Source organism: Pyrus communis, chromosome 17 (assembly GCF_963583255.1).
Source record: "Pyrus communis chromosome 17, drPyrComm1.1, whole genome shotgun sequence".
Lineage (NCBI taxonomy): Eukaryota > Viridiplantae > Streptophyta > Magnoliopsida > Rosales > Rosaceae > Pyrus > Pyrus communis.
In genome coordinates this window covers 15,653,395-15,782,290 of record NC_084819.1, presented here as the reverse complement: position 1 = coordinate 15,782,290, position 128,896 = coordinate 15,653,395, and the positions used below count along the sequence as shown (strand labels likewise).

At 36.5% G+C, this 128,896-nt stretch overlaps 5 protein-coding genes, 1 long non-coding RNA gene and 2 pseudogenes across 6 annotated transcripts; all 8 read left to right on the top strand.

Annotated features, from left to right (window-relative positions):
• The first annotated feature begins 14,131 nt into the window (after positions 1–14,131).
• LOC137722621 (phosphoinositide phosphatase SAC8-like) lies at positions 14,132–19,809 on the top strand. The gene is made up of 20 exons (XM_068461664.1): positions 14,132–14,409; positions 14,495–14,575; positions 14,725–14,852; positions 14,941–15,032; positions 15,182–15,239; positions 15,718–15,774; positions 15,943–15,974; positions 16,248–16,330; positions 16,433–16,539; positions 17,028–17,114; positions 17,230–17,307; positions 17,586–17,650; positions 17,819–17,917; positions 18,019–18,118; positions 18,245–18,353; positions 18,451–18,523; positions 18,640–18,733; positions 18,839–18,913; positions 19,328–19,394; positions 19,509–19,809. The coding sequence occupies exons 1-20, from the start codon at positions 14,253–14,255 to the stop codon at positions 19,634–19,636; spliced, it is 1,770 nt and encodes a 589-aa protein (XP_068317765.1). The 5' UTR covers positions 14,132–14,252; the 3' UTR covers positions 19,637–19,809.
• A 12,507-nt stretch (positions 19,810–32,316) lies between these two features.
• LOC137721700 (probable LRR receptor-like serine/threonine-protein kinase At3g47570) lies at positions 32,317–35,643 on the top strand. Its single transcript, XM_068460726.1, has 2 exons — positions 32,317–35,035; positions 35,234–35,643. The coding sequence occupies exons 1-2, from the start codon at positions 32,320–32,322 to the stop codon at positions 35,641–35,643; spliced, it is 3,126 nt and encodes a 1,041-aa protein (XP_068316827.1). The 5' UTR covers positions 32,317–32,319.
• Positions 35,644–37,343: 1,700 nt separating this feature from the next.
• LOC137723421 (PHD finger-like domain-containing protein 5A) lies at positions 37,344–39,206 on the top strand. The gene is made up of 2 exons (XM_068462614.1): positions 37,344–37,473; positions 38,549–39,206. Exon 2 carries the CDS (start codon positions 38,553–38,555, stop codon positions 38,883–38,885), a length of 333 nt encoding a protein of 110 aa, XP_068318715.1. The 5' UTR covers positions 37,344–37,473; positions 38,549–38,552; the 3' UTR covers positions 38,886–39,206.
• A 14,340-nt stretch (positions 39,207–53,546) lies between these two features.
• Positions 53,547–56,214, top strand: LOC137721826 (uncharacterized). The gene is made up of 4 exons (XR_011066726.1): positions 53,547–53,834; positions 54,000–54,067; positions 54,275–54,363; positions 55,939–56,214. It is a non-coding gene; the product is annotated as an uncharacterized lncRNA (long non-coding RNA).
• Positions 56,215–59,277: 3,063 nt separating this feature from the next.
• On the top strand, positions 59,278–70,024 carry LOC137722087 (uncharacterized). The gene is made up of 4 exons (XM_068461072.1): positions 59,278–59,955; positions 60,047–60,230; positions 60,326–63,196; positions 69,765–70,024. The coding sequence occupies exons 1-4, from the start codon at positions 59,278–59,280 to the stop codon at positions 70,022–70,024; spliced, it is 3,993 nt and encodes a 1,330-aa protein (XP_068317173.1).
• Positions 70,025–73,603: 3,579 nt separating this feature from the next.
• Positions 73,604–78,627, top strand: LOC137722086 (probable LRR receptor-like serine/threonine-protein kinase At3g47570; annotated as a pseudogene).
• An 18,424-nt stretch (positions 78,628–97,051) lies between these two features.
• Positions 97,052–114,312, top strand: LOC137722085 (probable LRR receptor-like serine/threonine-protein kinase At3g47570). Its single transcript, XM_068461070.1, has 3 exons — positions 97,052–97,335; positions 111,026–113,745; positions 113,900–114,312. The coding sequence occupies exons 2-3, from the start codon at positions 111,033–111,035 to the stop codon at positions 114,310–114,312; spliced, it is 3,126 nt and encodes a 1,041-aa protein (XP_068317171.1). The 5' UTR covers positions 97,052–97,335; positions 111,026–111,032.
• Positions 114,313–127,150: 12,838 nt separating this feature from the next.
• Positions 127,151–127,808, top strand: LOC137721766 (PHD finger-like domain-containing protein 5A; annotated as a pseudogene).
• The last annotated feature ends 1,088 nt before the right edge of the window (positions 127,809–128,896 follow it).

The following is a 128,896-nucleotide window of genomic DNA, read 5'->3' as shown; positions in this document are numbered from 1 at the left end:
TCGACGATGTCCGTTTTAGATACTATTCATGCGAACGTAAATTCTTACGTTTTTTGAAATTTGAAGCTCGTAGGTAGCTTAGTGGGGTCCCAAGGAGTCTCGGAGTAGCTCGTTTGACGGAAGTGGACGTCGGGATCGTTGTACTTGAAGTTGGCCGGATTTGAAGTTTGGTGACAGGTGAGATTCCATGATTTTTAGCCCTTAAAAGTTGTATGGTTGTGTTCTCCTAGTTCTAGGCGTCATTTTGGTACAAAAATCACGAAAAATGGATGAAAAACGAGAGAGAAATCGAAGTTTAAAGTTTTCACGATTTTCCGGCGCCGGCGACGTTGCCGGAGGTTCGCCGGAGAATGAGACGGAATATTCCGTCAAATCTGACGGAATATTCCTGACGCTGTTAACGGAATCCGTTAGAACTAACGGAATATTCCTTACGGCGTCAGTTGACGCCGTCAGCGTGCCAGACACGTGCCTGCGCCTGGCCGGCGCGTGGGGGCGCGTGCGGCGGTGGAAAAATTTTTCTAAAAATTTAGGTGTGATCCTGAGGTTGTGTAGAGCACGTTGGTATATTCAATTGTCCAATTTGAGCAATGTATGAGAAGTTATTACGAGAAGTTGGTTATGTGCTTTAAAAATTAACGTTTTTATAGTTATTTCGCATATAGGTGATACGTATCCCGAGGACGAGCGTGGTCACTCGAGGCAGGGGGGCTACGACCCTTCCACATACCAGTGAGTGGGCTTTTGGTTTTCCGTATATACCTATATACATTTATTTTCCCAGAAATTATTTGAAAGGGTTAATTGTTTTATGCCATGCACCATATTATTATTGTTTATGCATCATCACGTGCATTATTAGTTGCATACATATACATATGCATAATTGGGTGCTGTGGACGCACAGGTAAGTGCCAGGTAAGTGTTAATCATGTTTATTTTTAGTAGTAGTTTGAAATGCTTAGAGAGCTCATAACCTGCACCCCCGGTGTTAGTGCTCCCGCCCAAAGTAGGGCACAGTCCTTCACGTGATGTTCAACTCCCGCACCACACGCTCAGCTTGGATCCAAGTTAGGTGCACAGTCCTGTCGTACAGACCACTTTAGGTGGTTCCGACTCGTAGGTGACCCGCGATTATTCGCACAGCCTTCACGTGATCGTAGCACTAGAGCGTATATATATGTTACACCCAGGCCTGTCGTACAAACCACTTTAGGTGGTTCCGACTCGTGGGCAGGTTCAGTTATTGAGTTTGAGACTTGAGCTCTATATGCAGCCGTACAGGTCACGTTAGGTGACTCCGGCTGCCAAATTATATGTTATTGTTATGGTTTATACCTGAGCACTTGCATTTCATTATGAGGTTTCGACATGGCATATTCTTGAGCATGATTGGCATACCTATACATACGTATATATGTTTATTTTCTGGGAAGTATACAGGTTTTACGGCGAGGGGTTAGAATGTATTTTACTAAAAGGTTTTCAAAGAGCTTTGTTTTTGCCCACTCATGCTTTTGTTTTGCGCCCCTCCAGGTTCTAGTTGCCTAGTAGGTTCGGTGGTTTCCCAGAGGGCTTTCCCGGCATTTCTGACAGACATTCACCAGCGTAGGGTCACCTTCGCGTGTACTATTGTCGAGTCATTTTCTTTGGACTGCTATAGACTTAATGCTCTGAACTTAGCGTCTCACTTACGCTAGCACTTGTTTTTACTACTTTGTATGCTAGTTTTTAAATTATTCGTACTTTTATATTACTTTTATTAGCTTCCGCACGTGCACATGGTTACGGCACCTTTGCGTGGCGGCCAGCACGCCCTGATCTTGGTCGGGGTGTGTCATTTTACATATAACAAATTGGTATATTTAAGAATGAGTACATTTTAAGATTAAAAAGTTTTACATGAATGAGTACATATAATTAGCATGGGTACATTTAGCAAAATAAAAAGTACAAATAAAAAAATATATATCGGTACAAATACAAATAAACTTTAAAAAATATGGGTACAAAAAGAAATTAATATATGGGTACAAATTAAAATTGAAAAGAAAATTGGTACAAATTAAAAAAGAATTACAAATTAAAAATGGGTACAAACTAAAACTAAAAATATATGATAAAAAATTTAATCATAAATACAAATATATTAATTGTAACATTTTTAACATTAAATGAATATATTTAGAAATAAAAAACTGAAAAGGAACAAGATTTTAATCAATGGAGTTGCCAAAAAAAAGAATGAGAACATAATTTCTCCTTCTTATAATTATATAGAATTTTTCTATCCACACTTTTGGCTTAATCCGTTGGGATCATCGGAATGCATTGAGACTTTTATCTCATTTTTTACAAAAATACCATTGGTAACGTCTTTAAAGGTAGCCTACCTAGTTTTCTAACTGGCTTAGTAACATGTCTAGATATTTGAGATGAATTTGCCCAAAATCTTAGGAGGAGAGGCGAGATCTGAGAATGCTTAAAGAATTTTGTCCAAGTCCCTCGAATTAGAGAGATTTTGTAGTGCATTTTAAGCATTCACAATTCTCACATTCCTCTCTAAGATTTTGAAGAATGGGTCACTCAAAATTTTACATGAAAATATCTACAAATTAAACTCCATCAAAATCCATAAATTTCGACAGACCAATCAAGACTTCAAAATCAACTTCAACCCCAAAAAAGCATTCTCACAATTCCACAATGTCTTGGATAAATCCAATTATATCATTAGTATCCTCTTATGTGACAAATTTCCACTTCCTGTCTCATAACTTATAGGCTATTGTAATAATGGAAAGTTTTAAAGAGATATTGATAGTTTAATTAAAAATAATATATTTGTAGATAGTAAGATGAAGTAGAAAGAAATTATATGGGTTCATATTCACTTATCAATGTAAAAAGAAGAGAAAAAAAAAAAGAGAGAGAGAAGAAGACCAAAACTTCAAAGTCTATAAGTCAACAAATCAACCCAGCAATATCACAATTCCGCAACCTAACGCTACATTTACAATGGCCCGACGAATTTAATGGCAACCCCAAAGAGAACGTAATCATATCTTTTCAGATTATATTTTATTTTATACATGTATAATCATGATCAATACAATCCTCAGCCATATTCTTTTACTTTTTTCCAATTCTCTGGCCAATGGCCATGCCTATAAAAGCCACCCAAACCATTCTCAGTTGTCCAATTGTTCTTGATTACTTTCTCTGCTACTTAAGCTTAGCAAATTGTGTCTGGAAAATGAAAGCTTTGCTCCAATATTTCTTCCTCTTATTCTTGTTCAATATCTCCACTATCACCACTACCTGTGCTAATACCATCCCTGCAGTTCAACACCAGCAGCTGTTGTGGCTCAATTTCAAGAAAACCCTTACATTTCATGATTCTTCTCCTACTGTGTCCAAGTTCATATCATGGAATTCAAGTACCGACTGTTGTTCTTAGATGGGTGTTACTTGCAGTACTAATGGACATGTTGTTGGTCTTGACATTAGCAACCAATCTATTTTTGGTGGGATTGACAATTCGAGCAGTCTCTTTGATCTTCAACAGCTTCAAAGCCTCAATTTAGCAGATAATATCTTTAGCTATGGCTCTCGCATTCCATCTGCAATTGGAAAGCTTACAAACTTGAGGTACTTAAATTTATCATATAGCTATTATGACGGCGAGGGGAAAATTCCAGTTGAGATTTCACAATTGACAATGTTGGCTGTCCTTGATATTTCTTAATCTTACAATTTGTGGTACATGCCATTTGAGAGCCCTAATTTAAGCATGCTCTTTCACAACCTCACAGATCTCACAGAGCTATATCTTGATGGTGTGAATATATCAGGGGAGGGGAATGAGTGGTGTCAAGCGATATCATCTTCACTCCCAAACCTGAGGGTGTTGAGCTTGTCTAAAAGAATCATTTACAAAAGAATCATTTCTGGGTAACAAAGGATTATGGGGCCTCTGTCAACGATGGATAAGAAGGCAGGATTGTCACCACCACAAGCAAATGGAAACCATCCAAATTCTAGACATGAGATTGACTAGGATCTTATCAGTGTCAAAATCGGATTTGCATCGGCTTTGTTGTTGCCTTTGGGTCACTTGTGTTGTGCAAGAGATGAAGTAAATGGTATTATAGAGCTATGTATAAAATCCTTGTTAACATATTCCCTCAGCTTGAAGAAAGAATTGGTCCTCACAAAAGGTATGTTCACATAAATCAAAGGTGATGAAGTTGAAATGTTCACATAAAGCGTTTGGGGGTAGCGTAATTGGTAAACCCCCATTAGATGCAACTCCTCCTATTAGGGACACCTAGGGGTTTAAAGGCTTGTTGCACAATTTAATGTTTTGCTCAAGAACTAGCAAAAGATAAGTTGGGTTACATATTTTGTATTTCTTTTTATCTATTAAAGTAGCTCTGATTTTATGTTAAATTGATGAAATTAATTAGTTTTATACGAGTTATGTGATGCGGGAATTTATACGCACACAAATTAAACCCTCTTTTCGTCAAATTGTAGTATATGTATAAGTAGGGATCGTTCTGGACCGGGGATTAGGAGGGATTGTTAATCACTTAGATTTGACTCAAAAACGTAAAAACGTAATAATAAACACTAAACTAGACTCAAAGAATGTAAAACTAAACTTTAAAACACTAAGACAAACCAAAGACTCAAAATGCTTTTAAAAACACAAACTAAAATGATTTCTAACTAAATTGACATTATAGTAAAGGGGGATTTAAGTTTATACGAAATTAAATTAAATGAACAAATTAAAACAGAATGTAAATATGAAATTGATGAAATAGAATGGATGAATGCTAGCTAAGGGGGTCATCTCCACATATGTTACACTTGCATAATAAAAAGATTTCCAATTACATTTCAATAAATTATGAAACTCATCACCCCGGGTTAATTAGGTCCGCTTAAATTAACCGTCAAGTTTTCCTTAAGTTAATGAATTGGATGGGTTAGCGCAACGCAATTCACAACATTCTCCAAAAGTCCTTTACGTGAACAACACAATAAAGATACAATCAAAGATCATTAAGCATTATGAAAACTATAAGTGTTGACGAGGCATTCGTTACTATGATGAGCATGAAACTCGTGCCAAGAATTTATTTAACGCGATTGTTTATAAGCAACCTCCACTACTTGTGAATATAAGTTCATAACGATTAGGTGAAAATCACTTATATTCTAGCGTCATATTCATGCACGAAAATTAAGCGCGCATTCTTAATAAACATACATAAATAAGTTATCAATCAAACGGTTAAACAAATTGAATCAACAACTTATGAAATGCAATTAGAAGTAATCAAATCAAAATGCAAGCATAAACATATATTTCGAATCACCCCCTAGCTAAGGGGGGTTTAGTTCCTCATACAAAACAAAGAGAATTAAAATTAAACATTGAAATCAAAGAAACACCTAAACATTCCAACAACTCAAACTTGAATTGTATGAACGTTTAGGCCCTCTTCTCTTCCTCTTTATTGTAGCATAAGGTCTAAGGATAGTTGGTTTGGGGGAATGGAAGTGTGGAATGGAGTGAGGAGTGATGGAAATGGAAAGATGGTTTTTGGATTATAAGGGGAGAGATGGGAAGCTCACGGCTAGGGAAGGGAGAATGTGTTTGTAATGTGTTGTGTATGAAATGAGATGTCCATGAATGAATGAATGCAAGGGTATTTATAGGAGTAGTGGAGGGAACATATGGCTATGTCATTTGTAGGTGAAGTAGGTGGATGTTGTAGGTGAAGTAGGTGGATGTTGTAGGTGAAGTGGATGTTGTAGGTGAAGTAGGTGGATGTTGTAGGTGAAGTAGGTGGATGTTGTAGGTGAAGTGGATGTTGTAGGTGAAGTAGGTGGATGTTGTAGGTGAAGTAGGTGGATGTTGTAGGTGAAGTTGGTGGATGATATGTTAAGTGATAAGTGATAAGTGATATGATATGTGGTTATGATATGATAAGTGGTTAAGTGGTGATGATAAGTGATAAGTGATTAAGTGATATGATATGTGGTGATGATAAGTGATAAGTGCATGTGGGTTAACTAATGAAGGAAATGCATGTGCAATGACAATGTGTTAGAATGGATGTGTGTTATGCATGGCATGATTGGGATTAGGAAAGGTTTAAATGTCCTAAAACTAAAGAGAACAAGGTTCCAACACTTTGGCTCCAATTAGGTCTTCAATTTCGTCCAACACTTTGGCTTCAAGCATAAGCTATCCGTCCTTAGCCCAAAAGTGCTCCAAAAGTCTCCAAAATGCATCTTTTTGCTCCTTTAGCCATTTGGACCTACAAACACACGAAAATAGCTTAAAGTACTAAAATAACTAAAGAAACATAACGTAAATGTACGAGAACAAGCTATTTAAGTCGCATGAATATGCTCCTATCAAATACCCCCACACTTATCTTTTGCTAGTCCTCGAGCAAAACAAAACAAAAGAACACGAAACTAGACAAAACGAACAAAACACAACCTACACCTTCCAACAATCGTCTCACGGATTTCCAATGCACAAGACAAGTTAAAAATCATTATTCCCACAGATTTTAGCCATCTTGACACTTAAGTACATTCTTAATCATAGTCACCACATACTATTTCACAATTAAGCATTTAAAACCATGTTTTGAATGTAGTAACATGCCTTAGAGAATTTGCTCAAATCCTTACAAGATATGCTCTCGTTTTTCACACAGATTTTCTGACTACACACCCTAAACTAGTTATATGTGAGAAGATTGATGTAATCATAAAAACGAACACTCACATATATGTATTTCAAAGGAAGCAATTTCTGGAGTTAATAAGCATGTTAAGATATGATCTCATGAATGGAATGCTACTACTTAGACGCGAGAACCAGTGATACCATATGCTCATACCAAGTTCAAACTCCACAAATTGAAATACACAACACTCAAGATAGAAGTCAAGGGTTGTAACGGGGCTTGGGGTATGTGGATAACAAAGAAGGGATATGGAAAACAAAGGTTTTTAAAGAAATAGTGAGCAAAGCATTTGAATCAACTTAGAATTCACTTTTGAATGAAAACTCAACTTTTGAACAAAAAGGGAGAATTTAGACAATTTACGCCCAGAATTGGTGTTTTGGAACCTTTCTTCAATCACTTATTCTTTCATTTTTTTTTTTTTTTCAAGCTCTTTTTTTTTTCTTTCTTTCTTTCTTTTCTCTTTTTTTTTCTTTTCTTTTGAATCTCAAAACATCAACACTTAAACATTCTCTCCCCCACACTTATTTTCTTTCATAATGTAACTCAAAAGGAATTCAATTAAGTCATGCTCACTATCTTTTAAGAACAAGGGTGGGGATTGTCCTAAACTAGGCTAGGTGAGGAAAATGTGGGTAAACAAAGAATAAAGGCTAAACAAGGCTCAACGGGGTTAAAACTTACAACATATACGAAGTATGGGAAGTAAGGCTATTTGGCTATGGTGGTGGTCACTACACAACTTCTTCTTGAATATGTGTTATGCAAATCAATAACATGCTTTGAATGAAATGGGCATGAGTTCTAGCATTTGGAACTATATGATAAAACGCCTTCTAAGTAGTAACCAAGCAAAGAATAATGAGATCATGCAACGACTTTAGAAAACAAGAAATCACAGATTATACTCTCCAAAGAATGTTATAGGCTCAAGTCTCTCAGGGTTGTAGCGTTTGTTTGAGTTCCTTCCTTCAAGCATGTTACAAAAAGGAATTTTTTTTTTCTTTTATGATTGCATGTGAAGTTATACATTATAACCATAACCAAGCATATACCAAGAGTAAATCAAACTTTTCTCTATGTTTATAACTCTTTCTAACCGTCATGCAATTATAAACCAAATCCTTATCATTGTGTTGGAAGGTACCCTAAGACACAAACACACACACAAAAACAACTTTAAAACAACTCTTTTTGGGTTTTTCAAAACAATTTTTCAAATTTTTATGGGATTTTCGAATTATAAAACAAAACACACTAAAACACTCTAAAACAACTTAAAAACACCTTAAAATAGCAAGGAACAACATTAGAAGTTATGGTGGATAAAACCCTACGAATTTGCATCAAAACACTTTAGTTACCCCCCCACACTTAAATCAAACATTGTCCTCAATGTTTTAAGCATAGATTCACACAAAACATAAGTAAACACACAAAAAGCAACTAAACATATTAAACATGGCATAATGTAATTAACAAAGAGAAGAGTTTAGGGACACAAATCTGGTTATGGAGTGTAAATTCCCTCTTCTCCTTGGTGATTGCATTGAGGCTTTGATCTTTGTGATTCCACAGGCTTACTCTTGAACTGGTTTCTGCCCATCGTTGATTTTCCTTTGTGCTACTTCTTGAACTGGGCAGCAGGATGGTTCTTTTGGTTTCCCCCGAAGGCTTGAGCTTCCTCCTGTTATCTGTTTCTTTGTTCAATCTTTGCAGGAGTGGTCCCTTCTCTGGAAGTGTAACAACCGTTGAAGATGACTACTCGAGAGCAACGCTAGGTAAGCAATCAGGAATAGATTCCAGGCAGTTGGCTCCAGATCGGAAGACTGACTCCAAGTGCCGGCTGATTGCTTCTTTTACTTTGCCATGCAAGTAAGAACAAGGACAAAGAAAAAGACAGGGAAAGAGCATGATATGAGATACTTTTGCTTTTGACCTTGATGATATGAGATACCTTTGCTTTGAAGAAGCGGTGAATGAATCAGCACATGCTTCAATCCGCCGTTTCCTCCTGGGTCATAAGTACTCCAGGCATCTGGTATCATCTTTGGGGAAGAAGAAAGAATTGAGTATTTTGAAAGGCTTTGCTGGGAGTGCGCCCTCAGAGGTGAGGGAGAGTTGGGCATTTTCTTCAGGTTTGCCCTGCCATAAAAGACGAAGGTCGACATATATAGAGATAATATCAAGTGGTGGTACTTTTTACCCTTGTCGACAAACGTTTTGATCCCGCAAATCCGGCTCTTTGAAATAGTGGCGCCTCTTCGATCTTTGAATACGCCTCTTCGATTTCTGAGCAGGCGCCCCTTCGATTTCTGAACGACGCCCCTTCGCTTTCTGAACGACACGTGGTAGTGCAGATGCGGCTCCTTTTGACAAAGATGCACGCGTCTTCTGAAAAGCAGAGAAAGCGTCGCCGAACTTTGCGCTTGTCGGCTAAAGATGTGTAGATGCGATGATGGCCTCCACGTGTTTTCAGCTTTGTCAGAAATCTTTTGACAAAGTTGAACGCGTTTTCTGAAAAGCCGAGGGAGCGTCGCCTAAATTACGCCGGAAAATCCGGCTCTTTGAATCGGTGGACGCGTCGTCTTGGTTTTTTATAGAGCTATCAATCACCCCAACACACACACTCTGAAGATTTCCCATTCCTGAAACTCGACTCCGGCCCTTTGTGAAATTTTAACTCCATCCACCCCTTCTCTTTGAACACTTTTGAAAAAAAAAATGGCAAACTCATCGAACCTTAGCTTAGATTTGAGTCTCAGCAGCGATCCGGTTGCGCCCCGTCAAGGTAATGTATGGCGCCCTTCTTTTTTATCTTCTAACGGTCCTCTTTCAGGTGAAGACTCTGTGATGCAGGACGCCACAACAGCTACAATAGTAGCTAAAAACCTCCTCACTCCAAAAGATAGTAGGCTGCTGTCAGGACGGTCCGATGAGTTGGCCGTTCAAGAGTCCCTCGCACTTAGTGTTCAGTGTGCGAGTTCTGTGTCCAACATGGGCCAACGCCTGCTTGCTCGGTCCCGCCAAGTGGAATCGTTGATGGCAGAGGTGGAAAGGCTTAAGCAAGAGATCCAGCAGCTTAAGTACGAAAATAGAAGTTTGCATGTGCTTGCAAATAACTATTCGTCGGGGATGAAGAGGAAGCTTGATGAGCTGCAAGAATCTGAGGGTCGAATTCACAGTGACCGTCAAAGGCTTGCGTCTTATCTCCAGAGGCACCTTTTTCCTGGGTCATCCAGCGCTTGGCCAAGTATTGAGGCCTGGAATGCTCTAGCTCCGATGCCTCCCGCTCCGATGGCTTCCGCTCCGATGCCTCCCGCTTCTATGCCTTCCGCTTCTGCGCCTCGTAGTGGGGCTTCACGCAAACAACCTTTGTGAAGCTCCACCTTTCTCCATGTTTAGTATCTTTTTTTTTTTTTTTTTTTTTTTTTTTTTTTTTTTTTTTTAACATAAATAAAATCAAACGGCATGGAATTGGTCCTTGAATGGAAGGTGATACTTGAAGTGAACCGGCATTGGTTTGAATTCTAATGTAGGTGCCTGATTCATAAAAAACAACAAGTTAGTATAAAATGTAATGGAATTTGAAAAAAATGACTTACTTGTTTTGTCTGACAAGAACTCAATGACAAACACCACTCCTTTGAAAGTTTCAGGGATATTGGACTTGGCCAGATTGCATGTGATGGTTATGACTTGTCCAATGTCATCAAATTCAACTTCTTTGGGCATTGTTGTCTCAAGTATATCCCCTTTGATGAATTCATGAAATTCCCTACTTTGCACCTTTGGAAGGTCTTCCAAGATGTCTTTTTCACTTTCTTCTTCCTTGGAATTCATGAACCTGCAAGGAATAGGGATATTAGGTGGAATGGGGTTAGAACTAATTGGAACAACCTTACTTGAATTAGATGGCGTAGGAGCAATAAGTGCTTCCGGCAAAGGTGCTTCAAATCCTCCCTTCGGATTTACAATGGTTGAACTAGGGAGTTTGCCTTGGTCGCAAAATTGTCCTACGAACTCCGCTATCTGCCCAATTTGCTTTTCCAAGTGATCCAACCTTTTGTCTTCTTGTCGAGCCTCATTGTCTTGATTTTGTGAGCCCTGCACCAAACAAATTAATTCGTTAAGCTTTTGATTATAATCTATTGATGAACTTAAATTTGGTTGGGCATATTGAATATGAGGTTGTGGTGGCTGCCAATATCCTCCTTGTTGAGCATTTTGAGGTTCCCACCACATAGAGTTTGAATGATCACTCCAATCCGAATTGTAAGTATTGGAAAACACGTTATTCCTTGATTGAAGATTAGATATATCAACTCTTTGCATTTGGGACCTTTCCATGAGCTGTGACAAAAGAGAAGCGTTATCAAGTGCCATGTTGTTCTTAACAAACAAAACACAAATAAAAACTAAATCTAAAAGACAATACAGAAACAAACAATCCAAGGGATTAGCAAATTTTCTAATCCCCGGCAACGGCGCCAAAATTTGATGCGGGATTTATACGCACACAAATTAAACCCTCTTTTCGTCAAATTGTAGTATATGTATAAGTAGGGATCGTTCTGGACCGGGGATTAGGAGGGATTGTTAATCACTTGGATTTGACTCAAAAACGTAAAAACGTAATAATAAACACTAAACTAGACTCAAAGAATGTAAAACTAAACTTTAAAACACTAAGACAAACCAAAGACTCAAAATGCTTTTAAAAACACAAACTAAAATGATTTCTAACTAAATTGACATTATAGTAAAGGGAGATTTAAGTTTATACGAAATTAAATTAAATGAACAAATTAAAACAGAATGTAAATATGAAATTGATGAAATAGAATGGATGAATGCTAGCTAAGGGGGTCATCTCCACATATGTTACACTTGCATAATAAAAAGATTTCCAATTACATTTCAATAAATTATGAAACTCATCACCCCGGGTTAATTAGGTCCGCTTAAATTAACCGTCAAGTTTTCCTTAAGTTAATGAATTGGATGGGTTAGCGCAACGCAATTCACAACATTCTCCAAAAGTCCTTTACGTGAACAACACAATAAAGATACAATCAAAGATCATTAAGCATTATGAAAACTATAAGTGTTGACGAGGCATTCGTTACTATGATGAGCATGAAACTCGTGCCAAGAATTCATTTAACGCGATTGTTTATAAGCAACCTCCACTACTTGTGAATATAAGTTCATAACGATTAGGTGAAAATCACTTATATTCTAGCGTCATATTCATGCACGAAAATTAAGCGCGCATTCTTAATAAACATACATAAATAAGTTATCAATCAAACGGTTAAACAAATTGAATCAACAACTTATGAAATGCAATTAGAAGTAATCAAATCAAAATGCAAGCATAAACATATATTTCGAATCACCCCCTAGCTAAGGGGGGTTTAGTTCCTCATACAAAACAAAGAGAATTAAAATTAAACATTGAAATCAAAGAAACACCTAAACATTCCAACAACTCAAACTTGAATTGTATGAACGTTTAGGCCCTCTTCTCTTCCTCTTTATTGTAGCATAAGGTCTAAGGATAGTTGGTTTGGGGGAATGGAAGTGTGGAATGGAGTGAGGAGTGATGGAAATGGAAAGATGGTTTTTGGATTATAAGGGGAGAGATGGGAAGCTCACGGCTAGGGAAGGGAGAATGTGTTTGTAATGTGTTGTGTATGAAATGAGATGTCCATGAATGAATGAATGCAAGGGTATTTATAGGAGTAGTGGAGGGAACATATGGCTATGTCATTTGTAGGTGAAGTAGGTGGATGTTGTAGGTGAAGTAGGTGGATGTTGTAGGTGAAGTGGATGTTGTAGGTGAAGTAGGTGGATGTTGTAGGTGAAGTAGGTGGATGTTGTAGGTGAAGTGGATGTTGTAGGTGAAGTAGGTGGATGTTGTAGGTGAAGTAGGTGGATGTTGTAGGTGAAGTTGGTGGATGATATGTTAAGTGATAAGTGATAAGTGATATGATATGTGGTTATGATATGATAAGTGGTTAAGTGGTGATGATAAGTGATAAGTGATTAAGTGATATGATATGTGGTGATGATAAGTGATAAGTGCATGTGGGTTAACTAATGAAGGAAATGCATGTGCAATGACAATGTGTTAGAATGGATGTGTGTTATGCATGGCATGATTGGGATTAGGAAAGGTTTAAATGTCCTAAAACTAAAGAGAACAAGGTTCCAACACTTTGGCTCCAATTAGGTCTTCAATTTCGTCCAACACTTTGGCTTCAAGCATAAGCTATCCGTCCTTAGCCCAAAAGTGCTCCAAAAGTCTCCAAAATGCATCTTTTTGCTCCTTTAGCCATTTGGACCTACAAACACACGAAAATAGCTTAAAGTACTAAAATAACTAAAGAAACATAACGTAAATGTACGAGAACAAGCTATTTAAGTCGCATGAATATGCTCCTATCATTATGTAGAAAAGATAATTTGTGAACAAAGAATGGAATTTGGGTCTTAAATGGTAGAAACACAACGAATCACCGGGTGGACCGTGAGCTGTGATGGACTGGATTCAAAACTTTAGACTGTCGTGCTTAGATTTAGGCTTGTAACTCTCAAACTTTGAGCAAATAAAGTTGGGTGAAGGAAATTTGATTGAGTGGGAATGATAAGCTGTCTGTCATCTTCATTGGTTTTTTCCTTCTTTTTGCAATGTGACCTTTAATTCATGGGTAGAATTTCAAATCAAATATGCTCTCTGCTTTTGAGTTTGAAGTACGAAGTGACAAAAATACAGATGATTGGTTGATTGAAAGCTTTGAGAGGACGTGTGCTATTTGATTGTGATCAGAAGTGAGCTGAAATGCCCTTAGCCTTTCTGGGCTCCACTAGGTATCAGTCTTACCTTTTAGGATGTGCGATACCTCAGGCTTTGTCAAAAATGAACAAAAATTTCTAATTCTATTTTAATTTATCAGGAAAGAGATTTGAATTCGGTTAGAAGGGAATTCTACCCCAACCAATTGATTTAACCCATATATCTACTTCCAAGTTCCAACTAACAGAAAATTCTAGAAGTTAGTTACTGAGCTCAACCCAAAATACGTGTACGCAACTACAACTGTTTTCTGTTGACACAAATCCAAGCGTCCATCTTTCGTTTTCAGCACACAGACTCCTCGTCGCCACCGACGCCATCCAAAACGTCGCCACGTGTGTTCACTCCCGTCACGCGACGAACAATGCGGCTGTAGCTTATTACGGTACAATATCAGGTACGCAATCATCACAGCTGCCCCTTTCTCCGCCGCCAGCGGGCAATAATTAGAATAATCACGAATTATTAGGGGTGATAACGTCATTTTATGTCTTCGACACCGGTTATCGGCTGAAAGCCTGAAAACAGAGGGAGGAGTCGTTGGGAACTTAAAGATATTTTCCAAATTGATAAACCATCATTTTCTTCTCCGATCAAACACGGCGGAAATGGACGGCGGTGGATCTTGCTCCGGCGGCAATTTCAAGCTCTACGAGGAGCTGGAATTGCAGGAGTTTCAGGACCAGTTCGTGATCAAATCCGTCGCGGCTCCGGATCGAGGATTCTCCATCGACCACCGCGACGGCATCATTGAGCCGCTCAACGGTACATAATCTTCGCTTTTTCGGGCGAATTTCATTTTTTTCGCTGATTTTATGTAGCTCAATCAATACTCGTTTCTGATTGCTAGGCGATTCTTCTTCTTCTTCTGTAAGTCCCTCGAAAACCTCGACGATATACGGAGTGGCGGGAACGATCAGATTGCTTGCAGGTAAGTGAATTTCTTTCTTTTACTTGCTTTTGAGTATTTCGAATCGAAAATGTGAAACTTTTTTTGCTATAATTGTATCTTTGTGTGTTTTGAATGGCTAAATTTCCAGGATATGGTGTTTGTTTGTTGAATTGATGTGTTTGGTGCAGGAAATTATGTACTTGTAATAACTTCGCGGACGGAAGTCGGGAATTATCTCGGCTTCCCTGTTTACAGAGTAAACTCGATGAGGTTTCTGTCCTGCAATGAGGGTTTGAAGAATTCAACTGCTCAGGAGGTAAGGTTTTTGATTCATTTTGATGCGTGTACGAAGCGAATGTGAGGAGTGAGTTGGGATTTTTAAAGATTGTGATGTGTTTGTACAGAAAAAAGATGAGGCTTACTTCATGGCTCTGTTGAAAACAGTCCAATCAACTCCGGGGTTGTACTTCTCGTATGAGACTGATATAACACTCAAGTAAATTCTTATACCTAGAGCTCAGCCACAGTTGAAAAAAGTTTTGTATCTGTTAAGGTTCCGAGTTGTATCATGTCAATTTATGTTTCTATTTGGTTAAGTGTTGTGTTAGTTTATTCTAATTATATGTATTTTATCATTTCTACCAGCTTTCAAAGAAGATGTAAGTTAGTTGAAGGATGGATGGCCAAACCAATATGGAAGCAGGTTAGTTGGAGACTTAGATTATTGGGTTTATCGGTCAGGTGCACATAACCATATTGTCCTGGGGTTTATTTTATCCTCAACTCCTTCCGAGTAAGAGGGTTATTAGGGAAAAGAAAGGAACACCACCCTAAGGATTTGCCTACTTTTTTTTTTTGGGTATCATACTTATCTTTTGTTCTCAGGTATAAAGATTGAGCTCAATAAAGATGCCTTCTCAGTTCATATCCTTGAAGACGTGCCATCCTTTGTGCAATTTTTTTATTGTCAAGTGATTCCCCCTTCCCCTTTATCCAAAGGAGTTTCTCTCGGCACTAGAAAGCATGAGTATCGAGTCAACTAACCCACCCACCAGATCATATGGATGTTCATCAGTCTTTTCTTTTAATGTCATTTTAGCCCCCTTCAAATGTTTGCTTTACTCATTACGATTTATAACTAGTAATTGCTTGGTAGTTTTTAATTTCATTTGTGTTTTCAGGCTGACCCTCGATTTGTTTGGAACAGAAATCTTTTGGACGAACTGATTGAGTATAAGGTTAGACTTTCCATCTTCTAGGGCATACGTAGTTAAACAATTTGGAGTATTTTATTGCTTGCCTAAGCCACTTAAATGTATATCTTTAAGGAAGAAAAGCATTTCCAAAAGTTGTTAGTTCTTTGCACACGTATTTTATTGCTAATGCACATTAATTTCTCATGGCAGCTTGATGGGTTCATTATTCCTCTACTACAAGGAAATATCCTGAATTTACTGATTGCTTATGTTTATGACTCTCTCTTTCTCTCTCTCTCTCTCTCTCTCTCTCTCTCTCTCTCTCTCTCTCTCTCTCTCTCTCTCTCTCTCTCTCTCTCTCTCTCCCTGTATGGGGGCATGCATATATGTGCACTTACACTCTCCCTGTATGGGGGCATGCATATATGTGCACTTGTAAGGAAGATGGAGATTCTGAAATTATGTGAGTAATATATTCAACTGGGGAATTTTATGGTGTTCCTTAACCTACATTTAAGCTTCCAGACTGCACAGCTAAAGCTAAAAGGCTCACCTTCCACACTGACGATAGTCTCAAGGAGGTGTACCAGACGTCTAGGTACAATCTTAGAGAGATGATTGATTCTTGTAATCACTTTTGTGTCTGTATTGGCATGTTTTGAAGGACCTAAACATGAAACACTGTAATGTGATCAATTAGGGACAAGAATGTGGAGAAGAGGAGCGAACCTTGATGGAGATGTAGCTAATTTTATTGAAACTGAGCAATTGGTGGAGATTGAAGGTTTCCAGTCCGCATTATTGCAGGTAATTCTCATATGGAGGTTCCAAAAAGAAATGTGTGCTGAAGTATTGTTGTATCAGAATATTTTTAGTTACTATTATGTTTGTTTGCCTAAATAGGACATTAGCTTATATCTTGGTGTCATTGTAACATGATCAACCAAGTTGGTTGAGGATTAAACTTTAGAGAAAAGTATCTTCTGTGCTCCTTGGTGTGAGAAATATCATAATGGTAGAACTTTTTCGTTCTTTTTTGAGGTTTAGGACTTGCCCTTGCATAAATGAAAATTTTGTACAGTTTAACAAGGACAGATTGGTTTTGCCAACTTTTATACAATTAGAGAACTTTTTTGTAACAATACTTTCTAAACATGCACACACTGTTTCATGATTAACCCTTAAGACTGATAGTAGACCGGAAGGTTTGTCATAATTTGATACGAGAAGATTTATTTATCTATTCCTTTTTTCTGAATAAAAATCCTCCATAATATTTTTAATATGTTTTTCAGATTCGAGGTTCAATTCCGCTTCTTTGGGAGCAAATTGTTGACTTGAGCTATAAACCACGACTTAGAATTATTGATCATGAGCAGACGGTAATTTGTTGCCACTTGCCAGATATGCAGCTCCATCCCTTTTTACTTTTTTCTTGGCTTCAAGGTGCACCCCCCTTGTTAGAGTTGTGATCTGAATTTTCCTATCAACTTGCAGTCAAATGTTGTGGAGCGCCATTTTTTTGATCTTTCCCAAAGATATGGAGAGACAATGGCAGTAGACCTAACTGATAAAGTAAGGGTTTCTCCTCTTTTACATTTTTCTTTGAATTTTATAATCTCTGCACACTGATTCACCTTCTGTGTTAAGCTAAAAAGTATGCAATTTTTTTTCCTTCAAATTGTGTTTGTACGACACTCACCATTGTGGCTCTTGGATTTGCGAAATATGCAATGATGTTGTGCTACACAAGTTTTCCTTTTTTTTGTAATATTATATTTAACCTGTATGCAAAGTATGTTGTTTCTTGTATTTCCAGTTAATATAATTTTTTCATTTATTGTTATTTGCAGCATGGTGATGAAGGTCAACTAAGCACGGCATTTTCTGTTGAAATGAAAAATCTACCAAACGTGAGGTGACAATTTGCATACTTATGTACTCATTTTCCCACTTGAAGTAGATTCCTTTTTTGTTTTTGAGGTTGCTTATAATGAGTCAATTCTATTGGTTGGCATTGGGAACAATGTCAGAAATGAGATTTTGCTCTCAACTTAATAGTTAGTACTTTGTGTTTTTGTTGCAGATACGTTTCATTTGACTTTCATCATGTATGTGGTAACTCAAACTTTGAAAACGTAAAGTTTCTGTATGAGCAGATCTCAGAGCAATTTGAGAAGCAAGGGTAATGAAGGCGTAATATCTGGTTGAATTAAGTATGCCAAAATCTAGGTATGCTGGCTATGTATAATACTGTTTTTAATCAAAACTGTTCCAGCTGAGCAGATACTTCCTCGTAGATGCGAAAGGCAACATACTGGAGGAGCAGAAAGGAATTGTCAGAACAAACTGCATTGATTGCCTTGATAGAACAAATGTTACACAGGTTTCTAAGAGAATTATGTTGTGCGATGGATCTCATAATATTTTGTGATGATATTATATACCATATGCCATAGCATGAGTAAACTGAGATTTAACATAAATCGTTTTACTCCTTTTTTATTTGTAGAGTTACTTGGCCCAGAAGTCTCTAGATGCACAGTTGCAAAGAACTGGAGTGCTGGATTCTTCTGAAAGCATTTCCATGTTTGCTGAAGATTATCAAACATTTAGAGCATGTATGGAATTCTTCGTGTCCTGTATCCTATCTTTCATAAATGATCAGACAATGCCCTTGATGAAATGTTGTCCTTATTCTGAATTCTGTTGCTTCAGTGTGGGCTGAGCAAGGCGACGAGATAAGCCTTGAGTATGCTGGCACTTATGCCCTGAAAGGGGACCTGGTTAGGTAAGTTCAACCTAAAGTATGACTTTTTTCTTTTGTCTACAAAAGTATGACTTGAATCATGGCCAATACGTACTCATCCTTTTTTTGACTCATATTTTGGATCCATATTACCGCAGATATGGGAAGCAGACATTTGGAGGAATAATCAAAGATGGGATGAGTGCTCTTTCAAGATATTATTTGAATAACTTTCAGGATGGCATTCGGCAGGTGATCTGCCCCTCTTTCTCAAATATTGAGTATTACTCATCTGCATGAAGGCGAGTGACGTCTACTTGTTTATAGTTGCTTAAAATTAGTCTCAAATTTGTTCAGGATGCTATGGATCTTATCAGTGGCCACTATACAGTTAGAAGGGATACTTCACCATTCCGGGCTGAATCTTTTTCTGTAAGTATAATGAATCTTTCTGAGAAATTGAAGTGCCTGAATTCAATATCCGCTTTTATCCAGTTGTTATCAGTTATTCAGATCCCATTACAGTTGGTAGGACCATCTTCAAGGAACCTCATATTTTAGTTTATGATGGTTTGGGGAGTACTCTGATGGTCCAATTGCATCTCTTGAAAGCAAATTTAGTAAGAAATCATGCCTACCGTGAATACGAGCGCTATTAAATGGATATATTTGTAGTACGAAAGGAAAACTAAAATCGAATTCTGGCAAACTTGATGTTTGGTTGGTTGGTCAGCTTGGCACGTAATCATTGTTAGGTGGCCGTGAATGAAAGTAACTTGTGCCACTTTTAAAATGACGTTCACTGAATCTGTGGTCAAGTTTTAAATGTGAGAACAAACATTGCAGTTTCTACCGGTGGCATCAGCTTTGCTAATTGGAGGGTTGACACTGACATCCGTCACACTTCAGCAAGGTACTACTGTTATTTTGGTTTTGCCTGAAATCTTGTAGTCCGTGGAACTTTGTTCTCAATTGTGAGTTCTATTCGATCGACTAAGACGTGAGAAATTTTAAATCCTACTTGCAGCTGGTCGAAATGCCCAGCAATATATGTCTTCTGTTCTTTTGGCTGGAGTGACTGCTGGAGTAGCGGCAGTGGTGAAAGCTAACGGAAGGCAATTCTGTTCGAGACCTCGCTTGTGCAGACTTGTATAACATTGTTCTAAACTCGTTCAAACGGTAGTTTTCGAAAACTCTGCAAAATGTATTACCATGACGTTACTGTTGTTGCAAGCCTTGTAAGTTATGAGATACGATAATTTTTACAAGCGATTTATGGTTAAAATGGTATATGTGGTACGATAAATTTTGTGTTTACAGAGGATCAATTATTGTGTTTGATGTGCTTAAAATTCACGTGTCAACATCTGAACGCGAAAGATAAGTAGGGAAAAAAATGCGTGGGAAAGTAGTTAGCATTTCTTATTCAATATGTCCTTGAAAAACTGTATATTAAAGAGAAATGCTAAGAGGTTTCTTTCAAAAGTGAACTCTCTATGAATTCTTTGTCATTTCATGTTTTTAGCATAATATTGTACAATGTTGATGCATAAATTTACGATAAACTGAGAGGTGAAAGAAAATATATAAACAGTCTCAAAATCACTTTGAGAGAATTCCCGAACATTTTTTTAAATTAAATTGATCCCCAAATTTCCATGTGGACACGACAATTTCCCGATAAGCAGGGCAAGACTTCAGAATCAGTAAGTCAACTAGTCAACTCAAAAAGCTATCTCACAATTCCAATTTCTAATTTTCTAAAATGTGAAAAGTTTTCCACTTGCCCTGCCTGAAGAAGTACGATCATTTCCGCAAGAAGAAAAACATGAGCATGAATTTAGTGCAAATGCCGGAGAGCACGCCCGTTTATCAAGTAGGCGGTGATCGATTTGCAAATTTTGTTTGTCCTTGCCTCAATATAGAGGAGTATGATTTACATGGAATAGGTTCAAGCCACAGTTACACTTCAGATTATAACAAGGGGTGTGCTATCCACACATCTCATTTTACTTCTCACACACCCCTTGATAATTTATGTCAGTTGATCTTGTTCAATTCATCCGATCTAACCGCTGAAAATTAAAAAGGTGCGTAAGAAGTAAAATGGAATGTGTGGATATCACATCCCTGTAACAAAATATGACGTGTAAGTTTATGCTCACTTGAAACTTCATTACTAGACTGCGAAATCACTGCAGCAGTGAACTTATCCTATGCGAATTACCTTTGCAAAGAATATGCATAATTAGTAGATATTGCGTGAAGTAAAAACTCTACAATCAAAATCATTAGAGTTTTTCTTTGTTAGTGATTTTCCCATGCCAAGGTTTTTTTTCGTACTGCTTTCTTCGTCCTTATACCTTTTTAATACATTTGACATTATCTACATTAAGGGATGAGAGAGTGGGTTCAACCTCACAATAGGAGTGGCATAGCCATAGTAATTTTGTTCAAGTTCGCATTTGGTGAGAATCGAATCTAAAACCTATCACTTACAAGTTGTTGGGGGCCAAAAATGTCACACACCAATTCAACCAGGTCTCAATGCACAATTGTCATGCAAAGCCTACATTCAAGCCCAAGCCCAAGCACATGCCAAGGCACAGGATCGACAAGGAATATATTTACAAGCATGCCATACCACGAAGATTAAGCCGGATATTCACGCCATGCTCATGCCTATTCGTCACGCCATGCTTCCTTAGCCACTATTCATGCTAAGCCCAAGTCACATATTCGGGGCTTGCCAAATGTATTGTGATGTGGATGGTTATGGAAGGTTATCGAGCTTACGTGGAATCAAGGTCATGGAAGACTTTGGGTTGCTTGGGAGCCCAAAGATCCCAGCCCATACCCTTTGAGAGAGAATAGCCTAGTTTATCCCTTTCCCTAGCAAGTCAATCCCCTTAGGACTAAACTAGATTCTTGCATTATTTGCATGTTAAGCCCAGTAAGTCAAGCATTTAATGCTAACTTTCCCTTCCCAGCCCACACAGACAGCCAACACTCGAAAACCATAAAGTGCGTTAGCAGAATTAGCGTCTGAGGAAGGCCGCCCTGGGAAAGGCGTGTCTCGAGAAGAAGCAATATGCAAGTCTCAACAATACAGTTATCTTACACCAAAAGGGGAGTGATAGGAGGCCTAGGGAGAAAGGAGGGGAGGACCAAGCCACAAAGGGAGATTCTCTTGAAATCTAGAGAGGAACCTTTCACTTACATAAGGAGGGAGATTAACAGATTTAGAGATTAATAGAGAGGGAGATATGCAAAACGCAGGAAGAGAAAACCACCTAGGAAATAAGTCCAAAGAGTTCTAGTTAGCCCAGAAGCATATTCTAAGCCTTAAGAATCACCACCCAAGCAACCTTAATGATTTCCATAGCTTTCCATCAAGCATCCCAACCATTAGAAGCCTTATTATCACCCTAGGAAAGTCCAGATTATCCAGCAAAGAATGCCATGCAACTATGTAAATCCCTTCTCTCTCACGTAAGCCAATAATCTTTTAGCTTCCATACCACGCTTCACTTGAGCAAGTTATTATCTTGATTAATCATGCTATCTTCGAGTCGTTGATGTTACCAGGGTATTTCCTAAGACAAACTATCTCTTTTGAGATATACCGGGACTTGGTACGAATCTGCAACAAGGGAGACAAGATGATGTTCTCAAAGCCCAAATCCAACTCGACCTAAAAGTCTCCCAACACAAGTGAAAATGAATATCACTAGACTATAGTACTAAATGACGTCTTTATACATTTATTCTCTTTTAATTTACTCAATCAATATAGTATAATAAATAAATAAATGTAAAAAGAGAAAATGAGAGTTCCATTTTATTAATCTTCGTTTGAAGATCATTCCTACAACAAATTATTCAAATTGGTGTGTCATGAATGGAGGTTGTGAGTGGCGAGTATCGTGGTGGTCACGAACGGAGAAAAGTTGCGCTGTCAAGAACGTAGAGGAAATAGGGTGGGTAGTTGGTCAAATCTAATATGGATCGTATATAAATGGTAGTTGGAGTCGGCGGCAAAGGCTGAGATTAAATACCAATTTTCAGATTAATCAAATAAGGCCGATATCTTCACGGATTAAATGCTTGATGGTTGTGCGTCGTGAGTAGAGCGAAACAATTCTTTATTTTTGATTTTTTGGAATTTATTTATTTATTTAATGCTTTACTAATCCCAGCGTATCCAATTGAGTTATTTACATCAAATATTAGACAAGTATTCCAACATATCCCTTCCAATCCTAACTTAACCAATTTCAATTACAATCAGTGGCAGAGTCAAGATTTGGAGGGTCTTTACATATATAGGTAATTTGAACTCGATACATGAAAAATTAAAAAATAAGAGATGAGAGTAATTTAGTGGGTGGGCCATGTATCCTAGTTTTCATATAATTTTTAGTTTTTAAATTTTAATTAAGGGTATATGTGGTAAGATAAATGTTGTATTTCTAAGGGGATTAATTATTGAGTTTGATGTGCATAAAATTCACGCGTCAACATTTGAAAGGCGAAAATTTGATGTGACTGAGAGTATAAAGATAGTCACATTTTAAAAAATTTCTTTAGCATTTCTCTAAATTAATATGATCCCTAAGACTATTTCCAAAGGAAATGTTAAATTATAAGAGTCAAATTACAATTGAAAGCTGATGTGGTAATCTGAAGTCTTATGTCAAATATTATTTTATTATTTAAATAGAGCTTTAAATGATTGTAATTATTAAAAAAATGTTGAAACAAACTTTTTATTGGTTGAAATGTTAGTGGGATAAGAAACCCACTATTAAAATAAATTAAAAATAAATTTGACATTGATGAATTTGACATCAAATTAATAAGCTTTCAAATCCAGTCAACAAATAACATTTCGATTGAAGAGACTTTTAATATTAAATATATACAGTGGCATTCCATCTAGGATTTTGATATCTCCTTTGAAGATGTTCTAAATTCCAGTGTGGGCACGATAGTTTCTTGACAAGTAGAGAAAGACTTCAAAGTCAATAAGTCATCTAGTCAACCAAAAAAGCAATCTCACAATTCCAATTTCTACAATGTGACTTATTAACTTATGCGAAGGGTTTCCAGTTTCCACTAGCCCTTCCTGAATGAAGTAGTACGATCATTTTCGCAAGAAGAAAACATGAGCATGAACTTGGTGCAAATCCCAAAATGCACGTCCGTTTATCAAGTAGGTGGTGATCGATTTGCAATTTGTTGTCCTTGTTTGGATGTAGAGAAGAAGTATGATTTACATGGAATATAGTCAAGTCATCGTGACGTTTCAGATTATACCAAACATGATGTATAAGTTCATATTCACCTAAAATTTTATTTATTAGACAGTGAAATCAATGGTCGTGATGAACTTATTATATGCGAATTACTTTCTTATAGAACACTACACGATTAGTGAATGTTGCCTAAAGTAAAAACTGTACAATCAAAATCATTAGAGTTTTTCTTTGTTAGTGATTTTCCCATGCCTTGTTTCATTTTTTTCGTACTCCTTTCATCGCCTTTATACATTTTATTAATATATTTGATATTATCTATACCAAGGAACGAGGGAATAGGCTAAACCTTATAATGAGACACCCATAATAATTTGATTCTAGTTCGCATTTGGTGAGAATCAAATATAAAACTTCTAACTTACAAGTGAAGAGGAATATTACTAGACTATAATACTAAGTGACGTCATTATACTTTTATTCTCTTTTAATTTACTCAATCAATATGTTAAAATAAACAAATAAACGTAAAAAGAGAAAATGGGAGTTCTATTTCTTTCCGATAGGGAATGCACATGTACCCAATTTTCTTATAACATATATTAATCGTATAAATTTCTTAATCAAAACCATTCAATTTCTTCATTTCAAAATCATTCTTACAAAAAAAATTATTTGAATTGGCATGTTATGAGTGCTTATCTTTGGCTTGCTTGAAATCTTGACACATATAAACTATATATTAATAAAACCCTATTTGTCAATCAAAAGAGGAAGAAAATACTATTTAGTCTTCCATTATAACAAAAAAATTATGGGCAGTAATAAAATTTCATAAAACCAAATTTGTTGTTTTTTATTTATGCTTTACCTACATGCGTTTTTAACATCTTTCTAATATTTAAAAATAAAAAACTCTCTCTCCCTACCCCAAACCCCACCCCCCCCCCCCCCCCCCCCGGCGCGAAAAAAAAAAAAAAAAAAAAAACCCTGATCCACCCAAACTCAACTCCTCAGTGGTTTGCAATTTTTGTTCACATGTGCCACCTCTAACCCCGACGATATCGCCACCCCCTCCCCAAAACCCTGATCCACCCAAACTCAACTCCTCAGTGATTTGAAATTTTTGTTCACATGTGCCACCTCTAACCCCGACGATATCGGTCCCGTCATCACTAAATCAAAATCATTAATTTAGTTCTTGGATGTCAAACTTATGAAGATCCTTATATACAAAACTGTCGTTGAACTCAATCTCGCAGTAGTAGTTTTCTTACATTTATCGCGAAGAAAATCAAGTGGCAGATTGTTTGGCAAACTATGGTGTTGATCATGTTGGGGTTCATTGGTCGGATTCTTGTCCGCCTTATGCATTTGCAGCTTTTGCTCATAATCTTTTGAAGCTTCCAAATTTTCGTTTTTCTTTGAAGTTTTCTTAATTGATTTTTGTTTCTAATAATTCTTGCTTCTTTACCTTTTTTTTTTCTTCAGTATATATTCACAATAATATCTTTTTTCCATGATGGCAATGCTGGAACAGATGTATCATTATTGTTTTAATTAAAAATATATATTAATGGTAAAAAATAAAAAATAAAAAAAAAATCTCACGGTAGTTTCCAACGCCATAGCCTCCGGTTTTGAGTGGGTTTGGTAATGTGGAGGATCTGGAAGGAGACGACGATAGTTGGGGTTCTAAGTTTGTGGTGTGGAAGATCTCGAAGGAGGAGACGGATGTTCGTCGGTGCAGTGGTGGTGGGCGGTGTTGAGTGGGAGTGGCAGGACGGTTGGGCTTCTGGCTTTTCAAATTCCATTTTTGTTGTTTAGTTATTTTTTAATTATTTTTCAGAAAGTTAACAGCGTTTAAGCGTTGAGTTAGGGGTGGACAGGTGTCAAATTCCCTTTTCTTAGTTTCGCCACTTTCTTCCACTTTCCACTAGACAAAATGTAGCAGGGAAGAATTTAAGTCAACAAATCAATCCATAAATCAATCTCATAATTCCACAATGTGTCATTTGCTACACGTTATATGTTCATAAAACTCAAAGTACGTTGTAGGGAATAACTTTTCATTTTGAGGAGACTAAAAACAATAGCAAAGATTAATGTAAATAATATCATTTGTTTCAAAATAATTTTTTTTTTATCACTCTAGCCTCTAGACCCCATAAGTTGTGGATTAACATTGGTCTTGCTCTTCCATCATTCCTTAGTTATATTTACTTAAAAATGACTGAGGATTAAACATTTAAATTTTACTTTAAAATGTATTTATTTCTGCTTCCTAAATGTGGCCACTAAATTATTTGTAGCATATTTACTTCCTTAATGAGTTGGAATTTGTTTTGGAATTATTTTCATTCTTGATTGCTCTACCTTTGTTAACACATTCAAAGTTTAAATTATGTGGATCTCATGTTGCAATCCGTAATTCAATATATACCTAAAAATTCCAGATTAAATTGATTAGAAGAAAGAAGAGATCATGATCTCATTACCGACTTCACAAATTCCGGTGAGGAGTGAGGACACGACAATTTCTTGATAAGTAGGGCAAAGACTTCAAAGTCAACACGTCAACTAGTCAACCCAAAAAGAAATCACACAATTCCAATTTCCACAATGTGACATAAGCAAGGTTTTTAAATATTGGTTTCAACATATAGTTTCTCAAGCCAAAATGCTAAGGAGACTCTCTCAAGTGCGAAACTCTCCATTGACTCTCTGGTGCCTCATATTTTTAACACAATATTTTATAATGTTGGTAAGAAAATTGATATTAAACTGTGGGGTAGCAGAGAGTTCATAAAAAATACTACTTTGAAAAAGTCTCCTTAGCATTTCAAATTCTAGTCTATGAAAATGAAGGTCAATGTGGTACTTTCTTTAACAAGTCTTAAACTTGTTCTCGTTTTACTTTCAAATTTTCCTCAAAAAGGATTTTTTTTTTGTTTGTTTAGTAATTACTACTTCAACAGTCCTTTACATTATTCCCATTTTTCAAGTCATCACAAGAATTTAATTTGAGCAAAAATTACATGACAGAGCATTTATTAGATTGAAATACTGCACCCAGTCCCAAATCAAATAATTATATATATATATATATATATATATATATCATATGTATTAGGATGGAAAGGCACCCAAGAGCACTAAGGTATTGGCTTAGTGGGGTGTGAGTCAATGCGACCCTTGCTATGTTTTTCAAACCAAACCACAATTAACGGAGAAAAACATGAACAAGAATTTATAATCCATTTCCACTACTTCTCATGGAAATTTCCGAGTTGATGATTGCTTTATTCCAAGTCCACGGTCAACCCTCTTTTAATATGACTCGTTTAGTTCTAGACTTAGATTAGGTTGGTTAACTCATAAAACTCAAGGTATATTAAAGGAAAAGTCTTTTATCACTTAGTAATATTGTTTAGTGATATTTCTCTTACAAGAGGTCTTAGGTTCGAATCTCCAGAGTGACGAGTTCGTAGCCAATTTATTCTCCATCCTTTAGACCATCTTCAGCTATTGGATTAAACCTAAAATTCTTAACCCAGAAAATTTATGTTTTAGCCCACAAACAATTTTTATGCTCTAACCCTTCTAGATTAAATTTTTAACCCAAGATTATTAAAGAATGAATTTTAAAAAGAAATTATGTAAACTTTTTAAAGAAGGAATTTATGATAATTTTTTCCTTAAAGTAATTTTAAAAAAAATTATGTAAACTATCATAATCTAATTTTATGAACATTTGAACCTAAAAATATTTAAATTCCAATTAATATTGAAAAATTACTAAACCGACACCATGAAATTCGTGGAACACTAAAAAAGATATATGAAACACATAAAAATAATTATTTTAGCCATCAAATTTAAATTTGGACCGTTAGATATTTTTTTTACCGTTAGATTTAATCGTATTAGATCTTAACCGTTAAATTTAATAAAATTATAAATATGAAACTAAAAAAAATAAATATATATGAAACCTAAAATTTGAGTTTTTCTTCAAGGGTTGGAGTAGATCTTAGAGTGTGTGTGTGTGTGTATTTTTTTGTCAAATGATGAATTTTTTTATATTAGATATTAGATTAGCCACTAACAGGATTTGAACTCATGTTATGCAAGAACTTAATACATTTCCATCATTGTGATAAAGAGTCACTTGCTTAAAGTGTATATATATTGATGCTTTTGCTTCCTCTCCTTACTCTGCCCCCACACGTAAACCCCACCTCTCTGCATATTCTTTTGCTTCCCCTTTCCAATTAATAGTCCACAATCCACACACACCCTCCATTTCTAGCTTTTGCCTTCAAAGCCCTTTGTTCTTGCTTTTGCCTTCAAAGCCTTTTCGTCTCGTGACTGCACGGTGACTAAAGCGATTAGTCACAGAGTAGGCACCCAAAACGTCACTGTCGCGGTCAGAGGTTACGAAAACAAAAAGGTGACCACTGCTTGTTTTGTTTTTGTTTTAATTGTTTGATGTTTTTGTTTTGTATGTTTGATTTGGAAGAACTTATGAAGACAGGTTGAGTGCTCTTTCATGATATTGTTTGAACAATTTTCATGATGCCATTCAGCACGTAATCTGCCTCTCTTTCTCAAATATTAAGTTTCAACTTTATATGAATCCCTTTTTTTTTTTTTTGTAAGTATTTGAGTAAAATATAATTCATTATTTATTAAAATAAGTCCAATCTCTTGATTTTAAAATTATTTTATTATCAATAATTGTCTCTTTAATGATAAAATTTACTGTAAAAATTAAAATTATTTCTGTACATCTCTTTGATTATTTATTCTTACTTATTTATCTTTTTGTTATGCCTTCTTCTTCTTCTTCCTGCTGTAAACTCCATTTATAGATTTAATTTTTATAATCAACCTATATCACAAGTTAATTGTATTTATCTACTGTATGACATATTCTTTTTTATAATCAACCTGTATCACATATTATGTTTTGTACATTTTAGTTAAGTTTCAAATATAGCTTATAGGTATAATATACATTGATATATTTGTTACTTGACTTAGGTCGTATATTCTGTAGATCGGTTTATGTTATTATATTAGTTTTTTGTTAGAAGATATTAAGTAGATTTGTTGGAATTAGAAGATGAATGAAATTAGAAGATTTTCAATTCTCTAATATTTTAAAAAAATGTAAAAAATAGTATAAAAGAAAAAAAAAATGGAGAAAATTTAATACTGGACTTCACTAATAGCCATGTTGATTTTTTTTACCTAAATCTAAACGCCCCTACCAACATTAGTTGGAAATTTTGCAAATATTAGCACTATTAAATTAAAATTCATGCAGTTGTAACACCATATATGCAAATATATGGTTTATATAACTAGAATGGCAAGAGATTAACATGTAGAAGCTCCAGAAGATGATGCCATAGTAAAAAACTCCCAACAAAACTCAGTGAACCTTTCCTCTCTTGCAGAAAATAATATGCTCGGCTCATAATAGATTTAAGTCCAATAATGAGCTTAGTATCTGTGACAGTAGAGGCCACTATATATCAAACATAATCCTAGCCAAAACTAATGAGGAATCCCTGTCAAAATCCATATAGGAAACTGAATATGTTTCCTTGTCCAGTGGGAAATCAATTTCAATGTCATAATACAATGCTAATATAAGACTAGAATATCAACATTCACAAAGGGAATTAATTATGAATAAAATTTGATATAGAATTAAAGATATTGAGAAAAGAAAAAAGTGCAAGACCTTTGAGCTTGTTTCTAATTTCTTCACAAACATAAGAACAAAAAAAAAAAAATGAAAAAATTGAGTGCAGATAAAACCTTTTGAATTTCAATACAATTTTCTTTCATGATATTCATATTTTTCATACTTTCTGCATATCCCAAGAAAGCTTATAACTTCACTTCATTTTACTATAGTCTAAGCATGTTAAAAAAATTGGGAGGTGAAATGATTTCTTAACAAAAAAAGGTTAGATATAAAAAGAAAAGGAATAGTGCAGGCATTGGTTCAAGAGAAGCTAATGTTACCTTGAATTGACGACAAATAGTCCTTATCCTGACGTCAATCAAGGTAATATAAAAAGAAACTACACCTGTGCAATGGTCATAGATAACAAATAAAGGTAGACATAAAAAGAAAAGGAATAGTGCGTCAGACTTTTATGGACACGATATGTATCTCCTCTCAGAATTTTCAAGGGAAGTGTGTTTTATGTCTAGCATATAGATGAGTATAGTGGGTTGGGCCTTATAGCGTAGGACTTAGGGGTTTAACCACTTTCAAAGCCACTTATACGATCTCTCGAATCATTCATTGTGCATCTTGATGTCATTTTAATATCTAACCTTTTTGAAATCTAAGCTTATCATTTCGCATGATACAATAAAAAAGGTATAAACACACCAATGAAGCAACTTTTTATTCCCAAAGGTCAATTTTATAGGTTTTGCTTGCTTTTAGCAACTCAGCAACAAATAAAGAATCATTGTGAAATACAAAATATCCATTGCCAAAAACTCAGTAAAAAAACAAGGAATCAATAAACCATTAAGGAAAAACAACAAAGAAAACCATTAGGTTACTATAGTCAAGCGTTCCCATTTGCCTTGGAATGGGGGTACCACCTTAGACACATATCCAAAAGTAGTATAGTTATTTAAAACAATGACTCGGTCTTATCACTTGTAGCCATGTTTCCAATTGCTGCATTTCTTGTGTTTTATTTTATTTTTCTCTAATCCAACATAAATCACATACATAGTTCACAACAACAACAAAGTCATTTTCCATTAAGTGAGATTGGCTGTATGAATCCTAGAACGTCATTCCACTCGGTTCTGTGCCACGTCTTCCGTTAGATCCAAGTACTCTAAGTCTTTTCTTAGAGTCTTTTCCAAAATCTTCCTAGGTCTTCCTCTACCCCTTCGGCTCTAAACCCTTGTTCTGTAATCGCATCTTCTAACCAAAACATCAGTAGGGATTCGTTTCACATGTCCAAACCACCGTAACTGATTTTCTCTTATCTTGCCTTCAATTTCGACTACTCTTGCTTTACCTCCAATATCCTCATTCCTAATCTATCCTTTCTCGTGTACCTACACATCCAACAAAGCATTCTCATCTCTGCTACACCCATTTTATGTACGTGTTCATTCTTCACTGCCCAACATTCTGTGCCATAAAGCATTGCTGGCCTTATTGTCGTCCTATAAAAATTTCCCTTGAGCTTCAATGGTATACGACGGCCACACAACATGCCGGATGCACTCTTTCATTTGATCCATCCAGCTTATATTCTATGAGTAAGGTTTCCATCCAACTCTCCGTTCTTTTGCAAGATAGATCATAGGTAGTGAAGGCGGTCGCTCTTTGATACTTTCTGATCTCCAATCCTCATCCCTGACTCATTTGAGTCTCCGTTTGTACTGAACTTGCACTTCATATACTTTGTTTTGACCTACTTAGATGAAGACCTTTAGATTCCAAATCTAAAACCGGGTCTTAGAAAATCTTATTAATTTCTCAACTAACAACCTTTAGCTCCAAAGTAGTTCATTACTCTAATCTCAAAATTCCTCCACTCTTCTTTGTGAGTATAAAGACATTCAATTTTTGCCACATAAACAAAACAGGTATAATAATTTTTTTTTTTTTTTCAAACTTGAATTTGGCTTATCACTTCAGAAATTTAATCTAAGAATTCTACAAAACATACAAAAAATTATTAAATTCGAGATAAAATCACACAGAAAAAAAACCCAGAAATTTAACGAAACATTCTCCAAAACCCATAAAGTTAAGAGGAAAAAAAAAATCTACAAAATGATGAAAAATTTACTAAGACCCAATTATATTGATCATAAATTTGAAGTAGATCTTCATACCTGAGGTGCTGAGAAATCGTTTGAGACCAAGTCGACGCCAGCCTTCGCCGAAATCGTTGCAAAAACGTCGGAAAACTCATGAGTTTTAGGGATAAAATCACAACAAATGGTACATTCAAGGGATAAATCTGACCTAGGGAGTGAGATTGGGTATGGACTTCAGTTTGTGAGGTCGAAAGGATGAGAATGGTGGTTGTTTGAGGTGTTTCTGGGTTCGTGGGTAGGGGGATGTCGAGAGAAAGAGAGAAAGAGAACGACGATCAGAGGCGTGGTAACATAAACTAAGCGAGGGCCAAAATTTGAAAAACATTGCACTTATGAACAGTATTTCAATTTTAGTTTAAATTAAATTTTTTCTTCCAAGTCTAGTTAATAATCCAAATTTTCTTTAAACTTTTCCTTCTAAATGTTACTTGTGACTGACTCTTGTGTGGCCAAAAGATTAATTAAGAATTGACAAGGTTCCCCCCCCATTTGAAAAATCTCCTCCATTCCTCGTAAGATGTACGGCAGGGTGGAGCTCTATTATTCTTGCTTTGTCCTTACAGTTGCCATCTCATTTTTTTGTAAACATATTGAATCAAGCGTTTCTTCTATGCGATAGCATTTCTTTTCTTTTATGCATTTATGCAAATTCAACTTCGTTAATTAACTTGTTTTGCTCTCTGTCTTAGAACAACGATGGACCATTCATGTACCAACTGTAAGCTGGTTTTGTTCAAATTCCTGCATGCGTTCTTTCTTTTATGGATGAGCACCTGCCTCGAATCTACAGCACTTCGTAGCCTTACTCTGCTTGGAAATGAATGTGATCGCTTGGCTCTGCTAGACTTCAAGAAAAGAATAACTTCAGATCCTTTGGATGTCATGAGCTCGTGGAATCATTCCATCCATTTCTGCAGCTGGGTTGGGGTTTCTTGCCACCGTTCCACCAAAAGAGTCTTGATGTTGAACCTGGAATCTCAAAAGTTGGTAGGCTCCATTCCACCTTCCGTTGGAAATCTTACTTATCTTACTGGAATCAATTTGGGTGCCAACAACTTTCATGGGGAAATTCCTCCAGAAATGGGTCGTCTACAAAGCCTACAATATCTCAACCTTTCTTATAATTCCTTCCGTGGGGTAATTCCAACTAATTTGTCACAATGCACACAATTAAAAGTGCTTGATCTACAAGACAATCGGATTATGGGGTCCATCCCCAACCAACTTAGTTCATTGTTGAATTTAAAATGTCTGTTGCTTTATGGTAACAGTCTCATTGAAACCATCCCACCGTGGATAGGAAACTTTTCTTCTTTGCGGTTCCTTTATCTTGGGAGCAACAATTTGCAAGGAAGCATACCAAATGAGCTGGGGCATATAACAGGCTTGGTGGAATTCATAGTTGAGCTGAATAATTTGTCTGGTATGGTCCCTTCTTCAATCTATAATGTTTCTTCCATACAAATTTTCAGTGTTGCTGTCAACCAGTTGCATGGAGAGCTACCACCAAATCTCGGCACTATGCTTCCTGATCTCGCAGAATTTTACTGCAATGAGAACAAATTCACAGGAAATATTCCTATATCATTGTCAAATGCTTCTAGACTTCAGATTCTTGAATTTTCTGGAAATGGCCTATCTGGGACAGTCCCTGGTGAAAGTGTAGGAAGCTTGCAAAGCTTATTGAAGCTAACCATGGAATTCAATCAATTAGGAAATAGAAAAGTTGGTGACTTGAGTTTTCTCAGTTTCTTGGCTAATTGCACTAGTTTGGAGGTTTTGGCACTTAGCGGTAATAATTTTGGAGGAGCAATCCCGGGATCCATAGCCAACCTTTCGACCCAACTTAAGTATCTCACACTGGGGGGAAATTTTATACATGGAAGCCTCCCTAACGGCATTGGAAACCTTATAAACTTGACCGCTCTAAACTTAGAAAATAACCATTTGGACGGTAGTGTCCCGCATGAAATTGGGAAGCTAGAGAAGTTAGAGAAACTGTCTTTGGGTAGTAACGAATTTTCTGGGTCAATCCCGTCTTCCCTTGGTAACATGACTTCATTGTTAAACCTCCACATGGAGTTCAACAGGTTTGAGGGTAACATACCTCCAAGTCTAGGAAACTACCGAAACATTTTAGATCTTAACATTTCAAGTAACAACCTTACGGGCACCATACCTAAAACCCTTATGGAGCTTTCAACCCTTTCAGTTTCTTTAGACCTGTCTGACAATTATTTAACTGGTTCGCTGCCCTTTCAAGTGGGTGATTTAGTGCATCTCACAGAGCTATATGTATTAAGAAACAATTTATCAGGTGAAATCCCGAGCAACCTTGGCAGTTGTACTAGTTTGGAGCGCTTGTATTTGCAAGGTAATAAGTTTGAAGGAACAATTTCTCAATCTCTTAAAGATTTAAAAGGCTTGGAAAGACTTGATATTTCAAGCAACAACTTGTCTGGGCAGATTCCTGAGTTCATAGGCGAGCTTGGTGCTCTCAAGTATCTCAATCTTTCGTATAATGATTTTGAGGGTGAGTTGCCTAAAAAAGGTATTTTTGCAAAAACCAGTGGTGTCTTTGTTGTTGGAAATCATAGGCTTTGTGGTGGCATCCCACAATTCTATTTACCTTCATGCCACCCAAAAAAGCACCATTCATCTCGAGGACTATTTTCCCCAAAAGTAGTCATCCCTATAGCCTGTGCACTTGCAATCATAATTGCTCTATCATGCCTCTTTGGTGCTTGTTCAATGCTGAAAAAGTCAAGAGATAGACTCATAACTTCACGTTCTTATAAGGATTGGAAATCAGGTGTCTCCTACTCACAACTCTTTGAATCAACTAATGGATTCTCTGTAGATAATCTGATTGGTTCAGGAAGTTTTGGTTCTGTTTATAAAGGGATAATTCCTAGTGATGGAACAGCAGTTGCTGTTAAGGTATTCAACCTTCAACAACAAGGAGCCTCCAAGAGTTTCATAGATGAATGCAAAGTTTTAAGGAGTATAAGGCATCGTAATCTTCTCAAGATCATAACTACATGCTCAAGCATTGATAATCAGGGCCAGGACTTCAAAAGTCTAGTTTTCGAGTTCATGAAAAATGGAAGTCTAGACTCAATGTTGTATCCAAGATATGAGGAGGAATCTGTAAGTAAAAGAATGAGTTTTATGCAAAGATTGAACATTGCCATTGATGTTGCTTCTGCGTTAGATTGTCTCCACCACCATTGGGAAACAGCCATTGTTCATTGTGATCTAAAGCCGAGCAACGTACTTCTTGATAAAGATATGGTAGCCCATGTTGGGGATTTTGGTTTAGCAAGGTTCCTATACGAAACATCAAATGATCCCTCATTTAGTCAAACAATGTCATCTCAGCTAAAGGGTTCTATAGGCTACATTCCTCCAGGTATGAGTTTCTATCATTCTAATTTCCTTTTTATGTTTTTAGTAAATTATTACTAAAAACCAACTAATTAATCTCTATTTATGAAAAATACATTACTGCTTCTTGTTTTTTCTTGGTAAATAAGTAACATATAAATCCAAAGAAGATATTGTTCTAATAGTCCATTGCATTTGACATATTGTATGTATGTCCTGGTAGAGTACGGCACAGGAGGCCAAGTTTCCATACTTGGAGATGTTTACAGCTATGGGATACTATTGTTGGAAATGTTCATAGGTAAAAGACCTACCGATGACATGTTCAAAGACGGAGGCATTTACCAATTCGTAGCCATGGCTTTGCCTGGCCATGTCATGGACATTGTTGACCATTCAATTATCCTCGACCTCGAAGCAGATGGTGATGACAGCGATGACACAGTGCGAGAACAAACTCCATCTAGACGTAACAATTGTGGCCCGGTGAAAGCAAAGAAATTAAAGGAATGCTTGGTTTCAATGATGCATATAGGACTCTCTTGCTGTGCAATGTCACCGAGGGAGCGGATGCCAATGGACGATGTTGTTAGAAAAATGAGCGCAATCAGAGACTCGTACCTCAATGTTTAAAAAGACTTGAGAAGGACAAAGTATGCTGCTCAAAGGAGAAAGGACATGATCATTCATTAATTATATTTTCCACTCTCTACTCACCAAAATTTTCTTTCTATTTTTGCTTTCTTTCTCTTGCTATCGCTTTGAATTTTGTCTCGTTGATGTTTGTGGTGTGTTTACTTATATGACTTGAAGCTTTCGGATTTTAATTTGTGTGGTGCTTTTCAGAATTTTAATGATTAGCGATTTTTGTTGGATAATTTTTTTTATGTTCTTTGTTGAATGGCTAACTTCTGCAAAAAGTATGCAAAAAGTAGAAATTGCAAATGGTCTTAGTAGTGTGAGAGAGAAGGTGGATAGTAACAAAATTGCTAGTTCCATTTTACTTTAATCTCGAGATTTGTTGTTATTGGTGATCTAAAAATGTTATTTTGCCATATTTATAAGTGAAAAGATAAAACAAATTTTCACTTGTAAAAGAGAAGCAGAAAGTTGAGTGATGGTGTGAGCTGAACGTTAAGGTTTAGTGCAAAGGGTTTGGAGTGAATGGGGCATAAGTTAGGAGCATTTTTCCGTTATAGGTGAAATCCTAGGATCGATTATCCACTCCATAAAATTGCTTGTATAAAACAAAACAAAACATTAAATTTAATATGAAAATTGCTAACATTTCTTACAATATGTTTTATTAGAAAAGAACGAATTCTCAAAATTTTTATCAGTCACTTAACTTCACAGTTTGTAAATTTGCGCATAATATCTTTATTATATATGTACGTATGTATTTTAACAAGTTTTGTTTTCCGTACACGTATTAATGATTTGTTAAATTGTATGTTTTTTAAAACTCCAACGTACGATACCTATTTTTCAAGTTTAAAACATGTTATTTTCACATGTTTTTTAATAATACATATAAATTCACACATTTTACCCACATTATTGATTAAATAAATATTAAAATTTTTAAAAATGCCCAAAATTTCCAAGTTTTATTTTAGTAAGGTTATACACATGCGTATTTTTTACATTCTATACCGCTTAACTTTTGACCTTCTTTCTATTTTTACAACTTTCATTTTAGTTTTTGAGTCCGACCGAAACGTTTAGTTTTTGAGTCCTATCGAAACGTGCCAATTTACCCTCCTACCATAAAAATAAATTTTTTTTAAGACTAGTGAAAAAAGCCTCACAAACTTATTTTTATCCAAAATTATCTAATGAACTTTTTTTTAATCATAAGGACAGTTACAAATTTTATGAAGAAATGATTGTCGATAACATTAAACTTTAACTTATTTACGATACATTTACTGCAACCAAACTAAAGTCATGTATGACACTATCACCACCGCTCTCATGTTTTTGTCATTATTATTTATATTTATTCATTATGTGTTTTTATTAAATTACATAAAACCATTTTGATAAAAATGAAGTTATGAACATGAACACTTCTTAATTTTTGTTTGATTTATAAATTTGGCTGTCAAAATTAAAAAGAGTGAAAACTCAAGCTAGGCGAAAATCATCTACCCAATAATAAGTAAGAAAAAAATTGAAATTGTTGTATGAATTTTTAATTGAAACTTAAAATAGTAGGTGAGGTATAAAAGTGAAATATTTAAAGATATTCTATGAGGTTGTAATAGACCTCAAACATGAGGGGTTATTATGTAATTACCCAATTTTTAATTGAAACTTAAAAGAAAGGAAAACATTAGCCCTATTCGATTCTCTCCGTCGGCAGAGCCTTACTTCCCCAATCGCGCCAGTCCCCCCATTTGTGCTCTCATCTCTCATACAGTAGCAGCCCTTGATCTGAGTTCTCTCCAGCTATCTTCGGTAAGCATTGGTCCTTTAGCTACTCGTTCTTCTTATCTAGCTTTCGCGTATGTAGAAACTGCTGCTTACTTTTGAATTTTTTCCATCTGAAATTCAAATTTCTAGCGGAATGCGCATTCGATTACCTGTTTTAGGGTTCCTTTTCTGTGCAATTCATAAATCGTTTCATCTATTTACACAGCCTTTTTAAATCCCAAAATTTGTTTTCTGTGATTGGAATCAGGCAATATCGCTAGCGCCCAGAAGTTGAAAGAGTAATTAGAAATTAAAAAAGGAAAAAAAAAAGTTGGATTTTTGTGGGTTTTTCTGTTTTTGTACTTATGGTTCAATGAACTGCTTTTCATTGAAGATGAAATTACACATTTTCTTGAATTTACATTCTTTGTTAGTTCGTACTCTTGATGAATTGTTAAAAAAGTAAACCACTTTTATTATTTTTGTGCGTAGTAGTAAATGAGTTTGCAAATACTCGTAGCTGATCGATTTGGCGTAAGTTTCATGATTTGTGAATATAAACACCCTGCAATTTGGCATGAAAGTGTTGAAATTATGCAGATTTGCATATTGGGTTAGTCTTGAAATTTTTGAATTTGTAGTAGTGTTATCAATTGATGCAGGAACATTTAAGGGGCTCTCGAAAGCTAAGTGAGTCTGATAACTACATAGCTGGCTAGGGTTCTTGTTAATTTGGGAGTATTTCATGTTTCCTTTATGTTTTGTGTAGCCTATATTTATAGGATTAGGATTTATTAAGTAGTAGGAATAGGATTAATTTGGTAGTTCCTAGTAGAATAAGGATTTCTTAGAAACAAGGATTGGGAATTCTAGGTTGCTGTCCACTAGTCTAAATAGGCTAAGAATGTATTCAGATTTTATCAATATATTCTCAGATATCAGAGTTTCCTCTTGGGTTTCTTGCCATAGGACTCAATTATCTTCGCTCCAAGTTTCCAACTTCAATTAGATTGCTCTTTTATCTCTTCTTTCTGTTTTTTATTGTTTGGATTCTGTTTGTACTGCAATTTGGCGCTATTCTATCTGTTGGACAGCATCTTACTTTACCCTGTTGTTGCAGGAACATGGCGAAGCATCATCCTGACCTGATTATGTGCCGGAAGCAACCTGGAATAGCTATTGGAAGGTTGTGTGAGAAGTGTGACGGTAAGTGTGTAATTTGTGACTCTTATGTGCGTCCTTGCACGCTTGTTCGGGTTTGCGATGAGTGCAACTATGGATCTTTCCAGGGAAGGTGTGTTATCTGTGGAGGGGTTGGAATTTCTGATGCTTATTACTGCAAAGAGTGTACTCAGCAGGAGAAAGATAGAGATGGCTGTCCGAAAATTGTGAATCTGGGAAGTGCCAAAACGGATCTGTTCTATGAACGGAAAAAGTATGGTTTCAAGAAAAGATGATCTTAGTAGGTCAAGTTTCGATTAGCTTCCGGAAATCATTTTGTTGTGTTCATCATTGAGGCTTAGGCTATATTACAATCAGGTGTTTTTCTTAGAAAGCTTGCTTATTCGATATGTTTTGACTGTTGTATTTTCTTGTTCGATATGTTTCCAACCAACTCTAATTCTGTGGCTAGTCTAGCAGAGTAATTTATGACTTCAGTAATTCTCCCTCGTAATCTTTGTAGTTTGTCTGTGGCATCCATCTATGGATGTTTGAAGTCCTCATTGTACTTGGAGCTTTGTTAATCCAATTTTAAATATGCGATTATATGTTCATTATCTCAACTTGGCATTTCCTTTTATCTTCTACTGACATTGCCAAGGGATTCTGCTAAAGATTGCTTGTTGGTTAATGGTTCAGTATGTCAATGCCATACTCTTTCAAAATCCTTCAAAATCTCAATTGAATTCGTTCGGTGTAGTGATTTTGGCCAGATATTGTCTTGTCCGACCATTTGCTTCAGAATTCGATCCCCTTCCCATAGGTTATGGTTGTCAAAAGAAAAAAACCTCGGTATACAATGCGATCCGAAACTTATGCTCTGCAGGTGAACACCTTTGGTAGATGATCCAACCATACAGATTTCGATACCAACCATTCAGATTTCGATCAAGCTTTATACGGTTATTGATAAACCGTGTATTTCAATATGTACGTATATGTATATTACGTTTATGGTAAAATACGAATCATTCTGATGTGTACAGTAAATTGATGCACTCGTAAATTTACAAAGGAGGATAAATAATGAAGAAATAGTTGTATTGTTGGTCGTGATATCAAACATCATTGGTTTTCACGTTTTATGTAAAATAAAATAAAATAAAAAATAAAAAAATTAGAGAGACTTGTTGAGGTGATAAGGACAACCAAATTTTATGTCCCATGCTACGTAGCAGTCCCCTGTACAATCATTGGCTGATCAAAATTGCCAATTGGCAACACCAGCATCCCAAAAGATCATCACTTCCACAACTGGAACAAGTCATGAACCAATTTTAACAAAAATGTCAATTCAGCAGCAGCTTGTTGCTGAATATATCTCATGGCAGCCAAATTCTGTCATCAGTAAAAGTCGAGGAAAATTTGTCATCTTCCCTTCAACTTCACTGCAATTCACAATCACTTGGAACTGTGGTTTAGTTTGATACCTAGTAAGTGACTGATCTATTGAATGACCTAACTCAGCCTTTCATCTTAGAGTAGATTATCCCCTCTGCTTAGACGTAAACTATCGTGGTACCAAAAAATTTTTCATGCAACATAAATGCTACCTCAAATTCGTATACTGTCATGTCGAAGAGATAAGACACATAAAGATGTGTGATTGTTTCATCATAACATCATATGTGCATCTCGCTGTGGATAAGTTTCTCTCCTCTATACAAGACTTGAAGACAGAATATGGAACACCGAAAGTTCCTCTCCCTCTATACATGCCCTAAATTACAACAACCAGAACACTAGTTCCCTTTTTAGTCGAAATAGTCATGTATAAGCCGATCTACCAAACCGACCTTCGCTCATTTTTGTACTCGCCACCCACTTGCCACCAACCTCCTATGCATTATGAGTTTAAGACTTTGTCTACTCATTATTGTAATAGTTTCGAACTTTCTCGCCCTCTTTAATCATTTAAATAAAAAACTGCCCCGTTTAATCAATGTAAAACATTGCCTATTGAGACAGACACTCTCCCCCGAGGGTTTAACCCTCCCCACTCCCCAAACCCAAAACGATGACTTGGCAATAACTATGACTTGGTTTCGCACAATCCCTCCACTTTGCCGCCTTGAGACGTATTGCCCCGTCATCCGGGCAGCCCCGCCTCAAGAATCTAATTGTGTTGATAGATTCACGAGACGGAGATGGCATAAAGGTATCCTTAAATCTCAAGGAAGAAGACCTGGCCATATCTGAAAGCAACAAGGAGCTGCTTGAGTATGCATCTTTAAATCCAACTGTAATTTAGTTTAGTGTTGCTGAACCTTCTATGATCTTTCATTGTTTTGTTTCTTGCTTATGTTTTTCTTAGGTGTGTACTAAATTGGATGTTGGTTTGGTTTTCCACATGACTTTCGATACCCAATGGAGAATATGAAGAACCCAACTTTAGTTTTGTAAATTTTTTGTTCTAAATGAAGGTAACATGGGGATTTGTTCTGAATGATGTTCAAACTCAACTTTGTCCTGAATGATGTTCTGTTCTCTGGATGTCTGATATCAGTTTTTGATCTGCACACAGAGTCATTTGATTTACATCTTTTGCTAGGGTGATAATGTGCCTCTACCATTCACTTCATTTGAATCTACTGTCATCTGTAATTTTTGTCGCAGGTGCGATATTCGTATGCTGTGCTGCCCTCTTTGTGGGGGTTTGCAATTAATTTGGAGCGCCATTTTGCGTGGACCAATTTTTGGAAAGAGCTTTCCAGATCACCCAAGTTTGTGGCTTGGCCTGCGGTTGGTGATTCAGTCTGCCACTCGGCTCTGTAGAAAACGTATTTGGCCAGAATAATCCTTTCATTGATAGAATACAAAATATATACAATAGCTTTCCTTGTACAACAAGAATACATCAATGGAAAGTATCAAATACAAATCAATCATACAATTCCTTCCTATCTAATTACATTCACTTTCTAACACTCCCCCTCAAGTTGGAGAGTGAATGTCAAGAACTCCCAAATTGCACAACATTGATGAGAATTTTTCCTTGCCTAAGGCCTTTGTAATTATGTCCGCCAGTTGTTGAGAAGAACTGACATACTGAGTAGCTATAGAACCGTCTAAAATCTTGTCCCAAAAGAAATGACAATCCATCTCTATATGAAGTGTTCTCTCATGAAAGACAGGGTTGGCAGCAATGTGCAATGCTGCCTGATTATCACAGAACATAATGGCAGGCCCTGAAATGGGTATATGAAAATCTGTTAACAAATACCGTAACCAAATGAGCTTGCAACATGTCCCAGCCATGGCCCTATTCTCGGCTTCAGCACTAGAGAGCAAAACCGTTTTCTGCCTCTTAGTCCTCATGAAATCAATGAATTCCCCAAGAATACACAATACCCAGTTGTAGAACGACGAGTTATCGGACAACCGGCCCAATCCGAATAAGAAAAAGCTTTCAAAGTTTACTTACTATCTGACCAGAAATATAAGCCCTGACCTGGTGTGGACTTCAAATATTGCATAATTCGAAGTGCTGCATCCATATGTGGTTGACGCGGTTGATGCATAAAACGGCTGAGTACATGCACGGAGTATGTGATGTCCGGTCTAGTAACGGTAAGATAAATCAAGCGTCCAACCAATCTTCGATACATAGATGGGTCTTTGAGTAATTCGCCTTTATCCGAAAGTTTGCTTTCCTCCATTGGAAATCCCACGAGTTTTGCACCCAAAAGACCGCAAGCCTTGATTATTTCAAGGGCATACTTTCTTTATGAAATATACAATCCTTTTTTTGAACGAGAAACTTCAATACCCAGAAAATATTTCAAATTGCCAAGGTCCTTAATAAGAAAGCAGGTATGAAGAAACCTTTTGAGGGCATTAATGGCATCTAACTTGTTGCCTGTAATAATAATATCACCAATGTAAATCAACAAAGCTATGAAGGATGTACCGTTCTTTTGGGTGAAGAGTGAATAATCCGCTTTAGACTGAATAAAGCCAGCAGCAAGTATAGCTTCTGTAAATTTTGCAAACCATTGTCGAGAGGCTTGCTTGAGGCCATATAAGGACTTGTTGAGGCCACATACAAGGTTCTCCCCCTAGCGCCAAAGACCAGGAGGAGGAGACATGTAAATTTCTTCCTGAAGATCACCATGAAGAAATGCATTATGAAAGTCGAATTGTTGGAGAGACCACGCTTGGCCAGCGGCAATGGCAAGAAGGGAGCGGACAATGATCATTTTGGCGGTGGGAGAGAAAGTGTCATGATAATCAATCCCCTCTGCCTGGGTGAATCCTTTGGCCACTAAATGAGCTTTGTAACGCTCGATAGAACCGTAAGCATTATGCTTGATTTTGTAGACCTACTTGCAATCAATTGGACGCTTGTCGGGAGGAAGCGGAGTAAGGGTCCAGGTATTGTTGGAAAAGAGTGCATCAAGTTCTGGATCCATGGCTTTGCGCCAATTAGGGTCTTGAATAGCCTCTACAAAAGAGGAAGGTTCTACACTTCGACTAAGGTGAGCAACAGAAGAAAGATGCAATGGTGAATATCTATGATATGAAATAGAAGTACAAATGGGATAACAAGTACCTCTGGTGGAATCGGATGATGAAGGCGATGAAGATTGGAGTGGGGGCAGCATCACCTGCGAGCAAACGTAGTCCTAGAGACGGACATTGGGCTCCTTGTGGCGCTTGGAAAAACGGGTTGGTTAAGCAATGAGTTAAGGTTCAGGTATGGGTTCCGTAGTGTGGATGGGTCAAGGGGTGATGGTGTGTCGGTAGGGTGTGAAATACATGTGGAAGGTGATGTATTATGAGAAAGTGGGATGGTATTGGATGAAGTGTGTGGTGGGGGGGGGGGTGTGTGGGGAAGGGACATTATTTGGTAGTGTGGTGAAATTAGATGATGGGATGTCAGGGGTTGCTGTGGCAAATGGGAGCGGTAAAGGTGTTGAGTGATTCAAATCATGTACGTTGGGAGATGGTGCAGCGGTGGTGGATGGATCAAAAGGAAAATTGTCTTCAAGGACAATGACATCCCTGTTGGTGAAAATCTTATGTGTCTCAAGATCATAAAGTTTATAAGCTTTAGCCAGGGGTGAGAACTTGGAGGGAGGGTGGACTAAGGTGGCATAAACAAGACAACCGAATACACGCGTATGGAATAAGAGGGTGGTTTGTTGTATAGTATCTCAAATGGTGATTTTTTTGGAAAGTAATGGTGTAGGGAGACGGTTGATGAGATAGGCGGCGGTGAGAACACACTCCCAGCAAAACTTAATCGGTAAATGAGATTGAAAACGCAAATCTCGGGCAGTTTCTAGTATATGGTGATGCTTTCATTCTACAACACCATTTTGTTGTGCTGTGTAAACACAAGAGTGTTGATAAATGATCCCATTTTCAGAGAAGAAATCCGGCATGAAATAAAATTCACCCACATTATCTACTCTAATTTGTTGGATTTTGGTGTGAAATTGAGTTTCAACGTAAGCAAAAAAGGTTTTGAGGGCATTTTGTGTTTCGTGTTTGTGTTGCATTAAGAAAACCCATGTGAAACGAGAAAAATCATCAACTATAGTTAAGAAATAATGATCACCAGTAAGGGAGGCAGTCTTACAAGGACCCCAAATGTCACAATGCAAAAGACTAAAACACGTAGAAGTTGAAATGGAACTATGACTAAAATGTTGGCGAGTTTGTTTCGGCAACGGACAAACATTGCAACTATGACTCGAATCAAAATGGAAATTTAAGGTTTTATTGGCTAAATATTGCAGACGCCCAAAAGAAAGGTGCCCCAGACGGCGGTGCCAAAGATTAGCGGAAATGGTGATGTGGTGGCATGAGGGTCGGCTTTGCGGAGAGGAAGTGGAAGCCAACGCCAAAAGGTAATATAGATTGCCCTGTCGCTTAGCAACACCAATCATCACCTTCGAAATCAGGTCCTGTAAAATGCACCAAGAGGGAAAAAAAGTCACGGAACAAAGTAACCCATCTGTAACTTTTCCAACAGATAACAAATCAACTTGGAAAGAAGACACGCATATAACATCTTTCAATTGCAGTAAATCACTTAATTGAATATTGCCAATCGAAGTAATAGAAGCCTTCTCTCTGCTAGGCAGTGAGACATGCGGCAAAAAGGTATTTTTGATTGAGTTTGTCAATAAACTAGATGAGCAAGTGATGTGATCCGTTGCTCCGTTGTAGATGATCCATCGACCGGGAACAAGCGGTGACAAACCTAAAGGTTGTTGAAGGTGAAAGCTGCAGCGTGGGCTTGTGGTCCATCATTCTTAGGATTCAATACAGAAAAAATTTCTTCATATTGTTTTTCGGACAGCTTGGAGTTCTTGATGGTGGGCGTAGAATTAACGTGATTAGCAGAAGAATCTCCATGAGAGAAGTCGCTACCACCACCACTTTGTTTGGAGTTGCGAGTCTTGTTGCGATTGTGACGAGGATGATCCGGTGGGTAACCATTTTTCTTCCAACAAGTCTCGACTGTGTGATATTTAGTATCGCAGTAAGAGCAGTGAAAAAGAGGTTGACTGTTGCTGCTGTTCTGGCTTGTCGCTACTGCAATGGTGAACTGCCATGGCTGTTGGTTCAGTCAGGTTACAGCTAGTAGTGCCTAACTCCCTCTGTTTTTCTTCTTGAATGATTGAGGAATACACTTGTCGGACAGAAGGAAGCGGATTCATCAACAAGATTTGTCCACGAACAGCACTGTAAGACTCATTCAATCCCATGAGGAATTGCATAAGTCTATTGGTTTCATTTTCTGCTCCACAAGTGCAGGTTGTTGAAGAACTATAGGATGCCAACTCATCCCAAGGCCCCTTCAATTTGGTGTAACAAGCAGCCATAGATAGTTGTCATTGGTTGAGAGAGGCAATCTCTCTTTGAAGCTAAAAAATTCATGGGGCATTGCTTTAAGAAAATCTTTCCCGAAGATCTTCCCAAACTTCATAGGCTGTCTTCAAGTAAAGAATCGAATCCAAAATGTCAGATTCGATGGAGTTGATGATCCAAGCAAGAAGCATGTTATTGCATCTCTGCCATGCAGCGTGATCATCGGGTTTCTTTGTTTCAGATGGCATTTTCACCTTGCCGTTAATAAAACCAATTTTGTTCTTGGCACTCAAGGAGATTTTCATAGCTTGGCACCAAGTATTGTAGTTGTCCCTATACAATTTTTTTTTAGACGAGAATCAAACCAGGATGGTCTGAAGGATGAAGAATATAATTAAGGGTTAGCAAAATTCTCGCCATCGCCCTTCTTGGTAGTGGTGTTGTCGATGTCACCCATGGAGAGGGAAGACAACGAAAAGGAGAAAAAAGGTCAGCTGCTTCTGGTTACGGCAGAGGAGAGAGATAAGGTTTGAAACTTGCTCTTTATACAATAGCTTTCCTTGTACAACAAGAATACCTACAATCTAGGAATACATCAATGGAAAGTATCAAATACAAATCAGTCATATAATTCCTTCCTATCTAATTACATTGACTTTCTAACAGGCTCAAATGAAAGAAGAGGCCTCCTCCTGCTCCAGATTGCTGTTGCAATCTTTGGTTGCCGGCAATGGGTGTGCTTTGTTCATCCGCTGACACGCCTGAACTTATATCAAACTTGAAGTAAAAGGTAACAAAAAAGTTGCCATGTAATGTCAACAACACTTCTAAACATATGAGTGTAATATATGTATATAGAAACCAGTCTTAAATGGCACATATACTTTTCGGGATTTTCTACATCTTCAACAATGTTTCAAATCCCGCATCAACGCGCAGTGTACACTTGCTAGTTTTCCTCAAAAAATAAATTTCTTTTGTTTAGAAATTACTAATTCAACAATGTTCATCCCCTTAGTACTATGGTCTCGTAACATTCCTCGTCACTTGTAAGTGTAAGATCTTAGGTTTGATTTTCGCCAAAGATGAATTTGAACCACTTTATTTTTAGCTCGTTATGAGGCTTAGCCTACCTCCTATCCCTTAGTGTAAAATTATAGATAATATCGTGTGTTCAAAAATAAAAAAAACATTCAGCAGTGTCCTTTACACAATTCCCATTTTCTGAACAACGAATGATAAGAATTTAAACTTTTGCACATATTTTTATTTGAGCAAAAATTTACATGACAAAGCATTATTAACTTGAAATACTGCACACAGTAACGTCTCAAATCAACTATTACATATCTCATAGGTATTAGGATGGGAAAGGCACCCATAAGCACTAAGGTAGTGGCCTAGTAGGGTGTGAGTGAATGCGACCCATCGTCTCCGCTTTCTTCCACTTCGCCATGTTTTTCCACTTGCCCCTGCCGAAAGTGTTGCATATAAAACCACACTTAACCGAGAAAACACATGAACATGAATTCATAATTAATGGAGAACAAGTGACTAATTTTATTATGCATCTACTTCCACTACTTCTCATGAAAAATTCCGAGTTCGGCCACCCCTCTTTGAATCTGGCTCGCTTTGTGCCTAGACTTAGATTGGGTTGATTAACTCGTAAACTAAAGGTATATTAAAGGAAAAGTCTTTTGTTACTTGATAGGATTTTTACCACCTGCAAAAGTAAGGATAAAAACACTTTAAATACTTGCAAGAGTACAAGATAATTGTAGTATAGTCGGCTCTAGCAAAGTCGTTCTGCATAAGGATTGAATGGATAATTTATGTTAAATCAAATCCTAATTAATTACTTAAAACAAAGTTTTGGAAAAAGGTGATTTTGTGATTTCAAATAATAAAAACGAATTTTAAATTAAAAACAATTAAATAAATTGCAAAGTAAAGAAAACAAAAGAAAATAGTTTTGAAAATCTATTTAAGTACTAGGCTTCCGCCGTCACCTGAACAATCCTACATAGTTCTTCCAATTACTTATGAATTACACATGCATATTTTGAAGGTTAGGTTTTCCTAATATATATCCTACTTGGAACCTCCAACATAGAACGTATATTTAACATGCAACCCGTTTGTAGCATCCAAATCGAATGTGAACATAAACATGCAAGACTCATTAGATTTTGTGAAAACCTTTTGAAAAACCATACTGTTACGATCTTACTCGACGTCGTCTTCTTGCACAGAGAGAAGTAACAGGAAAAGGTAACAACAATATTCCATTAATTACCTTCCTTCGTTTACAATCTCACTATTTATAGAAGTTGTACTAATTTCTAACTAACCAACCCTCCTTTCACCCAATTCCCAACTAATTCCCACTAATTCTCAACTAATCTGGCCACCTCTCAGAGATTCCTAACAATACCCCCCCTGAAACCAAGCTTACATTTCACAACTCTAAAAGAAAAAAAAAATTTCAGCAAGGAATTCAAAGATGAACTATTTCTGGAAACTTCAATTTCAACTCATGATAATTCTCCCAAGTTGCATCATCCCTTGAGTGGTTCTGCCATTAGACCAATGCTTCTGTCATTGCAGTATTGCCCTTCTTCACCATTCTCCTAGCTAGGATTGCACCAGGTACATCTTGTAATATTCCAGTGTCTGTGAGAATAGGTAAAGCAACTGGGTTTGCACATTTTCTCCCAAATGCTTCTTCAAGCATTTGATCTTGTAAGCCACATTGCCCACCTTGGCTAATACCTGAAATGGCCCATAAAACCGAGGCTGCAGCTTGTGGAAAGGGTGTGCAACCAACGACTTATGTTGGTAAGGCACTAATCTGAGATAAACCTAATCTCCAACCTCGAAGACCCTCTCAGTTCTTTTCTTATCCGCCTGAACTTTCATCCTCTCTTGAGCTGCTGCCAAGTTATTCTTAAGTAAAGATAGGATGTTGTCCCTCTCCTTCAATGATTGTTCGACTGAGTCCACTTTGGTTGTGCCTGACTCATAAGCAGGTACAAGAAGAGGAACATACCCATACACTGCCTCAAATGGTGTCATTTTAATGGCTGAATGGAAGCTGGTGTTGTTACTCCACTCAACCCAAGATAGCCATAACACCCATTTTTTTGGTTGTAATGTGCAAAAACATCGCAAGTAGGTTTCCAAGAACCTATTAAGAACCTCAGTTTGCCCATCCGTTTGTGGGTGATACCCCGAACTGGAACAAAGCTCAGAACCTTGCAACTTAAAAAATTCTTTCCAAAACTTGCTCATGAACACCGGGTCTCGATCACTCACTATAGACTGTGGCATCCCATACAACTTGAATATGTTGAGCCACTGAGGAAGCTGTATAAGGATGACTCAATGCAGTAAAATGGGCATATTTCGATAATCTGTCCACCACTACCCAAATTACCGTTTTACCCTTGCAAGGGGGAAGATTTGTGATGAAATCCATAAAGATATCAAATCATACCTTTCCTGAAATTGGTAATGGCTGCAGGAGACCAGGGGGTGACAAGTTCTCATACTTTTGCTGTTGACAAATAGCACAGCTTGCCACTTTACTCTTGATGTTTTTCTTCATCTTTTCCCAACAGAACGCTCGAGAAATCCTTTTGTAAGTCTTTAGAAATCCTTCATGACCAGCTGCACAAGGACTAAGTGGACTCAAAAAAATTCGACGCTTGTACTTTAAGAACCCATTGTCAATGTGGAATCTCAACATTCCAATTGGAGCATCTACACCCTGAAATTGTAAGATTTACTGTGATTTGGCCATAATCCAGGAGTCCTTCTCAGTATGCTGTCGTAATTCATCTAACCAAAAAGAGTAAGGACAAGAAATAGCACAGATGGAACCCGTGGCCTGCAAGCTATCCACTCCAAGAGTTACCCTTGATAATGCATCTGCAGCTTGATTATCACAGCCTTTTTTATATTGTATTTCATAATCGAACCCTAGTTACTTGGTGACCCATTTATATTGAAAAGGGGTATGGGCCCTACCTTCCAAGAAGTACTTCAAAATGTGGTGACCAGTTTGAATGATGAAATGATTTCCCACCAAGTACGACTGCCATTTCTATACTGCATGTATGATTGCCAACATCTCCCTTTCTTAAGCTGAGAAAGCTTGGTTCCTCGGGCAAAAGGCTTTACTGGTAAATGTTAGTGGTCTTCCTCCTTGTTGTAACACTGCTCCAATACCGTACCCGGATGCATCACTTTCGATTACAAAGGATTTGGTAAAATCTGGTAGAGCCAAAACTTGTGGTGAAAACATTGCTTGTTTGAGATTATTAAAGGCTGCAGTAGCCTCACTTAACCATTTGAATCCATATTTCTTCGTGAGGGCAGTAAGGGGGCTCACTATTTTTCCAAACTGAGGTATAAACTTTCGATAGTAGCCTGTCAATCCAAGGAATCCCCTTAGTGCTTTGACCGATGTAGGTGTAGGCCACCAAGCTATTGCTTCCAACTTCGTGGGATTTGCAGATACACCATACTTGGACGCTATATGTCCCAAGTAGATCCTTGCCAAATGCACATTTCGACATTTTCACAAATAAGGAGTGTTGCTGCAGTGTCTCTAGAACCACTCTCAAATGCTGCAAATATGAAGACCAAGAGGTGCTATAGACCAAAATATCATCAAAGAATACTAGAATGAATTTCCTTAGGTACGGTCAGAATATGTCATTCATGAGACATTGGAATGTGGTTGGAGTGTTTGTAAGACCAAAAGGCATGACCACAAAATTCATAATGGCCATCATGTGTTCTAAAGGCTGTTTTCTCCACATCTTGAGGGTGCATTCTTATTTGGTGATAACATACCCTTAAATCTAACTTTGAGAAAAATTGTGCACCAAATAACTCATCAAGCATTTCATCAATAAGAGGAATAGGGAACTTCTCTTTGACTGTGATATTTATTAAGCCCCCTTTAATCCATGCACATCCTCCATGTCCCCTTCTTCTTTCGAACTAGGATCACAGGAGAAGAATAAGGGATGTTGTCTACCCTTATGAACCCAGCTGCTAAAAGCTCCCTCACACACTTTTCAATTTCAGTTTTCTGCACAGGACCATACCTATAGGGCCTGCTATTTGGTGGAACACTGCGCTCTACAAAAAGAATTCTGTGGTATTGACTTCGATGAGGAGGAGGAGCACTTGGTTTTAGAAATATGCCTTCAAACTTGGCTAACAATTCCTTCAATTCCAACTGCTGTTGATCTATGAGATTCTCAGAAATAAAGTTGGTAGTACGTGATTCCATGTGCTGCACCTTGGGTTCAGTTTCCAATTGATAAAGTACTACACCTACGGTGGTTTCTTGTTGTAACAATTTCTGCATTTGTAAAGCTGAGATATCCTCAAAGCTGTTACTAACATTAGCATTACTTGTGATGCAAAATGTTCTGGAATCCCTGGAAAATTGCATGGATAACTTATCAAAGTCCCAAAGAACAGGACTAAGCGTTCCCAGCCATTGGATCCCTAATACAATGTCACACACCACACACCCCACCGCCCCCCCACCCCCCCCCCCCCCACCCCCCCCCCCCCCCCACAAATGGAATAGCATACAAATCTGTGATGAACTAGAAGTCCAGAATCTTAATATAAGCATGAGCTAAAGTGCCTTTAGTAGCTACCTTCCCTCCATTGGCAATCTTCACATTAAACAAGTGTTTAGGATCCAATTGTTGAGCAAAAGCAATAGCTTCCAGCACATCTAGAGGCCTTAAAATCTTCACATCATGTCGCAGCTCTGGTTTCAAGCCTCCCACAAAGCATGATTTGAACAGTGCAGGATTGATGTCCCTCGTCCGATTGGCCAGTCGTCAGAATTCTATCACATAATCCCTCAAAGTCTCTTTCCGCTTCAAATTAACCAAACTTTTTGCAGAATCGTCCAACTCTGAAAGACCAAATTCTTGGCATAAGACCTGTGTGAAATCATGCCAATCTGAGTAATTTTCCAAACACCTCGCCCATTTGAACCACTGCAGTGTATCTTCTTCCATGTGAAAGGATGCCATCTTGACTTTCTTGGATTCTTCGATATTGAAAAAGTCAAAGTAGTGCTCCACCTTGTAAACCCACTCCATTCGATCATCAGACTCATTGAATCTTGGAAAATCCATCTTAAAAAATGGAGGGCGAGAGAGATGATTGAAGTTCTGCCCTGTATCTTGATAATTGGGGTCAAGGTGCAACCTTTCTTGAATCTGGGGATCGCTGTGTGTTGCCTTGGACGAATCGCCCACAATCCCACAATTTAATCGCGTTATGATCGATTGCAGCTGTAACATCATTCGGTCCTGGTTCGTCTTGAAATCCGTCTGAATCGATTGAAACTCCACATTCGATTTCTTGAATTCGTCGAACTTATCTTCCAAGCTTGATACTCTGGACTCCATAGATTTCCTCGAAGCTTGCCGCGTTATGCAACAAAGAAGGATTGAGAGAGTGGAACGACTGGCTCGATACCAATTGTTACGATCTTACTCGACGTCTTCTTCTTGCACAGAGAGAAGTAACAGGAAAGGGTAACAACAATATTCCATTAACTGCCTTCCTTCATTTACAATCTCACTATTTATAGAAGTTGTACTAATATCTAACTAACCAACCCTCCTTTCACCCAATTCCCAACTAATTCCCAACTAATCTTGCCACCTGTCAGAGATTCCTAACACATACAACGTTTAAGACGTGTCGTTCTAAGAAGTTACACATATTAACCACAAGAAGCCTTAGTTAAATTTAGGGACAACCCTCTGCCAAAATTGCTTCAAATTACTTTTCTAAATATCCTAATGGTGGCCAATCATCAAGACAATTAGATAGTATAAACACAGTGATTAATAATTCAAAACCTGCATGCATAATATCATAAGTAAATTGAAAAGAAACTACATATTCTTGCTAAGACTCAAGGCATCGCCCTAGCAAATAGAAATTAGTTACGAACAATCACAAACAAAAATATTATTAAAAACATGGATAGAAAACACCTTGTAAATAAACTCGAATTGTCAAAAACCTCTAAGTTAATGCGTCTCTTCTCCCTAATGGCTAAAAAGCCTTATTTATACTACTACAAAATAAAATCCTACCTAGAAAAGGTCTTCTAAAAATTAGGAAACATAATAGAATAAGATAATTTGAAAATAAAATGTTTCCTATTCCAACTAAAATTCAGACTTCTCAAAAAATCAGAATTTTGACCGACCAAATCAACTATGATTTAGTCCCAAAAGATCTCTTTTTAAATCTTGATATGTCCCCAACAAATCCTCAGAAGGAATCTTCCTCAACATATGCCATCTTGACCTTTAAAATACCCAAAATGTCCAAAAACGTCAATATGGGAAAGCTGCATGCTGGGCCTTCTTTTCTTCGTCACGGTCAAACTGCTTGGTAGAAAAATCTGGAATTTTGATACAATCATCTTGAAAGACTCATGAACATCCTCCAATAAGAATCACTCCAAAATTCATCTGTTTGATAACTTTATGCTCAAGAGGAAGTCAAATGTCCTACATTGAAAATACAATTCAAAGTATCAAAACTTCACCAAAATAACCAATAAAATATAACTAAGATTAGGGTAAAATATATAGTATAATATCGACTCATCATTACTTAGTAAATATTGTTTAGAAATATTTCTCTTACAAGAGGTCTTATGTTTGAATCTCATGAGTGACTTAGCTAGTAAAAAAATATGCCGCGCTCATTTGAAAAATTTATGGTGAACCACTAAAAAGGTACATTAGGCTCACTAACATAGAATTTAACTAATTACAAGCTTTGAGAATTCAATGTGGTCTATCATCTATATATATAAAGTGAGAGCCCCAGTTTGGTGAAGCTTTCTAAACTCCTAAAATACCCTTACTTAATGACAGTGCGCAAATCAAGGATTTGATACCAAAAGAGGGACAAAAAGGTAAAAACATTAACTATTTGAAACCTAATGGAAAGTGAAAAGGAAGAGACAGTTGCCAGTTCAGTTATTAGTCGTACTCCAACTTCCCACGATCGAAACCAAAGAACAGTTTGACGATTCCCACGACGAAACCAAAGAGCAGTTCAACGATTCCCATGATCTGAGTTTAGTTGAAGGTTCAACAACAACTGCCCACATACCACCGCTATATACAGATGAATTTCGAAAAGATCCCAATTTTCGAAACCAGACTTTGGGACGTCGTCTTGGAGCCCATACTCTTCACACCTTCGATCCCGGACGCCCACTTTCAAGAGCCCAATCTCCTGGCTGTTGCTCATCTTCCCTTCTCTCTTCCGATCGCCATATTTAAGTAAGTTTTCCATTTTGTACAAATCTCTAACCCCAACTTTCCTTTCCATTTAGCTTTCGATTTCAACCTTTGATTCAAGATTTTTTCCAATTGCAGTTTTTTTATTTGGTCCCATCATCTGCACACTTTTTTTTTTTTCCATCTTTCCTTATGTGTCCTTAGTAGCTTCCATCACTCTTGCTCTCTCAAAGATTGCATTGAGGCAGAACACGTACTCACTCAAAGACAATCTGGTAAGCATTTTCTTTTTATGTGATACAGTCTTAGATTTTTTTGTATTTTCCTTGGTTCTTCGGGGGTTTGTTCAAGTTCTCGAGGGATTTCAAGTTTTTGGGTTGATGATTGAATTTGGAGCTTAATGTGTTTTTTTGTGGTATTTTTTATAGAGGTAATTTCTTGGTGGGTTTTGTGTTTACTGTAGTCAATTTTGGGTTTTGTAGATTGAGACAGCAAGACTGAAACTCGAAGACGAACAAGCAGAGGAGGAGGTCGGTGAAGAAAAGAGAAGCAAAAGTAAAAGGAAAAAAACGTGAGTTATTTTTTATTATTCTCCCTTTTGAAGAGCAATTTTTGGATTTTCTTTAATTTGTGTCAATCTCCACCTCTGTTCTTCCACTTCCTTTCCACCTCTGTTTGGTACTTTTTAATTTAAAAATGTATCTGTAAATTTTTTTCTGAATTGCATTTGCTTTCTGTAGTGTTTCGAATCTTCTGATTGCATGCTGGCTTTTTCTGGAAATGGGTTTTATTCATGAACATTCTCATTGCTGCAAATTTGATTAATTGTTTTTTGAACCTTTGGATGTTACCAAGATTTGATTTTTGCTAAAGGATCTGTCTAATTACATTGGTTTGTGTTTTTTTTGGGTTGATCTTTCTTTTAATTTAATCATCTTGAAATAAAATTGGAATAACTGCATGTTTTCATTTCACAGTTTACTTTTTAAGTTTTTGGATAGATTGACTTGACCTTCACATTTCTGTGAATTTTTGCGTTGGTTGGTATCCTTTCTTCCTTATCATACTAGACAAAGGGTGATGAACAAAAAGATGGTTGCATTCCGAACAAATGGGGGGAAGTTGTGTCTAAAATTACCTCTCAATGTTATATGTTTCCTTATTATTGAAGTCATGGTATTATATAGCTGCAGTTGGTTAGGTGCTTACGATCTTTTGCAGGAAACATGATAATAACTTAACTGATTTACTTCAAATGTATAAATTGTCTGTACCAATACTTGATGTGTGATAAAGTAAATATTGTTATGGAGGCTTTATATTTTGACTTTTAAGTTCTTTTGTGTTTTGGTACCAATACTTGATGTTTCAGTTGGCACCTCAGTCCTCCCCCTGAATTATTTCAGTTGACACCTCAGTCCTCCCCCTTTTTTTTATCCTACAACTTACTGTGTCGTCATGCTTTCTTTTTTCAGGCTCTTTCAATTTTTATAAAACTGATTCAAGTTATTAAAACAAATACAATTCATGTTTTGTTATGGTTTTACATACTCATTGGTTGCAGACCTATTCGTCGGAGATCGAATAAAAGGAAAGGTGGGAAAGTCCATTCTTGCCGTAGAGCTCATGTTGGCAGTGAACCTTGAAGAAAACGAAAGGTGAGAATAGCAGAACAGTTGGCTTTTTTCTTTTAGCACCGACTTATTTCCAAAAATTCCCCTAACCTTAATTAGCATTGGCACTTTCAACACTTTCGGAATGTGTTTGCATTTTTTTAATGGCCTCCTATGTTATAGTTATCAGGAAACATGATAATAACTTAACTGATTTACTTCAAATGTATAAATTGTCTGTACCAATACTTGATGTGTGATAAAGTAAATATTGTTATGGAGGCCTTATATTTTGACTTTTAAGTTCTTTTGTGTTTTGGTACCAATACTTGATGTTTCAGTTGGCACCTCAGTCCTCCCCCTGAATTATTTCAGTTGACACCTCAGTCCTCCCCCTTTTTTAAATCCTACAACTTACTGTGTCGTCATGTTTTCTTTTTTCAGGCTCTTTCAATTTTTATAAAACTGATTCAAGTTATTAAAACAAATACAATTCATGTTTTGTTATGGTTTTACATACTCATTGGTTGCAGACCTATTCGTCGGAGATCGAAGAAAAGGAAAGGTGGGAAAGTCCATTCTTGCCGTAGAGCTCATGTTGGCAGTGAACCTTGAAGAAAACGAAAGGTGAGAATAGCAGAACAGTTGGCTTTTTTCTTTTAGCACCGACTTATTTCCAAAAATTCCCCTAACCTTAATTAGCATTGGCACTTTCAACACTTTCGGAATGTGTTTGCATTTTTTTAATGGCCTCCTATGTTATACATGCAAATAGTTATAGTTATCAGAACATCTATCTGATGTTTTACCTCATCCAACAGCTTAATTACACTCCCACTGTTTTGGTTAGAAGTTAATTAGGAGAGTCTTCATTCCATCGACATCCTTTCCTTCACAATTTATGCTGAAAATTCATCGCACAATGTAATATGAAACGTTTAGTTGGCATGTTAACTTTCAGAAGCATGAGATGATCAACAATGAATGTGCATGATACCTTTTTTTTATCCTACTGGGTTGTCTTCATCTTCGGTCTCAAAAGCCTTCCTTAACTTTTCTTCATCTAATCTCAAAAGCCCTCCTTGCATGTTTCAGCTTTTTAGTACAGCTTTTATGTTTTGGATTTTTTTTTTTTGGCGGTTTACCACATATTTGGCTGAGTGGAAAAAAAAGTTAGTAATCATTTATGACTTCAGATTCCTTGAATGCTCAATATTTTAGTTGGTGGTGTGCTCTGTGATTTGTGTGATTCAGAGATAGTTGGAATTGATTCCTTGAATATTTTTCACTCTCTTTTTTCCAATTTTGTAATAAAGTGGTGTGCTGTGTGCCTTCTTAGTTCGATAATTAAGCTAAGTACCATTTGGAATCATGCTAAATAATTGATAGAAGCATAAACTAGATCTCATTTGGAATATATTATGAAGATTTATGCATCAATTTTGTTTGCAGACCTATTCGTCAGGCCTCGAAGAAAAGGGAAGGTGGGGAAAGTGTATTCCTGGTAATGAAAAGATAAGGGAGAGCCAGTGACAGATATTGGTTAGGATCCGATCTTTCAATTGTGTATGAATTGTTGCCTTCACTTGGTTTCTTTGAGGACTCAAAATTGTAATATGTACCTGTGTTGTTTTATACATGCGTTAAGTTCCAAATCCAAGTTCAGATGCATCTCTAGGTTCATTTCTTTCATTTTTAGAATCCTCAACTCCAAAGGTTACTGATAGGGAGCAAATAAACACTGATACACGAGTATAACTAGAAGAGGCATGAATGTAACGAAACTCCCAATGTCATATTTACCAGCCTTCTAGAAAACTCCCAATCAAGCTATCTTAGTATCACACACTCCATTATAAATGCTTACAATCACAGAGTTTCATCACATACCCTATTGATATGTTTACACCTTTACGTTTGTAAATGAATATAAATTTCCATTTTCTATTCGCATTTGAAACTGATGCTCAAAACGCTACCCAGTATCGAACTCTATCCCATATTTCATCTATTCCCACTCCCTTATAATCATAAAAAAAAATAAAAATTAAACGAATTATGCTCCAACCAAATGCTTGACTTTTAAATATTTGACAATCATATAATGTCCATATATAAATTAGAGGTATTCACATTTCCAAGTTTTTAAGTAAATCACTTCCATTAATAGGAGAGGGAAACAGCTGCAACTTGGACATTTGTTTAACGTCAAATAGGTGAAGCATCCTATACATTGTTTAAGTAATACCCCTTGACGTTAAACAATTAGAGGCATTCACATTTCCAAATTATTCATTGCAGTTTGAATTTGTCATAATTAAAATCAAGTTCATTATTACCTGGTGCGTGTCCTATAACTTTGACTGAAAACTTATGAATCTGAAAATTTTGATTTAAGGACATTAAATTTTTTCAACATGTATTCAGAAATGAAATTACATGTCATATTTTCAGATTTTTTTAATCATTTATGTTTTCCCATTTTATCTTCATTGTTGTTTTAAAGGAAAAATAGTAAAAATTGTATGAGAGATTACTCACATTTGTGCAAATTGGATGGAATATATGCTGCTAAATTCTTCAACGAACATGGCAATATGACAATAAGGCATGCATAACGATAACACCATTATCATAGTAAACGAAAATGATGTGTAGATAAATGTTTTTTCTTCTTCTGTTCATAGGCATCTACGTAGACTTTTTCGTATTTATGGAATGTAACAGAATTTGTATTCAATTTAGGTTCATTTATTTTTTAATTTTTTAGATAAATTTTTCCATGGAGCGTGGCCAAAGTCGTGCAAGACAATGGCGTCAATCATTGAGTCCTGAAGAACATCAAAGATATCTAGCTCGACGACGTTTAATAGCACAAGAAAAAAGACAACAAATTCCAACTCTATATGATGATCATACTATGACATCCCCCAGTAACATACAACAAGAAATTCCTGGTATTTATTTCATATTCCTTTTCCTTTAACTCATACTAATGCAAAAAAAAAAAAAAAAAAAAAAATCTAATTTCTAATTTTTCTTTTAACTATGCAACAAGTAGGTCCCAATAATATACAAGAACGGGTTCAGTTGGCTAACTATGATGTTGAGGTCGACCCCAGTAATATAGAACAACAAATTCCTGGTATTTATTTCAATTTCTTTATTTGTATTTGTTTCACACTTAAAAAATTAGGTTATTTTTTAAGAACAAAATTTAGGGAATTGAAATCTCATTGTATTCTTTTCTTCGATACTTTCATATTGATCTCAATGTTGTAGTTATTTTTAGTGGTAGTCTTACGAAATATTAAACTCACAACTAAATATATTAAATATTAAAGACAAAATTTTTAACTAATCGTATTATAATGTGGTCTATTTATTAGAACAAATTGAGCATGAAAGCGCGAATTCAAGGGTTTTGTCAGATATCACAAATCATGATGACCAAACTTCTACTAGAATGCGTACTCATATGGGACAGTTAGCACATTCAAATAGGTCACAAATATCTTATGGGATGCTCTCAATTCCTCCCCACAATGGTGAGCTTAGTATATAATTTTATCTGTATATAGATATGTGATTAGTTACAAAGAAAATTCTTATACTGAATGTTGGATATTCATGTAAAAATATCAGAAGAAGAACATGCAAATAGAACCAATTGTCATGTGCGCCAAACCAGAGGAAGAAGAAACCACAATTGTGCTAGAAATTATAATGAGAATCGGGGTATCCTAGGTTGCCAATTATCTGCTCCAACTACATGTCCGTACTGCTATGCACGATTGTTTGCTCGAGAAACTTTGAACATGTGTTGCTTGAAAGGAAGAATTGTTTTACCCCCAATACAATCCCCACCAGAAATGGTTGCTCTTTTCTCTGACCAAACAAATGAGGGTAGACACTTCAGGCAAAATATTCGAGCTTACAATCATGCATTTGCATTCACTTCAATGGGAGTACACGTGGATGAAAGAATTAATATTGGTGGTCGTGGGATTTACACATTTCGTGCTCAAGGTGCATTATATCATAAGATTGGTGGACTTTTACCAAATGAAGGGAACAGACCGCGATTTTTACAAGCTTATATATATGACACTGAGCATGAAGTTGAAAACCGAATGTGTGAAAGTGAAGTTTTAGATAGACGTGTGGTTGAAAAGATACAACATATGTTGAACAACCATAATCCTTTTGTTCATACATTGCGAAGCCTCGGACAACGCCAAGATTTGCCGAATTGCAAGTTGATCCTAAAAGAGCAACCAATAGATCGGCGTCAATATACTCTACCATCAGCATCACAAGTTGCGGCAATTATAATAGATGGAGATAATGCCACAATTGCAAATGGAAGGGATATCGTGGTGGAGACAATTAGTGGAAGACTTTCTCACGTTCGAGACTTTGTTGGATTTTATGATCCCTTACAATATCCACTATTGCTGCCTTACGGTACATATGGATGGGATGTTAACAGTCGTGATGATGGTGGAAGAGCAATAACATGTTGCGACTATTATGCTTATATGTTACAGGTTTGTACTGATAACATAATTTACTTCCCGGTATATATAGATGAATGATGATTCCTATATTAAAAGCAATATATGAAATTTGCTTTTGTAGATACGCCATAATGGATCATCACTTTTGCTTCGAGGTGGACGTCTCTTGCAACAATATGTTGTAGATAACTACATTAAAATTGAATCACAAAAACTTAGATGGTTGCGTTCTAATCAAGCCACAGTTAGAGCGGATCTCTACAAAGGACTTGAAGACTCTCTAAATGCAGGTCAACACAATGCAGGTATATATATCGTTTCAGTCATCGTTATTTAGAAATATAACTTTGTTTAAAGTGTGTACAATATATATAGCTAATTGAAAATAAAATATTATTAGGTAGCATCGGGCGTAGAATTATTTTACCATCATCATTTGTTGGAAGCCCACGTGACATGTACCAACGATATCAAGACGCAATGACTTTGGTTCAAAGATTCGGAAAGCCAGATCTTTTTATTACCATGACATGTAACCCAAGTTGGGAAGAAATCAAAAGCGAATTACTCGCTGGACAAACTCCACAAGATCGCCCTGACTTACTCACTAGAGTATTTCGTGCAAAACTTGAGCAACTAAAAGAAGACATCATTGAAAATGGGGTATTGGGCAGTGTTGTTGCTTACGCATACGTTATTGAGTTTCAGAAACGTGGTCTTCCACATGTGCATATGCTGGTTGTGTTAGATGAAAATGATAAGATCAATAACCCAGATGAGTATGACCGAATTGTTAGAGCTGAAATACCAAATGAAGATGTAGAGCCTCAACTTTATAATGTGGTGTTAAAGCATATGATTCATGGCCCATGTGGGATTCAGAATCCTCTATCTCCATGTATGAAAAATGGGAGTTGTAAGAGAAAGTTTCCCAAACCATTTGCACCAGTCACCGTTCAAGGGAATGATTCGTATCCAATTTATCAAAGGCGAGGAAATCGATTGCTCGTCTCACGTAATCGACAAGGAAACATAATGGTTGATAATAGTTGGGTCATTCCATATAATCCATGGTTGCTGTTAAGGTATGATTGTCACATCAATGTTGAAATTTGTGCAAGCATAAAAAGTGTCAAGTACTTATATAAGTATGTTTACAAAGGCCCAGACAGAGTGACAGTTGAAGTGCAATCAGACCCTCAATACGATGAAATAAAGCAGTTTCAGGATGCAAGATGGGTTTGCGCACCAGAGGCATTATGGAAAATATTCAAGTTCATTATTAATCGAATTTATCCATCTGTTGAGCGAATGCAAATACATCTTCCTAATATGCACCAAGTTCAGTTTCGTGCCGATGAAAGCATAACAAATATTCTACATGATGAGAGTACAAGAAAGACAATGTTGACTGAATTTTTTACACTTAATCATGTGGATGCAGAAGCGCGACATTATTTATACATGGAGATACCATCACATTACAGATGGATTCAAGCTCAAAGAAAGTGGTCTAAAAGAAAGAATCGTAACAAGGTTATTGGGCGAATATATGCAGTTTCACCTGCTGAAGGCGAAAAATTTTACCTTCGGATTCTTCTTAATCATGTTAGAGGACCAACATCCTTCACAAACTTGAGAACAGTTAATGGGGTTTTGCATCCAACATTTAAGCAGGCAGCAGAACAACGAGGTTTGTTAGAAAGAGATGACAGTATTCGACAATGTTTGTTAGAGGCCTCCACAATTCAGATGCCGTCGGCTTTAAGAAGATTATTCGTCACCATATTGGTATATTGTGCACCAATTGGTGTTCGAGGGTTATGGGATGAGTTCTGTCCATTCATGATGGAAGATTATGTTTCCATGACTAACATAACTCCCACACTTGCTACCAACATACTCTTGCGTGAGTTGAACATACTTTTGGTTCAATTTAACAAGAGTATAAACGAGTTTGATTTGCCCCAAATGACAAGAGGAAATGAATCAAGTTCAGGAATGACGGGATGTATTGAAGATGAAATATCCATATGTATTCCACAACAAGATCTTGATGCAATTGAACGCTTAAATGATGACCAAAAAAGTGTGTTTAACATAATAATGGGTGCAGTTCAACGATCGGATAATGCAACTTTTTTTGTGGATGGTCCCGGTGGAACTGGAAAAACTTACTTATATCGCGCATTGTTAGCAAGCTTGAGAAGGTTGGGGCACATAGTATTAGCAACAGCATCATCTGGAATAGCAGCTACGATATTGCCTGGTGGGAGGACAGCACATTCTAAATTCAAGATACCACTTAGTCTGGATGCATCATCGATGTGTTCGATCGGTAAACAATCTGATTTAGCAAAGCTAATACAAAAGGCAAAGGCAATTATTTGGGATGAAGCAACAATGACGCATCGTCATGCATTTGAAGCACTCGATCGAACGTTCAGAGACTTAACAGATATTGACTTACCATTTGGGGGGAAGATAATGATATTTGGAGGAGATTTTCGACAAGTTCTTCCTGTTATCCGGAAAGGAACCAAGTCCGAACTAATCCAAGCAAGTGTTGTTAAGGCATCATTTTGGTCACAAGTAAAGATTTTAAAACTCAAACAAAACATGAGATCCATAAATGATTGTGAATTTTCAGAATTTTTACTTCGTGTTGGTGATGGGAATGAAGATGTTATTATGGATGATATGGTAAAACTACCTGAATGCATGGTGATACCATGGGAGAGTGAGCATTCCATTAATCAATTAATTGCCAAAATCTTCCCTGACTTAGAGGATCATATAAATGATGCAACCTACATGGTGGAAAGGGCAGTGGTAACTCCTACAAATGAAGACGTTGATATGTTGAATGAAAAGATAATCAATATGTTTCCGGGTTTAGAAGAGACAATGTATTCATTTGATTCAGTTGAGGATGACGCAAGGAATTTGTATCAGCCAGAGTTCTTGAATTCAATCTCACTTGGTGGTTTGCCTCCGCACAAGTTAACTCTGAAAAGAGGTGCTCCAATCATGCTTTTAAGAAATATTGATCCGAAATTGGGATTGTGTAATGGTACAAGATTATTGTGTCGTGGTTCTTACCGAAATCTTATTGATGCTGAAATTCTAACTGGACAATTTGCCGGATCCAGAGTTTTCTTACCAAGAATCCCTCTCAAAAGTACTGATACTGCTGGGCTTCCATTTGAACTTACAAGAAAGCAATTTCCAGTGAAACTAAGTTTCTCTATCACTATAAACAAATCTCAAGGTCAGACAATACCACATGTAGGCGTTTACCTTCCAGATCATGTCTTCAGCCATGGACAATTATATGTGGCTTTATCGAGGGGGGTCTCAAAGTCAACCACAACCGTGTTAGTAAAAAGTGGCTCCATAGTAGGCCAACAAGGTGTATTTACACGGAATGTAGTATACAAAGAAGTCTTGCTTCATTCCAGCTAATTATGGTGATTCCTAATAGGTAACAGCTTTATTAACGATAACCTTTCAGTATGCATTTCTCACTTATCAATTAACTATTTTTATTTGATTTTTAATTTTCTCACTATCGTTTGTAGATTGGCAATGAAAATTTGAAGCATCAATCATGAACAAATGGGTGGAAATTGCAGCATTGATGTCAATATGTAAACTTTCTTTTCAAAAGAAACAATGACATATAGATTCTATGAGTATTGTGAATAATGTACATATTGTTATGTAGGATTTATATTTTGACATTTAAATTGTTTTGTATTTTGCTACGAGTACTTACTGTTTTCATCTACTATTTTTTATTTATTTACATATACTTGCTATTGTTCATAGGCTTTAGGTAGGAACTTGCATCTAAAATCGTATGTTGTTTGATAAGTGCATGAATAACATTTAAATCATTACTTTACACAAAGTAAAAACGAAAAACATGATAACTTTTTAGGACGTGCATGATAAAAAAAAAAAGTTCCTCTTTGCACAATACATTTAAAGTATATCTTGACAATTACAATAGGAAAAACTAACACAATACACCTTTAGGGGCGCGTAGCGCCCGTGATGCAAAAATGCCTCTCGCACGCACGTTAGTGCGTGCAGAGAGGCTAGTATCCATTAAAAGAAGGGTTGAAATGTCTGAAATAACCTTAAAATGTCCAAAAGAATCTTGAAGGGGATCAAGTGGGAAGTTGAAATATTTGAATGGAAAACTTAACGAAGTTAAGATGAGATGACAAATTAATGATTTTCAAAACTTAATAGAGTAATGCTACACTTATCACATTTTGCATACCACATTTGTATCATCTCTCTAATATTGGTAGGTCCCACCAATCATGTGTTAGGATTTTGGCTCGTCAAAGTTAATGTCCTATTTTGTTCGGGGCTGTATTAGGGAAATTAAAGGTGCACCCATTCTTCTCTTAAAAGGACTAGGAAAGATTCAAAGTTTCCTTGTACAATTAGATTGAGAATCCTAAAAGATATCTTGGAAAATGAAAGGAAGTGTACCTTCCTATTCCATATAGGACAGGAAACTTAATCAGAAAATAGGCATGTAAATCACACCCTATATTTAAAAAATAGGATGCAGCAAGGCTAGGTAAAGCCGTTGGAAAACCAAAAAACAACCGCTGGTAGGGAGAGAAAAGCTAGAAATAGCCGCTAGCAAGGGAGAGAAAAGTTAGAAATAGCCGATGGCAAGGGAGAGAAAAGTTAGAAATAGCCGATGGCAAGGGAAAGAAAAGCTAGAAACAGCATTGGAAAGAGAGACAACGATGGGAAAGAGAGGGATTAGTTATAAGTCTCGTTTGGTAGGTCGGACTCTACTGATTATTTCTGTTGGATAGGATAAATAACCACCGGATAGTACTGACTAAATTAGTCGGGTGTTTGGTGCAGTATCGGACTAGTGACCATATTATTTATACTGTGTTTAATATTATACTAGATAGGAGGAATCAAACTTAAAAAAAAAAAATTAAAAAAAAGTGAAATCATTTTTTTGTTCCCAGATCTCTCCGCACCCCCCAAACACCCTCCCTCTCTCTCCCTTCTTCTTCCCCGACTACAGAAGAATCCCAAATAATTGTTCCCCAGCTCTCTCCGCCACACCCCCCAAACTCCCTCCCTTTCTCTCCCATATTCTTCTTCCCCGACTAAATAATCCGGGCGTTTTGGTTGGTTTTATTAAGCGGGTGTATACCGTGTTATCCTATCCAACCGGTTAAATTAATCTGACGCTTATTTAGTACGAGTGACGCCAAACACCCGAGTCCGTATAACTAATCCTATCCAATCCTTTATCTGATCTGCCAAACAGGGCCATAGGGTTTGCAAAAGCACTGTATACTCTATTGTTAATCAAAGAAGCCATGATTTCTCTACCTAGAAAAATCACAATTGGATATAGTAAAAATTCTGCCAAATCAATATAAATCATGTGTGTTTCTAGTTTTCTCTATTTTGCTGAGTTTTAGTCTATTGTCGGATACATCAAAGAGCAAGATCCATAGGGAGTCATAATTTTAACATCATGTGGGTCTCATCTCTATTAGAGAGGTAGTACAAATATGGTATGATAAATATTGTAAGAGTAACATTTTTAAATTTAATTTACAACATGCAAATCGCTTAAACTAAATACAACAAATCGCTTAAAATTTTAATTCATGTACCAAATTAAAAAGAAGTATAAGTTTTTATCACATTTAAAAAAAAAAAAAAGTTCTTATTTATTTGAGATACTATACATAGTTACATTTTAGATATCGCCAAGTGCTGCTCTTTGGCAGGCAACAATCTTATCCTTTTTCTTATTTTCAAATTCAACAATTTAGTGGGTTGCGAATTTGACCCGTCGTCATCTGATTTCATCTACAATGTAAAGGTAAGACTTCCAGTCAACAATTCAATTCATAAACCAACCTCATAATTCCAAAGTGTTAACTTATCTCAAATGCCACAAGTTTAATGGATTGTTAGTGGGTTTTAACTCTCTGCCATTTTTTTACAGATTACATATATATTGCTGGTTTGGTGTCTGGAATTTATTGAATTATGTACTTATTATAAAATTTAAGGTACATTGAAAAGAAAAGTTTTGTATTTTAAAAGGACAAGGAGCAGTATTGGAGAAAAATTGGGTGCAGCTTGTGTATTAGTACCAAACAATGTCATTTTTATCTCCATTAAAGCATCTTCAAAGAAGATGTTAAAATTGTCACGTAGGCATACAACAGTAAAAAATGGCAGCAAACTCTCTCCAACCGAGCCTTCAATTTCTTAGGTGGCGTTGGGTCATTTGAAGGCAAAGCCTTTTGCTGTCAAATTTGAAAGCAGATGTCAAATTTATTAAATGATATTTTAATAGATTAATATAATATATAATAAATGTTGTTATGTTTTTGAAATATTTGATTGGTTGTCTTAATCATTGGACTCCACAAAAAGATAAAAAGTTTATTAAATGACATTATTATTTAACATATTGGGTGGAGCAAAATATTGTACAAAATATCAAATTGTCACATAAGCTATCAACTATCATTTTGATGTTTAAAATTTGACATCTTCTTTGGAGATACTCTTAATTATCACACTAGACCCAATAAGTTGTGGATTATGTTGGTCTGACTCTTCCATTTTTTCTTAAATATAAGATAGGCGGAGGAAAAGATGTTTGCCACTTAGTAATATTGTTTAGTGATATTTCTCTTACAAAAGTTTTTTAAGTTCGAATCACAAAAGTGACAAGTTCACAATCAATTATTCTCCCCTCCGTAGTGTGTAAATATATTGTTATATAATTTTGTTTTTTTTAGAGAAACGATAACCAATTATTCTCTCTTCCTTAGTGTGCAAATATATTGTTGTATAATTTTTTTTTTTTAGAGAAACGATAGTTTTAATGAGTAAAATTGTTCAATATTAGAGGGAAAGGAAAATCGAACCAGCATCAAGGTGTATAAGTATTATTACTTTCTGCCAGTGAAATTAAGAGAAAATGTGAATGCATTTGACCCCAACAATGACATTTTTCTCTTCATTAATTACCATTGATTGATGCTCTTGCTTTTTCCTACTGCCCTCACATTTAAACCCCATCTCTCTCTCTCTCTCTCTCTCTCTCTCTCTCTCTCTCTCTCTCTCTCTCTCTCTCTCTCTCTCTCTCTCTCTCTCTCTCTCTCTCTCTCTCTCTCTCTCTCTCTCTCTCTCCATATTATTTTGCTTTCCACTTGCCCCTCCCTCAAGAACTCCAAGGTGTTAAAAGGGAAGAGGATCCGCTCCGGACCTTAGTGTCCAGAGCATCCTCATCAAATAATTTGGCCCACACAAATTAAATTCAATTTTTTCTATTAATTCATTTTTCTGGCCCACCACACACAATCAACGGCTATGATATGACTTGCACACTAATCAATGGCCCAAATTGCTTGATGAGGAGGCTCCCGACATTAAGGTTTGGAATGGATCCTCTTCCGGTTAAAAGGACTAGAAACAGTAGTGGAGAAAAAATGAGAGCATTTGGTGTATTAGTACCAAACAATGTCATTTTCGTCTCCACTAATTATCACTCTAGATCCCGTATATTGTGGACATTTGATGGCCTAAGTTTTTTTCCAAGAGGTCTTAGGTTCGAATTTTAGAAGTGACGAGTTCGCAAAAAAATTATTCGCTCCCATTTAGCGTGCAAATATATTGTTGAAGAGAATCGGTGGAGATCGAAACCATACTATGATGCATAGACTTTATTATTTTCTACGACTAAAATTAAGAGAAAATGTTAGTGCATTTGACCCCAACAATGATATTTTTCACTCCACTAATTACCATTGATTACGAGTCTTGTTTTTGCTTCCTCTCCTTACTCTGCCCTCATATTTAAACTCCATCTCTCTGTGTCTCTCTGTCTCTGCGTATTCTTTTGCTTTCCCTTTCCAGTTGATAGTTCACAGTCCACACACACCTCCATTTCTAGCTTTTGCCTTCAAAGCTTTTTCTTCTCCTTCAAAATTTCTCGATATCTTTTTTTTCTGTATGTAACGAACTGCAATTAATCGTGACAAGGACGCAACAGTTATGTCACCATCCCCTTACTCCTAACTGCACGGTGACTAAAGCAATTAGTGATGAAGTAGTCACCCAAAAAGGTTACTGCAGCGGCTAAAGGTTGCGAAAACAAAAAGGTAACTAAATAGGTTGAGTGCTCTGAAGATAGGTTTCTTCGATATTTTTGTTTTGTATGTATGATTTGGAAGAACTTCTGAAGATAGGTTGAGTGCTCTTTCATGATATTGTTTGAACGATTTTCATGATGTCATTCAACACGTAATCTGACTCTCTCTTTCTCATACATTAAGCTTCAATTCTTTATATGAATCTGTTTTGTAAGTAATTAAATAAAATTTGATTTTTTTCTGAGAAAATTAAGTCCCCAAATCAAATGGATAGTACCAAATATGAATACTTGATATAAGTTTAAAATAAAAGGTATTCATTGAGTTCTACAAATATAACCAATACATGCGTCATCCAACAGTTGATTAAGATTGTCATAACAAAGTTTATCCAGTATATTAAGACAAAAACAAAACTCAAACAGATACCTTCTACCATAATATTCATGTAGAGAAAAATTTACCGAAAGGCCAATTTTATAGGTTTTGCTTGCTTTTAACAACCCAATAATCAATAAAGAATCATTGTGAAACGCAAAATATCCAAAGCCAAAAACTCATTAAAAACTCAGTAAGAAAGCCATTAGGTTACCCATTAGGTTTTGCTTGCATACACTACAGAAGTAGTATAGTTATTTAAAACAATTGGCAGCCATGTTTCCAATTGCTGCATTTCTTGTGTTTTATTAATTTTTTTCTCTAATCAAACACAAATCACATACACTCCAAAAATAAAAATAAAAATGCTGCAAAAGGGAAATTAGAAAATCATATTGAAAACCCTACCGAAGCACATTAATAAAATAACTAATGATGTGATTCAAGAAACAAACCGTGTTCGAGTGCGACTGATCATATCTCGTCCTTGCATTGCTGGTTCCAACACATCACTCTGTACACAAGATTCCCCCAAAAAATTTAATAAGTTACCTACTTAATAGATTAATGTAGACAGATGTGAATTTGGTTAGTACTTAGTAATCTTTGTTTAACCGGTATTTTTATTCCTACTTAACAAACCAATTTGAATGGCTTAAAACTCAAAAAATGCGAAATTTTATAGAAAAGTTTTGGTCAGACCTTATTTCAAACACATTACTCTGTTCTTCTTGAGGCGGAACAACACCTCCACCAACATTGATTTATAGAATCTGTTTCAATTAGTGTCCAAACATTTGATAAACTTTTATATAAAAATACTTTGATTACGTTAAATAACTAAAATTAGTATGATTTAATCAAATATAATTTTTAATTTGTAACCTTTTCATTTATAAATTTTTTATTACGCTCTCCTAGGGATGAAAACCTAGAGAGCCACTCATTATTTATAACTTTTATTATAACCTTTTTTATTTATAACTCTTTATTATAACTTTTTTATTTAGAATCCTTCTAGAATTTCTAGAGTCATCGATCAAACTCTATTTCCTTTCCGTCTAACATATCTTCCCCTTGTTTTGTCCGTCTAACCTTGCATCTTCCTCACTGGATTTTTCTTTGTCGTTTCTCCGCCTTACCTCTCATATTTTTCACTGGGTTTGTGGGTTTTGAAGTGTTTTTCAGGGAGGGAGAGAGAGGAGTAAACCTACAATTTTAAGGGTGGGGGATTCTAGAAGAAAATAAAGATTAGATTAGTCACCTGGCTCTCCTAATTTTCAGAAATACGAAGAAGCAGGGCATTTTATGAGGATCCAGATGTCCGAAGCTTCGAATTTGGGGGTAGAATCGGATTTACAGAAGAGCGCATGATGCAGTGCGATCTGGGCAAGTCCACGATGCAAATATCAAATCCGAATCCTAATCTTGTCTTGCCAGAAAAGGTGGTGGTGTTTTTTCTGTGGGTTTTTCGGCGTGGGAGTGTACAGACGAGATATGGGAGGAAGGACGTCCTTCTAGACTTCCAGTTGGTAGATGTGTAAATTATTTAATTGTTTAAGGTCATTTTGGATGCTTGAAGCAACTCCAGCGTTGGAGCCATATTCAATTCATATGATGAACAGTAACTGTCCTTAATAAACAGTAATCGCATTTTTCATCCTCACCGTTACACTTCAATAGCCCTAGTAATAGGTAATAAAATATTAGTATTTTTTTATTTATAAAATAATACAAAATAATTTTAATTGTAATTTCGGATAAGATTTTTAATCGTTCTCGTTGCATAACGTGTCATTATCTAAAATAATGTGGGAGAAGAAATAATTATAATGAAAATAGGTAACAAATAAATAATACAAACAAATAATTATAATGTAAGTAGGTAACAAATAAATAATACAAACAAATAATTATAATGTAAATTTGGGTATAGTACAAACAAATAAATAATATATTGTTACCTGATCCGAGTAATTTTCTCCACTTTGAATATTACTACTAGCTTGTGCCAAAGCGTCTCTCCACGTACTAAACGATTGGCTAAGTAATTTTCAACGACTGGACATCGATTCTTTGGTTCTTTTCCCACCAATTTTCTCAAGATAATTGGTATGAATAAGACTCCACATTTCTCGCAACTGCATCTTATTATCCGTAAGCGAACTATGAGTAACTTTAACCCAGCTAGTACACAACGCAACATCTTCAAGAAGCGACCAATTCGTACCTGCATCAGTAGTCATTTTGTTGAAAAAAAATGGATTGAAACTTTGAGAGAAAGAAAGGAATGTGATTGAAAGTAGTTGAGAAAATATGAAATTGTGGTGTAAGGTAGATGATAATAAGAAGGTATTTATAGAAAAGTAAAAACAATTTTTTTTAAATATTTCAGATTTTTTTTGAATTTTTTACAATTTTTTTTTAAATTTTTATTCAACTAATTAATCTCTGCTGTTGGATATAAAAAAATTTGAATTCCAACACTCCAGATTGTGCCACGTGTCACAACGATAACTTTTCTTAATTTTAAAACTATTTTTTCTTTTATTTATTTATTTATAAAGCATATTAATATCGACCGTTGATCTTAGATCGAACGGTGGTTATTAAATAAGATTTTTTTTTATTTTTTTTACCATTGAGATCGAACGGTCCAAGTTAAAGAGCCGTTGAGATTGAACGGACCGTGGGAAGCCAAGCGGCTTCCCAACGGTAATTGAAAAAGTGACTGATTTTTCTGAAATTGTGTCGGCGACACGCCCCCACGCGCGAGTGGGGTGCACGCGCCTGACAGAAAAAAAATAAAAAAAGGCCTGACGCCAGGCTGACGTCAGCCCTAGCGTCACATCCACTCGGGCTGACAATTCTTCACGGGCCCAAAGCTCGGGCCTCCACCTCTACTCGAGCTCCTTCACGCTGGAGCCAGTCCATAGGGCCTCGAGCCCCTTTTCTTTGGCCTGTCCCCCGAGCATCCACCTACGGTGGAGTTTCTCTAAAGGACTTGGAGAAATTAGGATTGCGCAGAAGCTGTGGGAACACCAAAAGCCGGTTTTCCAAAGCTAGCTTTTGCAGCTTTGGCTTTTCAGCTTTTTTCAAAATTGTGAAAAAAAACTGATTTTAGATGTTTACCAAATGCAAAAATGTAGGGAGCTTTTTTTGATACCTTTTTTTTTTTTTCAAAAGTTAAGCTGTACCAAATTGGTACTTCATCAAGGGTGTATTCAATTGAAATTTTGAGAGATTTTAGTGGATTTATAAATTTATGGATTTTGATGGAGTTTAATTGATTTGTAGAACTTTCATGTAAAAATTTGATTCAATTCCCTAGAAATTATTGGGATTGAGGTGAGATTTATAAATACTTAAAATACACTATGAAATCTCTCAACAAATCAAATCAAATCAAAGGTGTAATATATATATATATATATATAATTTTTTTTTAAATTCGAATTTGGCTTACCACTTCAGAAATTTAATTTAAGAATTGTACAAAACATATAAAGAATTACTAATTTCCAGATAAAATCACACAAATAAAAACCCAGAAATTTAATGAAACATTCTCCAAAATCCCAGAAAGTAAGGAAAAAGTCTACAAAATGGTGAAAAGTGTAAAACATAAATTATGCAAGGACAAAAAGGGAAAATCACAGTGCGAGGGCAAAACGAAACATTCTCGAGATGTCGAGAGAAAGAACGACCGATGATCAGCAGCAAAAGGAGACTTAAACCGAAAAGGCGTGGCAGAGGCGTAATAACATAAATTATGCGAGGGCAAAAAGGGAAAATCACTGTTCATATCAAAAGTGTTTCATTCTTTTTTCAGTTTAAGTATGGATTATATATTTTGTTGAAAAAATTAAAATTAGATGCTTCATTTTAAATTTTTGTAGGCTAAACATTTATGTTTTTTGAAATTTTTATTAAGCTTTTGAAACATTTGATTAAGATACTCAGACTTGAACTATTTCAGATTAATTGAAATTAATTTACATTTAAATATCTTCTATATATTTAAATAATTAACTATATTTAAGTTTAAAAATTTAAACTTTTCAAATCTAAATGTACACCCACGCCAAATGGAAACGTACCAACATTAAATGAGAACGTACCAACGTCAAACGAAAACATACCAACCCCGAATTAAAACGTACCCAATTATAAACTATATTAAAATGAATATTCATCTTTTTGGAATGTTAAAAAATATGTTTGATTCATACACAATGCTCTAGATAGTCTTGTTTTTTGGTAGATAAGTTTCTGGAATAACTTTTAGTTGATCGGAGATAAATCCTTATTATTGTAGATAATGCTAAATAATAACGATAAATCATATAATTTTGAATTAACAAAAAGATTATTATCCGTTGATTAATGACTCTTTCTAGAAAGAAAAAATAATTAATTAAAGTAATTTAAACTTTTAAATTGTTAACGACTCTTTCTATAAAAAATAATAATTAATTAAAGTAATTCCTCATTATTAGAACAAAAAGTAATAAAACTTATGTTTTTAAAACAAACGTACCAAAAATTCAAATGTATAAAAACTAATTGTACCAAAAATTCAAATGTACCAAGTAATTAAATGTACCATTATAATCAATGTACCTAACAACAAGTTTTGTTATATTCTATTTAATTTACTAAAATAAATATTTTAATAAAAAATAAAAAAAATCTTAAATCATTATAATAAGATGCATAAAAATGAAAAAAAAAAAAAAAATGCTAACGTGAATAGACTTCTAATGAAATAAAAATAAATAAAATTAAAGTACAAAAATTGTAAGTAAAATATTTAATCAAATTTGCGCCCTAATTCAAAACGAGGCGCCCTAATTCAAAACGTCTCATATTACTTATGAGCTATCACATCGATAAGACTGTTGCGTGGCAAAAACATTAATTAAGAATGGACAAGGTTCCCTCCAATTTGAAAAATCTCCACTATTCCTGACAGAGCTCTATTATTTTTATTTTTCCTTGCAGGTGCCATCTCACTTTTCGTAAGCATATTGAATCTTCTATGTGATAAAATTTCTTCTCTTTTATGCATTTGTACACATTCAACTTCGTTAACCTGTATTGCTCTCTGTCTTAGAACAGTGATGGAGCATTCATGTTCCAATAGTAAGCTGGTTTTGTTCAAATTCCTGCATGGGTTCATTCTTTTATGCATGAGCACATGCCTTGAATTTGCAGCACATCGCTTGGCTCTGCTAGACTTCAAGAAAAGAATAACCACAGATCCTTTCGATGTCATGAGCTCGTGGAATCATTCCATCCATTTATGCAGTTGGATTGGGGTTTCTTGCCACCGTTCCACCAAAAGAGTCTTGATGTTGAACCTAAAATCTCGAAAGTTGGTAGGCTCCATTCCACCTTCCGTTGGAAATCTTACTTATCTTACTGGAATCAATTTGATAGACAACAACTTTCATGGGAAAATTCCTCTAGAAATGGGTCGTCTACAAAGCCTACAATATCTCACCCTTTCTCATAATTCCTTCCGTGGGGTAATTCCAACTAATTTGTCACAATGCACACAATTAAGATTGCTTAATCCGGAAAGCAATCGAATTAAGGGGCCCATTCTGAACCAACTCAGTTCATTGTTGAATTTAAAAGATCTATCGCTTTATGATAACAATCTTACTGGAACCATCTCACCATGGATAGGAAACTTTTCTTTGTTGAGCTATCTTTATATTGGCGACAACAATTTTCAAGGAAGCATACCCAATGAGCTGGGGCATGTTAGTATGTAAGTTGTTGAGCTGATTAGAAAATGTTATAAGATTGTTATGTGTGTTATGTCTCAGCTCATAGGCTAAGCTATTGTGTAAAACTGTGGTGTGTTGATTAAGTCTCATAGGGCTTATCATTTGACAAGTGTCTTGATCTTAAGATAGGTTGTAATGGTTGGTTGAGATTGAATTGAGGATATGTCTCTCTCTCTCCCTCTCCTATCAGTTAAGTGACTCTTCGAGCTATTGTGCTCTGCAAGAAATACAATGATAGTTGTTCAAGAACTGTGCTCTGCGTGTTTCTTCTCTCTCTGATTTCATCTTCAAATCTTTCAAAATATTTCTTTCAAATCTTGTTAGACTTGGTTGTGTAGTGATATAGCTCGGATTCTAACATGGCCTCAGAGCCGAGTTTGATCTAAAACTTCTGGGCGTTGTTTCTACGAGTGGGTAAGCTCGGAATCACAGCAAAAGCTTATTGCAGTGATTTGAGTGTCTAGTATGGTTGGATCTGGAGGAGGAGAGCTTCGGGCTCCAATTTTTTAATGGCGAGAATTTTGATTTCTGGCAAATCAAAATGAAGACCATCTTTCGATCGTATGAACTGTGGAATATGGTTGAGAGTGGGTACAGAGCTCCGGCAAAGGAGGAGGAACTCACAGAGGTGGAGAGGAAGCTGCTGCGTGAGAATGTCGTTAAGGATGCTAAAGCACTCGGTATTATTCAAGGTGCGGTTTCAGATCAAATTTTCCCAAGGATTGCAACTCAGGAGAGTGCGAAGGCTGCGTGGGACATTCTGAAACAAGAGTTCGTTGGTGATAAACAAGTAAGATCTGTGAAACTTCAAGGTCTTAGGCGAGATTTTGAATATACTCGCATGAATGATAGTGAATCTCTTTCTGTGTATATTGCTAAATTGTTTGATCTGATTATTCAAATGAAGAGCTATGGTGAGGATCTGAGTAATCAAAGAGTTGTTCAGAAATTATTAATCAGTTTACCCAAGTCCTATGATAGTATTGCAGCTGTAATAGAGAATACTAAGGATTTAGACACCATAAATAGCACAGGCTACTTGGTTGAGATTTGTTCTAGAGGATTTTGGTGAAATGCAAACAGTTGCAACACCAATGAATTGTGACAATACATCAGCTATAGCCATCACCAAGAATCTCATCTTTCATCAGAAGACCAAACATATAAACAGAAGATATCATTTTATAAAGGAAGCATTGCAGAAAGGAGTAATTGATTTGATTTACTATCCTACTAAGGAGCAAATAGCAGATATCTTTACAAAAGCATTGGCAAAGGAACAGTTCACTTACTTGAGAAATCTTCTTGGGGTGAAATCAGTTCACAACTTACAGGGGAGTGTTAGTATGTAAGTTGTTGAGCTGATTAGAAAATGTTATAAGATTGTTATGTGTGTTATGTCTCAGCTCATAGGCTAAGCTATTGTGTAAAACTGTGGTGTGTTGATTAAGTCTCATAGGACTTATCATTTGACAAGTGTCTTGATCTTAAGATAGGTTGTAATGGTTGGTTGAGATTGAATTGAGGATATGTCTCTCTCTCTCTCTCCTATCAGTTAAGTGACTCTTCGAGCTATTGTGCTCTGCAAGAAATACAATGATAGTTGTTCAAGAACTGTGCTTTGCGTGTTTCTTCTCTCTCTGATTTCATCTTCAAATCTTTCAAAATATTTCTTTCAAATCTTGTTAGACTTGGTTGTGTAGTGATATAGCTCGGATTCTAACAGGGCATATAACAGGCTTGGAGGAGTTTTTAGTTGAGCTGAATAATCTATCTGGTATGGCCCCTTCTTCAATCTATAATATTTCCTCCACAAATATTTTCAGTGTTGCTGGCAACCAGTTGCATGGAGAGCTACCACCAAATCTCGGCACTAGGCTTCCTAATCTCGTACATTTTTACTGCCGTGCGAACAAATTCGAAGGAAATGTTGCTTGACTTCAGGCGCTTGAACTTTCTGCAAATGGCCTCTCTGGGACAGTCCCTAGTGAAAGTCTAGGAAGTTTGCGAAGCTTATTTATGCTAAACATTGAAGCCAATCAATTAGGAAATAGAAAAGTTGGTGACTTGAATTTTCTCAGTTTCTTAGCTAATTGCACTAGTTTGGAGACTTTGTCTTTTAGCTATAATAATTTTGGAGGAGGAATCCCGGGATCCATAGCCAACTTTTCGACCCAACTTAATTATCTTACACTGGGGGAAAATTTTATACATGGAAACCTCCCCAACGGAATTGGAAACCTTATAAACTTGACCACCCTTGGATTAGGAAATAACCATTTGGGTGGTAGTGTCCCGCATGATATTGGGAAGCTAGAGAAGTTAGAGAAACTGTTTTTGAATGGTAACATATTTCTGGGTCAATCCTGTCTTCCCTTGGTAACATGACATCATTGTTAAACCTCTACACGGAGGAAAACAGGTTTGAGGGTAGTATACCTCCAAGTCTTGGAAATTGCCAAAACCTATTTAGATCTTTCCCTTTCCAGTAACAACCTTACGGGCACCATACCTAAAATGCTTATGGAGCTTTCCACCCTTTCAATTTCTTTAGACCTGTCTAACAATTATTTGACTGGTCTGCTGCCCTTTGAAATGGATAATTTAGTGCATCTCACGAAGCTAAATGTATTAAGAAACAATTTATCAAGTGAAATCCTGAGCACCCTTGGCAGTTGTGCTAGTTTGGAGCGTTTGTACTTGCAAGGTAATAAATTTGAAGGAACAATTCCTCAATCTCTTAAAGATTTAAAAGGCTTGGAAAAACTTGATATTTCAAGCAACAACTTGTCTAGGCAGATTCCTGAATTTGTAGGCAAGTTTGGTGCTCTCAATTATCTCAATCTTTCTTATAATGATTTTGAGGGCGAGTTGCCTAACGAAGGTATTTTTGCAAATGTTAGTGGAGTCTTTGTTCATGGAAATCATAGGCTCTGTGGTGGCGTCCCACAATTACATCTACCTCCATGCCTCCTAAAAAAACACCATTCATCTCGAGGACTACATTCCCTAAAAGTTGTCACCCCCATAGCATGTGTACTTGGAATCATAATTGTTCTAGCATGCTTCTTTATTGCTTCTTCAATGCTGAAAAAGTCAAGAGATAGACTTACAACTTCACGTTCTTATAAGGATCGGAAATTAGGTGTCTCCTACTCACAACTCGTTGAATCAACTAATGGTTTCTCTGTGGATAATCTTATTGGTTCGGGAAGTTTTGGTTCGGTTTATGAAGGGGTAATTCCTATTGATGGAACGATAGTTGCTGTTAAGGTATTAAACCTACATCAACAAGGAGCTTCCAAGAGTTTCATTGATGAATGCAAAGCTTTAAGGAGTATAAGGCACCGTAATCTTCTCAAGATCGTAACTACGTGCTCGAGCATTGATAATTAGGGTAAAGACTTCAAAAGTCTAGTTTTCTAGTTCATGGCAAATGGAAGTCTTGACTCAATGTTGTATTCAAGGGAAGAGGAGCAATCCTAAGCAAGAGATTGAGTTTTATGCGAAGATTGAATATTGCCATTGATGTTGCTTCTGCGTGACCACCATTGTGAAATGGCCATTGTTCATTGTGATCTAAAGTCGAGCAACGTACTTCTTGATGAAGATATGGTAGCCCATGTTGGGGACTTTGGTTAAGCAATGTTCATCTTCGAAACATCAAATGATCCCTCCTTCAGTTAAACAATGTCATCTCAGCTAAAGGGTTCTATAGGCTACATTTCTCCAGGTATGAGTTTCTATCATTCTAACTTCCTTTTTGCGATCTTAGTAAATTATTACTCAAATTAACTAATTAATCTCTATTTATGAAAAATACATTACTGCCTTTTTTTTCTTGGTAAATAAGTAACATATAAATCCAAAGAAGATATTGTGCTAATAGTCCATTGCATATGACATATTGTATGTATGTCCTGGTAGAGTACGGCACAAGAGGCCAAGTTTCCATACTTGGAGATGTTTACAGCTATGGGGTATTATTGCTGAAAATATTCACAGGAAAAAGACCTACAGATGACATGTTCAAAGGCGGTCTAAGCATTTACCAATTCGTAGCCATGGCTTTGCCTGACCATGTCATGGACATTGTTGACCATTCAATTATCCTCGACCTCAAAGCAGATGGTGATGTCAACGATGACATAGTGCGAGAACAAACTTCATCTAGATGTAACAATCACGGCCCAATGAAAGCAAAGAAATTAAAGGAATGCTTGGTTTCAGTGATGCATATAGGACTTTCTTGCTGTGCAATGTCACCGAGGGAGCAAATGCTGATGGACGTAGTTGTTAGAAAAATAAGCGCAATCAGAGACTCGTACCTCAATGTTTATGAAGACTAAAGAAGGACAAAGCATGCGGCTCAAAGGAGAAATGACATGATCACTCATCAATAATATTTTTCACTCTCGAAAGCTAAGTGGGTTAGTCTTGAAATAACACCTTGCAATTTGGCATGAAATTGTTGAAATTATGCAGATTTGAAAATTGGGTTAGTCTTGAAATTTTGAATTTGGAGAAGATGCAGAGCATATTCTGAGGGGCTCCCGAAAGCTAAGTGAGTCCGCTAGCTACATAGCTGGCTAGGGTTCTAGTTAATTTGCGAGTTTTTCATGTTTTCCTTTATGTTTTGTGTAGTCTTTATTTATAGGATTAGGATTTATTTAGTAGGAATAGGATTAAATTTTAATTTGGTAGTTCCTAGTAGAATAACGATTTCTTAGAAACAAGGATTGGGAATTCTAGGCTGCTGTCCTCTAGTAAATAGGCTATGAATGTATTCAGATTTTATCAATATATTCTCAGAATCAGAGTTTCCTCTTGGGTTTCTTGCCATAGGACTCGATTATCTTCGTTCCAACTTCGATTATATTGCTTTTTTATCTCTTTTTTCTGATTTTTATTGTTTGGATTCTGTTTGTACTGCGATTTGGCTCTATTCTATCTGTTGGACAGCATCTTACTTTACCCTGTTGTTGCAGGAGCATGGCGAAGCATCATCCTGACCTGATAGCCATGCAACTGCACGTTCTTATTAGGATTGGAAATCAGGTGTTTCCTACTTTGAACTCGTTGAATCGATCAATGGTTTCTCTGTGGATAATCTGATTGGTTTGGAAGTTTTGGTTCTGTTTATAAAGGACTAATTCCTAGTGATGGAACGACAGTCGTTGTTAACTTTAACAAGGAGCTTTTAGAAGTTTCATTGATGAATGCAAAGCTTTAAGTAGTATAGGGCACGTAATCTTCTCACGATCATAACTGCACGCTCAAACATTGATAATTTGGGTAAAGACTTCAAAAGTTTCGAGTTCATGGTAAATGAAAGTCTAGACACATGGTTGTATTTAAGGGATGAGGACCAATCTCCAACTAAGAGATTGAGTTTTAAGCAAAGATTGAATATTGCCCTTGATGTTGCTTTTGCGTTAGATTATCTCCACCACCATTGTGAAGCGTCCATTGTTCATTGTGATCTAATACTGAGCAATGTACGTCTTGATGATGATATGGTCGCCCAGGTTGGGGAATTTGGTTTAGCTATTCCTCTTGGAAGCATCAAGTGACTCCTTCCACAGTCAAACCGTGTCATCTCAGCTAAAGGGTCCTGTAAACTACATTCCTCTAGGTACGAGTCTTTATATATCATTCTCATATAGATAAATATGCCTTTTATGCAAAGGGATTCCCATTTTTTAACTCTAAAAATGGGGACTAGGTGTGGGTGCCACTCCACATCGAACTTCAACGATCAGAACAGTCTAGTTTGTAAGTCTCGATTTATAGATCATCTTTGCAAAAATTTAATTCAATCCAAAATCATTTGCCTGCTTAATTATTAAGATAAAATTTCATAGTTTTTTATATAACAAAGTATTAGTAAATTTTTTTGAACCCAATTAGATGTCTTAGATATTTCTGAATTGACTAATATTTTGCAATGATGATCTATGAGATGCAACTTGAAAAATAGACGGTTCGGATCGTTAAAATTCAATGTCGTGTGGACCCCATAACTAATTCCCTTTTTTATAAATAAAAAAAAATGGGAATCCCTTCCCTTAAAGGCTTCATATATATATATGGGACAGATCAAGGGACACACGCTTTTTTTGTACACATTCTGACACACTCTCTTAGGACTCACTCTACAACTTTTTTTTAAGATCCAAACTGTCTCTCTATTTCAAATCATCATTCACATGGCACGGGAGGCCAAGTTTCCATACTGGGAGATGTTTAGAACTATGAGATAATGTTGTTGGAAATGTTCACAGGAAAAAGACCTACTGATGACATGTTCAAAATGGTCTAAGCATTTACCAATTCGTAGCCATGGCTTGGCCTGACCATGTAATGGACGTTGTTGACTCATCAATTCTCCTAGACCTTGAAGCAGATGGTGATGCTAGCGATGACATAGTACGAGAACCAACTCCACCCAGACGTAACAAACGTGGCCTGATGAAAGCAAAGAAATTAAAGGAATGTTTGGTTTCAGTGATGCAGATAGGACTCTCTTGCTGTGCAATATCACCAAGAGAGTAGAAGCCTATGAATGTGATTGTCGGAAAAATGAGTACAATTAGAGACTCATACCTCAAAGTTTTAGAAGACTAAAGAAGGACAAAGATATGCTGCTGCCATCGCTTTGCACTTTGCCCCGTCTATGTTAGTACCTGTTTGTTTAGGTTAAATGACTCGAAGCTTTCAAATTATTATTTGTGTGGAGCTACTTGTAATTGTCTTGATAATCAGTCATGTTTGAAATCTGATAAAATCAATGGTTAAGCAGTTTATAACATTTCACCATCTCAACTACCAGATAGGCATGTAATTTACTCTTTCTAATTAAGGAAGAGACTCACTTTGTGGTATTGTATGCAACCAATTCATGCTTTTCTTTCAGGACTAATAGTTAGTCGTTTTTGTGGACTTAAGAAAACCTTCACTTTGTTGGCTGATGAACCGTGAAAAATGGTCACAAACTGCTCGGACCTTTAATAGAAGTTGTTTTTGAGAATGAATTTGCACATTGATGAGAGGAGAGACCTTGAATGGACTTATAAGAGGTTGAGCTACTTCCCATAAAATCAATTGGTTTTATGGTAGAACCTAAACTTTATTCATGGTATCAGAGCAGATTATCCCACGTGTGAAGCCTAATAGCCAAACGTGCTCCACATCAGCCCATTATGTTGTCCACATGTTAGGCTTGAAAATTCGAGCTAAACCCTATATAGCCAATTGGTGATGAAACCTCAACTTTTTTCAGTCTCAAATGGTGAGAAATGAGTGTGAGAGAGAAGGTGGATGAGTAACAACAAATGTTTTTCTTCAGATGCAAATGGTGAGAAAGGAGAGTGAGAGAGAAGGTGGATGAGAAACAACAAATGCTATAGGTTAAGAATTTAACCCGATAAAATCATCCGGTGTCTTTATTTGGGCTTCAATAAAACCTTGTCAGAGATTTCAACTTGATCGAAGAAAAAAAGTGTCTCACACCAATTGCAATTAAACTCTATCCTCGAGTAACAAATCAACAATTACATCCGAAAGTTCCTCCAAACTGAAAGACTGTATCTAGCCAGTCTATGTGCAACGATAACAATTTGAAATATAATTAGAATCACAGATTACAAATTAAATATTATGACATCAGTTACAACAGATGAGGAAGGCTCGTGTCAACCAGCATCATCTCTAGACTCTAACAATAGGCTATAGGAATTATAGATTAATCCCCCCATAGATATAAGGATAATACTTGCACTCTCTCTTACGGGATGAGCTCATTTAGCCACTTGTAAATAATATATCTTTAATGTAGAAATTTCATAATTAAAATTGTTTAATCTCTTAATATTCATTTGAAGATTATCTCTACAAAAAAATCATTCAAGTCGATTATCGTTTAGTCATCAAAATTGAATGATTTTTTGTAGGGATATTGATCTTCAAATGAATGTAGTCATCCAAATGTATCACTGATTCAAATGATTTTTTTTTTGTAAGAATGATCTTCAAACAAATATTATAATGTTGAACAGTTCCACAACACCACCTGACATTTATTGAGTTTTCACAAAACTCTCTCAGGTTTGAAACATTACACTAACACATCTTGAGGTTTAAGTTCACTTTCACAAATACCTCTTTGGTTGAAAATCTGTTTATAAAAAGACAAATTTACCCTTCTAATTAATTACTTAACAAAAAAACTTTTATAAAAAAAAAGAAAAAAAAAGAAAATCAAATTAAAAATTACACAAAACATTAAAACATTGCTTACACAACTTCCTCTCTCGATGCTCTTCGCATCTTTGCCGCTGTCAACCCCAATGGGCGCTTGCCGTTGGAAATATCGCCGAGCCGACAGTAAGTCATGTATGGCCACTTGCTTTCCGGTTTGCGAGAGCTCGAAAACAATGTCGAAAGCAAGCTGGACCGACCCTTCATTTCTCCGGGAAACAATCAATGGAAGGCCACCAAATTCATAGATCCAAATCCTATCCAAAAGCCTTTATCTCTGGGTAAAAAAAATTGACAAATTCCACAAATAAATTTTCAAAAAAATCCAATCCCCCAAGTCCCTCAGAAAATTCAGTCAAAATACAAGATTCAAACTATTCAGATTTCAATAAAAAGAAAAAAAAAAGTCCAATTTTACTTGTCAAAAATAGTATAAAAACCCAATCTTCGCATGTTTTCTCTTTCGTTCGACATCGCCTTCTCTTTCGTTCTAAAATTTTCTCATCGACATTACCATCTCTTTCGCTCTATTTATCTTAATTTTATACTTTCTATGAAATCTTCTCGTCGACATCCCCATCTCTTTTGTCCAAAGCTTTGGGATTGTTCAACCAAGATGAAAATTGGGAGGGAGTTGCTAGGAACGAGAGGAATGGGTTTGCGGGTCGAGTGCATGTTAGTGGCAGTAATGGAAAAAACAAACAGAAGTTAGATGTTTGGATTCCAAATTTCCAATGGGTTTATCATTCTTTTTTATTTTTTTAAATATTTTGTATAATTTTTAATAAGGTTTATTTTATTTTATTATTATTATATATATATTTTTATTTTGTTAATTAGTTAATTATTAGGGTAATATTTGTGATAGTAAATTAAAACCTCAATGGGTGTTAGTATAATGTTTCAAATTTGAAGGAATTTTGTGATAACTCAAAAAAATCAGACGATATTAGTGTAATTAACCCAATTTTCATGGTAAAAATAAATTATTTGCAAATGGGGAATGAACACATCCCAGGGGGAATTCAAGCGTTATCCTAGATGTCTATAAAAACGGTGGAGATATTGAAGGTTTCAGGTCCTCATTACTGTAGGTAATTCCCATATGTAATGAGTTGAAGAACAAAATCCCAGGGGTAATTCCCATATGTAGGTTCCGAAAACAACTTTTTACATTCTCTTATATCTTGGACTCCTTGGAGTCATTGTACGCGTGATCAACAAAATCCCAAGATTAAACTCTTTTAAGTTTTAGTTAAAACTGTATTTATTTCTGCTTCCTCGATGTAGCCACTAAATTATTTATAGCATGTTGACTACCTTAATGAGTTGGAATTTGTTTTGGAATTTTTTGCATTCTTGATTGCTCTACATTTGTTAACACGTTCAAAATTTTAAAATATGTGGATCTTGCGTTGCAATCCGTAATTCAATATGTACCTTAAAACTCAAAAATCAAATTGACTAGGAGATGGAGGAGATCCCGATCTCACCACTGACTTAGCAAATTCCAGTGAGGAGTGAGGACACAAAATTTCTCAGTGGGTGATGTTATATACACATCAATTTTTACTTTTTAATTTTCAACTATCGGATCAAATAAATGAAGAAAGATCAATAAAAAAAAACTAACAAGAGTGCGTGAAAGGTAAAAATAAGTGTAGAATATCACTATCCTTTCTTAATAAGTAGGATAAAAACTTTAAAATCAACACGTCAACCATCAACTCAAAAATAAATCTCACAATTTCAATATCCACAATATGACAGTTACTCTCTCCTTACTCTGACCTCACTTTAGCACCCTGTCTATCACACTCTTTCTCTGCGTATTTTCTTTGCTTTCCCTTTCAATTAATAGTCCACTGTCCACACACACCCTCCGTTCCTAGCTTTCAGTGGTTGTGTTTCCTTGTCTAGTGAGAAATCAATTCCAATGCCATAATTAATACAATCTTAATATAACAAGGACCGGCATTCCCCTTTTTTTTTTTTTTTTTTTTTTTGAAGCTGAAGGCAGGAACCATTATTAAGGACAACACACAGGTACAAACAATTAGTCCACATACAACATAAACAACCCAAACAGGACCAGCCCACAAAACAAAAGAAGGCCAACCGAAGGGTAAGCCCAAACCAGAAAAACCAGGAACAACCTAGAATGCTCCGGCATCCACCACCGCCGCCAGAACTCAGCAGACCAAGCCACGAGCATCCAGCAGAAGCCAAGTCGAACAGCTCCAGAAGTGAAGGAAAAGAAAACGTCAACAACCTCCAAATAACACAGTAAAGATTGGCACCACAAATCGAAGGAATCTCGCAGGAGACAATCATGGAGCAACAGAGGCAACAAAGCCAAGCTGAGGCAAGAAGGTGGTGAGAACACCCAAGCATCGATAAAACCCGACACTCTAGACATCTCCCTCCTAAACGGAAATCGCGAAGATTCGCGTTCGCAGTGGTGATGAGTGGAAGTCGATCCAGAGTGTGGGATCCATGGAGGAGTGGGCCAAGTGGAAAGAGGAGGGTGGGGATGGTTGGAAAGTAAGGAGGTGGATAGAAAAGGAAGTGGAAAAAGGGCCGGTGAAGGGAGGGGAAAGAGAGAGCTGAGAGGAGGGCTGAGAGTCTGAGACCAGGGAGTGGAGGAGAGGAACGTGTAAGATTGTGTCACGTGAGTCAATTTGCCACATCATTTTATTTGTGTTATATTAAATAAGAAATAGAATCATACATGTATTAGGAAATAAATAATAATAATATTATTTATATTTTAGTGAGAATAGAACTCTTGAAGAGTGGGTTTTAAATCGCTCACATCGTGGATGACAGTTTCCTTAATAGGGGGAAACTATCAACTGTTGTAGATATATGTTTTGGTCTCTCCTCTCACAATCTATGGATCATACTGAGAAGTTCGTCCTATTGAAAACTGAACACAATATTACAAATAGGAGAAGACTCTAACTCGGAATGATGAATTCTTCAAGTAAGTTTCACTGATTGTTTCCATAAAACAATTCTATACATGGCTTATTGTATCAATTGTAGTTACTTGTATTTAATTGATTTAGATCCTTTAATGGAAAACTGTTACATGTGGTATCAGAGCCACCAGTTAAATCTTGAACTCGATTACTTAACTGAAATAAAATAAGGTTTGAAACGGTGCCGCTTTGCTTTTTGGTATAAAGCTTCTTTTCACATTTGCTCCGCTGCATTTTTGGCCTCTTCTTCTCTCTGTTCTCGCATGGTGGTTTCACTAAGTTTTGATTTTGATTGAATTCATCAATAAAGTCGCTGAGGTCTTTCTTCTCATATCACAATTGTTTCACGATCTTGCCTTCATCAAAATTATCATCTCAAATAAAGGTATTTAACCTAATTTTGCTATCTGCCATTTTGATCATCATTTAATCAAAAATTCTGTAATCTTGTCTAATTAAATCAAATAAAGTTTACCTTTTGGTTAAAATTATTACTGTAATCGTTTATTTTGAGTTCGTTTTCGATTATGGTTATAGTTGTGTACTTTGTCTGAATTATATTAGAATTCATTGGAAATCAAATTTGGTTGAATTGATTTGTCTGATGGCCTTCTGTAAATTTTTTGTCAATATCTTGGATCGAAAAAATATGAATTCTAGGTTGGTTTCATTAAGATGTTCAATTTACTACCAAAGTGGTTTATTTGAAATTTTGCTCTTAAGAATCAAGTTTCGTTTATTCAGATTATGGTTTATGAACTGTAACTAGTAAAATTAGCTTCCAAAGAGGTTGTTTTAATGGGATTAGTTATAAACTATTGTATAGTGAGCAATGGAAAACTCGGGTTGTGTATTTTTCTTCTTGCCTAAAGGTGTGGAATGACATAATTTCTGGTGCTTTATTCTTTGCTATGCAAATGTTTGAATGTTCATCTTAATATATAGAATGATTTCTTGCCCAAAGGTGTACCTAGTTTCTATAGTTGAATATGAAGAAAGCCTGTTCAACTTTCTTGTCATAGATATTATGAAATTCAAACACTTATGAAATCTTGAAAAACTCACAGGTCTCAACATTTTGAATCTCATCAATATTAAAAAATTGAATGGGAACAATTTCAAAACATGGAAGCAGCAAATTGACTTGAATCTGGGACTTTTGGAGTTTGCCATTGCTTTTAAGCAGCCTAAGCCACATGCTTTGACCGCTAAGAGTACAAAGGATCAGAAAGATGCATTTGAAAAATGGCCAAGAGCCAATGAAATGTCCTTACTTATCATGCAAAATGCTATGGAGGAACACATTAGGGGAGGCATTCCTTCGTGCGATTTGGCTAAGGACTACTTGGCTGCCATTGAAGAGAAGTACAAGAGGTCAGATAAGGTGGAGACAGGGTCGTATCTAACCGCTCTCACTTCTGCTAAGTTTGATGGAGGAAGCATTAGAGAACACCTTCTTAAGCTTGTCAATGTTGGCGACAAGCTAAACACCCTGGATGTCCCAATTTCTGAGCAATTTCTGGTTCACATGGCACTTAATTCTTTGACGGCTGAATATGAACAAGTCAAGATTAACTACAACACTCAAAAAGAATCCTGGAATGTGAATGAACTGATTGCAATATGTTGTCAAGAGGAAGAAAGACTCAAGAAAGGCGAGGAAGAAGCTGTCAATTTTGTGAATGTGGGAAAAGGAAAGAAGGCTTTTGCATTCAACAAGTCTGGAAATACTGGGAATGTTTAAATCAAATCAGCAAAATTCAAACCAGGTTCTTCTTCTGGAACTAAAAAGGGTGATTTCAATTCTGGAGGACTTGCTAAAAATATTCCTTCCTCTAATAATACTGGTCTGAAAGTGAATAAAGATTTTGTCAAAAAGTGTCATTTCTGTCAGTCAACTGAACATCTTAGGAGAGATTGTGCTGGCTTTAAGGCTTGGTTGATTAAGAAAGGTATTAAAATTGTTAATGTTTTTGTTACTGTTGAATCAAATTTAGTTTTTGTACCTCAAAATTCATGGTGGTTTGACACTGGTTGCACTGTCCATATCACTAATTCATTGCAGGGATTCAAAAGCCAGAGGGAACCAAGTAGAGAGGTCCACAGAGTGTTTGTTGGAAATGGAACAAAAGTAGATGTCGAGTCTGTTGGAAGTATCAAATTAGAGTTGTCTTCTGGTTTTATTTTAACTTTGAACAATGTCTTATATGTACCTTCTATGAGAAGGAATTTGTTTTCAGTTTCTAAGTTTGTAATGGATGGTTTTTCTTTTATTGGAGATAATGAAAGCATCAGACTTTTTCATAAGAATCAATTTGATAATTTGCTTGGTTATGCTTTTCCAAATCGAGATTTATGGCAGCTTCAATGTACTTATGTTCAAGAATGTTTCAATGTTGAAAATTCTGCCCCTAAGAGAGTGCTCTCTAATGATAAGTCATCTATGCTTTGGCATAGAAGATTGGGGCATATCTCCAAGGATAGAATGGAACGTTTGATGAAAGCTAGTATGCTGCCAGAATTGGATTTTACTGATTTATAGTCATGCATTGACTGTTTTAAAGGCAAAACCACAAGTACTAGGAAGCTAGGTTCAACTAGAAGCAATAACTTGTTAGAAATAATACATACAGATGTTTGTGGTCCATTTCCAACAAAGACCATCTATGGTAATCTCTATTTTGTTCTATTTATTGATGATTTTTCACGGTTCACTTATCTTTATTTAATTTCCGAAAAGTCTCAAGTTTTCAATTGTTTTAAAATCTTTAAACTGGAAGTTGAAAATCAATTGGAAAAAACTATTAAAGTTGTTAGATCATATAGAGGAGGGGAATTTTTTGGCAGGTGCACAAAAAGTGGTTAGCAGAAAAGACCTTTTGCCTTGTTTCTCCAACAACAAGGAATAATGGCTCAATACACAACTCCAGGAACTCCACATCAAAATGAAGTAGCATAAAGGAAAAACAGAACATTGAAAGATATGGTTAGAAGCATGCTATCTCATTCTCAATTGCCAGAATTTTTGTGGGGGGAAGCTATTAAGATTGCCAACTATATTCTTAATCGTGTGCCTAGCAAATCTATTCCTTCTACTCCATTTGAGATCTGGACAGGCAGAAAACCCAGTACCTGGGGATGTAAGGCAAAAGCAAGGCTTTATAACCCTAATGAAAGGAAGCTTGATCCGAGAACTACAAGTTGTTATTTTGTGGGTTATTCAGAGAGGTCAAAGGGGTTTAAATTCTATTGTCCTCATTCACATACTTGGATTTCTAAAACAAATAATGCAAAGTTTGTTGAAGACTTTAATGCAACTCACTGTCAATCCAGGAATTCATATATTTTTGAGGAAGTTGGTGAAACAGAAATGGCATCTTCAAGCAATACCGTTACTCTGCCTATTCCCATGTCAAACATAGCTATTGAAGATGACATTGCAGCCACTCAACAACCTGTAACTAATGAAAATCCTGTTCATATTCTTGATATACAACCATTGTAGCCATAAGAAAGTGATGTTGCACCTACACCAGTTCTGAGGAAGTCTCAAAGACCAAGAAAATCAGCAATCTCCGATGATTATTTAGTTTACTTGCAAGGAACAGATTATGATATTGATGATCCTGTATCCTTTCAACAAGCAATGCAAAGTGACAAAGCAGCATTCTGGAAGTTAGCAATGGATGATGAATTGCTTTCGATGGCCAAAAACAATGTTTGGTCTTTAGAAACACCCCATCCTAAGATGAAACCAATAGGATGTAAATGGGTTTTTAAAACCAAGCGTGACTCACAAGGAAGAATCGAGAGACATAAGGCTAGACTTGTTTCTAAGGGATTCACTCAAGGGGAAGGATTGGATTATAACGAGACCTTTTCCCCAATTTCTACAAAGGATTCATTGCATATTATCATGGCACTTACAACTCATTTCAATCTTGAATTACATCAAATGGATGTGAAAACTGCTTTTCTCAATGACAGTTTAGATGAAGACATTTACATGGTTCAACCACCAGGATTTGTTGAAAGAGGGAAAGAGAACATGGTATGCAAGTTGAACAAATCTATCTATGGTCTTAAACAAGCCTCCAGGCAGTGGAATCAAAAGTTTGATGAAGTGATAACTTCATTTGGTTTTGTCATGAATAAAATTGACAATTGTGTCTACATGAAGATGATAAATTCCAGGTTCATCTTTCTCCTTCTTTATGTAGATGATTTATTGCTTGCAAGTTCAGATATTCATTTGCTACAAGAAACAAAAAGTATGTTGTCTAATAGTTTTGACATGAAAGACATGAGAGAGGCTCATTTTGTGTTGGGCATTGAAATAATAAGGGACAGATCAAAAAGGGTTTTAGGATTGTCCCAAAAGAACTATATCAATAAAGTTCTTAGGAGATTCAATATGGAAGCATGTTTTGGTGGTGATGTCCCAATTGGAAAGGGAGACAAATTTTCAAAAAGTCAGTGTCCCAAAACTGATTTTGAAGTTGAAGCTATGAAGGACAAGCCTTATGCCTTATTAGTTGGAAGTGTTATGTATATTCAGGTGTGCACCCGACCTGATTTGGCTTTCACATTGAGTGTATTAGGTAGGTTTCAATCAAATCCTGGTGTTTCACATTGGAACGCAGCCAAGAAGGTTCTCAGATACTTACAGAAAACGAAGTCTTATATGCTGGTTTATAGTTATGCAGAATCACTTGATTTGGTTTGTTTTAGCGATGCTGATTTGGCAGGGGATGTTGATGACCGCATGTCAACTAATGGATATGTTTTTATTATGGCCAATGGTGCTGTTTCATGGAAGAGTGAGAAACAAAGGACTCGTGCTGTATCAACCATGGAATCTGAATACATTGGATGTTTTGAAGCAACTAGGCATGGTATGTGGCTGAAGAATTTAATTCGTGGCATGAAGAATTTATTGGATATCAAGTATCTCACAGTTCAGGACAAAGTCAGGGAAAAGTCAGTTGATATAGAACAACTTAGTACTTTTCACATGGTTGCAGATCCTCTTACAAAGGCAGTGAATGTTACAACGTTTCAAAGACTAGTGCCAAAGATGGGATTACATGCTTCACTTGAATTGTTTTGAATGTGGGAGCAAGGTATCATTTCAATGTTCGCATTAAGTTATATTATCAATGACTTGTGTTGTGAAAAATATACATGTTGGTAACGTATTAATGGTAATGTTTTGCAAAACTCTTATGAATTTTGGAGATGTTCATGACATTATTAGACCAAAATGTGGAAGCCTTATTGGTACCAATGCTTTCACTTATTAATTTCCCTATTTACAATTATGACACTTGATATGATTGCTGAGTGATTATAGAATGTTGGTACAAATGTTTGTGTCAAGTTTTCTATAATTCTGTGATTGTGTTGAAGTGAAGAGTTATTGGAAAATTTTTTGTTTACATGAGTATGATTCAGTGATCACTATTGACTTATGGTATATAATGCTATTTTGAAAATGTTTTGGCTGCACTCATGTGGGAGAATGTAAGATTGTGTCACGTGAGTGAGCTTGCCACATCATTTTATTTGTGTTATATTAAATAAGAAATAGAATTATACATGTATTAGCAAATAAATAATATTATTATTATTTATATTTTAGTGGGAATAGACCTCTTGAAGAGTGGTTTTTAAATCACTCACATCGTGGATGATAGTTTCCTTAATAGGTGGAAACTGTCAACTGTTGTAGATATATGTTTTGGTCTCTCCTCTCACAATCTATGGTTCATACTGAGAAGTTCGTTCTATTGAGAACTGAACACAAGATTACAGATAGGAGAAGACTCTAACTCGGAATGATGAATTCTTCAAGTAAGTTTCACTGATTGTTTCCATAGAACAATTCTATACATGGCTTATTGTATTAATTGTAGTTACTTGTATTTAACTGATTTAGATCCTTTAATGGAAGACTCTTACAGAACGATCAGGCTGACAGGCAGGGGAAAACACAACAAAGAAAACAGAAAAGAAAAGGAAAAGAGGACTGCCACCAACCCTAACCATAGCTAGGGTCAGCGGCGATGGAGGAAAAGGCAACTGGAAAACCAAGCTCACAAGGGAGGAAACACTCTCACTGTGGAGAGAACCACTCTCACTGTGGATAGAACCCATTTATCGGAAAAGGGATCCCCGGCATTCCCCTTTTGATAAGACTTTTCTACATCAATTGAATTCTGTAATGCCGGCCTTAATCTCTTTAATCTCTTACCCGAAATCTTACAATAGTAATTGAGAAGGAAAAGTCATGAATCAAAATAATTCTAATATTCTTTCCGTGGACAACACAAATCTTGAAATTTAAATTTATATAACCGTGATAAATAGGATGAGTTCATACACTATAGTTTATGGAGGTGAGCAAAAGAATCCTAATTTTGGTAAAAAGCCAAATGTGAAGGGATTCTATTCGCTATTCATACTGTAGTTTTGCAAAACTGTTTAATATGTATTATTGTTTGATGGTTGAAAAAAAATTGTATTGCTATCTGACTTTTAATATCCACACGTCTATTTTTATTTCTTAATTTTCGACCGTTGAATTAAATGAATTGAAAAAAATCAATAAAAAAACTAATAAGAGTATGTAAAAGGTAAAAATAAGTGTATGAATACCACTATCGTTTCTCGATAAGTAGAGCAAAAACTTTAAAGTCAACCAGCCAACCCACAAAGAAATCCCATAATTCCAATTTCCACAATGCTACAATTACTCTCTCCTTGCTCTGACCTCTCATTTGCACCGGGTTTATCACTCTCTCTCTCCGCGTATTTTCTTTGCTTTCCCTTTCCAATTAGTAGTCCACGGTCCACACACACCCTCAATTTGCAAAACTGTTTAATATCCTCACATCTATTTTTAATTTTTAATTTTTGACCGTCGGATTAAATGAATTGAAGAATATCAACGAAAAAAACTAACAAGAGTGGAAAAGGTAAAAATGAGTGTATGAATATCATTACCCTTTCTCAGTAAGTAGGGCAAAAACTTTAAAATCTAGACGTCAACCAGCCAACCTATAAAGAAATCTCGCAATTCCAATTTCCACAATGTGACAGTTACTCTCTTCTTACTCCGACCTCTCCTTTGCACCCGGTCTATCACTCTCTCTCTGCGTATTTTCTTTGCTTTCCCTTTCCAATTAATAGTCCATGGTCCACGCATACCCTCCATTTGCAAAACTGTTTAATATCCACATATATATTTTTACTTCTTAATTTTCGATCGTCAGATCAAATAAATTGAAGAAGATCAATGAAAAAAACTAACAAGACTGTGTGAAAGGTAAAAAAGTGTATATAAATATCACTGCCCTTTCTCGATAAATAGTGCAAAAACTTTAAAGTCAACACGTCAACCAACCAACCCAAAAAAAAAAAAAAAAAAAATCTCACAATTCCAATTTTCACAATGTGACAGTTACTCTCTCCTTACTCTGACCTCTCATTTGCACCCGGTCTATCACTCTCTCTCTCTCTTTCCGTATTTTCATTGCTTGCCCTTTCCAATTAATAGTCCACGGTCCACACACACCCTCCATTTGCAAAACTGTTTAATATCCAAATATTTATTTTTACTTCTTAATTTTTGACTATTGAATTAAATGAATTGAAGAAGATTAATAAAAAAAACTAAGTATGAATATCACTACCCTTTCTCGATATGCAGGGCAAAAACATTAAAGCTGACACATCAACCAACCAACCCAAAAAAAAAAAAAATTCTCACAATTCCAATTTCCACCATGTGACAGTTACTCTCTCCTTACTCTGACCTCTCACTTGTTTTATCACACACTCTCTCTCTCTCTCTGTTTATTTTCTTTGCTTTCCCTTTCCAATTAATAGTCCACGGTCCACATACACCCTCCTTTTCTGGCCTTCACTGATTTTTTCCTTGTCTAGTGAGAAATCAATTCGAATGCCATAATGGTCCTTTCTGGATCCATGTATCTTAATTTGCCAAATCTATGCGTCTGAACCGTTGAAATTTGATCAAATGGTTACTGTCTTCTTACTCTGATCTCTCACTCGTTTTATCACACACACTCTCTCTCTGTTTATTTTCTTTGCTTTCCCTTTCCAATTAATAGTCCACGGTCCACATACACCCTCCTTTTCTGGCCTTCACTGGTTTTTTCCTTGTCTAGTGACAAATCAATTCGAATGCCATAATGGTCCTCTCTGGATCCATGTATCTTGATCTACCAAATCTATGTATTTGGGCGTTGAAATTTGATCAAATGGTTACAAACAAATGCCTACTTTAAAAATTATAATAACTTTAGTCATTAGATCAAATTTCAACAGTCCGGATTAGGATACATGGATCCGGAGAGGATCCATGTCCCATAATTAATACAATCTTAATATAACAAGGACCATTATTCCTCTTTTGATAAGACTTTTCTGCGTCAATTGAATTATGTAAAGCCGGCCTTAATCTCTTTAAGGTGCGTTCGTTGCACCGGATTATCTCGGACTGAATTAGCTTTAGGGACTAAGCTGGACTGACTTGGTTTGGACTAAGCAGAATAAGAATAATAAAGTGTTTGATGCAGTGTCGAATTAAATATTTTGCTATTTTTAATCACTTTTATAATTTTTTTTATTTCATTTTTTTATCTCATTGCATTCACAAAAGCTATTCTCTGCTGTTCTGCTTCACTGATATTAACCTTTTCTTTTCTCTGCTTCCAAAAATCCGAACCACCATCTCCAATCTCTTCAATGGAATCCAATCATCTAGTGTGATTTGGTTGCAAAAGCCCCAATCTCTTCAAGATGTGTTAGTAATTTGTTTGTAGATGTTTTGCAGGATAACTATGGTCAATTTCGAGACAAGGTTCAGATAAGGATTTAGAGAAGAATAGGAATAACTGTTGATAGAGCACAACTAAACATCATTTTGAAGTAATCAATTCAATTGCAAAAGCCCCAATCTCGTCAAGCTGAACATCTTCTTGACATGTTGGGCTACGATTTATGTCTGTTCATATTTTTTATTTCAATTTGGGGTTCTAGGGTTTTTGGGTTTTTTCTCAACATATTGGAAATCGGCAGGCAAGAAAATTTCCAACACGAGGCGTTGGCGAGGTGTTGGATTTGGCGATGAGGTTGATTTGGGTGACGGGGTGCGCAGTAGCAGATGATGCAGAAGACAGGATTATAGGGGGTCTTAGCAATCCCATGGTGGAGCACGGGATTCGTAGTGATGTGTTAGCGAGGGTCGTAGTCCGATCGAGTCGTAGCTAGTCTCATTTACTTTAATCCCAACTTTCACCGAACATGGGACTGTAGTCTCTTAAGCCAGTCACATTTAATAGCATCAAACAAACTCACCCTTAATCTCTTACTCACAATCTCACAAGAGTAACTGGCAAGAAGAAGTTACGAAACAAAATAATTCTAATATTCGTTCCATGTGTTAGAAATTTCGCATATTTTGGCATATACGAACTTTACCGACTATATTCATATATACTAGCATATGGGCGCACATAAAGTGTGTGATAATAATTTTTATTTTTGTTTTTGAAATAGAAGGAGAGAGGTAGGGAGTGATAGAGAATGTGGAAGTGGGAAGTTATTTATTTTTATTTATTTTTATTTTTAAAATTAGAGATATATTTGGATTACATGTAGATGAGGTTTTGAAAAAAAAAAACACAAAATTTGGTTGTGTGAAATTACATTTCTGCCCCATATTTCTTATTCATGTTATGTTTTAATTAGAGGGTTAAACTGGTAGTTTTATAGAGTTTTGGTTGACAATGAGTGTTTTATTAATTAGTAGAGATTAAACGAGAAGGAAAGGTGAAATTAGCATGGCATTTAATTGTTAGTTCTATTCGCTGTTCACGAAGACGTGAATTCTTTTTTAGTGTAATTTTGCTCACCACCTTAAGTGGTGATAATGTTCACCACTCTATCTACCACCATTAGATGAATTTGAATTTAGAGATTTATGTCTGTCCACTACACGAATCTCGAAATTCAAACTCATTTAACAGTGAGAAATAGAATGACGACCATACATCATAGTTTATGGTGGTGAGCAAAAATGCTCACATTTTTTTAGTCCTAAGTTTGGTAAAAAGCCAAATGGAAAGGGATTCTATTCGCTATTCAAACTGTAGTTTTGCAAAACTGTTCAATAGGTATTACTATGTGACTTTTAAGCCTTGTGGCTTTCTCCACAAGTTGATTGCGATGATTTTTAAGCCTTGTGATTTTATTTAAGCCTTGTGGTTTTGCAAAATTGTTCGTATGGAATCATAAATATCTGCATTTCACGTTACCATAGTACTAAGTGACGTCTTTATACATTTATTCTCTTTTAATTTGCCCAATCAATATGTTAAAATAAATAAATAAACGTAAAAAGAGAAAATGGGATTTCTATTTTTTTTTCCGATGGGGAATGCACATATTACCCAATTTGCTTATAACATATATTTACCATATAAATTTCTTAATTAAAATCATTCAATTTCTTAATTTTCATTTGAAGATCATTTATCTATAAAGCAATCTCAAAATTCCGAAGTGTTGAATTATCTCAAATGCGACACGTTTTCAACTTGCCCCTCCCTCAACCTCTAGTACTCCAAAGTGGACTAGAGAGAGTAGCGAAGGAAAGTGACTGCATTTGGGCTATTTAGTACCAAACAATGTCTCCGTTCAAAAAAAAAAAAATAAAATAAAATAAAAAAGGGGTACCAAACAATGTCATTTTCTTCACCACCATTTATCACTCTGCACCCCATATATTGTGGATGGTGCGACTCTTCTATTGTTCCTTAAGTATAAGACACGTCAGTAAAGGAAAAGATGTTTGTCCCTTAGTAATATTATTCAATAATATTTTTTTTACAAGAGGTCTTGGATTCAAATTTTAGGAGTGACAAGTTCGCAACTAATTTATTCGTTCCTTTTTAGTGTATAAATACATTGTTGTATAAAATATTTTTTTTAGACAAACGATAACGTTAGTGGATTAAATGTTAAATATTAGAGGGAGAAAGGAATCAGTGGAGATCGAATTCGTACCATAATGCATAAACATTATTATTTTCCGTAATTGAAATTAAGAGAAAATGTGAGTGCATTTGACCCAACAATGACATTTTTCACTCCATTAATTACCATTTATTACAAGTCTTGCTTTTGCTTCCTCTCCTGCCCTCATATTTAAGGAGTAGGATTTTCTCTCCTCTTTTTTTCCCTCTCCTTCCCTCCCCTCCTATTTGAACGGTCACGGTTAAGTCATGTTAACATTTTATATTAATTTTTTATAGAAAAAGAAAGACCAAATATAGAATGTGAGAGGAAAAGATGAAGGAAGATAAAAAGAGGAGGATAAAGAATTCTAGTCTCATATTTAAACCCCATCTCTCTCTCAGGAAAGGATGAAAGATGATGAAAAGAGAAGGAGAGAGAATTCTAGTCTCATATTTAAACCCCATCTCTCTCTCTCTCTCTCTCTCTGTGCTTATTCTTTTGCTTTCCCTTTCCGGTTGATAGCTCACAGTACACACACACCTCCATTTCTAGCTTTTGCCTTCAAAGCCTTTTCTTCTCCTTCAAAGTTTCTCAATCTTTTTTTATTTTCTGTATGTAACGAACTGGAATTAATCGTGACAAGGAGGCAACAGTTATGTCAGCATCCCTTTATTCATAACTGCACGGTGACTAAAGCAATTATTGACGGAGTAGGCACCCAGAAACGTTACGGTTACTGTACCGGCCAAAGGTTACGAAAACAAAAAGGTGACTACTGCTTGTTTTGTTTTTATTTTGTTTGTTTGATATGTTTGTTTTGTATGTATGATCTGGGAGAACTTCAGAAGATAGGTTGAGTGCTCTTTCATGATATTGTGTGAACAATTTTCATGATGCCATTCAACACGTAATCTGCCTCTCTCTTTCTCATACATTAAGCTTCAACTTTATATGAATCCTTTTTGATAATAATTAAATAATTAAATAAAATATCATTCTTTCTGAGAAAATAAAGTCCCCAAGTCAAATGGATATTACTAAATACGAATACTTGATATAAGTTTAAGATAAAAGGTATTCATTGAGTTCTACAAATATAACCAATACATGCGTCATCCAACTGTTGATTAAGATTGTCATAACAAAGTTTATCCAGTATATTAAGACAAAAACAAAACCCAAACAGATACCGAAAGGCCAATTTTATAGGTTTTGCTTGCTTTTAGCAACCCAACAACAAATAAAGATTCACTGTGAAACGCAAAATATCCAGAGCTAAAAACTCAGTAAAAAAGCATGGAATCGATAATCCATTAAGGAAAAACAACAAAGAAAGCTATTAGGTTACCATAGTCAAGCGTTCTCATTTGCCTTGAAATGGGGGTACCACCTTAGACACGTATCCAAACCGGACGCAGCAGCTCGTATTCTAGCACTGACTTATCAAAACACAAAACACACATCCCTAAGATCCTGTATTACAATTTGGAGTTTTCTTACGCATGCCTACGCTACAAAAGTAGTATAGTTATTTAAACTAATATTGAAAACCCTTACCGAAGCACATTAATAATATAACTAATGAATGTGATTCGAGAAACAAACCCTGCTCGACTTATCAGATCTCAACCTTGCATCGCTGGTTCCAACACATCACCTGTACACAAAATCCCCCCAAAAAAATTGATAAGTTACCTACTTAATAGATTAATGTACACAGATGTGAATTTGGTTAGTAATTAATAATCTTTATTTAACCGGTAGTTTCATTCCTACTTAAAAACCAATTTGAATAGCTTAAAATTAAAAAAATTGCGAAATTTTATTGTAGACATATTGTAAATTTCGTTGCATGTAAATGATGCATCACAAAACTCCACATGGTGTATGACTCATCAAAAATGGACAAGTCATCAATGACATGTGGAACAATTCTTTGAAGACTAATACACTGCTAAAGCTCTCTTCAAAGAACGCACAACCAAAGCCGAAGCTTTCTTATGACCAAAGCCGAAGCATTCCCTTGAACAATCAACAAGCACTTGTGCCGATTCCTTCAAGACTTTGTTGTAAGCTCAAAACTTGTAACGACGTTCGATTCAAGATCCAGTCGCCAAGACCCTTGAATCAACAAAATCCTGCATCAACGTCACATTTGCCGCAGGTCACACAATCCTTGAGGTGAAGACTATCCACGCATTGTTTCAAGCTCAAAACTTAAAGCAATTGTTTAATCGTTCGTCCGAGATCAAGTCATCACGACCCTTGGATCAACAGCCTAGGCATCTACATCAAATTTGAAGACTGAATAAGAGGAAAGTTGTAAACAGAGATTGTAACCCTACAAATTTCAATTAATACAAATCTACTTTGTACACGTGTTCTCATTTCATTTGTTACAGAATTTTCGTGTTTACAAATTTGGCACGCCTAGTGGGACGTCTATGCCTCTCATCTTTGTCTTCAAATTCGCAAGAAGCACAAATGGCATCAAGAAAAGATCAAGTTGTTCCCACTACCAACGCAAAGAATAAGAACATCCTTGCAGCAAGTTGTGGCACTTTAGGCATCACAACCCGAAGCAAGGCAAGAGCTCTCTCTACCATACCTTCCACCTTTACATCTAACATGCCAAATGAGCAAGAGCACCCGAGGTACGTGCTTGTGATCACCTTGGCCTTGCTAAGGGCACCAAGGGAAGAAAGCCCAAGGAGGTACTCCGAGTCTTTGACTTCCGATGCCGACTCAAGTAGCAGCTCGCATCCCGTAGCTATGCAAGTTATGACTACTGGGGCAACTTAGATCGAGGAGCAGCTGGCCCAAATGAACGAAGCAATTACAAGGCTGACAAGGACCATGGAAGAGAAGGACTTGCAGATTGTTGCACTCGTCAACTGTCTGGACATGTAGCATGACGAAAAAACTAACCATGACCCAAAAGTCTATCCGCAAAAGAAAGAAATCGACGAGGAAGAGGAGCCTCTAATGGAAAAGGCCAAGAAGAAGCTAGAGGTGGACCAAGCTGTGACATTCATGGGATCTCTCTATCCAACAACTACAAGAGATGATCGCAAACACCATCAAGGTGCAGTACGAAGGAAGCTCGCATGACTCTGTGCTGTACTCAAAGCCCTACTTCAAAAAGATTGACGCCTTGAGGATGCCAAGGGTTTATCAGCTGCCCAAATTCATGCAATTCGATGGAAAGGGCAATCTTAAACAACATATTGCCCATTTCATTAAAACCTACAACAACGCTGGGACGGAGGGAGACTACCTCGTCAAGCAATTCGTGCGCTTACTGAAAGGTAACGCCTTTGACTAGTATACCAACCTCGAGCCTGAATCCATAAAAAGCTGGGATTAGCTTGAAGGGGAATTCCTTAACCGCTTCTACAGCACCCACCGCACTGTAAGCATGCTGCAGCTGACAAGTACAAAGTAGTGGAAAAACAAACATGTCGTCGACTAGATCAATAAATGGCGTTCATTAAGTTTGGATTGCAAAGATCGGCTTTCTAAAACCTCCACCATTGAGATGTGTGTTCAAGGCATGCATTGCGGGCTACATTACATCCTCTAACGCATAAAGCTGAGAACATTTGAGGAGTTGGTAACTCAATCCCACGACATATAGCTGAGTATTGCCAATCATGGGAAGAATGAGCTGATCACCGACTTCAAAAAGGATAAAGTGTTTACCCCAAAAGTAAACAAGACTGGGAAAAAGCCCGCCAATGAAGCTTTTGCCGTCCATACTACCCCCATCAAGACCTCCTCCACACCCATGAAGATCTCTTCCAAGAATAAAACGAATGAGATGAAGAGAGGTGAGACTTCTTACACCCAAGACAGGTACAAAAACTCCTTTAGGGAACTGGAGCAGAATACGTACCATTTTTTTTTACTTTGACGTGGCAACAATGTTAGACGATTTGCTGGAAAAGAAAGTGATCGAGCTACTTGAATGTAAGCGACCCGAAGAGATGAATCGTGTTAACGATATAAGGTACTGCAAATACCATCATATCGTGAGTCATCTTGTTGGCAAATGCTTTATCCTCAAGGAGCTCATCATGAAGCTGGCACAACAAGGGCAAATTGAACTCGACTTGGAAGATAGAACTGCAACTTTTGCATAACTTTCGTTGGGGGCAAGCAACCAAAATGCACCTACCGACAAGAAAGAAGGGTGGACATTGGTGACCTCCAAAAAAACGAGGAAGACAAAACCACAAGCCACACGACCAAAGGTGGAACAAGGGAGAAAGCATTGTCGCTGCAACAATAGGAAGCCTAAAAGAAACGTAAGAGTTGCTAAGCCCACATACGTAAGGGAACCTATGGAGTAGGAGCCACACATTCCCGTCTCGTTGCACGAGTACTTCCCAAAGGATTTCTTCCAACAGTGCACTGCCACTACCTGTCACATGGTTGAAATAAAGATAGAAGAGCCCTCAAAAGGCAAAGCTATCCACGTCGAGGAACATGCCTAAAGAAGGCCTGCCAACACACTTTAGCATCGAGAAGGCGTTGCAATTGCCCAAGAAGATGCGAAAAGCACTAGTAGCAGTCTTGGCTAGTCCCAATGACCACGAAGTGCAAGAAAGCAAAGACGAAGGCTTAAAGCTTTGACCACATGAATACACCACATGTTGTGCCGTTCATGACGTAATCAACTTCACCGACGAAGACTTGATGTTGGGATCAAAGCTTTATAACCGTCATCTCTTCGTCTCTGGGTACGTAAGGGAGCACAAAGTTAACCACATGCTTATGGATGGTGGATCGGCCATAAACATCATGCCAAAGTTAACAATGACCATAATCAGCATCAAGGTGGATGAACTATCCTAAAGCTACCTTATAATCCAAGGTTTTAACCAAGGAGGACAAAGAACGATGGGCATGATCCGAGGGGAAATGACCACTGGCGAACTCAAATCAAACACAATATTCCATGTGATTGATGCAAGAACTTCATACAGCTTGCTCTTAGGAAGACCTTGGATCCACGAGAATGGAGTGGTGCCGTCCACCCTTCACCAGTGTTTAAAGTTCTACCGAGAATGAGTGAAAGTGAGAAAAGACGACAACAAGCCATTCACCAAAACTGAATCACACTTCACATATGGCAAGTTCTACATGGATGAAGACATGGTGCACAAAGCTTTTCCAAAAGAGATCAAATCCACAGGCAAAGCCGTACCTAAAAAGCAGAAGTGGTAAGTCGTGCCCAAGAAGCAGCAAGAGGAAGCCATGCCATCTTCAAACAAAGACGATGATAAGCCTGCTAAGCCCACAACAACCAAAGAGAATGTGACGCCTTTAAAAGGACCAAACACACCCGTCTTCCGATACATCCTGATGTCGAGAAGAAAGAATGGGCAATCCCCATTTGAAACTAGAACAAGCAAAGCCAATACATAGTTGCACAAAGACGATGTAAAACTGCTAAAGACAAATGCAGTTTTACCTCTGACATAGCTAGGCAACGCTAAAGTTTCAAAACTACCATAAGGTTTCGTAAAACCCCTGCCAAATGGGGTGGAACCAAGCTCTCTTCTAACCAAGAGGATCGAAGAAGGTTTCGACCCAAATGCCTACAAATGTATATCAAAGGCTGGGTACGATTTTGCCTCATCTTCAAATCTTGGGAAGAAGAATGCAAACACCGTCAACGACAAAGAACTTAACCTCATTGAGACTCAAAATAAGTTGAAGGAGTATGGTTACAGAGTTGACAACAACAAAGCTGGACTTGGCTTCACACCAAATACACCCATGAAAATTTCAAGCAAATCGAAAAACATTAGCGCTCAACACATCAACGTGAGTGTTGAACAAAATCAAGAGAAGCCTAAACCTGCCCCTCTAACGTTAGTCTTCGATAGGTTGAATTGATCAAAACCCAGAATTTCGGCACTTGATCGCATTGGTGGTCAAGACCGAATCTCCGTCTTCAAAATGCTTAACATGCCAACACCCTAAATCTCTGTTTTTGAAAGGTTTTCAAAACCTAAAAAACAAAGCAACACGACTATCTCTCCTCCGCGACGATCGGCCTTGGAAAGACTTGAATAAACCAAGAAGCCTTCTAGAAAAAGGAAAACAACGCCAAAGGAAGAAAAGCTTGACGATCTAGCAGAAAAAGATGACGTTCGATGCTCGATTCAAGAATGAAGCGCCAAGCAACCTTGGAAGTTGACACAGAAGGACAACTGAAATGAAGGAAGCACATCGTTGTCCGCATTGGCCAATCTTCACGCCAACAAGCCCAAAAAGGTGACACTGAAAATGAGGTCCAAGATGTCTTCCACATCACGATCAAAGAAGATAAAGAAGATGAAATCCCCGAAAAGGACGTCACTACAGCACTACCACAACTCGAGTATGGGGGGCAAGCCACGGTCAATGATCTCAAGGAGCTCAACTTAGGCAGAAGCGATGAGCCAAACCTATCTTCGTAAGTGCACTGCTAAGTACATACGAGGTCGAGGAATACTACCAACTGCTAACGGAGTACAAAAACATCTTTGCTTGGACCTACAAAGAAATACCCGGCCTTAACCCTATCATTGTCGTGCATCATCTTGCAGTCAAACCTGGAACGCGACTGATAAAGCAAACTGAAAGACGTTATCGATTCAAGCTCATCCCGTAAATTGAGGCTAAAATTGACAAGCTCATCGGAGCAGGCTTCATTCTAAAGATACAATACCCTAAATGGATCTCCAACAACGTCACTGAGTACCAAGCACTGATCATGAGACTCTAAATGGAGATCGACATGGAAATTACAACACTAGAAGTATATGGCGACTTTAAGATCATAATCAACCAACTATTGACTGAATATGAAGTGAGGAAAGATGATTTCGTCCCATACTTTGAGCTAGCAACTCAACTGCTACAAAAATTCGAGGTCGTGACGCTAAAACATGTGCCAAGAAAAGAAAATCAAATGGCGGACGCTCTCGCTAACCTAGCCTCAAGTATAGCGCTAGGAGAAGACGAAGCTACAGATGTGCCAGTTTGCCAAAGATAGGTGATCCTATTAGTCACTGAAATGCTACTGGATATATGATACAAACGTCATCACAGTACTTCCAGTTGACACTGAAAAGTGGAGACAGCCACTGATTGATGACTTGGAGCACAGAAAGCTTCCAGCCAATCCTGGACACCGTTATGAAATACGTCAACGAACACCTCGCTTCCTCTATTACAAAGAAACACTCTATCAATGTTGTTTTGAAGGAGTACTTCTAAGATGCCTAGGTGAGGAAGAAGCCAATCAAGCCATGGAAGAAACACACCTAGGCGTATGCAGAGCCTATCAATCTAGACCAAAGCTACACTTCTAGCTCAAAAGAATAGGTTACTACTGGCCAAGCATGGTAAAGAACTGCTTGGAATACACCAAAAATTGCCAAGCCTGCCAATTCTACACCAACTTCATACATCAACCGTCTGAGCTATTACACCCTACGGTCGCTTCATGGCCATTTGATGAATAGGGATTGGACATCGTGGGACTAGTCATGCCTAAATCATCTGCAGGAGAAGCCTACATCCTAAAGAAGGAAACTGTCATCCACTTCATCAAGGAGTATATCATCCACTGATATGGTGTGCCTCACTACATCATCATCGACAATGGAAAATAGTTCTCCAACCGGCTCATAGACGAGCTCTGTGAGAAATACAAGTTCAAGCAACACAAGTCTTCCATGTATAATGCTCCGGCCAACGGTTATGCGGAAGCATTCAACAAAATGTTATGCAACTTCCTGAAGAAGGTAATAAGCCGAACAAAGAGAGACTGACACAAATGTATAAGTGAAGCACTTTGGGCATATAGGACGACACATAGGACTCATACCCAAGCTACACCCTCTCGTATATGGCGTGAAAGTTGTTCTACCGCTTGAAAGTCAAATCCCCTCACTAAGGATGGCTATACAAGAAGGCTTAACTGAAGAGGAAAACGTAAAGCTACGACTTCAAGAGTTGGAAGCACTCGACGAAAGAAGGCTAGAAGCTCAACAACACTTGGAAAGCTACCAAGTATGGCTATCTAAGGCATTCAACAAGAAAGTCCGCCTAAGGTTTTTTCAAACTGGAGATCTTGTCTTGGCATTACGAAGGCCTATTATCACAACTCACAAGACAAAAAGCAAGTTCACATCAAAGTGGGATGGACCTAATATAAGAAGTCTACACCAACGGTGCTTACTTAATCATGGTAGAATATGGCTTAAAGATCGGCCCCATCAACGACAGGTTCTTGAAGCGCTACTACCCCTAAACCAAATGCACAGAGCTTCTCGCCCGCATGAGCCTAAACTGCACAGGGCAACAAACACTCCTTGTTCGCATGAGCTTAAAAGGCAACACTCAATGCTCCTTGTTCGCACGAGCTTAAAAGGCGACACTCAACGCTCCTTGTTCGCACGAGCTTAAAAGGCGACACTCAACGCTCCTGGCCCACAAGAGTATAAACTATGTACGGAAAAATCAAAAATCAAAATCACCATCAAAATCAAAACCATAAAAAAAAAATCCACCATTCCTTTGAATATAATTAAACAAAGACGCGTATACGGCATGATAAAGACCCACGCTAGTAAGCACATCTTTGGATCGACTCAAGACTTTTTCAAGCCACTCTTAATAAAATTTAGCAAAGATGGCTTCTCCAGTAGTCGACATGATACCATTCCAAGTTATAATTTCTCTATGGATGGAATCACCAAGAAGCTCAAACGAAGTTGGTGGATTATCACGAACATGATGCAAAGGATTCAAAATAAGAATCTTCGATGTACATGCCTTCTTGTTCATATTCAGTTGACCAAAATTTGTCACCTCCTAAGATACTTCGGAAGACCACGACTTGATATGCATTGAGTTGTCTTTCGCAGGAAGAACAAGCACCTTAGGGCCAGTCAACAGCGCACAAAGTTTCAACGTCGTTCCCCTATCTTGTGAATCGTTTTCCTTCGCAATAATAGTGATGGTGTTACTCTTAAAGCATTTGAAAAATACCATGGCTGCAACAAAATAAACAAGGCAACATAAGCATAAGGGTGGGGCAGCAAGAAACAACATTGCTTCACTAAAACGAAAGACATGCGAAAAAAAGCTCGTGAGCGTTGAAAGATGACAATGGTCAAGTCACAACAACGAGAAGAAATTAGCCACAAAAGCTTGAGCAACATGGCAAAAAGGGCAGCTACAAGATGGTCCTTTAAAGCATGCTAGAGTAGCAAAGAAAACCAAAGTGCTATGAAATCGCACTACGCAAGCAGTTTCTTGCACTGCACAACAACGTCACCACTGAGGTAAACTGCGACCAAAAGGCACTACACATCGTAACACCGCTGCAGCAAGCACCAAACAACAAAACTCACGGCAACAAGCAGCAATTGCACATGGCACAGTAGCAAGCATAGTGGTAGTGCATGGCAAGGGTGGTTTGTGACAAAAACACACCCCCAATTGTCCTATAAATAAGGGTTAATTGCTTCCTAATGCTATAAGGGAAAGTATATACCAAATAGTAAAAGGAAAATTGAAAGAAGGAAGTACATTCCAACCAAAAGAAGGAAGCAAATTCCAAGCAAAAAATGGCAAGGTAATTTAGGCACAAGGAAAAAAAAATGTTGTTTTTTGCAAAAAAAATCTGCAAAGAAATAAGGAAATGGCTTCAAAATTTCTAAAACATTAAAGGAAAGAACTTTTCCTTGCCAAAATACAAGAGGAAATCCTTCCAAAGTAAGGACAAGTCTTCAAATTTCCCAAAACAAAGGGGAAAACACCCCCTTGGTAGAAAAAAGAAAAAAAAAAAATAGAGGAAAGGGCAAAAAATGCAAATCCTACTTACCCAAGGACAAGCAGTAAGAGCTTTCCAACACCTTGAAGGAAATCACCAAAACTTTCCAACATCTTGAAGGAAAGCACCCTCATTACCAAAATTGAAGGAGATTCCTAAGGAAGGAAAAACATTTTTTCCCACAACCACAAGGAAAAATTCAAGTCTCAAAATACACCAAATGTATTTTGTCAAAGATTATCGAAAATCAAATACACACAACAAATATGTGCCGATTTATCTATTTTCAAAATTTTCATCTAAGATCAAGCCTCTACGGACCTTGAAGAAAAAAATTCATTTCATTCAAGATCAAGCCTCTACGGCCCTTGAAGGAAAAATTTTCATTTCATTCAAGATCAAGCCTCCACGGCCCTTGAAGAAATGTTTTGTTTAAGAAATATGGCTCAATGGCCCTTGACGAAATTCATTATTTCAATTCAAGAAATATGCCTCTACAGCTCTTAGAGAAGCAAACTAATTCAAGATCAAGTCTCGACGACCCTTGAGTTAGAACATTCACATTGCAAGACTTCAAAACACATTTCCTACATGTGACAAGCACATGCCTACAACGCGCCTTGAAGTGGGGGTATTTGTAGACATGTAAATTTTGTTGCATACAAATGATGCATCACAAAGCTCCATGTGGAGTATGACTCATTACAAATGGACAAGTCATCAATGACATGTGGCATAAATCAAGCAAAGGAAGTACAAATCATTCCCAAAATTCGGCAAAGGGGAGAAATCTCCCTTAAAATCAGCAAGGGGTCCAAATTGCTCCTAAAACCGGAAAGAAAGCTAAAGCATCCTCATAAAACAAGCAAGAATTGAAGATTGCTTACAAAATAGGCAAGAAGCCCTATGAAGCCTTAGAACTCGGCCAAGCAAGGGAAAGTAGCTGAAATAAGACACAAAACATGCCTAAATTCTCCCATGGACGAATCAAGACACAAATCAAAGCCAAATCCATCCAAAGGAAAGATTTGAGAAGTCTATAAATACAAGGTCCCAATATACACATAAGGTCAACAATTTCTACATTGAAGGGTTGAAAATTTCTACATCCAGAAGAACCTCTGCACAATTCTTTGAAGATTAATACGTTACTAAATCTCTCTTCAAAGAACTCACAACCAAAGCCGAAGCTTTCTTTCCACCAAAGCCGAAGCATTCCCTAGAAGAATCAACAAGAACTTGTGCCGATTCCTTCAAGACTTTGTTGCAAGCTCAAAACTTGTAATGACATTCGATTCAAGATCAAGTCGCCAAGACCCTTGAATCAACAAAATCCTGCGTCAACATAACATTTGCCGCAGGTCATACACAAACCTTGCGGTGAAGACCATCCATGCATTGTTTCAAGCTCAAAACTTGAAGCAATCGTTCAATCGTTCGTCCGAGATCAAGTCATCGCGACCCTTGGATCAACAGCCTACGCATCTACATCAAATTTGAAAACTGAATAACAGGAAAGTTGTAAACAGAGATTATAACCCTACAAATTTCAATTAATACAAATCTACTTTGTACACGTATTTTTGTTTCATTCGTTACAAAATTTTCGTGTTTACATTTATAAAAAAGTTTCGGTCAAACCATATTTCAAACACATTGCTCTGTTCTTCCTGAGGCTGCGGAACAACACCTCCACCAACATTGATTTATAGAATCTGTCGTCCAGTGTGGCTCATCAAGCAGATGAAATAGACTAGAGTTCTTTAGCCCCACAAACCCCTAATTAACTTGAGTATTTCAGTTCTTCAACCCCACAAAATGAAATACACTTCAGTTTTGTTCGGGCAAAATTCAAAACTAGAAATTTAATCTAAGATTTTTTTCTTTTTTTTTTTCAAATTCGAATTTGGCTTATCACTACCAATCCGTAATTCAATATATGAAAAATGAGAAATTAGATCGATCAGAGAGGAGTATAACCAATCTCATTCTTTACTTCCCACATTCCCAAAAACTTCTATAATTTTTTCATTTGGTACAAATTCTGCAGCTCTTTACTTACTTCTGGTAAACTAGGAAGCCAATGCAAGTGGGACTTAAAACCTTCAAAAGTTTTACTTAGTTCTCTGGTTAATAATTTCTCCAATTTCTCTAAATTTCTCTCAACTCGTCCTTTCTAGTATGATTTAAACGGGATAAAACATGTAATTAGTAATTAATAATTAGTGAATGGCCTTCTTCTGTGCATGATAGTCATTTTCTTAAGTGAATATGTTCATTTCTTGCCTAAACAATCAATTACAAGGATTTGAATTGCGCATGTCTCTCTTTAAGAGGACTTAAGTTCGTTTAGAATGTTGTTGTGGGTGGCGGTATTAAAACTAAAATTATACAATGGTGCGTTATTTATTTGAGATACCATGCATACCAGTGTCCCTTTTCTTATTCACTCATCCGTCATCCGATTTCTTCCACTAGACAAAGTGCAGCAGGGAAGACTTTTGATTATAGGGGCTTTTAGATCCAGATCCAAAAATGTAGAGTGTTTTTAGGAGTGAGTCCAGTTATCTAATTATATGTTTTTATTTCTTTTATACTCATTTTATATTTTCTAAAAATATTAAAAATCAATTAAAATCTTCTAATATTATGCATTTTCCAACTCCAAAAGAATATATTTAATATCTTATAACAAAAAAAAAACTAATATACTAACATATATTTATCTGCAAAACATTCTACCCTAACTCAAGTAACAAATATATGAGTGTATATAATACCTATACGTGAGATATGGAACCTAATTAAAAGGTAAAAAAACATAACATACCTACAATCAAGACACATTAATCTGTGACAGGTTGATTATAAAAAAAAAATTTGTCATATAGGTAGATAAATATAATTAACCTGTGACATAGGTTGATTATTAAAATTAAAAATAAAATCTATAAATGGGGTTTAAAGTAGGAGGAAGAACAAGAAATAACAAAAAGATAAATAAAAAGAAATAAGCAAAGAGATAATTGGGAAGAAATTTGATTTTTACAATAAATCTTATCATTGAACAAATAACTATTGATAATTAGATAATTAAATATAACAAATTGGACTTATTTTAATAAATTGGATTATTTCTACTATTGGCTCAAAAAATTGGACTTATATCAAGTTTCCCTTGATTGATTTGATTATAGTGCTTTCACTTTTGATTAAACCTTATATTCCAAGAATATTCTTAACTTAAGTGTTTTTTAAATTCATTTTAAATTAATTTTCATATAAAAACTGCACCTAATTGTTGTAGGCCTAATTGCGAGGTGTGTCTTGTATCACACCATTGTGCCTTTATTTATAGTAGTATGATAGATTAAATCCTTACGCTAATAGGATTACAACTTTAATAGGATAATATCTACTAAAGGGAATATTCTAAGATATCCCTAGATACACTAAGATTTACACAATCACATTCCTATTCTAAATATGAATGCAACACCAATCATATTAATTAATTAATTGCTATTTTTATGGAATCTCATCCGTCCTCAATTTAAGGATTCAATTATATCTAGTGGGATGAAGATTAATTGGATGGAATATAATTTTTTTAGTTTTCAACTCAACATTTTCTACATATAAAAAAATAAGAGTTATTTTATAATTAAAATAAGGATAACAAAACGTACCAATAACTTGGTACGTACCAAATAAGGATAACACAAAGTACTAATAACTTGGTACGTACCAAATAAATAAGGGAACTTTAACGAAAATCACCCAGTACTGTTCACTTTAACGAAAAACCACATTTTTACGCTAAAAAGTCAATCATAGTACTATTCACTTTACTTTTCATTTTGTCCTTATCGTTAAAACTCAAAGTTTTCAAACCTTTTTCATTAGTTTTCCTAATAAATAATTACATAATGTACCAAAATTAATATTTTATAACTTACCAAAATACTAATACGTACCCAAATGAAATTTATATAACGTACCAATAATGTACTAAATGATTGGTACGTTATATTTAATGTATGTGCATGCTATATCTCATAAATGTATGTTAATATGATGTTTGATGCATTATGAGAATTAAAAACAAAAAAAAAGTTTAGTTAAGCTAAAAAAAATTTCTTTTCAAACGAATTATAATAAGATAACATAGTAGAAAAAAATAATTTGTTGTGGTTTTAGGAGATTTGTGATATTAATTTGTGAACTAATTGGTAAATTAAATCTCATAAAAATCATAATTTTTTAATTAAAAATTAGTAGAAAAATGTTGGATCAAAATTTTAAAAGCTATAGATGTTTGATTCAAAATACTTAAAATTGAGGCACTTATATCAAAACCCCCTTTTATAAAACTCAAGGTATGTTATGGGGAATAAATTTTCATTTTGAAGAGACTATAAACAGTTGTGGAGAAAAAGCGGGTGCATTAGTACCAAACAATGTCTTTTTTCTCTCAAGTGATTATCTTTTGTGAACTATGTTGATGACTCTTCTGTTATTCCTTAATTATAAGACACAGTGGGAGCTTTATTATTTTTGGACCTCACAGCTGCTATCTCAGTTTAAAAAGTTTTCTGATTAATTTCCTCTGCAATTTAGACCAAACATGGAGCATTCACGCACCAATGGAAAGCTGGTTTTGTCGAAATACCTGCATGGTTTCATTCTTTTATGGATGATCACATGTCCTGAATCTGCAGCAGTTCACAGCCCTACTCTTGTTGGAAACGAATCTGACCGCTTGGCTTTGCTCGATTTCAAGAAAAGAATAACTGGAGATCCTCTCAATGTCATGAGCTCATGGAATCATTCCATCGATTTCTGCAGTTGGGTTGGGGTTACTTGCTACCGTTCCACGAAAAGAGTCTTGATTTTGAACTTGGAAGCTCAAAAATTGGTAGGCTCCCTACCACCTTCCATTGGAAATCTTACTTACATCACTGGACTTAACCTGCAAAATAACACCTTTCGTGGTGAAATTCCTCAAGAAATGGGTCGTCTAAGAAGCTTGCAATACCTCAACCTGTCTCGCAATTCTTTCAGCGGGAAAATTCCACCTAATATATCGCACTGCGCACAACTAAGAACGCTTGATCTTGAAGCCAATGGGATTACTGGGTCGATTCCAGTCCAGCTCAGTTCATTGTTGCGTTTAACTCATCTGGAGCTTTCACGAAACAATCTCAGTGGAACCATCCCAGGTTGGATAGGAAACTTTTCTTCTTTGACTAGTCTTCGTCTTGGCGCCAACAATTTGCAAGGAAGCATACCCAATGAGCTTGGGTATCTAATAGGCTTGGAGAGTTTCATAGTTCCATTCAATAATTTGTCAGGTATGGTTCCATCTAGAATCTATAATATTTCTTCCATTCACTATATCAGTGTTGCTAAGAACCAGTTGCATGGAGAGCTACCACCAAATATTGGCATTATGCTTCCCAATCTCGTAGAATTTTTATGTGGTGGGAACAAATTCACAGGAAATATTCCTGCATCGTTTTCCAATGCTTCTAGACTTCAGGCGCTTGATCTTGGTCTGAATGACCTTACTGGGACAATCCCTGGTGAAAATCTCGGAGGCTTGCAAAGCTTATATTGGCTAAGCGTTGAAGGCAATAAACTGGGAAGTGGAACAGCTGGTGACCTGAATTTTCTCAAATTCTTGGCTAATTGTACTAGTTTGGAGACCTTGGGTCTTTCCTTTAATAAGTTCGGAGGAGAAATCTCGGGATCCATAGCCAACTTGACCCATCTGATATATCTTTCTCTTGGAGAAAATTTGATACATGGAAGCATCCCTAGAGGCATTGGAAATCTTATAAACTTGACCTTTCTATCAGTAGAACTTAACCATTTGGGTGGTAGTGTCCCTCATGAAATTGGGAAGCTTGAGAAGTTAGTGAAACTGGTTTTGAATGGCAACAAATTTTCTGGGCCAATCCCTTCATCCATTGGCAACATGACTTCATTAACATACATCTTCATGGTTGAAAACAAGTTTGAGGGCATTATACCTCCAAGTCTTGGAAACTGCCGAAATCTATTATATCTTGGCCTTTCCAGTAACAACCTTAAGGGCACCATACCTAAAACGCTTATGGAGCTTTCATCCCTTTCAATTTCTTTAGACTTGTCTGGCAATTATTTGACTGGTCCGCTGCCCGTTGAGGTGGGTTATTTAGTGCATCTTACGAGCCTAAATGTCTTAAGAAACAATTTATCAGGTGCAATCCCAAGCTCCCTTGGCAGTTGTACTAGTTTGGAGAGATTGTATTTGCAAGGTAATAAGTTTGAAGGAACAATTCCTCAATCTTTCAAAGATTTAAAAGGCTTGGAAAAACTTGATATTTCAAGCAACAACTTGTCTGGGCAAATTCCTGAATTCTTAGGCAAGCTTGGTGCTCTCAAGTATCTCAATCTTTCATATAATGATTTTGAGGGCGAGTTGCCTAAAGAAGGTATTTTTGCAAATTTTAGTGGTGTCTCTATTCTTGGAAATCATAGGCTCTGTGGTGGCATCCCACAATTACATCTACCTCCATGCCCCCCCAAAAAACACCATTCATCTCGAGGACTACATTCCCCAAAAGTAGTCATCCCCATAGCCGGTGTACTTGCAATCATAATTGCTCTATCATGCTTCTTTGGTGCTTGTTCAATGTTGAAAAAGTCAAGAGATAGACTTGCAACTTCACGTTCTAATAAGGATTGGAAATCTGGTGTCTCCTACTCACAACTCTTTGAATCAACTAACGGGTTCTCTGTGAATAATCTTATTGGTTCAGGAAGTTTTGGTTTTGTTTATAAAGGGGTAATTCCTACTGATGGAACGGTAGTTGCTGTTAAGGTATTAAACCTTCAACAACAAGGAGCTTCCAAGAGTTTCATAGATGAATGCAAAGTTTTAAGGAGAATAAGGCACCGTAATCTTCTCAAGATCATAACTGCTTGCTCGAGCATTGATAATCAGGGTCTTGACTTCAAAAGTCTAGTTTTTGAGTTCATGGCAAATGGAAGTCTGGACTCGTTGTTGTATCCAAGAGATGAGGAGGAATCTCCAAGTAAGAGATTAAGTTTCATGCAAAGATTGAACATTGCCATTGATATTGCTTTTGCGCTAGATTATCTCCACCACCATTGTGAACCGGCCATTGTTCATTGTGATCTAAAGCCGAGCAACGTACTTCTTGATGAAGATATGGTAGCCCATGTTGGGGATTTTGGTTTAGCAAGGTTCCTTTTTGAAACATCAAATGATCCATCCTTCAGTCAAACAATGTCATCTCAGCTAAAGGGTTCGATAGGCTACATTCCTCCAGGTATAAGTTTCTTTCATTCTAACTTCCTTTTTATGTTCTTAGTAAATTATTACTAAAAACCAACTAATTAATATTTATTTATGAAAAATACATTACTGCCGATATTGTTCTAATAGTCAATTGCATACGACATATTGTATGTATGTCCTGGCAGAGTACGGCACAGGAGGCCAAGTTTCCCTACTGGGAGATGTTTACAGCTATGGAATACTATTGATGGAAATGTTCATAGGAAAAAGACCTACCAATGACATGTTTAAAGACGGTCTAAGCATTTACCAATTCGTAGCCATGGCTTTGCCTGACTATGTCATGGACATTGCTGACCATTCAATTATCCTCGACCTCGAAGCAGATGGTCATGTCGACGATGACTTAGTGCAAGAGCAAACTCTATCCAGACGTAACAATCGTGGCCCGGTGAAAGCAAAGAAATTAAAGGAATGCTTGGTTTCAGTGATGCAGATAGGACTTTCTTGTTGTGCAATGTCACCAAGGGAGCGGATGCTGATGGACGCAGTTGTTAGAAAAATGAGTGCAATCAGGGACTCGTACCTCAAAGATTAAGAAAACTTGAGAAGGACAAAGCATGCTACTGAAAGGAGAAACGACACAATCACTCATCAATAATATTTTCGACTCTCCACTCACCAAAATGTTCTTTCTGTTTTTGCTTTCTTTCTCTTGCTATCACTTTGAATTTTGTCTCATTAATGTTTGTGGTGTGTTTTACTTATTTGACTTAAAGCTTTCGAATTTTAATTTGTGTGGTGTTTTTTAGAATTTTAATGAATAGTGGTTTTTGTTGGATAAATTTTTTTTTTTATGTTCTTTGTCGAATGGCTAACTCTGCAAAAAGTAGTCCCAAACTGCTAGCAGCTTTGATAGAATTTGCAAATGGTGTTAGAAGTGTGAGAGAGAAGGTGAATGGTAACAACATTGCTAGTTACATTTTTCTTTAATCTCGGTATTTGTTGTGATCGGTGCTTTAAAAATGTTATTTTACCATATTCATAAGTGAAAACATAAAACAGATTTTCACTTGTAAAAGAGAGAAGCACAAAGGTGCGTGATGGTGAGAGCTTAACATTAAGGTTTAGTGCAAAGGGTTTGGAGTGAAAGGGACGGTCAAGTTAGGAGCATTTTTCCATTGTAGTTGAAGTCCTGGGATCGATATCCCACTCCATAACTTGTATAAAACATAACATTATATATAATATGAAAATTGCTGACTATTTCTTACAATATGTTTTATTAGAAAAGAGCAGAATGATTTTTCTGAAGTGTCAATAACAATTCTCAAAATATTTAGCATTGTCACTTAACTTCATAGTTAGTAAATTTGCATATAATATCCTCATTATATATGTACATACGTAGTTTAACAAGTTTTGTGTTTTCGTACACGTATTAATGATTCGTTAAATTGTACGCTTTTTAAAACTCTAACATATGATACATATTTTTCACGTTTAAAACACGTTATTTTCACACGTTTTTCAATAATACATATAAAATTCATGCATTTTACCATATTTTTAACATATTATTGATTAAATAAATATTAAAATAAAATTTTAAAATGGCCCAAATTTCCAAAGTATTATCTCTACTAATTAATAAAACACTCATTGTCAACCAAAACCCTATAAAATTACCAGTTTAACCCTCTAATTAAAACAGAACATGCATAAGAAATATGAGCAAAAATGTAATTTCACATAACCAAATTTTGCTATCTTTTTTCAAAGCCTCACCTACATGTAATCCTAACATATCTCTAACTAAAAAATTTAAAAAAAAAAAAAAAAAAAAGAGGTGTCCAAGGCTTCACCGAAAAACAAGTGGACTAAAAAGTCTCTAATGTTATAAATAGGCAAAAGTTAGAGAGATAACTTTTGCTAAAGATAGGAGTAAAGCGGGTGCAAAATATCACACTGTTTAGTTTCGTAGCTATAACACAAAAGAATTACAGATAAAAAGAGGAGGGAAGGGATACTGATATTATTGTTTTCCATAATTTTCTTTTTTAGTTGCTATGTTGATCACCCACAGAGTGATCTATTTATAGAGCCACATCCGTGGGTTTACTTTGAATGGAAAGTCACACCTGTGACAAATCCAACAACATCCGTGATTTTTCTCTTTTGGAAAAGTACCACACAACAAACTCCCTACTATTCACTACTATTCCCATGTGGGCATTCAATTATTCTTACAATTATTACAACACTCCCCCTTGGATGCCCATATATCAACATCAGTTGTCTTATTAAAACCTTAATTGGAAAAACCCAGTGGAAAAAAAAAAAAAAAAACCATAGCAAAGGAAAAAGAGTACAATTTTACTCGGATTTTTGATATAGTGTTAAGCATGCTTATGTTGCCTCGTTAAAACCTTGATAGGAAAAATCTAGTGGGAAAAATTCTAATCGAAGGAAAAAAAGTACAACATGCATGTATCATGTATACTCCCCTGAATTGCATCTCCCTCTGATTTCGCATTCTTCAAATTTAGCTGATTGGTAAGCCGACGTAATCCGATTCCCTGCACTAGCTTCTGAAACGTGCACTTTAGTAGAGACTTGGTGAACAGGTCTGCCAGATTTTCATTGGAATGGATTGTCTATCCTTAATAACTTTAGACTTCTGAAGCTCATGTGCACTGAAAAACTTTGGAGATATATGTTTAGTCTTATCACTCTTGATGAATCCTTCCTTCATTTGGCCAACACATGCTACATTATCTTCATGGATGACAGTTGGGGTGTTTGTCTTTGAAGGTAGACCATATGAATTCCAGATATGATGGATCATTGATCTTAACCAAGAACATTCATGACTTGCTTCATGTAAAGCAAGTATTTCCGAATGATTGGAAGATGTACCAGCTAATGTTTGCTTCGTTGAGTGCCATGAAATTGTTGTATCTCCATTAGTGAACACATATCCAGTTTGTGGGTGGGTTTTATGTGGATCAGAGAGAAAATCAGTGTCTGCATATCCAACAAGGATCTGGTCATTTGTGGATTTGTCTGAGTAGAAAAGACACATGTCTGTTGTCCCACAAAGGTATCGCAATACATCTTTAACTCCCTTCCAATGACAAATTGTTGAAGTAGAGATATATCTTGCTAACAAGTTAATTGAAAAAGCTATATCTGGTTTAGTACATTGTGCTAAATACAATAAAGCACTTATTGCACTCAAATATGGTACTTCTGGACCAAGGACCATTTCATCATCTTCTTTTGGACAAAATGGATCTTTCTTAATGTCCAAAGAACGAACGACCATTGGCATGCTAAGTGGATAAACCTTGTCCATGCCAAATCGCTTAAGGATTTTTTCAATGTAAGTTGATTGATGAACCAAAATTCGATTAGCACAATGCTTGAACAGCAGGCCGAGACAATTTTTGTTTTCCCAAGGTCTTTCATTTCAAATTTTCTTTTCAGATATTCAGCAATTTGCTTTTCATATCATTGACATATACTGCTACTATAGCAAATCCAGAATTTGATTTCTTAATGAACACACAAGGGAAGATGACATTGTTGGTATATCCTTCTTTGATCAAATACTCACTGAGACAATTATACCACATTCGTCCAGATTGTTTTAGCCCATATAATGATCCCCTTAATTCGATTGAGAGTATACCTCGTGGTTTGTTAGTCGTTTCAGGCAACTTAAGTCTTTCTGGGACTTTCATAAATATATGTTAGTATCTAATTCTCCATATAGATACGCGGTAATGACATCCATAAGTCACATGTCAAGTTTTTCTGAAACCACCAAACTTGTTAAGTAACGGAAAGTAATTGCGTCTATTCCAGGAGAGTATGTCTCTTCATAATCAATTCCAAGTCTTTGTGAAAAACCTTGTGCAATGAGTCATGCTTTATATCTTGCAATCTCATTTTTCTCATTGTGTTTTCTTGTGAATACCCATTTGTAACCCACGGGGTTTACACTGAGCGGGGTTTGGACTACCAGTCCAAAAACACTTTGCATTTCCAAGGAATTTAATTCTGCCTGGATTGCATCTTTCCACTTAGGCCAATCTTGTCTCTGTTTGCATTCATCAATAGAGCGGGGCTCAATATCATCGCTTAATATGATTTCACTGGTTATTGCGAATGCGAACATGTCGTCGGTGATTATTTCATTTTGATCCCACAATTCGTTAGTACATGCATAATTTATGGAGATTTCTTTGCTTTCATGTACTTCTGTCTCTTCAGGGACATGTGTCTCATCAAGGACATTTTCTTTTTTTGAAAGTTCAGAATTATGAATTGTGGATTTGTCATTCATTTTCTTTTCCTAAATGATTTTATTTGGATTCAGCTATGCCCTCATCTTTCTCTTTCGAGGGGCTGAATCTTTTGAACCTGGGGGTCTACCACGCTTCAAGCGTGCACTGGATGAATCATTCGCTGCCACTTTATTTTGTCCAACAGGGACATCAATTCTTGCAAGCGCATTTGCAGTTGGTATATGTGATTGTCACTTTCGAAGCATCATTATATGCATCTGGCATTTCATTAGCTATACTTTGAAGATGGATGATCATTTTCACTTCATTTTCACATTAAGGGCTTCGTGGATCAAAATGAGATAAGGTAGGTACAAATTATGTCAGCTCTTGCCGCTCTGCTGGAATGGTCTTTTCTCATCCTAACGACGGGAAAACTGTCTCATCAAAATGACAATCAACAAAACGAGATGTGAACATATCACATGTCAAGGGTTCCAAATATCTAATGATAGACGGTGAATCAAAACCCACATAAATTCCTAGTTTGCGCTGAGGTCCCATTTTAGTACGTTGTGGCAGTGCAAGAGGCACATAAATAGCACAACAAAAAACTCGTAAATGTGAAATGTTTGGCTGATGCCCAAACACGAGTTGTATTGATAAGTATTGATGGTTCGCTATAGGTCTTAATCGGACCAATGATGCAACATGTAAGATGCCATATCCCCATGTAGAGACTGGCAATTTTGTTTTCATGAGCAGAGTGTGAGTTATTAATTGAAGCAGCTTGATAAAGGCTTCTGCTAAACCATTTTGAGTATGGACATGAGAAATAGGGTGTTCAACATCAATGCCCAGTGTCATGCAGTAATCATCAAAGGTTTGAGACGTAAATTCACTACCATTATCAAGTCGGATTAACTTAATGGGGTGATCTGGGAACAATGCTCGCAACTTAATTATCTGAGTAAGAAGTCTCGCAAAAGCTACATTTCAAGTACACAATAGGCAAACATGTGATCATCGGATAGATGCATCAACCAAAAACATAAAATATCAAAATGGTCCACAAGGTGGTTGAATAGGCCCACAAATATCCCCTTGAATTCTTTGCAAAAATGATGGGGATTTAGCATCAATCTTTAGTTGTGATGGTCTAGTTACCAACTTCCCTTGAGAACAAGCCTTGCAAGGGTTATCATTTGGGATAACAATGTATCTGCTTAAAAATGGATGTCCATTTGAGTTGGTAATGATCCTATGCATCATGGTGGATCCTGGATGACCCAAACAGTCATGCCAAAGCATATAAACTTTTGAATAAATGAACTTCTGGTTCATGACAGTATATGCTTCAATTGTCTTTATGCATGTATAATACAATCCACTCGATAAACCATGCAACTTCTCTAATATACGTTTCTGGGTATCATTGGAGATAATGCATAAGCATTCCATATTTTCTGCACTTTTCGTTTCAATGTGGTATCCATTTAAACGTATGTCTTTAAAACTCAACAAATTTCGAGTAGATCAAATAGCGTACAATGCATTTTGTATGGAAAATATTGTTCCATCTGGTAACATGATCTGGTTTTTTCCTGAGCCTTTAATTACATCTGATTGGCCTGATATTGTTGTTACCTTTACTTTTGTAAGCATCAAGCTTGAGAAATATTTTCGATCTCGAACTATTGTATGCGTGGTTGCGCTATCTGCAAGACAAATATCTTCGCCATTGCTCTTGTTTTGACAATAACCATAGTTTTTATCCATACTTTCTGAGTAAGGAAATCACAATTAAAAAACAGTTTATTCATAATAAAAGGAAATTGAAATGCCACTTTTATTAAATTGAAATGTGAGCTTTAAACTATAAGTTCATAATAATAAGAGTACATCAAACATAAATGATTTAATCGGACCGATACACTTCATTCCCTCTTTCCGCAATGAAATCTAAAACATCCAAGTGGGTTGTGTTCAATTGCCCTGATAAATCGAACACTGGATTAGGTATATCCATCGGTTTAGCCCGGTCGATAAAATTGGTTTCGACACCCTTCTCCTTAAGGGAGGCTTGATACAGATCCACGAGGTGTTTTGGGGTGTGATAGGTACGCGCCCAGTGTCCATTGCCACCACACATACGGCAAACTGCTTTAGGATTTCTAGGAGTGTTATTCATATGAGCTTTGCCTTTCTAGCGATTTGCATTCTTGAAGTTCGGGCTTGAATTATACCTTGGAACCTGGTTGTGAAACTGGACGCCATAGTTCTTGCCTTTCCCGTTCCACCAGCCTTGCTTATGGCCACGTCCTCGTTTGTAATTATTGCCACGAGAAGATGTGGTGTTCACTTCGAGTAAGCAACATTCACTTCTGGGAATGGTGCCGATCCAATAGGTCAGGACTGATGATTCTTCATCAGAAGCTCATTGTTTTGTTCAGCTAAAAGGAGCACAAATATCAGCTGGTTGTACTTAATAAAGCCTCGCTCTCTATATACTGCTGCTGCAGAAGCACATTGGAGGTATGAAATGTGTTGAAAGTCTTTTCTAGCATATCTTCCTCAGTGATGGTTTCCCTATAGAGCTTCATCTGGGAGCTAATTTTGAACATTGTAGAATTGTACTAAACCACCGTCTTGAAATCCTGGATCCTTAGGTGAGTCCACTCACAACGAGCCCTTGGAAGGACCACCATTTTCTGGTGATTGTATCTATTTCTCAATGCCTTCCAGATAGCTAATGGATCTTTAACCATTAGATACTCGCTTTTCAGTCCTTCATCAAGGTGGCTACGGATAAAGATCATGGCCTTTTCCCGATCTTGAGAGGATGCACTGTTCTTCTCTTTGATGGTTTTTCCAAGATTCCCTGCCTCCAGATGGATCTTGGCATCCACTATCTAGGTAAGGTAGTTCTTCCGAATAATATCCAGGGCAACAAAATCAAGCTTTGCTAAGTTCGCCATTTTTTTTTTCTAAAAGAAAAATAAGATGTGTAAGAACTTGCAATAATATGTATTATATAGGAATATAATGTTAGAACTTCTGGTTCTTACAAATTTTTCATTTTGATCTTCAGGCCAAAATGATAAGCACTCAAAACTTCATGCTCGAGATTTATATGATTAATGAGGATGGCAATTGTGCCGCACCACTCTCATTGAAATAATATAGCATAAGATGGGCAATTCTACACCACTTAAGTAGCAAGAAAATTTAAATATGCAGAGCAGGATGGGCGATTATACCTCACCACCTAAAATTCTAATAAAATTAAATCTACAATCCAAGATGGGCAATGATACCGCACCATCTTCGATCGCAACAAAAATAAATAAACATTGGGTTAGTAATCAAGAGCTACACCAAACAAGAAATCAAAGATATAAGTAATTGTTATATTGACAACTAGAAGCAGGCATGGTGCTAGCAGTTCTTCGCGAGGGTACATCCAGCATGTGAGGCAGATAAGGAAGAAGAACAGGAAAATCCTTGGAGGAAACATTTTTCGCCGATGTGAATTGTTTAGGGTTAGAAAGTCGTGCTGATAACGTGTTATAAATAGGCAAAAGTTAGAGAGATAACCTTTGCTAAAGACAGAAGCGAAGCGGGTGCAAAATATCACACTGTTTAGTTTCATAGCTATAACACAAAAGAATTGCAGATAAAAAGATGAGGGAAGGGATACTGATATTATTGCTTTCAGTTGTTGTGTTGATCACCCACGGAGTGATCTATTTATAGAGTCACATCTGTAGGTTACAGTGAATGGAAAGTCACACCCGTGACAAATCCAACAACATCCGTGATTTTTCTCTTTTGAAAAAGTACCACACAACAAACTCCCTACTATTCATTACTATTCCCATGTAGGCATTCAATTATTTTTACAACTATTACAATACCTAAAACAAAAAATAATACATAACATATGCAGGGGTAATTTTGTAAAAGAAATATGAAATTTTACATTTTTTTACGCTAAAAATTAAATGGAAAAATTAAAAACTAAAATAGGAAAAACCAAGAACCACTTCTCCCATGACGGCACGCTCTTCATTCCTCCCACAAACTTCAACCACGTTCTTCGTTCCTCCCACAAAATTTCACCACTCTCTCCGTGGAAAATAAATTAGGGTTCTTCGATAATCTTAGGTATTTAACTTCCTCAACCCTAACTTATTTGCAAACTCTTTTTACCTTCTTTATATTTTTACCACTTTCATTTTAGTTTTTGAGTCCTATCAAAACGTGCCAATTTACCCTCCCACCATAAAAATGAAAAATTATAACACTAATGAAAAAGGAACTGGATCCTCTCATGAGCTCAGGATAGGGATCCTCCTGAGCAACCCATCCGGGTCGTTCAAATTTGATCCAACGACTCTAAACAGGGGGCCCTCTAAAAGTTATAATAATTGCAGTCGTTGGATCAAGTTTGAACGGTCCAGATAGGCTGTTCATAAGGATCCTCATCCTAAGCTCAGGAGAGGATCCAGTTCTAATGAAAAATGCCTCACAAACTTATTTTTATCCAAAAATATATAATTGTTGTGGTCTATTTTATCTGATAAGTTTAGAGTGACCGGCGGCAAGGAGGAGAGAGAGAGAGAGATGTGTTTGTTGAATTGTAGGGGAATGAGTGTGTGTTGTTATCCCTCTTACATTGTGCCTTTATTTATAGTAATAGAAGGAGAGAAGATATTCTTTCTTCCTCAAGGAATACAAGATAAAATAGGAAAGGATAACTCGAATCAAATATAATCTAGGATTTACATAATCATACTTAAACTAGGAATGTTTACAACACTCCCCATTGAGTGTGTAACTACTCAAGGTAGATTTAGCATCATGCAGAAGTTGAGGAAGTCGACTCATTGGCACTAATTCTAAGGAACAACGCTTATTCTCAATAAGGTAGGAACTTGCATAAGTAGTAAGTCTCACTAAAAAAACCCTAAGGCTATGGCAAAAATCCGAGTAGTGACAAAATCCTTAGTCTAAGGAAAAATGCATAAGAAATGCAAAGTAAAAAAAAACGTCTACAGGATGTCATCAGGGATATGACTAACTCAAGGTGGGTGCCTCGTTAAAACTTAGTTAGGTAGCAAAAACCCAGTGGGAAAATTGCTCCTAATCGTAGGGAAAAAGAGTACATTAAGATCAAGCAAGTATCTACAGGATACTCCCCTTGAGTTTGACATAATTCCAAAGAGAAATAGCAAAGTTACAACTCAGAAAGTTTACGCATACCAATTCCATGAACAAGCTTCTGAAACGTCGTCATCTGTAGTGATTTGGTGAAAAGGTCGGCCAGATTGTCTTGTGAACGAATTTGCGTGACTTCAATCTTCTGATGCTCTTGCTGTTAATGTGAAAATAAAAACTTCGATGCAATGTGCTTGGTGTTGTATCCTTTGATGTAACCCTTCTTGAGCTATTTGATGCATGCTGCGTTGTCTTCAAAGATCATCGTCGGGACATCAACGGCGGGATAAAGATCATAGGAGCTTCAAATATGGCCCACTACTGGTCTCAACCAAAAGCATTCCCGAGTTGCTTCATGTAAGGTGAGAATTTCATCATGGTTAGAAGAAATGGCAACTAAGGTCTGTTTAGTTAACCTCCAAGAGATTGCAATGCCTCAAACGGTAAAGACATAACCCGTTTGAGAGCGCACCTTGTGCGGATCATATAAGTATCCTACGTTGGCATAACCAACAAGGAAAGAATCGACTCGAAGAGCATAGGGTACGGCACCGTTCGAGGATTCGTAGGGATAGAACAAGCCCAAATTCGTAGTACCCTTAAGGTAACGAAAGATGTATTTCGCGCCAGTCCATTGTCTGTGTGTTGGTGCATTACTATATCTTGCCAAAAGATTAACAGTTAAGGAGATGTCAGGTCTAGTCATTGAGCTAAGTACAATAAAGTGCCTATTGCACTTAGATAAAGAACTTTAGGCTCCAAAATCTCTTCATCACCCTCATTCGGACGGAAGGGATCTCGTTTTGCATCTAGCGAACGAACGACCATAGAAGTACTCGAAGGCTTCACTTTATCCTTATTAAAGCGGCGCAACACCTTCTAGGTGTAGTTCGATTGATGTACTAGGATTCCATCCGAACAATACTCTATCTCAAAACCGAGACAGTATCGAGTCTTGCCTAGCTATTCCTGACTTTAAGTGCACGGTAGTTCTCGCCAGCTATTCAGGAGTTTTGATAAGATTCATGTCATCGACATATACTGCAACAATCGCAAATTCGGAATGTGACTTCTTAATGAACACACAAGGGCAGTTCATTGTTCACATATTCCTGACTAGTCAAATACTCACTCAAACGGTTATACCACATTCTTCCGGATTGTTTCAAACCGTAGAGTGAATGCCTTAGCCGAATTGAGAGTGTGTTTCGGGGTTTGGAAATATTTGAATCAATCAATGTAAGTCTTTCGGGAACTTTCATGTAAATTTTCATATCAAGATCCCCATAGAGATATGCGGTTACTACGTCCATCAGCTGCATATCCAGTTTTTCGGAAACTACCAAACTAATAAGGTAGCGAAAAGTAATCACATCCATAATGAATGAATAAGTTTTGTCATAGTCAATCTCGGGGCGTTGTGATAAGCCTTGTGCAACAAGACAAGCTTTGTAACGCACAATTTCGTTCTTCTCATTACACTTCTGAACGAATCTCAGTTAATCAATGTCAGGGACGAGCTTCAAGCCGTCAAACATGGTGACCCGATGTGTGAGGGTGGTCTGCAAGCCATCCTGCGATGGTGGAGATGCCGTGAAAGGCGTCAGGTGTCTGGGTTGTGAGGCTTGGAGCTTCTGGCTCCGTGGTTCTCGATATGGCACAACATCAATCCTCAAGTTGCAGGCTTAGGTGATGTTGGGGGTTCGGAGAACCCTAGGTTCCCAATTGCAAAAAAATAAAAATGTTTTTATTCTTTTTTCAATTCATATATAATTCAATTGGATGCATATGCAATTCAATAATTTGATGCAATTCATAACCAATATCAAATTCACATAATTCAACAATTATGATTATGAGGCATACACAATTTATGTAGAATTTAAAATTCGTAAAATGTAAAATTGGGTCATGCATCATGGTGAATGTTCATGCTATTAGGACTGCAAAAATATCGAGATAAAAACCGTTGTTTTGAAAGAATGTGATTGCGTGATGATATGGATGAATTGGTTTGATGCAGAAAAATTCTTCAACGTCAAATTCCTAAGCGCAGCAGTAGGAGCGTGTTAATAACGTGCTGTGGTCTATTTTATTTGACAAGTTTAGAGTGACCGGCGGCAAGGAGAAAAGAGAGAGAGAGATGTGTTTGTAAAATTGTAAGAGAATGTGTGTTGTTATTCATCCTACATTGTGCCTTTATTTATAGTAATAGAATGAGAGAAGATATTCCTTCTAGAATCAAATCTAATATAGGATTTACACAATCATACTTAAATTAGGAATGTTTACAACAATAACGGATTTGTTTTTAATAATAAGGACAACTACAAATTTTATGAAGAAATTGTTGTTGATGGCACTAAACTTTAACATATTTACAATAAAGCTACTACACCCAAACTTAAACTCATTTACGATACTATCACCACCGCTCTAATGTTTTTGTCACTATTATTAATATTAATTCATTAAGTGTTTTTTTTATTAAACTTTGTCAGGCTAGGTGAAAATCATCTATCCAATCATAAATAAGAAAAAAAAAATTGAAATTGTTGTATGAATTTTTAATTGAAACTTTTTTTTTAAACTATATGTTCTACATGAAAGGAGACATGATGAACTTAGTTTTACAATAGGCTAGTAATAATTTGATTCAATTTCGTTTTTGACGAGCAGGAGGGCATTGGACCACAATAGGCTTAGGACCACACAAGCAGGAGGGCATCAAAAATGGGAGGGTTGACAATCCTTGTTGCAAAACAACAGCCGTATTCGATTCCCTCTGTCTGCCGAGCCCTCCTTCCCCAATCGCGCCAATCCCCCATTTGTGCTCTCATCTCTCATACAGTAGCAGCCCTTCATCCGAGTTCTCCCCAGCTATCTTCGGTAAGCATTGGTTCTTTAGCTACTTGTTCTTCCTCTCTAGCTTTCGCGTATGTAGAAACTGCTGCTTAATTTTGAATTTTTTCCATCTAAATTCAAATTTCTAGCCGAATGCGCATTCGATTACCTGTTTTAGGGTTCCTTTTCTGTTCAATTCATGAAACGTTTCATCTATTTATACAGCCTTTTTAAATCCCACAATTTGTTTTCTGTGATGGGAATTAGGCAATATCGCAAGTGCCCAGAAGTTGAAAGAGTAACTAGAAATGAAAATTTGAAAAAATTGCATTTTTGTGGGTTTGTTATGTTTTTGTACTTATGGGGCAATGAACTGCTTTTCATTGATGATGAAATTGCACATTTTCTTGAATTTACATTCTTTGTTAGTCCTTACTCTCATGAATTGGTGTTAAAAAAGTAAACCACTTTTATTATTTTTGTGCATAGTTGTGAAAGGGTTTGCAAATATTCGTAGCTGATTGATTTGGCGTCTGTTTCGTGATTTGTGAATATAAGCACCTTGCAAGTTGGCATGAAATTGTTGAAATTATGCAGATTTTCAAATTGGATTAGTCTTGAAATTTTGAATTTGTAGAAGATGCAGGAGCATATTCTGAGGGGCTCCCGAAAGCTAAGTGAGTTCGCTAGCTACGTAGCTGGCTAGGATTCTAGTTAATTTGGGAGTTTTTCATGTTTTTCTTTATGTTTTGTGTAGTCTATATTTATAGGATTAGGATTTATTAAGTAGTAGGAATAGGATTAATTTGGTAGTTCCTCGTAGAATAAGGATTTCTTGGAAACAAGGATTGGCAATTCTAGGCTGCTGTCCTCTAGTCTAAATAGGTTATGAATGTTTCAGATTTTGTCAATATATTCTCAGAATCGGAGTTTCCTCTTGGGTTTCTTGCCATAGGACTCGATTATATTGTTCTTTTATCTCATTTTTGTGTTATTTATTGTTTGGATTCTGTTTCTACTGCGATTTGGCCTATTCTATCTGTTGGACAGCATCTTACTTTGCCCTGTTGTTGTAGGAACATGGTGAAGCATCATCCTGACCTGTTTATGTGCTGGAAGCAACCTGGGATAGCCATTGGAAGGTTGTGTGAGAAGTGTGACGGCAAGTGTGTAATTTGTGACTCTTATGTGCATCCTTGCACGCTTGTTCAGGTTTTCGATGAGTGCAACTATGGATCTTTCCAGGGAAGGTGAGTTATCTGTGGAGGGGTTGGAATTTCTGATGCTTATTACTGCGAAGAGTGTGTACTCAGCAGGAGAAAGATAGAGATGGTTGTCTGAAAATTGTGAATCTGGGAAGTGCCAAAACAGATCTGTTCTATGAACGGAAAAAGTATGGTTTCAAGAAAAGATGATCCTTAGCAGGTCAAGTTTCGTTTAGCTTACGGAAATCATTTTGTTGTGTTCATCATTGAGGCTTAGGCTATATTACAATCAGGTGTTTTTCTTAGGAAGCTTGCTTATTACTGCTTGTAAGTTTGACTGTTGTATTTTCTCATTCGATATATTTCCAACCAACTCTAATTCTGTGGCTAGTCTAGCGGAGTACTTTATGACTTCGGTATTTCTCCCTCGTAATCTTTGTAGTTTGACTGTGGCATCCATCTATGGATGTTTGAAGTCCTCATTGTACTTGGAGCTTTGTTGATCCAATTTTAAATATGCGATTATATGTTCATTATCTCAACTTGGCATTTCCTTTTATCTTCTACTGAAGTTGCCAAGGGATTCTGCTAAAGATTGCTTGTTGGTTAATGGTTCAGTATGTCAATGCCATACTCTTTCAAAATCCTTCAAAATCTCAATTGAATTCATTCCGCGTAGTGATTTTGGCCAGATATTGTCTTGTCCGACCATTTGCTTCAGAATTCGATCCCCTTCCCATAGATTATGGTTGTCAAAAGAAAAAACCTCGGTATACAATGCGATCCGAAACTTATGCTCTGCAGGTGAACACCTTTGGTAGATGATCCAACCATACAGATTTCGATACCAACCATTCAGATTTCGATCAAGCTCTATACGGTTATTGATAAACCGTGTATTTCAATATGTACGTATATGTATATTACGTTTATGGTAAAATACGAATCATTCTGATGTGTACAGTAAATTGATGCACTTGTAAATTTACAAACGAGGATAAATAATTAAGAAATAGTTGTATTGTTGGTCGTGATATCAAACATCATTGGATTTCACGTTTTATGTAAAATAAAATAAAATAAAAAATAAAAAAATTAGAGAGACTTGTTGAGGTGATAAGGACAACCAAATTTTATGTCCCATGATACGTAGCAGTCCCCTGTACAATCATTGGCTGATCAAAATTGCCAATTGGCAACACCAGCATCCCTTAAAAGATCATCACTTCCACAACTGGAACAAGTCATGAACCAATTTTAACAAAAATGTCAATTCAGCAGCAGCTTGTTGCTGAATATATCTCATGGCAGCCAAATTCTGTCATCAGTAAAAGTCGAGGAAAATTTGTCATCTTCCCTTCAACTTCACTGCAATTCGCAATCACTTGGAACTGTGGTTTAGTTTGATACCTAGTAAGTGACTGATCTATTGAATGACCTAACTCAGCCTTTCATCTTAGAGTAGATTATCCCCTCTGCTTAGACGTAAACTATCGTGGTACCAAAAAAGATTTTTCATGCAACATAAATGCTACCTCAAATTCGTATACTGTCATGTCGAAGAGATAAGACACATAAAGATGTGTGATTGTTTCATCATAACATCATATGTGCATCTCGC

Excerpts from the sequence above, each read along its gene's own strand:
- LOC137721700 (XM_068460726.1), top strand. The coding sequence starts at position 32,320 with ATGGACCATTCATGTACCAACTGTAAGCTGGTTTTGTTCAAATTCCTG. Across the intron at positions 35,036-35,233 it reads TATAGGCTACATTCCTCCAG|AGTACGGCACAGGAGGCCAA; the intron begins GTATGAGTTTCT and ends ATGTCCTGGTAG.
- LOC137722621 (XM_068461664.1), top strand. The coding sequence starts at position 14,253 with ATGGACGGCGGTGGATCTTGCTCCGGCGGCAATTTCAAGCTCTACGAG. Across the intron at positions 18,914-19,327 it reads TCCGGGCTGAATCTTTTTCT|TTTCTACCGGTGGCATCAGC; the intron begins GTAAGTATAATG and ends CAAACATTGCAG. Across the intron at positions 19,395-19,508 it reads ATCCGTCACACTTCAGCAAG|CTGGTCGAAATGCCCAGCAA; the intron begins GTACTACTGTTA and ends TCCTACTTGCAG.
- LOC137722085 (XM_068461070.1), top strand. The coding sequence starts at position 111,033 with ATGGAGCATTCACGCACCAATGGAAAGCTGGTTTTGTCGAAATACCTG. Across the intron at positions 113,746-113,899 it reads GATAGGCTACATTCCTCCAG|AGTACGGCACAGGAGGCCAA; the intron begins GTATAAGTTTCT and ends ATGTCCTGGCAG.
- LOC137722087 (XM_068461072.1), top strand. The coding sequence starts at position 59,278 with ATGGTTGCTCTTTTCTCTGACCAAACAAATGAGGGTAGACACTTCAGG. Across the intron at positions 60,231-60,325 it reads TGCAGGTCAACACAATGCAG|GTAGCATCGGGCGTAGAATT; the intron begins GTATATATATCG and ends AAATATTATTAG. Across the intron at positions 63,197-69,764 it reads CACTATAAACAAATCTCAAG|AAATACGAAGAAGCAGGGCA; the intron begins GTCAGACAATAC and ends CCTAATTTTCAG.
- LOC137723421 (XM_068462614.1), top strand. The coding sequence starts at position 38,553 with ATGGCGAAGCATCATCCTGACCTGATTATGTGCCGGAAGCAACCTGGA.